At 42.1% G+C, this 120976-nt stretch overlaps 1 protein-coding gene across 2 annotated transcripts; it reads left to right on the forward strand.

Moving 5' to 3' along the window:
* Nucleotides 1-31822: 31822 nt before the first annotated feature.
* On the forward strand, nt 31823-113861 carry DMPK (DM1 protein kinase). 2 transcript variants are annotated; one of them, XM_089651994.1, is made up of 16 exons: nt 31823-31940; nt 32189-32399; nt 68280-68371; nt 81400-81483; nt 81589-81684; nt 84421-84569; nt 84662-84755; nt 84844-85044; nt 87637-87900; nt 92651-92727; nt 92842-92944; nt 97101-97225; nt 103288-103391; nt 103718-103788; nt 105141-105215; nt 106525-113861. In XM_089651994.1, the coding sequence occupies exons 2-16, from the start codon at nt 32267-32269 to the stop codon at nt 106609-106611; spliced, it is 1755 nt and encodes a 584-aa protein (XP_089508120.1). In that variant the 5' UTR covers nt 31823-31940; nt 32189-32266; the 3' UTR covers nt 106612-113861. The 2 variants fall into 2 exon arrangements, with proteins under 2 accessions (XP_089508120.1, XP_089508121.1); XM_089651995.1 differs by having other exon boundaries at nt 105145-105215.
* Nucleotides 113862-120976: the final 7115 nt, after the last annotated feature.

Genomic DNA, 120976 nt, shown 5'->3' on the forward strand with positions numbered 1-120976 from the left:
TAACCCAGCTGTCTTGGTCTATGGTGGAACCAGTATCCAAATACATGAAAGGTGGAGGATCCTTAAGAATCAATTTATAGAACTAGGCTGCAAGTTGAAGGGAAGGATGTCCAAGGTTTTATTCTCTGGAATATTGCCTGCGCCATGTGCAACACAGGAAAGGCAGGGGGAAGCCTAACTGAACGCATGGCTAAAGACCTGTTGTAAGAGATTTGGGTTTCTAGAGCACTGGGCTGACTTCATTGGGGTGCAACCTATATGCCAAAGATGGTTTGTACTTAAATAGAAGGGGGACTACTGTGTTTGGGGAGAGGTTTATGGGAAAGGTAGAGGAGTATTTAAACTATGATTGGGGGGGGGGGGGGGGTGAACTAGAATTCAGTGGGGTAGACTGGTCAGTCAAGGGTCAGACATTAATGGAGGGGTGGAATGGGGAAAGATGAGAGTAGGGTTATGGCAGGCGATAAGAAGGTTACCATGTTACAAACAACCATTGGAAATTATAGTACTGCTTGTGTTACTAAAAAAGATATGCAAAACACAGGAGCAAAATGTGATAATGATTTTGTTCACCAATGCCAGAAGTCTGTAAAGCAAAACAGGATCGTTGGAAGCTTTGGTGCATGGAGAGAACTATGATTGGTATTGCTGAATATTGGCTTCAGTCTTCACATGTTTGGACTATTCATATTCCTGTCTATGCTTTATCCAGGAGAGACATGGTAAAACAAAAAGGTTGCAGTGTATGTCTCTATGTGAAAAGTCATCTCGAATCAAGTGTGAAAGAGGACCTTGTTGATGGAGAGTGTGCTGATGCTTCTATCATATGGGTGTGCATAATCCAAAGTTGATTATTGGAGCTTGTTATAGGTCACCCAGTGTTAATAAGGAAGTGAAGACTAAGCTCCTTCCACAGATAGAAAGGGCTGGGACAAAGATAATGGGGGATTTTAACTACAGTTGCAGGAAAAAGTATGTGAACCCCTTGGGATTATGTGGAGTTTTGCATGAATTGGGCATAAAATGTGCTCTGAACGTCATCTAAGTCACAACAATAGAAGAACACAGTCTGCTGAACATAATACTACACAAACATTAGATGTTGCCATGGTTTAATTGCACATAACATGTAAACATTCACAGTGCAGGGAGGAAAAAGTATGCGAACCTTTGGACTTAATAACTGGTTGACCCTCCTTTGGCAGCAATAACCTCAACTAAACGTTTCCTGTAGTTGCAGATCAGACCTGCACAACGATCTGGAGTAATTTTGGACCACTCCTCTTCACAAAACTGTTTCAGTGTAGCAATATTCTTGGGATGTCTGGTGTGAATCGTTCTCTTAAGGTCATGCCACAGCATTTCAATCGGGTTGAGGTCAGGACTCTGACTGGGCCACTCCAGAAGGCGTATTCTGTGCTGTTGCAGCCATTGTTTTGTTGAATTACTTGTATGCTTTGGGTCATTGTCCTGTTGCATCACCCATCCTCTACGGAGCTTCAGTTGGCGGACAGATGGTCGTACGTTTTCCTGCAAAATGTCTTGATAAACTCTGGAATTCCTTTTCCCATCAATGACAACAATCTGTCCAGGCCCTGAGGCAGCAAAACAGCCCCAAACCATGATGCTCCCTCCGCCATGTTTTACAGTGGGGATGAGGTTTTGATGTTTGTGTGCTGTGCCTTTTTTTTTCTCCACACATAGTGTTGTGTGTTCTTCCCAAACAACTCAATCTTGGTTTCATCTGTCCACAGTATATTTTGCCAGTAGTGCTGTGGAACATCCAGGTGCTCTTTTGCAAACTTCAAACGTGCTGCAATATTCTTTTTGGACAGCAATGGCTTCCTCCGTGGTGTCCTCCCATGTACTCCATTCTTGTTTAATGTTTTCCTTATTGTAGATGTGTCAACAAAAATGTTAGCATGTGCCAGAGATTTCTGTAGGTCTTTAGCTGACGCTCTGGGATTCTTCTTTACCTCATGCAGCATTCTGCGCTGTGCTCTTGCAGTCATTTTTACAGGACGACCACGCCTAGGGAGAGTAGCAACAGTGCTAAACTTTCTCCATTTGTAGACAGTCTGTCTTACCGTGGACACATGAACATCAAGGCTTTTGGAAATACTTTTGTAACCTTTTCCAGCTTCATGCAAGTCAACAATTCTTGATCGTAGGTCTTCTGAGAGCTCTTTTCTGCGAGGCATGGTTCACATCAGACAGCCACTTTCCTCATTAAAGCCATAAAGGTGTAAACGCTGATAATTATAAAAACCTTCTGTAGCATTCATGCACACAGAGATGGACGCGGTCATCCATTTTGCTCCAAACCCCTCCATTTTGTATCTCTCCCAAATCAGTTTTCCTCATCCCCCCTCCCTCTCTGTTGAGTGACATGTGGTCTGTTTGATGCAGAGTTCAAAAGGCAACAGGCCCCAGTGGGAGAGCTCCATGGCTTTAAAACCCCAGCTGAGCTGGTGCCTAGATGCCTGTTAGCTTCGCAATCTGGGATGTTGTAAAGCCATAAACCAAGCCCTCACTGAGCTTCAAAAGACATTCCATGGAGTCGTAAAACAGACTTACATTTTAAAACCCAGTTTTCCATATAATTTTATATCTCCAAATAGGAAATAATTACACAAACATGGAGCACATATTCGGATGGCTCACTTTAATACAAATTGCCTGGTATCTTACACCCCCTATCTGACATATACAGGAGAGCAGAAAATGATATCTCCTTATCCATCCAAGCCGGTATCTCATATTTCATATGTAGATGTTCAGCAGAAGATTCTGCACATTAATCTACTCATGGATAGAATGCTATATATACCTAGGAAAAGTTATTGGCCATAGTATAATTTGTGAAGGCTTTAGTCATAGCCTGAGCTCCGGCGCAGAGGGAAGCTGATCGTTGGCACGAACTGGAGATGGCGAGGCTCCAGCAGCAGTGACAGGTTATGAACCTTGGGTCCTTAGAGCATAGGGATGCCTCTCTGACTGTGGGCACAGCAGCCAAGTTTCCAGTGATGGAAAAAGATAGTGACATTGATATGTATTTACTGTCATTTGAAAAAACGTGCCGTCAGTACCATCTGCCCCAAGCAAAATGGGCTCGGTACCTGACACCAGGGCTACGAGGCAAGGCCCTGGATGCGTTTGTCGAATTGCCAAAGGGGCAGGATGACGATTATGAAGCTCTAAAAGATGCCATCGTCCGGAAGTACCAGATGACCCCGGAAGTGTACCGCAAGCGGTTTAGGTCCTTGCAAAAGGGACCTGGAGACTCTTACACAGATGTGGCGAGTCGCTTACGCACCACATTCCGGCAGTGGACTAAAGGACTGAAAGCTAAACCTACGAGTCTTTGGAGGATCTCATGATACGGGATCAGCTCCTGCATATCTGCCCAGCAGACGTCAGACGGTTTGTCTTGGAAAGAGAGCCAGCATCTGCCAAAACTGCAGCCGATCTGGCAGATACCTATGTCCACACGCGGGTGTCTGATCAACGCAAGGCTCCTCCAAATGGCTGGAAAGGAGGGAAATCACCCATAGCAACCCCTCCTACGCCGGTGAGTCAAGCTCCCCCTCACCCAACACCTGCAGCACTTTGGGCCAAGCCACCCCTGCCTGACAACCACAGATGTTTCACCTGTGGGAAATCTGGACATCTCAGGATGCAGTGTCCTGAGCAGAAGCAGATGACATCACCTGGTCAGCCGGCCAGCAACTCTTCTTCAGTGCTGTTTGTCCGCAGGAAGATGCGGGTAACCCCGCCAACTTGCAGCCAGTCACTGTGGGCAACCGGTCTGTAACTGGTTTCCGGGACACCGGGGCAGAAGTCACCTTGATCCGGCCAGAGGTGATTGAGCAAAGGAACCTCATCCCAGGAAAGTGCCTTACCCTCACTGGAGTTGGGGGAACCCGTTCATGCATACCCTATGCAAAGGTATTCATAGATTGGGGTGCGGGAAGGGGGATGAGGGAGGTGGGGGTCTCGGATGAAATTCCCACACCTGTTTCGTTGGGTGCCGATTTGGGTACTCTTGTGTCCTATTATGCCCCTGCTAAGAGCACCCCGGATGCCCCCCTGGAACTCTCTGGACATACCAAGGTACTGTGTGCGGATGTTGGGGTAATGTCTGGGCAACCTGTGGATGGACAGAAGGAGGGGGCTGGGAATGGAGTGGGGTTGCAAGATTCTATAGTAGCTGGAGAACGAGAATAAATCCCCTTGCATGGGGAGGTAATAAACTCGTGTCATTGATAGTACAAACGTAACTTGATGATGATGATAATGATGACGATCATGCTGATATTGATAATGTTGGTAATGCTAATGATAGTCCTGATGATAAGAGTGATGCATTTTCATTGTTTGGGGTCACCCACAGTGCTGTGAAGTGGGCAGAGGTACAATCCCTGGGGGCTGAGCAAAGGGATGGTCTGGATAGGCCTGTTCCTTGCCCCGGCACAGAGGATTCTACCTTGATAATTACCTAGACGTTGTCCTTGCATGGTATATAGCCGGCTCGTACTTGTACTCCCACGTGCAAGGCAGCACTGAAAAGTGATGAACACGAGGACTTCAGCAGCAAGCTAGCTGTAAGCTCCCGTGCTGAGGAAGGTAAACAACAGCTGGTTAGGACTTGTAGTCCCACGGGCAAGGCAGGTCTAGAGCATGGTCAGGATGTTGCATTCCTCTGCAGGCTAGCTATGAGCTTCCCTGCTGAGAAAGGTAAACAATGGCTTGATGGGGATGGTGAAATGAATGGTCTACCAGCAGGGGGCTTGGAGACTGAAAGAGTGTCACCTGATCTGGCCTGTCAAAGTGTGTGGAGACAATCTGAAGCTAGGAAGGAAACCCCCTCCAACTATTGCTGGCTTAGATTCCCTCCCCAACCACAAGGCAGACAAGCATATGTCATAGGCAGTGACAGCACACCTGGGTTGGAAGTGCGAGGGTACTCATTGGAGTTGATAGCTGACCCTCAGAGAGGGAGTTTCAGCCTTCAGCTCCAATCACCTTTCCTTTCCATTCAGGTACAGAAGCTGCTGGCAAGGCCTATGATAGATGGTGTCTGGGTTCAGGGAAACCCGGGGAGAGCTCACCGTGCTGTTCATGAGTTAGATGGCAGGATGTATCCTTCCCTCATGCCTTCGGCCCACCTCATCTCACAGACTGCAGACTGAATGGGCCCAAGAGACAGAGGAAATAGTGCAGTCAGGAATCCAGAGGTCCCGCAGAGTCTGGGCATCACCGGTAGTCTCGATCCCCAAACAGAATCAGATGACCAGGCTTTGTGGGAACCTTGGAAAACTGAGCGCCAGCCCTGTGGTTGCGGCTCACCCCATGCCCAGGAGCCATGAGGGAATGAAGCATCTGGCAGGTGCTCGCTGTCTAACCATCATGGACCTGAGCAGAGGGTATGGGCCACCATCTCTAACCCAGGAGGCTCAGGACGAGTCAGCCTTCACCACCCCATGTGGCTTGCCTGAATTCACGGGAAAGCTAGTTGGGATGGAATGCACCAACCACCTCCCCAGGGGTCATGAATGACCTACGATGTGGAGTGGAACTGTGTGCAGTTGCCCACTTTAGGGACCTTGCAGTGTCCGGCCCGGTCTGGGAAGAGCAACTTGGGCTCCTGTCACCAGTCAGGAACAAGCAGCTTGTGCCTAGCCTGACAGTCGAGAATGGTAACTGTCAGAGGGGCATGTCAGTGGTTCAGCCTTGGGAACCACTGGTAGAAAGAGACCCCCAGAGGTCTTGAAATGGGGAAACTGAGGCAGTTATGGCCTGGCCTACTCCCCAGGCCAGAAAGCAGGTTACGTCAGTCTTTGGTACAGCTGGCTATGGAAAGATGCCTGGGTGCAACTATCATGGCTCATCTGAACCTGTGACTGACCTAGCAGACAGGAAACTGATGGAAATGGTGTCCTGGATGCTAGCAGGTAAAGAGGACTGTTCATCTTGGACGAAGGTACCTGTGGACACATCTGGGAGGCGAGTTCCAGAATTCTCCTGTCCTGTTCTGGTGCACACAGGCGCCACTACCTTCGGGTCAGATGTAGTCTTGGGCCTGAGGAAGGAGATTGGAGAGGGAAATCTCATTCTCTACCTCGACGAGAAGCTACATCTCAACATGTTAGCATATGACACCCCTGAACAGAAGTGTGTGAACAGGTGGGCACCACGGCAGTTGCCACGATATCCGGGTAGTCACAGCCGACTGGTGCTCACCCCTGACAACTCACTTGGTTGGCACAACAGTGTTGCTGGGGAGAACAGCGCCCTTCTCAGAAGGAACCTGGTTCTCCCGCAGTGCACTGGTACCAGATCACCCCAAGGTGAACCTCTGGGAAGAATGGGTCTGTGCCCTGGTCGGGCAAACCAGCGGCAGAAGTCGGTTGCATCAAGAGGGAAATTGCAGTCCGCTCCCATGCAACCACCTGAGGGGGGTGGTGTAGCAATCATGCACACAGAGATGGACGCGATCATCCATTTTGCTCCAAACCCCTCCATTTTGTATCTCTCTCTCCCCAATCAGTTTTCCTCATCCCCCCCTCCCTCTCTGTTGAGTGACATGTGGTCTGTTTGATGCAGAGTTCAAAAGGCAACAGACCCCAGTGGGAGAGCCCCATGGCTATAAAACTCGAGCCGAGCTGGTGCCTAGATGCCTGTTAGCTTCGCAATCTGAGATGTTGTAAAGCCATAAACCGAGCCCTCACTCAGCTTCAAAAGACATTCCATGGAGTCGTAAAACAAACTTACATTTTAAAACCCAGTTTTCCATATACAGTAATACCTCGGTTTAAGAATTTAATTCGTTCTGCAGGACTTTTCTTATAGCAAAAAATTCTTGAACCGAAACGCCGCTTCCCATAGGAATGCATTGAAAACCAATTAATCTGTTCCGGAGATCAGAAAAAAGTAAACACTAATAAATACTGCATGAGTTATTTTATCAAGTCATGCGGCATTTTAGTAGTGACAACCATGTGTTAATATTTCAGCTGTCTGCGGGGTTCCCCACTGACAGCTGAATGTAAAGGAATTAAAAAAAAAAATTTAAAAAACTGCATGGGGTCCCCTTTCCCATCCATACCAAGTCCTTCGTGTCTGGTTTGGATTTTGAGGGGAACTCCCATGCCAAAATTTAAAACAAAATGGCGTGGGGGTCCTCCCCAAAATCCATACCAGACCCTTTTCAGAGCATGCAGCCTGGCAGGTCAGGAAAGGGGGGGGGCAAACAATGTTTCTTTTTAATTTCTTAAAAGAAACAACATTTCCGTTAACTTTGGGCAAAGTGACAGCTAATTCTGTGAGCTATAGTGAAGAAAAAAAAAAGAGCCAGCAATTGCATTTAAAAATCAGCACTGACATACACTTCGTATTGCGAAAAAAAATCATACAAAATTTGTAAACCGAGGCATTATTTTCAGTGGAATTACTTTAACCGAGGCGTTCTTAAACCGAGGTATTACTGTAATTTTATATCTCCAAATAGGAAATAATTACACAAACATGGAGCACATATTCGGATGGCTCACTTTAATACAAATCGCCTGGTATATTGCACCCCCTATCTGACATATACAGGAGAGCAGAAAATTATATCTCCTTAACCATCCAAGCCGGTATCTCGTATTTCATATGTAGACATTCAGCAGAAGATTCTGCGTATTAATCTACTCATGGATAGAATGTTATATGTACCTAGGAAAAGTTATTTGCCGTAGTATAATTTGTGAAGGCTTTGGTCATAGCCTGAGCTCCCCGCCTACCAAACCCCCTCCCCAAATGAGGTGATTTGGTTCTCTGCTTCAGGGAGACACCCTGTGGAGTTCCTAGAAAAAGATAAGCTGGGTTGAAGTTGAAGAATTCTCCCTTTTTAACATCGGAACCCACTTGGGAGACAGTCCTTTTTGCTCTGAAACCTGCACTGCTTAACCCAGGCTGATGGCAAGTACTGTATCTATCTAAATTCCTTTTGGTTATCTCTTTGCTGTGCTATTGTTATCTGTATATTTATTTATATATATATATAGGCTACAGCTTTTAGTAATAAATCTTACTTTCTGAAAGTGTTGAACTGTTTCTAAAGCTCTTTAATGCGAACTAAGAATCCCTGCCTCTGAAAAGCGCTACTGTGTGTGTTTTAAACTTCGTTATATCTCTGTCTGTGGTGACAGTGGTATACAGACGATTATTCAAATATCATAGTGTTATTGCTGATATTGCCGAGTTTCTTCTTTCGCTGTATAAAAAGGAGGTGGTGGCAGTGTGAAGGGTTAATTGCGTAATTAACCTGACCCAGTAACAATTGCTCTCAGGCTGCAGGTACATCGATTGTGGTCCATTAGCTAGAAAATCTTTGTGCAGGGTGCAGTTGGGCGTGGCATTGTTACGCACGTGACAGCGCGGTTTTAGATTGGCTAGTCCTTTGGTCACGAGTTTGGTGAGAAGGGCTGGGGTCTGACGCCACAATCATCACACCTTCCAATACAGATTCACTCTACACATGGACACAAGCAAACTGCTATTTCTTCAGAATAACAAAAGGTAGGAATCTGCATCAAAGTTTTGTTAAAATCCCTGCAATGTATGTAGATCACCCTTAGGGGACTTATTTTTCTCAATAAAAAGTGGAGGTACTCTTTAACTTTAAAAGAGCAAATTTTTCAAGGGTGTGGGCTGCTCTCGAAGGCTTAGACTAGGGGAGAATGTAATTTGAAGAACACAAAACAGAAATGGGATTATTTCAAATCAACTGTATGCAAACATACTGCCAAATATATTCCAATAGGCAAGAAGTTTATACGGTTAAAATTAAAACCTATATGGCTCATGTCCACAGTTAAAATAGCTATAAATAATAACAGATCAATAAAAAAATATATAAAAAGAACACTATCATCATTTAAATGTAACAAAGCATATAACAGAATATGTAAAAAGGAAATCAAGTCTGCAAAATTGAAAATGAATGACAGGTTGCAAAAGTAAGGGCAAACCCCCAAAAATATAAAAAGACTAGGTCTGAGCATGTAAACCCTTTTACAAGATAATTTTGGGTGACTGGGGACAAGGAGAAGGCAAATATTTTAAATGTCTTCAGTTCTTTGCTCTGTGGGAGCTCAAGTTCTTAAGGGGAATTGTATTGACAAAGCCCCAAATGAGCCACAATGGCTCATAATTGACACAGTCCAGATAATTTAGCTGAAGTAAAGGTGAATTAAGCACCTGGACCAGATGGCTTACACCCAAGTGTCCTCAAAGTGTTGAACGCCTATATCTAAGCCAAGTTTCAGAGACTGGCATAGTACCACTGGATTGGCGTAAGACTAACATGACACCTATATTTAAAAAGCGATTCAAGTTTTTACTAAGTAAATCCAGACTGGTTAATAAATTCAACAGAACTGGTCGCAGGACAAAGCCTTGGGGTACTCCGCTTACCACTCCAGACCATTCTAAGTACACACTTTTTTATCACCACCCATTGTACACGCTCCTGTAACCAGTTTTCTTGACCGCTCCATGTCGGTACTGCAGCCACTGTGCATACCCTGAGCTCCTCCACAGATAGTACTCTGCATAACAGATGTACAAAGTAATACTTTGTCTGTTCACACATGGCATTAACCTGACAGTGGCTTCTCATATTTGCTTTACTATTGTGCTATTATGCCAACCCCCTCAAAAAGACCATCATTCCCTGAGAAGGTAGAGGAGTCGCCTGTGGATGACTTCCATAGCCAGTATTGCCTGTTGGAGTATAGGACATCCCTTTAATATTTGTTTGTGGTCTCCAGTTTATCAAAAAAAGAGAAGGTCTTTACGTCAACAATTCCCTTGGATGGTTTGTGTACATTGCAGAATATTATTGTAATTCTGATGCAGATTCCTACCTATTGCTTTTCTTAACAAAACATTTTCATCATCATCCCCTTTGGCAGGGCAAGGTTTAGTTCATTAACTACTTGGTGACTTCAGGGCTATGGTTGGAAGCCAAAATATCTGGGTTGAAAGGGCTGCAAGGGCTGAGACAGTGATAATAATGGGGGATTTTAACTACTTGGAAATTGACTGGAGTAATGGTACTGCAGAAACCGTTAAAGGGCAAACATTTTTAAACCTACTACAGGACAATTTTATGGTACAGTTCATAGAGGTCCCTACTAGGAATGATGCTCTGCTGGACCTGGTAATCTCAAACCATGCAGAGCTTATTATGAAAGTCCATATAAAAGAACATCTGGGTAGCAGTGACCATAACTAACATGATATCATTTATTGTTAGCTGTAAACAGCAAGCACATACGGGAAAAATAAAAACGCTCAATTTCAAGAGAGGTAATTCATGAAAGACAGAACTTGTCAAACAAATCTGATTTCTTTTTATGAGGGGGGGAGCAAAACCTTGGACAGATCGGTGGCGGTGGACGTGGTATACTTGGATTTTGCAAAAGCGTTTGACGCAGTTCCCCACACACGGCTAATGTAAAGTCTATGGGCTTGGAAAAATCCGTATGTAAATGGATAGAAAACTGGCTAAAAGATTGTATTCAGAAATTAGTGGTTAATGATTCATACTCTGAATGGTCTGGGGTCATCAGTGGTGTACCCCAGGGTTCAGTGTTGGGACCCTTACTCTTTAATATATTTATAAACGATATAGGGTCTGAGATTAAAAATCCCATTTCAGTCTTTGCAGATGACACCAAGCTGTGCAGTGGAATAACGTCCTTATAAGATGTCTTCAATTTACAAGCCGACCTCAATGCACTGTTTAATTGGGCAACTATGTGGCAAATGAGATTTAATGTTGATAAATGTAAGGTTATGCACTTGGGGGCTAAGAATATGCATGCATCATACATACTAGGGGGGGGTTCAACTGGGGGAATCAATGGTGGAGAAGGATCTGGGAGTTCTGGTAGATCACAAGCTTAATAATGGGATGCAATGCCAAGCTGCAGTGACTAAAGCAAGCAAAATCCTCTCGTATTAAAAGAGGTATAGACTCCAGAGAGAGAGATATAATTTTACCCCTGTACAAATCATTAGTAACACCTCATCTGGAATATGCAGTTTTGGGCACTAATTCACAAAAAGAACATTGGGGAACTTTGAGAAAGCAGAGAGAAGGGCACCCAAACTGATATGAGCCATGGAGAAAATCAGCTATGAGGAAAGATTAGAGGAACTGAATTTATTCTCTCTTCAGAAGAGGAGATTAAGGGGGGATATGATCAACATGTATAAATACATCAGTGGTTCATATAGTGAACTCGGTGTAGAGTTATTCACCCTGAGGTCATCACAGAGGACAAGGGGGCACTCTTTATGTCTGGAGGAAAAGAAATTTAATCTTCAAACAAGGAAAGGTTTCTGCACAGTGAGAGCTGTGAAAATTTCGAATAGACTCCCTCAAGAGTTGGTTCTGGCCAGCTCAGTGGATTGCTTAAAAAAAGGCCTGGATTGTTTCTTAGATACACAGAATATAACTGGATACTAACATTTATAGGTAAAGTTGATCCAGGGAATATCCGATTGCCTCTCAGGGGCTCAGGAAGGAATTTTTTTTTTCCCAGCAGGTACAAATTGGATCGTGCTTTGCTGGGTTTTTTTTGCTTTTCTCTCGATCAACTGTGGGTATATAAAGAACTATCTTCAGTGTAAAGAACGAGGAGTCCTGAAAGTGATGGTTTGGCTCCCACAGAGCCCTGATCTCAACATCATGGAGTCTGTCAGTAATAACATGAAGAGGAAGAAGAATTTGAGGGAGCCTACATCCACAGAAGTTCTGTAATTAGTTCTCCAGTATGTTTAGAACAACCTGCCTTTTGAATTCTTTCAAAAACTGTGTGCAAGTGTACCTAGAATCATTGAAGAATTGATGCTGTTTTGAAGGCAAAAGGTGATCACCCCAAATAGTGATTTGATTTGGATTTCTCTCCTGTTCATTTACTTTCCATTTTGTTAATTGAAAAAATAAACTATGCACACTTCTATTTCTATAAGCATTCTTCATTTACAGCATTTTTTTCACACCTGCCTAAGACTTTTGCACAGTACTGTATATATTTATTTATGGGTTCATGGAGAGTAGCAATCTCCTGGTGTTTTGTGTGTCCTATGGATCAATAAATACACACTATATTCATTTATTCTCCGGTGTGCGGCTGACCCTTCTTTCTGTTGCATCGTGTGTGGTGGCGAGCCAGAGCCTGACCTGTTGTGGATTGATCTTGATTGTTTGCCTGAGCGGTATACCTTTTGTTCTTTGGTTTCAGCCCTTTTGCTTTGTAACACATTAAAAATAAGTGTCTATATTGTTTTAAATCCAGTAATAAATTGTCTTACCCTGCTCTGTACATGCTCAGTTGCGCTCTGTTTTTTGGCACAGTGCAGAAAATATAGAGGCCAATCTGCTGACGGCGTAAAGATTTACTGCAGCTCAGGGGCTCTGGGCTTCAGCAAAATGGCAGCCTCCAGCAAGAAGAAACAGGAACAATGCTGGAGGCAATCTACAACACACACTCATTTTGGTAGCATAATTATTAGTGTGGAATGTATGCTCCTTGCTAAAGAAAATTATTTTTTATCAAGTTGTTATGGATAAAGTTCCGCTTTAAGAGGTAACTCCACTTTTGTGGGAAAAAATAGCAAATACACAAAATAATATATCATATATAATTGCTACACAGGTGATATTGTAATTGAATGTTATTAAAAATTAACTTTTAACTCACCTGTATCTTACACAATAATTCTAAGAAATTCGATACCACATGGGGACCGTGGATTCACTACCTCTCTGTGCCTTAATGACCCTCATCTTGATTTTCCTTTCTATTCTATTCTTTGCTTTTTCTACTCCTTTTATATTGCTCTATATTATGCATATTGTGCTGGCAAGATGAGCTGTACTTGATTATGTATTGGTCACCATTTACGTCTTGACTTCACTACCATTTGTTATGGCATAATTTGTTGTTTTGGTGTTTCTATCTGTGTACAGTATATGATGGCACACTCTTTATTGATGTTAATTGTTTAACCACATGTCGCCCAGCCACTGTATAAATATGGTGGCTGGGCGGCACGGCTGGGCAAAAGCACGTTTTAAAACGTGCGTTTTGTAAACAGATGTGAGGCTCGCCGCCGCCCTACCTGTTCCGCCGATCACAGCCGCGGATGTCAGTCGCCGGGTCACAGCTGGTCATTACCGGCTGTGTATATTCAGAACAAATGGTGTATTTATATTTGTGTGTATGTTGAGCAGTCCTCACCTCCAGTTGCACCCAGTTTACGACTGTAGCCTGGTTCCTAAGAGACATCCCCCACTATTCATGTGAGCCTTATCAGCTTCTAATTGGGGTGGAGTTGAATGCTCATTTGAGCATCTCCCTATAAATTTAGATCAGCTCACGGGGGGAGATCTCTGATGGGGGGCACAGTCTCTGATGGGGGTGCTGCTTCTGATGGAGTGCGGCTTCGAAAGAGTGCGAAGCAGTTCGGCTTCGAAAGAGTGCGAAGCAGTTAAATACAGCAGTTAAACACAGCAGTTAAACACAGCAGTTGAACTTAAGCAGCAGAAAGACACAACAGCAAGAAACTCTACTGCACGCTGGACAGACTGCAAGCAAACACCCTGGGAAACATCTCTTACATGCCTGAGTCCCACTCTGTGTACCTTTTATATAATACACTCCTCTTCATATTGCTATCCTCTGTTCCCAAATCTCATTTCTTTACCCCTCTGCTCCACCCCAAAACTTGCACATCTCCCCCTCATTGCTATTATCTCCCTACTACTGCTCTCATCACCCCCCAAAATGCCTCTTCTACTCCTCCTTCTCATTTTCCTCTCCTCCATTCCCAAAATCCATTCACTATATCCCTCTGCTCCTCCTAAACATTTGTATATTGTGTCCTCACTGCTTCCTTCGCCCCTCTATGGCACCCACCACCTCCTCCTATTATTCCACTCTCCCACTGACCCGAACACCTCCACTAGGAGTTTCTCACGCTCCTGCACATCCCGCTCCCATGCCACCTTTCTCACCCTTCTCCTCCTCCTAGCCGCGGGAGACATCTCCCCGAATCCTGGCCCTCCACCACCTCCCTCACCCGCACAACACCCTCCCGCCTCCATGTCCTGCCGCAACCCCCGCAACCTAGTATCTGTCCCCCTGCTCCCTAAAATCTCCCCTACGTTTTCATGTGCACTCCTGAACGCCCGATCGGTGTGCAACAAGCTTACCGCCATCCACGACCTCTTTGTTTCCCGCTCCCTCAACCTCCTGGCGATCACGGAAACCTGGATCCAGCCCACTGACTCTACCTCCCCTGCTGCACTCTCCTATGGAGGTCTCACCTGGACCCACTCACCCAGACCTAACGGTCGTAAAGGTGGTGGGGTTGGTCTGCTCCTGTCACCGCAGACCACCTTCCGAGTCATCCCAAACCCCCCCTCCCTATCCTTCTCCTCCTTTGAGGCCCACTGCGTCCGACTATTCTCCCCAACCCCCCTGAAGATTGCTGTGATATACCGGCCTCCTGGATCCATACCCTGCTTCCTTGATGACTTCTCCATCTGGCTACCCTTCTTCCTCTCCTCTGAGCTACCCACCATCATTCTTGGGGATTTCAACATCCCTGTCAACCTTGACAACCCGGACACAGCCCGTCTCCTCCACTTAACCTCCTCCCTTGCACTTGCACAGTGCATACAATCCACCACCCACTCCGACGGTAATATCCTTGATCTTGTCTTCTCCAACCGCTGCGCTCCCCACAACCTCACTAACACCCCCTTCCCTCTCTCTGACCACAACCTGATCACCTTCTCTATCTCCTCGTCCTCCAACACCTACCCCTCCAAATGTCACACTACTACCAGCCGTAACCTCCGCAACCTTAACCCTGCCCCCCTCCACTCTGCAGCTGATCAACTCCACGACCGCATCCTCCCCCTGTCCTGCCCCGACTTGGCTATGACTGCCTACAACAACGCGCTGTCAGCAGCCCTTGACTCACTAGCGCCTTTAACCACACGCAACATCAGACTCCGACCGCTCCAGCCCTGGCAGACTGATCACACCAAAACCCTCAAACGACGCAGTCGTGCCCTGGAGCGACTATGGCGCAAAACAAAATCCCAACAAGCTTTCACCTGCTACAAATCTGCCTTCCGCACCTACACCTCCTCCCTCCACGCAGCCAAACAAGCCTACTTCCTGACCCTCATCAAGGCCCTCTCCTCCAATCCTCGCCGACTCTTCTCCACCTTCAACTCTCTACTCTCTCCACCCCCACCTCCACCCAGCACCTCACTCACCACCCTTGAGATTGCCAATCACTTCAAAAACAAGATTGACACAATTTGCAAGGACATTGCCGCAACTCACACGCCCTCTCAACCCGTCCCCTCTCACACAGCTACCCCCTCATTCCCCCTCCCCCTCGACATTACCCTCAGGGACTTCGTCACTGCTCAAACTCCCTCCTACCCCGTTCCCCCTCACTCAGCTACCCCCTCATCACCCCTCTCCCACGGCCCCACCACTGCTCTGACCTCCACTCCCACCCCACCCTACATTCCTCATACTGAAGCTCCCCCAACACTCCACATCTTTGACCTTACTACCATCGACGAAGTCTCCAAGATCCTCTCTGATGCCCGCCTCACCACCTGCCCCCTCGACCCTATCCCCTCACAATTCCTACGACCTCCCTCCCCCTCCATCCTACGCTCCCTCACCCACATCTTTAATCTCTCCCTCTCCTCCGGCACTTTGCCCTCCCCACTGAAGCATGCACACATCACCCCCATACTTAAAAAGCCCTCCCTGGACCCCAATGACCCGAACAACCTCAGACCCATCTCCCTGCTCCCACTTACATCTAAACTCCTCGAGCGCCTCGTCTACACCCGCCTATGCTCTCACCTCAACAACAACAACCTCCTCGATCCCCTACAGTCTGGCTTCCGCCCCCTACACTCCACCGAAACCGCCTTACTCAAACTCTCCAACGACCTTCTAACCGCCAAAGCTAATGGCAACTATTCAGTGCTCCTACTCCTTGACCTCTCTGCGGCCTTCGACACAGTTGACCACCCCCTCCTCCTCAAAATACTACACTCCCTCGGCCTCAGAGATTCTGCTCTCTCCTGGCTCTCATCCTACCTGTCACAACGCTCTTTCAGCGTTACCTATAATGCTACCACCTCCCCCTCACTCTCCCTCTCTGTTGGGGTCCCTCAAGGCTCTGTCCTTGGGCCCCTTCTCTTCTCCATCTACACCTCCTCAATTGGCCAACTCATACACTCTCACGGCTTCAACTACCACCTCTATGCCGACGACACACAAATCTATCTCTCAACCCCCTACCTCACCCCCTCGGTCTCTGCCCAAATCACACACCTACTGAGCGACATATCAGATTGGATGTCGCTCCACTTCCTTAAACTGAATCTCTCCAAAACCGAGCTCCTTGTCTTCCCCCCAGCCCGAACCCCACCCCCCATTGACTTCTACATCACATCCAACAACGCCAATATCAAACCCGCTCTGCAGGCCAGAGTACTTGGTGTCATTCTGGACTCCAACCTATCCTTCCAGCCCCAAGTCCAATCTTTAACAAACTCGTGCAGACTCCACCTCCGCAACATCGCCAAAATCCGCACGTTCCTAACCCCAGAAACCACTAAACAGCTCATCCACTCCCTCATCATATCACGACTCGACTACTGCAACTCCCTCCTCACTGGCCTGCCTCGCCGCTGGCTATCCCCGCTTCAGTCGATCCTGAATACGGCTGCCAGACTCATTCACCTTTCCAACCGCTCCATTTCCGCCACCCCCCTCTGCCAATCCCTCCACTGGCTTCCGATTGCGCAACGGATCAAATTTAAAATCCTAACACTGACGTACAAAGCTGTCCACCATAGTGCCCCGAACTACATCACTGACCTAATATCCAAGTACCGCCCAGCACGCACACTCCGCTCCTCACAAGACCTCCTTCTCTCTAGTTCCCTGGTCTCCTCCTCCCATGCCCGCCTCCAGGACTTCTCCAGGGTGTCACCCATCCTCTGGAACTCCCTTCCCCAACCCATCAGATTATCACCTACTCTCCTCTCCTTTAGGCGTACCCTGAAAACCCATCTCTTCAGGGAAGCCTACCTCACCCCCTGCTAACTTGCTGACCTCCTCCACTCTTCCCACCACTCCATCCCCCACAGCTATCTCCTCCTGTACCACCATCCCCTCCCTCCTAGATTGTAAGCTCGAAAGAGCAGGGCCCTCAATCCCCTCATGTTTTGCATTGTATTGGTATTGTTCTGTCACATGTTCTGTCCCCCTTTGTAATGTACAGCGCTGAGTGAACTATTGGCGCTTTATAAATACTGTATAATAATAATAATAATGTCCCGGCGATCAGCGGCAGTCGCTGACAGAGAGCACAGCTGCAGTGCCATTAGTACAGTGTCAGTGTTTTTTTTTTGCACTGATCACTGTATTGGTGTCACTGGGGATGTCAGTGACCCCAAGTCAGTACCCCCCAATGTCAGAATGTCCGCCGCAGTCCCGCCATAAGTCGCTGATTGCCACCATAAGTACTGATCGCCACCATAAGTCGCTGATCGCCGCCATTATTAAACGCTATAACTTTCATGTAAACCAATTAATTTACACGTTTTGGGTTTTTTTTTAGCAGACATGTCGCAGAATGCATTTTGGCAGAAATTTATGACTAAATTTGATTTTGAAATTTTTTTTACTGGACATGTTTTATAGCAAAAAGTCCAAAATATTGTTTTTTTTCCTCAAAATTGTCAGCCTTTTTTTTTATAGCGCAAAAAATAAAAACCGCACAGGCGATCAAATACCACCGAAAGAAAGCTCAATTTGTAGGAAAAAAAGGATGTAAATTTCATTTATGTACCGTATTGCATGACCGCGCAATTGTCCATTAAACTAGCGCAGCGCTGTATAGCAAAAAAATTGTGTAAATTGCAGTATCTATACCATAGTTTGTAGACGCTATAACTGTCACACAAAGCAATCAATATACACTTATTGGGATTTTTTTTTACCAAAAACATGGAGCAGAATACATTTTGGCCTAAATTTATAACTAACTTTGAGTTTACTAAATATTTTTTATAGCTGAAAGTAAAAAATATTGTTTTTCTTCAAAATTTTTGGCCTTTTTTTGTTTATAGCGTGAAAAATAAAAAGCGCACAGGTGATCAAATACCACCGAAAGAAAGCTCTATTTGTGTGAAAAAAAGGACATGCATTTCATTTGGGTGCAGCATTGCATGACTGCACAATTATTAGTTGAATTAGTGCAGCGCCGAGTAGCAAAAAGAGGCCTGGTCATTAAGGGGGGTAAATCCTCTGCAGGTCAAGTGGTTAATACTGCCCTATTTCCTTTGTAAAATTATTCAATAAAAACTATTGAAAAGTAAAAATTAACTTTTATTTTCAATCTGCAGTGCTATAATTTTCTGTAAAATGCAATGTAATATCTAAACCTGGAGGCATTCTATACACAGATGTAAAATGTAATTTCCTGCTTGTGTGATTGGCTTATTGACTTTCCCAGAAGTCTGCACTAAAATAGAAGTTGGATTTTGGGCATCCTCTGCATCAAAAATGTTGTTTTTGGTGCGATACTCCCAAAGGGAAGTCATGTCTAAAGCAATGCAGATCCTGCCACTTTCCTCAGTAGAGCCCTGCAAGTGATATAAAATCACTCTCAATTACATTAATTTTGCACATTCTTGCAATGTACATAGATCTCCCAGGGGGGAATTTTTTTTCCTCAGCAAAAGTGGAATTGCTATTTACCATATTGTAATATAAAGCACCCTCACCCTGCAGCTTTACACTAGGTACCCTGTTGATCCACAGCTTTCCTTTGGTGGCCCTGCCCACTGCCTCAGTGTGCTGACGTAACATTCCAAAATACCCAAACTTCGGTATCAAGATCCAATGTTGTTTTAGGATTGTAAAGTATGTTGCATCTCTCATTTTCCGGTAACACATTTTATTATACATGAGCTTTTTACTAATCAACTTACTAAAACCATCCTAGAAACATCAAAAAGCCCTAGAACTGTATGTTTATAAACTAAGGGCTTCTGTACACAGGCTCTCTTCAGATGGATTGGCTAACCAGATCATCCCTAATGCCCTGAGTAGACAGACCTAAATGGACCTATTTGTTTTGTGTCATAAGAATTTTAACCACTTACCTACCAGGCCAATTCTGACATTTTTGTCATACATGTACAAATCAGCATTTTGTTGCTATAAAATGACTTAGAACACATGTGCATAGGGAAAAGAGTTCCCCCAAAAAGGTAGTTCCATATGGGACCATGCAGCTTAATCAAAAGGACTTTATTAGAAAAAACAAATGTGCATTGCACAAATATACACACAGAAGCTGGGCACACCACCGCCATCACTCCACCAAATTACAAAGACTACGTTGTCTAGTCACCTTAGCAGCTGCTCATTCAACCTCAAACATCCACACTAGGAGGGTGAGAAGAGCTAATGGTACAATGTGAAACACATGGGATAATGGACCAAAATATTGAATATAGGAGTATAATTAGTTATCCCTCAACACTGTCCCATGTGTTAACAATAGGAGTCAGATTGGAGACCGGTTGTGCTGTAGCCGTGTGTGATGAGTAATTACAGATCTCTTGAAAGTCCTGTTACATTTGTAAACTGAGGCTTACTGGTCAGTAGCAATCCGGGTAGAAATGTCCCATTAGTAAGCCAATTTAGGCCATATAGTATTGCAACATACTCTCCATAAGCACACAATTATCATAGTAGCCAGATTGATAAACAGCAGTATATATACACAGTTTATTAGCTTCTCACCATCCCCTTAGTATCCACTGAGCTTAGTTCTGGCAAGCTACGAGTAGTTCCAGGACAGTGTCACTAGATGGCGTCAGGATCCATTTCTCATATGCTGTCCAGCGTCAGCCATAATGGAAGTTCAGTCCCGTCTACTGTAAGGCTGGAGGTGCTGGATGCCCAAGCGTGTGATGTGGGTCGGATGAGGCGGCTGCAGAACGCGGTTACAGGGATGTACCCTGAAGAAGTCCAAGCTCATTGGGTGAAACATTGGACTGCACCTCCCTATGCATGCCTTGTGCGTGACATCACTGCGTTCTGCGGCTGCCTCATCTGACCTCCATCATACGTTTGGGCATCCAGCACCTCCAGCCTCAGGGGACTTTGATATAAAGGGGGGCTCTGCAATAACACTAGCAATAAACTGTCCAAAATGTCCTCTTCTCTCTCCACACATGGGAATGGGAAGTGATGACATAGGATGTGGTGTGAATCTGTACATAAAAAATGCACATGAAAAAAACAGATGTCAACGTGCATAAAAACAAATGGTGTAAACCAGGGTCTCTGCAAGTGGAATCTGCACGTTTTTTTCACCCTGCACTTTTTTCTGCACGTATGGCTTGAACTAGGCCTGAAAGATATCTTCGGATGGTGGCATTGTGCTTGCATGTCAGTCCATTCTCTAATGTTCAAGGATACTTTAGGGTACAACTATAAGCAAAAGCTTTTTCTTCATTTTGGATAGAGCAAGGGAGGGTTATAACCCCATCAGAATTTTTCTTTTTCGCCATCTGTGTCCCAATGTGGAGATTTCCCTTCAGTTCCTGTCATTACGAAACAAATGAAGAGAATTCCTTACGAACTTCCAGGTCACAAGAACTAGTGTCCCAATTGTGAGATTTCCCCTCTTACTTTTCTGGGGGCAAAAAAAATCTGGGGTTTTCTTTTACTTTCATTGATAGTGGTAAACAGGTCAAAAAGAGAGGGTGAAGCTCCCTAATGGGGGCACAGACAGCAATAAAACCCGACAAGCTTTCTAATCCATATCCACTCTATCCAAAACTTAAAACTGTTTTCCCGCCACCCTATAGCAGATATACTGCTACAGGGCAGCAGGGGTGTGCAAAATCACGTATGTATACATGATTTTGCATTTCCGGGCTATTCACAGTCTCGGCTGTCAATCGCTGGCTCCGGGACGGTGATTACTCACCAGCACCCGGTGATCGCCGAGCATTACCGACGGGGGGGGGGAGAGAACTGTATGTAAGCAATACAGTTCTCTCCCCTGTCAGCTCCTGCACATTGCTTTGTATGGCTGTGCATAGCAGAGCCATACAAAGCAGTGTGCTTACCATGGAAAACACACACACACCTCTTCACACTAACCCCTTCCTGCCCAGTGCCATTAGTACAATGTCAGTGCTTTTTATTAGCACAGATCACTGTATTGGTGTCACTGGGGATGTCAGTGACACCAAGTCAGTTCCCCCCAGTGTCAGAATGCCCGCCGCAGTCTCGCTATAAGTCATTGATCACTGCCATTACTAGTAGAAAAAAAAATCCCAGTATATATACTACCATTTGTAAATGCTATAACTTTCACGTAAACCAATTAATTTACACGTATTGGGATTTTTTGTTAGCAAAGACATGTAGCAGAATACATTTTGGCCAAAATTTATGGCAAAATTAGATTTTTAAATTTTTTTACTGGACATGTTTAAGAGCAAAAAGTCAAAAATATAGTTTTTTTTCTCAAAATTGTCGTTTTTTTTTATTTAATAGTGAAAAAAATTAAAAACACATAGGCAATCACATGCCACAGAAAGAAAGCTCTATTTGTGGAAAAAAGGGCATACATTTCATTTGGGTGCAGCGTTGCATGACCGCGCAATTGTCAGTTAACAGCGCCATAATGCAAAAAATGACCTGGTCAGGAAGGGGGGTAAATCCTCTGGAGAGCAAGTGGTTAAGTCTCAGTTCACACTGCTATGACTTGAAAGTCGCGCGACTTACAGTATGACTTTGCCAGGCAACTTGAGTACTACTTTGAAACAACTCCGAAGCAAGTTTGAGGGAATGACTTGGTAATCTTCCTGTAATGTCGGATCCAGGGGCGGACTGACAACTTATGGGGCCCCCGGGTTATAGGGGATCATGGGGCCCCTGTGTCCTTGCCCAAGCTCAAAAAAGCCTATGAAAAAGGTACCAGGGGCATCTCATGGGGCCCCCTACTGACCCCGGGCCCTCGGGCAGTGCCCGAGTTTCGAAATGGTCAGTCCGCCCCTGGTCGGATCCAAATCACATCAATATAGATGAGGATCCCACTTGAAGGCAACTTCCATTAAAGTCTATGGGCACAAGTGGGATAGAAGCCGCCTTGAAGTAGTACAGGAACCTTTCCTAAAGTCGGAGCGACTTCAGTAGTGCTAAATAAGACAGCTCTTATGACTAACATGGGATTTCACATGTCATTCGACTTGGGGTCTTCCAAGTTGGATCCAAAGTCGCAACAGAGTGAACTGAGCCTTAGTTATACTTTAAGTATAACAAACGTATTTGTGCTGCTCAAAGCTAAATTTTATACTAGCTGAATAGCAGCTTTAAAATGTGTTCTTCACGCTATAGATTCTGTGTGCTAACAGAAATCTTCGGAGTCTTTGTACAGACACATTCTCCCAGAACCTGTGCCAGGCAAAGGAGTCATCAGCGACTGAAGATAGTTTATGACATGATCTTTTCTATGATTGTAAGCAGCAGCATTTGGTATGATACCTTTTAAAAGCAATTCATTGCTCATAGTTGCTAAGTCAAGGACTCAAAGCACATGGCCAGAAACAGGTTTCAGTTTATGCTGTAGGCCCAAAGCATCACAGAGAATATATTTTTTTTTAATTCAAAACTGTACATCTAAAAAATTACACAAGTGTTCCCTTTTAAAGTTATACTAAACCTAAAAACATTTTTTTACCTTTGCATTTTTTTTACCTTAATGCATTGCTTGCATTAAGGTGAAAAATGTTTTTACGTCCCCTGTGCTCCCCCTTCCCTGTGTGATGGGGAAGAGAGGGGAGAAGAGCTCTGTGCACAGCTGCATCTTTTCTCCCCTTCCTCTTCACACAAAGACTCCAACAGTAGCAGGAGCCATTGGCTTTTGCTGTTGTCAATCAAATGCAGTGAAGAAGAAGTGGGGGCGGGGCTAAGTCCCGCTGTGTGTGTCTATGGAGCAAGGCTCTGTAGACACACAAGTTGGGAGCGAGCATGAAGCGTTTGTCCCCATAGCAAATGGCTTGCTATGGGGCCACCCAAAGGAGAGGAGGAACCAGGATCACCAGGGGGACCCGAGAAGAGGAGGGTTGGGGCCACTCTGTGCAATACCACTGCACAGAGCAGGTGAGTATAACATGATTGTTATTTTAACAAAAAAAAAAAATTCTGCCTTAAGTAACACTTTAAAAGATAAGTTCACCTTTGGGAACATGTTACATGTTCCACCCGTTTTTAGGGTGGAACATGTAACATGTTCCCATAGCCGCAGTGGCGCCCGACGCCCCCCTCCCTCCGACAGATAATACGGGGAGAAGTTTCTCCGTACTATCTGTCAGATTTTAAAACAGCGCGGCCACGTGGGGCTCCGCACACATGGACGCGTCATTCATTCGCAGTGCATCCCGTACGGCAAGCAGATATTCTGACAGGTCTGCAGGAGACCTGCATAGCATCAGCAATCTACTGATCCCTGGTGCAATGATTTTTAGGCTCCTTTGGACAAAATATAATAAATGCACATTTTTTTACCTGCAAAACAATTTGCATTTGTTATTGTTGTCCAAAAGGTGAACTTATCCTTTAAGTGTTTATTGATTCGTTTCAATTAAGTGTTTATTATTGATTCATACAATTCTTTTCTTATAGATTGGTCAAAGTAGGGACAAAAACAAAGTGATGATATGGAAAAACACAATGCCATGATTATTCCATACTCCTTTGTGGTGAGAAATAAGGTAAATATTGTACAAGTGTCTATGACGAGGGACAAACAAACCCTTTTGACCTGTCTGACAATGATGTCTGTAGTCACTAAGTGTGACAAAGCAGCTGCAAAGAGCTCTTCAGACCTGCTATTGATCTGTACAGTCTTTGCCACAAGATGCTTATTACAGGGAAACGCATTGGGTGGAGCTGGATTGGTGACGTCAACACACACTGGTGTGCCGGCATGTCCCTCGGCTGTGCTTTGTGTATCTGTACACCGCTTGCTATTTCTCTTACACTGTATGTGCAATAGCCATCTAATAAATGGTTTTTAATGATACTGCACTTTGAAACTTTTCCTTTTTTTCTGGTTTTAAATGTTCCTAAAGCCTAGTACACACAATCAGAAAATCATACCGCTTTCAAAGCAATCATGCAATAATCTGATCATTAGTACACAGCTTTCGTCCAAACTTTTTTGAAGGGACAAGCATGAACATTTTTGCCAGATGGTACGATTTTCATTTAACCAGTACACTTTTCATCCAAAAATACAATACAAATACATGACATCACTCCTGAATTTTTATTCTGTCATACAAGAATTTTTGTAACGTTAGTAACCTCTCCACTTTTGAAATGAGACTAGCATGCTAAAAAAAAAATGGACTCTCATATGTCTGATATTCTCATTGTGTATATGGTTTGGTTTGAACTGTGTGAACTGTTTGGTGGTTGGAGTCTGGGGGCTGCTAAAGTGATTCCTGAGTGGGGACACCTTACTTTGCTGCAATACACTGACGGGGGTCACAGACCCACCTGGAGTGTACACAGTGTGGATTGAAAAAGCATACTGGTACTTGATGTGAGGAAGCACTTTGGCACATTGAAGCACTTTAATGTTTTCATTCATCATTGATGAAGCACTTGGAGATTAGGTGGAGTCTGGATTATATATGTCCTTTATTGTTTTACGCATGACAAATATTTATATGATATGAATATTGATCTCTTGCTTATATTGCACAAGTATATTAGAGTTGATTATTGATTGTTGTTTATATTGCACAAGTATGTTAGAGTTGATTATTGATTGTTGTTTATATTGCTCAAGTGTATTAGAGTTGATTATTGATTGTTGTTTATATTGCACAAGTATATTAGAGTTGATTATTGATTGTTGTTTATATTACACAAGTATATTAGAGTTGATAATTGATTGTTGTTTATATTACACAAGTATATTAGAGTTGATAATTGATTGTTGTTTATATTGCACAAGTATATTAGAGTTGATTATTGATTGTTGTTTATATTGCACAAGTATATTAGAATTGATTATTGATTGTTGTTTATATTACACAAGTATATTAGAGTTGATAATTGATTGTTGTTTATATTACACAAGTATATTAGAGTTGATAATTGATTGTTGTTTATATTACACAAGTATATTAGAGTTGATAATTGATTGTTGTTTATATTGCACAAGTATATTAGAGTTGATTATTGATTGTTGTTTATATTGCACAAGTATATTAGAGTTGATTATTGATTGTTGTTTATATTGCACAAGTATATTAGAGTTGATTATTGATTGTTGTTTATATTGCACAAGTATATTAGAGTTGATTATTGATTGTTGTTTATATTGCACAAGTATATTAGAGTTGATTATTGATTGTTGTTTATATTGCACAAGTATATTAGAGTTGATTATTGATTGTTGTTTATATTGCACAAGTATATTAGAGTTAATTTTTGATTGTTGTTTATATTGCACAAGTTTATTTGTATTCAGAGATTTATTTGCATAATCTTAGTTTTTAAAGGGGCATGTGCACCTCTTTTGTATATTGTTCATAGTTGTTGACTCACTGAATCCAGACACAAGCCAGGTAACTAGAATTTTCAAGAGGCCATCCATCTTTTTGCACAGGGTTAAGTTTTAGGTTTAGGTTTCTCTAACATTGAAAGTATGTGTTTTACTTTTACTAGTGGCTTGGCCATTAGGCCTTGTTGCAGAGTAGAAATAACATTAAAATAAATTGGCTTCTCTTCTCTCTGGCTGGAGTCCTGCTCTTTGCAAGCATGGCTCTGATTGTGTGCGAACCTCTGGCAAGTGGTTTGGAATGGAGCTGGGTGTATTTTCTTGGCTGGGTATCAGCCTTGTTGTTGTTGGTCGGATAGGGGTAAGGCATGAGGTTTCGTTGTAATAACTTGCAGTAATATTAGGCAAGGGTTAATTGCTCTGCCATGACTGCTTGCATTGTCCAGCACGGTTTCTGCCAGGCAGGGAGGGTTAAACGATGTGCGCTGATCTGCACTATGTTTGGTTACATTCCTGTGCCGAGAGTTTTCGGATGTTTATATTTAGAGCATGTGGAACTTATGAATAGGGAGAGAGACATGGAAAGAATGAGATTTCTATCTATATCTGCACATCTATCTGCCTGCTTATTTGTCTGTAGTTCTGTCCATCATCTGGCTTCAACAGTTCATCATTCTGTCCATCCTCATACAGCAACTGTCTAATCCATCTGCCAGAGTGTGTAATCTATCTGGCCGAGCTTGTAGGTGCTGAATCGATTTCTGTTTATAAACTGTGATCTGACTTTGTCATTTATGGTTCAGGAAGAACAATGTTCAAGAAGTCGGGGGGGTAGGGAAAGGGAAAGATAAAATGGGGCATGCAGGGATGATACTGAAAGGAAGGAAGAAGGCAGATATAGATGAAGAGAAGTTAGATGGGAATAGTCATGGGAAGGATTATATTTACAAAATGACAGAGAAAGGAAATAATAGGATTATGGAATTGAGACCAAAAAGGAAAATGGGTATGTTAAGCAGGGGAGAGCTGATATCAAGGTGTCTGTGAAGGAAGAGTAGAGGAGTGCGGTGGGGTGACTGTAGAGGAAGAATAGAGGGGTGCAGTGGGGTGACTGTAGAAGAGGAATAGAAGGGTGTGGCAGGGCGACTATAGAGAAAGAAAAGACAGGTGCAGCGGGGTTATTGTAGAGGCAGAATAGAGGGGTGCAGTGGGGTGACTGTAGAGAAAGAATAGAGGGGTGCGGTGGGGTGACTGTAGAGGCAGAAAAGAGGGGTGCGGTGGGGTGACTGTAGAGGCAGAATAGAGGGATGAAGTGGGGTGACTGTAGAGGCAGAATAAAAGGGTGGCTGTAGAGGGAGAATAGAAGGCTGCGGTGGGGTGACTGTAGAGGAGGAATAGAAGGTGTGACGGGGTGACTAATGAGAAAGAATAGACAGGTGCTGCGGGGTGACTGTAGAGGCAGAACAGAGGGGTGCGGTGGAGTGACTGTAGAGGCAGAATAGAGGGCTGCGGTGGGGTGATTGTAGAGGAAGAATAGAGTGGTTCTGTGGGGTGACTGTAGAAGCAGAATAGAGGGGTGCGGTGGGGTGACTGTAGAGGAAGTATAGAGGGGTGCGGTGGGGTGACTGTAGAGGAAGTATAGAGGGGTGCAGTGGGGTGATTGTAGAGGAGGAATAGAAGGGTGTGGCAGGGTGACTATAGAGAAAGAATAGACAGGTGCTGCGGGGTGACTGTTGAGGCAGAACAGAGGGGTGTGGTGGAGTGACTGTAGAAGCAGAATAGAGGGGTGCGGTAGGGTGACTGTAGAGGAAGAATAGAGTTGTGCTGTGGTGTGACTGTAGAAGCAGAATAGAGGGGTGCGGTGCGATGACTGTAGAGGCAGAATAGAGGGGTGCGGTGGGGTTACTGTAGAGGCAGAATAGAGGGGTGCGGTGGGGTGACTGTAGAGGAAGAATAGAGGGGTGCGGTGGGGTGACTGTAGAGGCAGAATAGAGGGGTGAGGTGTGGTGACTATAGAGAAAGAATAGCAGGGTGCAGTGGGATGACTATAGAGAAAGAATAGAGGGGTGCAGTGGGGTGACTGTAGAGGAAGAATAGAGGGGTGTTGTGGGGTGACTGTAGGAGCAGAATAGAGGGTGCAGTGGGGTAACTGTAGAGGAAGAATAGAGGGCTGCTGTGGGGTGACTATAGAGAAAGAATAGAGAGGTGTTGTGGGGTGACTGTAGTGGCAGAATAGAGGGGTGCAGTGGGGTGACTGTAGAGGAGGAATAAATGGATGTGGCAGGGCAAGTATAGAGAAGCAATAGACAGGTGCAGTGGGGTTACTGTAGAGGAAGGATAGAGGGGTGCGGTGGGGTGACTATAGAAGAGGAATAGAAGGATGTGGCAGGGCAAAAATAGAGAAAGCATAGACAGGTGCAGCAGAGTTACTGTAGAGGCAGAATAGAGGGGTGCGGTGGGATGACTATAGAGGAAGAACAGAGAGTGCAATGGGGTGACTGTAAAGGAAGAATAGAGGAGTGCGGTGGGATGACTATAGAGGCAGAATAGAGGGGTGCGGTGGGGTGACTGTAGAGGAAGAATAGAGGAGTGCGGTGGGGTGACTGTAGAGGCAGAATAGAGGGGTGCGGTGGGGTGACTGTAGAGGAAGAATAGAGGGGTGCGGTGGGATGACTGTAGAGGAAGAATAGAGGGCTGCGGTGGGGTGACTATAGAGAAAGAATAGAGGGGTATTATGGGGTGACTGTAGGGGCAGATTAGAGGGGTGCGGTGGGGTGACTGTAGAGGAGCAATAAAAGGATGTGGGCAACTATAGAGAAAAAATAGACAGGTGCAGTGGGGTTACTTTAGAGGAAGGATAGAGGGGTGCAGTGGGGTGACTATAGAAGAGGAATAGAAGGGTGTGGCAGGGCAAATATAGAGAAAGAATAGACAGGTGCAGCAGGGTTACTGTAAAGGAAGAATAGAGGAGTGTGGTGGGGTGACTGTAGAGAAAGAATAGAGGAGTGCGGTGGGGTGACTGTAGAGGAAGAATAGAGGCGTGCGGTGGGGAGACTGTAGAGGAGGAATAGAAGGGTGTGGCGGGGTGACTTTAGAGAAAGAATAGACAGGTGCAGCAGGGTTACTGTAGAGGAAGGATAGAAGGTGAGGTGGGGTGACTGTAGGGACAGAATAGAGAGGTGCGGTGGGGTGACTGTAGAGGAAGAATAGAGGGGTGTGGTGGGGTGACTATAGAGAAAAAATAGAGGGCTGCGGTGGGGTGACTATAGAGAAAGAATAGAGGGGTGTTGTGGGGTGACTGTAGGGGCAGAATATAGATAAAAAAGACAGCTGCAGTGGGGTTACAGTAGAGGAAGTATAGAGGGGTGCAGTGGGGTGACTGTAGAGGAGGAATAGAAGGGTGTGACAGGGCAAATATAGAGAAAGAATAGACAGGTGCAGCAGGGTTACTGTAGAGGGGTGCGGTGGAGTGACTATGGAGGCAAAATAGAGGGATGCAACAGAATGAATGTGGAGGCAGAATAGAGGAAAGTGGTGAGGTGACTTTGGAGGCAGGAGGATTGTGGTAGGGTGACTGCGGAGGTAAAATAGAGGGGTTCGGGGAGGTGTCTGTGGAGACAGAATATAGGAGTGTGGTGGAGTGACTGTGGAGGAAGAATACTGTAATGTGATGGGGTGACTGTGAAGGCAGAATGGAGGAGTGCTGTGGAGGCAGAAAAATTAAGTGTTAGATGTGGAGGCAAAATAGAGGAGTGTGGTGGGTTGACTGTGAACATAGACTAGAGGAATGTGATGGGGTGACTGGAGGCAGAACAGAAGAGTGTGAAGAAAAGTTTCAAAGTGTATAAAGTATATAAAGGTGTAAAGTTAAAAGGCAGCATAGTTTAGCTAAAGCAGTATTTCTCAACCTTTTTTTCAGTCAAGGCACCCTTTAAAATTCTGCACAATCTCAAAGCACCCCTAAAAACTTTACATTAACATTGACACATGTAGGACACCCAACGTTAGAGGTGATTTATTCTTCCAAAGCAAATATACCTTTGCACACTGGAACTGACTAGTATTTAAACGTTTCTCTTTTCCCTCAGTTACTCTACCTCAGTCAGCTCCTGAAGAAACCTGAAGGCACCCCAGGGTGCCTGGGAATCCTAGTTGAAAAAGGCTGAGCAAAAGGATGGAAATGCTGCACAAAGTGAAAGGAGAATGGAAAAGCCAAGGTGTGTATAGGCATAATGGGGAAGATATAGGGGGTATAAATCAGAAGAAGGGGTTTTAGAGGGATTTAGTTCATGGTAAGGGGGCTTAGTAGTGTAAAGGCAGGATAAAGAGGCTGAAGAGATATAAAGGCAGGGTGGCTTGAAGGTTGTAAACACAGGACACCTTGAGAGTTGGTCTTTAAGGGGCATGGGTACATTGTATTGTGGGTGGAGAATAAAATCAGATTAAAGCGGTTAATGTGAAGTTGCGTGGTTAAGAAAAAGAGATGATAGAATTTAAAAACAATATCAGAGGGAAAAAGGAAAGAGATTCAGAAGCCCTAACAGCAGAATAGGTTGAGATGGAGCTATGAGGGTGGGATATAAAGAGGCATTAAATTAGGATAGAGTACCTGGGATTGAATGTGGATGTATGGGCTACTGAAAGAGTGATGTAGAGAGGATAGCGTATGAAGGCAGAAAAGAGAGACTAAATGGTGCATACAGTAGGTAGGGCTGAGAGATTGGCATTTGGTTATAAAGGGGTGTTAGAGAAGCAATGGAGGACAGAATAGTGAAGCTATAGGGAAGGTAGCACTGAATGATAGGGAAGTTACAAAGAAGAAAGGAAACAGTAAGTTTCAATTAAAGCATATATATGATTATCAGTAACAATGAACAACCCTTCAGCGCTCGCACAGAGGATGGGAAAAATGAGTGGAAAATAAAAATATAACCAGTCCACAGGGAAAATGGATGGAGCACAGGATTCTGGGCGAACTCTGGTGTGGTCGGGATGCAACGGTCAGTGGGTCCATCCCAGGCGCGGACTGACAACTCATGGGGCCCCCTGGCAATAGGGGACCATGGGGCCCCTGTGTCCTCACCCACACTCAAACCACACCCAAAAAACCCTATGAAGGGTACTTGGGGCATCTCATGGGGCCCCCTAGTGACCCTGAGGCCTTGGGCAGTGCCCAAGTGCCCAAATGGTCAGTCCGCCCCTGGTCCATCCAGTAGATGTGCAGAATGGGAGGGGGATGGACCGTGGAAGTTTAAGAACTACACAAACAGACTGGCAGCTCCTTGCCAAGGATGGGGGGATCCCACAGAAGCATGCAAAGGAACAACAGGCAGGGCGCCAGGTCAGCGTGGATAAAAGCAGTAGAACTTTTTTATAAAACACTTTAAAACAACCTTGACAAAGGAGGCGTAGTTTCTGAAACGCGTTGCGGCCTGCTCCCCCTTTCCATTCACGGAACCTGATACCTCTCCCTACTATCGGCGGGAATTTGTGGAGAGACGCCGTGGAGCCCACCATAGCGCGTCTCTCCGCGGGCCATGCACAGATCATGGGCTCCGCTCCTCCGATACCCCTGGTTCCACTGTCCCTGCCTGTCACACACATTGAGGGAGTTTTAGATGTAAGTGTTTTATAATAAAGTTCTACAGTTTCAATTAAAGGCCTTGTGATTATTGGAAGAACTAAAGGAAACCGAGGGTATAAAAACAACGTTGTAGGAATAATGAAGTAAATACTGAAACCCAAAGCTGTAAGTAGGAGATTAAGCGTAAAAATATCAAGACTAAGAGAGACTGCACAGCAGAACTTTACAAGGGGTGAAAATCTGCAGCCTTTACCACAAGGACAAGTGATTAGAAAAGAGGAAGAAGAGAATGAGAAGGGCAGGGAGGAAAACGAGAAGCCTGCAGAAATAAATAGGAGTTGACAGGGATGTATATCACTGGAAAAACCTGATTGGACATAACAGAAACAAGCAGCAAAGTGAATGAGGTGGCTTAGTGGAACGAAGTGAGTAGTTCAAGCTTGTAGGAGTTAAAGAGACAAGGGAGGTGCAGAAGGGGGGGTGGATAGTGACAGGAAGGAGGGAGAAAAAGGGTGGAACAGAAAACAGAATTTAGAGGATAGGGAAAGAGAAGCTGACAATGAGGATTGCCTAGTTAAGGGACAAAGTGGGAGAGAGGACCTCTTAGTCACATAAAGCGACGATAAAGAGAAAAGAGGTGAAGTATCTGTTGCCAGTCCCTTGTCATACTTTAAATTCTTCATCAGAGCTAGTTAGAATATTGTGACAGGTTCCATGAGCATTCATTAACACTGGCGTGTATTTAAAAATGGTATTTACAGTTCAGACACTTAATATCTAGTTGTAGTTATCAATAGGCAGAAACTAATGCACAGTGATTAGTAATTACTTTTAGCAAAAGTATAATTTGATACCCATGGACTGAGTATGATTTGTAACATACAGACTTCATGGGCGTGCAATGATCCCTCGGCAAATGTGACATGGATGGGTGGCTTTCCCACTGAATCTCGGTAACCAAGGATGGAGCATACAATGCTGATGCCAGCACTCCTAAATCTGGATGCTCTACTGGACCTGGTCATCTGTGTATGCCATGAATTGGCTACCTCTCCACTGGCCCAGGAGACGTACATTGCGGATTTTCTGCACTGGGGTGAGTGTCTGTCTTTTGCATGAAACCAGTGGCTTGGGTACCACATGTGGTTTTAGTAGCCCCTCTGCGACTCTTCAGCATGTCTATCTGACCACTGACTGCAATATGCATTTCCGTCAAGCAGAGTTTGCCTAGAAGGAGCTAATTCCATTACATTTTTTTGTACATTTCTTAAATTTCATTGTGGTTCTTAAGCTGACAAAGGTTGGGTTTCCTACAAAAAACTAATATTTATTATATTGATGAAGTTACATCATATTCCATAACTGTGTATAATGACGTTTAGAAACCGCAATGCAAAGTAAAGAGACTTCTTTGTTTTGGGTGACTATTTAATAATGCCCTTTTGTCTGTGTGATCCTGTGACTGTACCATATGTATACCAAAGCTATCATGCCTCAGCTGTTATGCCTGTCATTTGGTCACATTTATTTCTGTAATTCTACATATAAAATAAAAGAGAAAAAAAGACTACATCAAGTGAAATGCTTTTAACAATGAGCAATGACTACACCACAACAACCAATCAGAGACCAGCTTTCAGAGATTTGGTGCTATAAGACTAAATATAGCCACACGTTACAATTTTTGTGAGAGTCAATTGTTTCTTCTGAACACATTACAAGATGTTTCTCCCTGATGTCTGTATACACAGTATATACATATTCTGTGACAAATGTGTTTCTTCACTTAGATCAGATCTCTGGAGTACTCAGAAACAAAATTGTATGTTTTGAATTTACTTTTACCTTTGAACCCAAATATCATCTGGATACAAACAATTTTTGGGGAAGTGCCTCGTATTTTACAATCCAACTGTATTGAAACGTGTCACTAGCTTAACACTGCTTGCTCAATGGTATCCAATCATTAATGATACAAGATAAAAGATCTTCCCATCTCTTTACAATCCATCATGACTTTTCTCTTTGATATGACTAACGGTTCATTGTGACACACACAACGTAAATGGATTATTTTGGTAAAAGGAGCAGGCTGACAGTTGTGTAGTATTTCCCATCATGCTGGAAAATCTCTTCATGCCATAAGCAAGCAGTTGAAGTTCTCATTACTGCTTAACAAGGATGTCATTACCCTACCTGATTATGAAAATGGTGCTCATGATATGGGTCTGTATAAAAGGTGTCTGATTTATTGCTGTTTGTTACCATACATGTCTACCTTCACTTGTTAAATAAGTGTCTTGATCTCTTTTGTGGTATCAATTAGATATGGCTTTTTATATTTGCACTTTCCTATCTCATGTTCTCTCCTGTTCTTGTTCTCAGTTAATGTATTCTGAAAATCTATATGCATATATATATGTTTACACACACTAGTCTGACTGGCTGGGTTGGTTGATAAGGCAGGGAGTGCCTGTGTCTGCTGCATAACGCCCTGTAATTAGAATTACATGTCTGGCTGCTGCATGAAGTAACACAAACCAAGGGGGCCTCATTCATCCCTCAACATGGTGATAACCAGACATATCAAGACAAATATTGCAGAATGAAGGTAGAAGACCTACCCTGACGTTTATTCCATGCCAGGAGCCATACGAAAGACGGGCTCTGCTTTATCAGTTATGGCACAGTTAGGAAGAACTTAGGAGTCTTAGGCTTTAACTTGGTGCCAAATGCCTCCTTGGGAGTTTCTTCCAGTTGTATGACAAAGGCCAAAGAATGCAGGGCTGTACCTCCACCTTCTACCTAATGCTAGTAATGTGAGTCTGCCCCTTCTTATAGGGCTACACAGCAAGATGAGAGAAAGTATCCTTGGGATCAGCTTGGTATTGACACACAATGACAGCCTACAAGGAAGTTGGCTTAATTCATTGTTTGCTAATGTGTGGGACACGTGACAATGGTGGCACATCCACACTGTAGCTGGGACACTGCATGGAATGGATTGTTTAGCTAAATGACCTTTTGGGAAATTATATCTACCCTAAGGTAAGCTCTCCATGGCAGATACAACATGGAATATGGTATACCAGTTCCTGTGGATCTTCTGGAGAAGAAAGTGTCCCACTAGGGTGCCAAGGGAATCTGAGATTGAAGCACCACACCAAAATTGTTTACCCAGATACAGATTTTTTCCAAGGTAACATAAAAGCTATATCACAAAGCCAATGTGTTTTTGGAGGTCAGATATAACCTCCTTCATATGGGCTTGAGATAAACATTATCATATATTGGACTGAAGCAAAATATAGTTTTTTTTGTACCAAGTTTTAAGAAGCAGAGTCCATCAGCAGCTAATTTGACTGCCACAACCTGCTGCTGACCAACTCTGCTTTTTAACAGCTTGGTAAAAAAAAACTGCATATGTTACATCAATTCAGTATATATTACGTTCCATTTCAAGCCTTGATAGAGGTATTCCCTGACCCCCGAAACATAGTGGCTTTGTGATAACATTTTTATCTAACCTTAGACTGAGTCTATATGTGGACACTTAAACTCTGACATGGCACTCCAATCTCCAGTTTCCTCAGTTACAAACCAAAGATACAGTGGAAGTCCATTGACATGGAGAATCTTCCAGCCCTAAAGATCCGGCCATCACATTTACATAACCTTTTACCCCCATAATATTAGGATAATCATAAAGTTGCAGTGCTTTCTTTCCAAAAAGGTGATAACTGTGATTGTGGATCTGTGGCATTTTTTTTTTATAGTGCAGGTAGGACAAGCTGTGGACAGTTACCAAATGACCCCTGTGTGTGAACAATTTTTGGACCCCTCTATGCAATTACTGGCCAAGTAATAACACTTTGTGTCCTGTGTATCGATCACCATCTAGATAGAAGTGAGCCAGGGTCAGGCCTACATGACAGTGGGAGGGGTCTCAGCACCCATCTGACCCACATCTAGCATAAAAGGGCCCTTGTGCTTCACAGTCTCCACAAATTGTATGTTGTATGTCAGTTTCTCTGAAATACAATTGACTGTGTTGCAATAGAAAGATATTCCCTTTCATTTTAACATGGCCTGCAAAAAATTGCAGCTAAAAGCAGATTAAATGGTATGGGGAAACTCATTGGTATTGGTGCATTAAAACTAGAGAGAAAAGTAGTCTTGCGGGAATGCATGAAAGTGTTACTTTCTTGGAACCTATTTATCAAAATCACATCAAAATGGACCTGTTGCCCACAAAAACCAAAAACATTTCTTTAAAAATGAAACCACTTTTGTTGCTATTGGCAAGGGCTTGGTTTTCCTTTGATCCAATTTTTTTTTTTTCGAAATCGACCCTTTTTATTTTAATAGGGTTAGATTCTGACCTTCTGAACATTTCTGAGGCACACATAGAATTTGCCAGTCCCTTATGAACTAGGTGACTGCTCCTTATTCCAAGATTATGATGAAGCAGAGGTGACCATGCCGACTGTGTTTCATAGGGAGAGGGAATGAGTTAATTCCCCAGACGGGGAGGTAACACTATTACATTAACCATATGTGGAGACTGTAAGAGCACAGACTGACAGAGGCCATATAAGGAAGAGGTCTTACTCTGCTCCCCCTGGACTGAGTGCTCATACCGCTGTCCCCACACCCAATGCTCTTTCCTTGATCCCCCTCACAACCCCTGTCACGTTGTAATCATTGATCCAAGTGCAAGTGTTTCCCCTCCTCTTAGTTTAAAGGTCCAGAAAATCTGAAATACAAGTTGGAAATATGAAATATATATTGATAACATCTATACAAATGTATGCCATCATTTCTTAACCTATTGGGACTGAAGGCTGTGATATCAGGTGCCAATGTATTCTAACATCAGAGACTCTATTCAGGGACATGGCAGTCAGTCCTTTTCCAGCTTGAAATGGCTGATATAGTAAAATAATTGGTTGTGCTCTGGTATGCCAAAAGTATTAATACAATGTGAATCATGCAGTTCTGTCATGGAAACTTATTAAGGGTGACTAAATGCAAATTCCGGGCTGAATCAAGTATAAGAGTGTAAAATTATATTTTTAGATGAAAATATAAACGTTTTAAGACATTGAACAGAAAATATTTAAAATTAAAGTTGTTTAATGGGAAGCAATTTTTTTAGTTACACAACTGACTTCCCGTCTAGTATTCGCATCGAAAGAAACTGATAGTTGTCAACTTGCATCCAACATTTGCCAATTATGTAACACAGAGCAATAGGCTATACAGTGGAATGACCTAAATGTCATAGATCTCCATTTCTATAAAGATATGGCGTCTTTTACATACACAACTGCAAATATATACACATCATATAGGTACCTTTTTTCCTTTTAGGCTTAGGGCCTAATGTTGTACCATTTGTGAAGCCTATGTAATCACCATCCTAGTCTTCTTTGACCTCCATCTTGACTGACAGCACGCATATGCAAAGCTTGGTAGCGAGTGATAACGACCGCATAGAGCCCTATTTACAGACATGGTTGAAATGGACTATATGTCACAGTATAAGTAAATTTAAATCCCTTTTGATTTCCTAGAGTCATTAGACATGCTCAGTCTTACCCTTGAATGTGTACCTTCATACCTTTCTTATCCCATGTGTCCTCTGGTTTCTCTTTTTACACCGATGAGTACCTACCACAACCCACCACCATTAAACTCTATACACAGGGCAGCCCCTTCTCTGTCATCAAACCTTCACTCCTTCCTACACTGTCTCCACTTACCATTACCTTGTTCTTACCCGTATTCCCCCTCTCTGTCTTTTGGTCATGCTAAATTAAACCCTCCCCATTCTACTTCTCCTTTTCATGTTCAATCCTGGTTGCTTATGTTATTGACAGAAATAACAAGACAATGAGGGGAATTTACCAAAAAGTGGAGAATACAGAATCTTGAGCAGCTTTATATGGCAACCTATAGGCTTCTATCTTTCTTTGATATGCACAGCTGCTCCAAAGTCTGTCTGCTCCAGTTTAGATAAATTCCCCCTTATATATTTTGGATTGAATGCCTTTATTGTGTATATTTCAACATGGTCTAGGACTTTGTATACTTTTGAAATCTTGAAATGCTTTGTGCATTTTTACCAACCCCAAGCAACCAAAGAGCTTCAAAATGAAAAGATAGAAGTTTAAGCTGTCATATACTGCTGCTCCAGATTCTCCTGCTCCCTCAGTTGCTTTATGTCTGTCTTATACCACAGCTTCTTACAGAAAAAAACCACACAAACACACATTCAAAGTCATTCTTTACATTTTTTTAAGAAATTTCATAACGGGTGACTATCAGTCTGACATCTCACCATTCTCAGTTATCTTCAGACTTATTGTACCACCCTGTAGGTCCTTTCTACAGTTTGTGTTCCTATCACTGCTGTACGGGTAGAATATCTTGCCACTGGTTATTCACTCTGTGCAAAGTCAATCCTTATTCACTCCTCACTCCTGACAGGTGTTGAAAGTTAGAAATGCTGCTGATCATACTTAGCACTGGACTACTAAAGCACTCAATGCTGTTTTCATGTGGCATAGGATGGGGTCATTGAAGACAATTAGATCTCTGTTCTTGTGGTTCCAGATAGCATATGGAGAACATTCTGTATACTGTTCATGCAGTACAGGATAGTTTATGGAGGATGTTTAGAGCTCTGTTAGTATGGGACAGGCTTGAATATAGAAAACATGCCATAGAATTCTCTCTTTTCGTTGTACAAGTCAAGTGGAACTTGATTTGCATAAGTTACTGCTTTCCTTATTTTGTATGCTTAAAAACACCTGAACCTATTTCCTATTGCTAAATCCACACCCCCACCCTCCTCTTTCTCCAGTTGTCTAAGCTCTGTTGCAAAGAAGTTGCCTCCTTATATGTATATACTATATTCTAAGTCTGGAGATCCTTGGTGTGCAACCCCATCTAAGTGAATAGGAACACAATGTGAATGCATGACCAAGGCTGAAGAGATTTTTTGTCCAACAGGCTAGAAATATTGGTGAATGCCATGGCTCTGCAACGGCGATGTCTGGCGGGGTGGGGGTTTAGCGCTGTGTAGCTTAGGGAGCTGGGAGGGTGGATTAAGCAATGTAACATAGTGAGAAAAGGTGGGATAAGTCCATAGAGAAATTAACCCCTTGTGGCACCGCCTCCTTTCCTGATGATGCCTGTTTAGAGGAAATGTGTCAGGTGGAGCTGTTCTGTGACGTCATCACGCACGCCAGCCGGTCCCGATGTTGTATATCACTTTTTGATTCCATGTATCATGTGAGTGCATAATACTTTTTATAAATTGTGTTTGATTATACTGCACCATGAGGCTTCTCCTTTGTTTTATATGATATGGTCTGTGGAGTGCTGCGGTATTCATGGATTGAGGCAAAGTGCTCGTGAGAGACATACAGTACTTTTGCTGATACTGCCCAAGAGCTGGCTGTTTGGATCTTCAGCACTGTTATTTATAAAGCACAGATTGATCTCCCTGTGTTGATATCTTCCCTTATGGTAAGAAGCTGTGCATGAGGGAGCAGCACCTGAACACTGTAAACACTATATGTACCTGAATGTCACTAAGAGCACATTATTCACTTGGTGGACGTTTCTATTAATTTTATGAACTCTTTTGATAGGAAATAATGAACATATGAATTTTTTTATTCTATTAATTTATTTTATGTTTGTGTGTACATTTATTAACTGATGTATTTATAATTGGGCACATATTGATTGATTGTTTCCCTTTATTTATATTCCTGTTTTCTATTTGAGAGTTATGAACTGCTGAATTTGAAACTATTTATGTGCATTGGGACATGCGCACTTGTTTGTATGTGCATATATATATAAAAAACAAAAATTATATATATATATTATATATATTACTTTTGTTTGTATTGGTATGATGCAAAAAAGTGGAGAAACAAAAAGCCAAATCTGACACATTCCATGCAAAACTCCAAAAATGGACTGGACAAAATTGATTGATTCTGTAAATTGTAAATAAATTCACCTGTACCAATTAACAGGTGGTGATAATATAGGAATCACACCAGCAACCAGTTAAAATGGCGAAAAATTCACTCAACCTTTCTGTTGTGTGTCTTTGTGTGCCACATGGAGCATAGAGAAAAGAAAGAGCAGCAAAGAATTGTCTGAGGATTTCAGAACAAAAATTTTGAAAAGCATGGACAATTTTAAGTCTACAGCCCATGGCACTGTAGCTAATCTCCTTGAACGAAAGAGAAAAGTTGATCAAAGATTGCAACGAAGGATTGTTCGATTGGTGGCTAAAGAACCTTGATCAACTTCAGACAAATTCATGCTGACTTTCAGGCACATGGGTACAACTGTATCAGTTTGCACAATACATCGCCATCTGAATGAAAAGGGACGCTATGGTAGGAGACCCAGGAGGACGCTACTGCTGACACAGAAACATAAAAATGCCATATTGGAGTTTGCCAAAACTTACCTGAGGAAGCCAAAATCTTTTTGGGAGAATGTGCTGTGGACAGACAAAACAAAATTACAGATTTTTGGTAAAGCCCATCATTCTACTGGTTTTTTAAAAAATGAGGCCTTTAAAGAAAAGAATACAGTCCCTACAGTCAAACATGGTGAAGGTTCACTGATGTTTTGGGGATGCCTTGCTGCTTCAGGCACTGGATGTCTTGAACATGTGCATGGCATTATGAAATATGAAGCCTACCAGGAATTCTGGGGTGCAATGTAGGGCCCAGTGTCAGACAATTGGGTCTCCATCAGAGGACTTACACCAGGACAATGACCCAAAGCACACGTTAAAAAGAACCCAGAAATTGTTTAAGACAAAGCGCTGAAGTGTACTGAACTGGCCAGCAATGAATCCAGATCTCAATTCCATAGAGCACCTGTAGAGAGATCTCAAAACAGCAGTTGGGAAAAGGAACTTTTACAATCTGAGAGACCTGGAGCAGTTGGCGAAAAAAGACTGGTCCAAAATTGCAGTAGAGAGGTGTAAGAGGTGTAAGAAACTCAACTGATGGTTAGCGATTGATTTTAGTAATTTTTTCCAAGGGGTGTACTATCAAATATTAATAAATATAAATATAATATAAATTAATATAAATATTAAGTTGTGGGTGCTAATAATTTTGTCCAGTCCATTTTTGGAGTTTTGAGAATGCCTAAACATTTGCAATTGCAACAATTTTCTGGTTGAAGTGGTGCATTATTTGAAAGAAATGCATGGGTGCCAGTATTTTTGGCCATGACTGTGTATATATATATATATATATATATACAGTCATGGCCGAAATTGTTGGCACCCTTGATATTTCTCCAGGAAATCATGTATTTCTCACGAAACGTATTGCATTAACACATGTTTTGCTATACACATGTTTATTCCCTTTGTGTGTATTGGGACAAAACAAAAAAAGGGAGGAAAGAAAGCAAATTCGACATAATGTCACACAAACCTCCAAAAATGGGCTGGACAAAAGTATTGGCACCCTTTCACAACTGCGGATAAATAAGAATGTTACAAGCATGTGATGCTCCTGTAAACTCACCTGGGGCAAGTAACAGGTGTGGGCAATATAGAAATCACACCTGAAAGCAGATAAAAAGGAGAGACGTTCACTTAACCTTTGCATTGTGTGTCTGTCTGTGCCACACTAAGCATGGACAACAGAAAGAGGAGACGAGAACTGTCTGAGGACCTGAGAACCAAAATTGTGGCAAAATATCAACAATCTCAAGGTTACAAGTCCATCTCCAGAGAACTAGATTTGCCTTTGTCCACAGTGCGCAACATTATCAAGAAGTTTGCAACCCATGGCACTGTAGCTAATCTCCCTGGTCGTGGACGGATGAGGAAAATTGATGAAAGATTGCAACGCAGAATAGTCCGGATGGTGGATAAGCAGCCCCAAACATGTTCCAAAGACATTCAAGCTGTCCTGCAGGCTCAGGGAGCATCAGTGTCAGCGCGAACTATCCGTCGACATTTAAATGAAATGAAACGCTATGGCAGGAGACCCAGGAGGACCCCACTGCTGACACAGAGACATAAAAAAGCAAGACTACAGTTTGCCAAAATGTACTTGAGTAAGCCAAAAGCCTTCTGGGAAAACGTCTTGTGGACAGATGAGACCAAGATAGAGCTTTTCGGTAAAGCACATCATTCTACTGTTTACCGAAAACGGAATGAGGCCTACAAAGAACAAAACACAGTACCTACGGTAAAATATGGTGGAGGTTCAATGATGTTTTGGGGTTGTTTTGCTGCCTCTGGCACTGGGTGCCTTGACTGTGTGCAAGGCATCATGAAATCTGAGGATTACCAAAGGATTTTGGGTCGCACTGTAGGGCCCAGTGTCAGAAAGCTGGGTTTGCGTCCAAGATCCTGGGTCTTCCAGCAGGACAATGACCCCAAACATACGTCAAAAAGCACTCAGAAATGGATGGCAAAGAAGCGCTGGAGAGTTCTGAAGTGGCCAGCAATGAGCCCAGATCTAAATCCCATTGAACACCTGTGGAGAGATCTTAAAATTGCTGTTGGGAAAAGGTGTCCTTCCAATAAGAGAGACCTGGAGCTGTTTGCAAAGGAAGAGTGGTCCAAAATTCCGGGTGAGAGGTGTCAGAAGCTTATTGATGGTTATAGGAAGCGACTGATTTCAGTTATGTTTTCCAAAGGGTGTGCAACCAAATATTAAGTTAAGGGTGCCAATACTTTTGTCCAGCCCATTTTTGGGGTTTTGTGTGACATTATGTCATATTTGCTTTTCTGCCTCTGTTTTATATTTGTTCCAATACATACAAAGGGAATAAACATGTGTATAGCAAAACATGTGTTAATGCAATACCTTTTTTGTGTGAAATACTTGATTTTCAGGAAAAATATCAAGGGTGCCAACAATTTCGGCCATGACTGTATATACACATACTGTATATACTTTATGTATTGTTTATCTTTGAATTTGGGGAAGATAGAACACCAGGCTCTCCCTTCAAGGCATTGGTCACTGCGGATTCTCCAATCAAAGCACCTCATTGTATAGTCTCCCTATAATCTTTTGCTGGGGCTCCCCAGAGTTGCCACACCTGTATCAAGCCAATACTTTTCACTAGAATCTTCCCCTTTGTTAACACACACAGGACTGTGATCAAGATAACTCTTCCCCTGAAAGAATAACAACTGTCCAGGTCAAGACTGCATTTTTAATAAAATAAACACTACTGGTGCACCTTCAGCAATGTAACATTTAAGTTTAGTAGAAGATGCTGTTACTTCTCAGTTACCCCTGTGGCCATACACTTTGTAAGGTTCCAAATAACCTGAAGCGGAACCAAACCCTCCTATACTTTACAGCCAAGGCAATTGTCATCTTAGCCTCTGTTTGATCTACAGTTTTGACACCAGCCATTTGATGGCTTGACAGCTTGCATGAGCGTAGGATCAGCTGAGACAGCTATCATTTGCAGCTTGCCTTGAATGTAACCTTTTTGATAAACACTTAAATCAGTGGGTTTAATTCTGCTTTAACTTCAATAGAAAAACCCTTCCCCTAACTTCTGTTCACGTCCCTTTCTTAACTAAGGGGGTACAGTCCAGCATGCCATCCCTCACCACTAGAGAGCAGTGCAAACGCTTCCCCCAAAGGGGAGTGCACAACGCACATGTTGCCCTATGAGCAGGAGCTTAGACGAAAGACTCCCTCTGCTTTTCCACTGACCCAGCAGATCATAGCTCCACCCAGCACTAATTATATACCATGTGCCAAGCAGTATGAACAACAGAAAGAGGTTGCTAACTTAGAGAGGGGAAACTCCGTTGTCATCTAAGGCATGTCCCTGTGCCTTTTTAATGTGTTGACATTGGGGTCTTTAACCAGAACATAATGTGTAACCATAGAATTAAAGCAAATATACTATTTTTACAGGAGTGTGAGTAATAATGTAACTGGTACAATAAAATAACATTGACATAACTAACTTATAGCAAAGGAACAGATTGTTAGAGTATGAAAGCCCAGTGCTTATTACAAATAGAATCTCAGACTGGGTAGGTACACACCTCCTTCCTAGTCCTTAGATTCTGTCTTGAACAGAGTGCACTGCATCCTCAGAATCTGGGCACACCAGGGCCTTCCAATCTTTCAAAATATGGGGCCCATAGTTGAACTATCTAAAACACCTTTCAAATTCTCATATAGCATGTTTTTCTACACACCTAATCCGCTTATGCTGACAGATTCTGAGGTTCTCCTGTTTTTAGATGTCCTGATGCTCTCATCTTATTAACCAGTACCTCCAGGACATGAGGGAGCTTGTATCCAAATTCCAATAGGAACTGATTTATCAAATAATTATGTAATCTAGTGCATTTGGTCAGTTCCTGAGGCAAGTCTCTCCCAGGAGGTAAATATGCATCAGGTGCTCTTATCGCCCTTGACAACCCCTAAGAAGCTGAATCTGCTGTATCTGAAGCTGTTAAAGTATCTGTGGTCCCATATACCCTAGAAAATATAATAAGACTTCTCTTAGCAAGAGCACTGCCTTTAGTATGGTTCTGCTCCAGCAGGACAACTGGGGGTACCTCTTCCTTCGCAGGGAAGATATCCCAGATCTGCTGCCCTGAATGAAGATGGGCAAATGTCCCAGCCCATTCACTGCAGTTTCCAGGTCAACTAATAGGGTAGATGTTTGTGGCACAGTCTCTATGGGTCTCCGAAATGGAACTGATGATGACTCAAGTCGAACCACCACATCTGAATTTGTGTGGGATAGCGGCAAGGCCCAAACCTAATTGACATTATCAGAGGCCAGCATGTCTCCTTGAGGTGATTGAACTCCAGTAGCAGTTGGAAATCATTCCACAGGTCTCTTGGATAAACACCTACAGGGCAAGGGTTTACTGCCAGAGTCTCATTCTGTTTCTTTACAATAGGATCCTCCTTTTTAAGGCCTTGCAGTCTCTAAACCCGATTTGGATTTTCCATCTGTGCCCCATAGTCAGAAGTCTCCAGACAGCTGGAACAGAAAATGGCAACAGCTACCACAGCAAGCCCAAAGAATAATCTTCAACATGATAAAAAGCAGCCCAGACAAACAGTTAGCAATACTTTCATTAACAAAATCAGCAAACCCAAATACTCCTGCGCTTGGGGATGGACTCAACATTGGCTATAACCACATCACGGATGACCTGGGATGTGCACTCCTTGCTGCCCTCAAAGGACCGGGGAAGTCCAAATGTACAGGATATAAAGAAAAAAACAGACGGCACACCAGCCTAGTGCATTACCTTTAAAAAAAAATTATTAAAACAATAACAAAATAGGTACCTGGCATGCCCTCTGTTTGTTTTCTTTATATTCAGCAATACTTTCATTATACCATAATGGTAGAGAGCTAGGCCCCCTACAGGGTGGAAGCAAAGACACATATCTAGGACAAGGCTTTCCTCTTCCACATGGGGTCTGCCACTGGCTGCCATGATGAAAAGTTGTTGCATATGCTCCTGCAGCTCACCAGTTTCTTTCACCCAGTTAACAGTTTTAAGACATCACAACTCATGACTTGCCAGCCCAATCCAATGGACTCTTTTAATCCTGTTTGTAAACACAAAATTAAATACAGGGAAGACAGGGAAGGTTAACCTTTTCAAGCAATTTACCCCTTGTGGTGTGTATATCACTTATCTTCTGTTCAGGGCAGTTAGAAATTTGTCAGCTGAGCACTAGACATTCTTTTCCTTAAAAAAAAATTATTAAAACAATAACAAAATAGGTACCTGGCATGCCCTCTGTTTGTTTTCTTTATATTGAATCATAGGATGTTCCAGTCCAAGGACCCCACTATGGTTTTACTGTAATATTTTTGCTGGGGCTCCCAAGAACTTCTTGCATCTCTCAGAGTGGAAGAAGTGAAATGACAAAATAAATGCTTTACTGGTACACCTTTACAACATAGCATTCAACATCAGCAGAGGCTGCTGTTTAGGGTTACCAACTGTCCATACATTTACGGACAGTTTGTAAATTTCAGCCGATTTACAAATTGTCTGTAAATGTCCGTTACACACAGCAGCCACCCATAAAAATATGGCCCTGGGCCGGCTTCGGAACTGAGCATGGACTCTGGAAGAAAACTCTGAGAAGATAACAGAGGTGGTGATGAGAGGAGCCACCCAGAGCACCATGCCTGACTGCCCTGCATGCAAGCCAGCAATGGAGGAGGTCAGTGACAGGCAGCTCCAGCCACGAGTAGCGACACAAAGTCTGCTGGGGGTGGGGGGGGGGGGTCACTGATGTAAGGGGGAATGAGTACACTAAGGTAGGAGGGACACTGGTGAAAAGATATATTCATTCTGAGGAAGGTGGTCTTTTCCTGGCATTCCCCCTTATATCAGAGTCTGCAGGATTCTCCCTTACAGTGCATGGGGGTACTCTGCAAACCCTGATGTAAAGGGGAGCTCTGTGAACTCTGATGTAAGGGAAAACTTTGTAGACTGTGATGTAAAGTGGAACTCTGTCGAGTCCGATGTTAAGGCAAGCTCTGTGAACTTAATGTAAGTGGGGGGCTCTGGTAACCAGAGACGCCCTTATATCAGAGCTTCCCTTTACACCAGAGTCTGCAGCATTCCCCTTTACATCAGAGTCCTCAGAGATCTACTTTACATCAGGGTCTGCACAGTTCCCTTTTACAACAGGGTCCTCAGAGTTCTCCCTTGCACTGTAAGGGGGGACCCTGCAGACTCTGATGTAAGGGGGAACTCTGTGATGGGTTATATTAACCTGACCTTCATGTAAATAGAGAAATATATGTTTTGTTTTTGTTGTACTTTAAACACATTGATTATAGCACTAGCTACATGTCTGTAGCTTAAATATTGACATTTGCACTGTTTTGCACTGAAAACAGTCATTTTATTTACATTTTTGAAGTGTCAGCAAAAACTGTGGTTCTCTCAGTAAAATTGTCAGTAAAAAAATGGTGCTGTCAGTAAATGTTTGCTGTTAGCTGTACAGATACATACTTTGCAAGATTCCAAATAACTTCAATAGAGAGACCCACATCCACACAGTGTCCCTGGCTTCTGTTCACATCCATTTCCCAACTAAGGGGGTACAGACCAACTTTCCTACCCCTTTTATTAGGTAGCTGTCAAAATGCTTCCCTGAAGGGGAGCACACAGCCCAGTATATGTTGTCCTGTGAGTAGGCCCTTTGGTGAAAATAATCCCTTTAATGTTCCACTACCTGCAGAAAAGGACCGCAATAACTTCACCCACCCTTACTTATATACCGTGCGCCGAGCAGCATGAGCAGCAGGAAAAGGTTGCCAAACAACCTAGAGGTAGGAGACCCCAACTTAAAGGACCTTACATCCCGTTTGCATGACAGCTACCAATAGTTAGCTTTTAGATTTGAAGAACCTCCAATGTTCATTTCATGTGTTACCTGATAGGTTATAGAGGTAACTCAATGTTCTGTATTTTCATAGGATAGTCTATGAAGTAAATTCAATGCTCTGTTCCCTAATGTAGTACAGGATTGGTTATGAAGTTCTTAATGATAAAATAACCCATAGCAATCATCAGAATGTATCCAAAAGTGTTCTGATAAAGTGAATTCTAATTAGTTCTGCAATTGAGGATTGAGAACTCTTTATTAAATAAGTATCCCCTTCTTCCTCAGATGGTTGTGTAATGTGTATTTCAGTGTTCTATTTTTGTGATCCAGAACCAATAGACAAATCACATACTAAACCTTTACTACTATCGGTATACAGTATACCACCCACTCAAGGGCCACTTTACTGAAAATAATAGAACTGACCTTGTACTACATAATAATACAGACAATCCCCGGGTTACAAACAAGATAGGTCCTGTAGGTTTGTTCAGAAGTTGAATTTGTATGTAAGTTGAAACAGCTACATTTTTTAAGAGTAAGAGTATTTCTACCCAATTTCCTTTAGATTTATCTTCAGCTATGTAGTGCAAGGACCTGCCTAATTTGATACAATTGAAAGTGTTGTTTAGGTTTGACCTCATACTATGTGGTTTTTGGTAAATCTAAAGCAAAATTCTTAATATAAATCAGATGTTTTCACCTGGGGACTGCCTGTACTAGAAAGAAGGGGAGTTAATGGAGGAGGCTTAAATGAGTCAACTCCATATACCATATGCTATGGTCCACCATAAACAAATATTAACCTAAAACAATCCTCCTCCTCCCAACCAGATAACCAGCTGCATAGGGTTATAAAATTAAACTCTTTTGTGACATGGGAACTTGTTTGTCAGATGAAGCTTAGGCTAGCCATAAATTATACAATTTTCTTGAAAATTTTGCTTTAGATTTACCAAAAACCATAAAATATGAGGTCAAACCTAAACAACACTTTCAATTGTATCCAATTAGGCAGGCCCTTGCACTACATAGTTGAAGGTAAATCCAAAGGAAATTGGGCAAACATTAGACAGAAAATTTTAAGAAAACTGTATAATGTATGGCCAGCCTAACTCCAGCCCAAAAATTATTTTAAGTTTTGATTAGCATAGGGAAAGGTTAGGTGACCATGCAGTGATGGGGGATTGCTGATAGGTCTGCTGGACAGTAGGTGGCAACATGCAGTGAGCAGCAAGATGGCCACCCGGCGGTTTCCGAGATCAGGGTGACATCACGCTGCCTCTGTTCTTAAGTTAGGGTTGCCACCTCATCACTTTAACCACCTCCTGCCCGCCATATAGTAATATGATGGGCGCAAGGTGGTTCTCTCATTCTGGGAGGACGTCATATGACGTCCTCCCATTCTCACTGCGCATGCGTGGCTCAGGGAGCGCGCAGCGCGGCGTTCGGCGGTGCGCTGTGTCCCTCGGACACAGCAGATCACCGATCATGGAAAGAGCCAAAGATGTCAGCTCGGTCATGTGATCAGCTGTGTCCAATCACATCTGATCACATGTAAACAGGGAAATGTCGGTTATCGGCATTTCTCCCCTCTTGAGCTGTCCCGCTGACAGCTCGAGAGGAGAGGAGAGCCGATAATCGGCTTTCCATGGAGGGGACATGTACACTGATCATCAGGGCACTGATGATCAGTGTGCCCTGATGATCAGTGTAGCCCCAGCGGTGCCACCTGTTAGTGTCCATCAGTGCCTTATGTCAGTGCTCATCAGTGCCTCGTGCCAGTGCCCATCAGTGCCACATATCAGTGCCTACCAGTGCACATCAATGCCACATATCAGTGCCCATCTGAGCTGCCTTTCAGTGTCACCCATCAGTGCCAGTCAGTGCCACCTATCAATGCCAATCAGTGCCACCTATCAGTGCCAGTCAGTGCCGCCTATCGGTGCCAGTAAGTGCTGCCTATCAGTGCCTGTCAATGCCGCCTAACAGTGCCCGTCAGTGCCACCTAACAGTGCCAGTCAGTGCCGCCTATTAGTGCCAGTCAGTGCTGCCTATCAATTCTGCCTATCAGTGCCATATATCAGTGCTGCCTTTCAGTGCCCTCAGTGATGCCTGTCAATGCCCATCAGTGCCACCTACCAGTGCCTCCTCATCAGTGCCCATCAGTGCCAGCTATCAGTGTCCATCAGTGCAGCCTATCAGTGCCCATCAGTGCAGCCTCATTAGTGCACATCAGTGAAGGAGAAAAATCACTTATTTACAAAATTTTATAACAAAAACTAAGAAAAAACTTTCTTGTTTCAAAATTTTCAGTGGCTTTTGGTTTGTTTAAGAAAAAATAAAAAACCCAGAGGTGATTAAATACCACCAAAATAAAGCTCTATCTGTCACAAAAAAATAATAAAAATTTCATATGGGTACAATGTTGCATGACCGCGCAATTGTCATTCAAAGTGCGACAGCGCTGAAAGCTGGAAATTGGCCTGGGCAGGAAGGGGGTATAAGTGCCAAGTAGGCTAGCGGTTAAACCCGAACACATATTAATTGCACAGGTTCTGAGGCTAATTTAATGCAGATAAGGCACTAAGTGAGTTTAATTACCACCTTAATCAGTCACAGAACCTGTGTAATTAATATGTGTTTGGGTTTAAAGTGATGAGGTGGCAACCCTAACTTAAGTATATAAGTCGGATGTTTTCACCTGGGGACTGCCTGTACTAGAAAGAAGGGCAGTTAATGGAGGAGGCTTAAATGAGTCAACTCCATATACCATATGCTATGGTCCACCATAAACAAATATTAACCTAAAACAATCCTCCTCCTCCCAACCAGATAACCAGCTGCATAGGGTTATAAAATTAAACCCTTTTGTGACATGGGAACTTGTTTGTCAGATAAAGCTTAGGCTGGCCATAAATTATACATTTTCTTGAAAATGTAGTTTTAGATTTACCCAAAACCATAAAATATGAGGTCAAACCTAAACAACACTTTCAATTGTATTCAATCAGGCAGGCCCTTGCATTACATAGTTGAAAGTTTATTTCAAAGGAAATTGGGCAGAAATTGGACAGAAAATTGTAAGAAAATTATATAGTGTATGGCCAGCCTACACTACAATTTTCTGTTCAATTTCTGCCCAATTTACTTTGGATTTACTTTCAACTATGTAGTGCAAGGGCCTGCCTGATTGAATACAATTGAAAGTGTTGTTTAGGTTTGACCTCATATTTTATGGCCGATAAATGACCCGTCTATGGCCTGCATTAGCGTTAACAGAATTAAAGCGTTTCTAGCATAAAAACAAAATATAATATGTTGTAGCTTTCCTGGTGGCTGCATTCAATTTAAATTTTCAATACTTGTTCTCTTTATTTTTACCTAGTCAGCTTGCCAGTAACATTCTGATTGTCCTAAGGTGACAGCCCTCACAACACAGTGTCTATGGAGGAGAGGTATTGTCACCGTATGTTGCTCTCCTGATTTGGATTATGCCTCCTGCTCTCCTCATCTGCATTACATAGAGGGGAGTTATTTTGTAGATCACAGCAGATAGCTGGGAAAGCTGATAACATTGTTTAAGAGTTTAGTTTAGTGTACAAGAAGCTACAAGTACACTTGGATCCTGGTAAGATGAACAGATATTTTTCTGTACTCGCAGAAAATGTATTTAGCCTAAAAAGAAAACTAATGCAGCCACCTCATCTAAGGATTGGTAAACTGCAATTGATTTAATTTAGTAATTATTTCATTCAATAGTAATATACTGTACATTAAATTCTGCATGTACAGTAAATTCACACTTGAAAGAAGGAAATTGTGTGGGTTATATACACATTGTAAACATCATTTAAAGTTGGTTGTATTTATTTTATAAAAACAAATTTGTGTGCTACTAAGGCTGGCCATACACTATACCATTTTCTGTCCAATTTCTGCCCAATTTCCTTTCCATTTACCTTCAACTATGTAGTGCAAGAGGCTGCCCAATTGGATACAATTGAAAGTGTTGTTAGGTTTGACCTCATATTATATGGTTTTTGGTAAATCTAAAGCAAATGTCTCAAGAAAAGTGTATAATGTATGGCCAGTCTAAGTGTCTACTAAGAAAAAATTATAGATGCAAGTAATCCAGTTACCACAATCACTGTTAGCGTGTTATCATCAAAATGTTGTGGTTTTAGTCACACACAATTGTGATGTATTTATTTTATTATTTGATTGTGCTATCAGAAAAATACAATTGATGCAATTTACTTAAATGTTTTGTGTGTAACCCATCCTGTCTTTAGGTTCATTTTTTGCTGTATGGTAGACTTTGGTGTACTGTGAAATAAACTTTCTTATTTGAACCACTCCCATTACATCCTGTATTTTATGCATGTTTTTCTACTTATGTGACTGAAAAGTGGTTGAAAACAGATAAATGACAACAGTCTCGGGGAAACCTGTTTAGATGAGCAGCAGATCATGAATATGTCATGTAAACTTAGCAATACTTTTCTTAAGGACTTGCACAATCACCTAGTCAAACTATTTTCTATGGATGTGTATTATACATGGCTGCACACAGTCTTCTGGGTTTATGGTAACTAACATTTAAAGTGTTACATGAAAGTCACTGAAAGCGTCAGTCCATTCAGAGTTGAAATTTTGACAACGTGCTGACACTGGCGATCCACTGGCTGAGATCACCCTGCCAGACTTTCTGGCACTTTTGTCTGCCACTATGGAGTGCAACTATACTTAATATTGCAACAAGAAACCCAGAATGCTTAATGTACAAAGCATCCAACATGAAGTGTGAGACCTCCTCATATTGACAATGACATATGGGTGTATCTGCATACTCAGGGGAAGAAACCTTTTTGTGGATGTTCCTGACAGGCAGTGGAAACCAGTATGTTATCCAGCCCAGTGTTTCTCAACCGGTTTTCAGTAAAGGCATTCTTTAACTTTATGCAGTCTTGAGGCACCCCATTCTAAAATGTAAAAAACTGCTAGCTTTACATAATGCAGCAAAATCCACACATACGGGACACCCAACATTACAGCTGAATGATTCTTCCAAAGCAAATACATCTTTGCAAGCTGGTACTGACTAGTATTCCAGTGTTTCCCTTCTCCTTCAATTAATGTGACCCTCTTGCTGAGGGAAAAGGGCAGGAGAGGGGCAAACAAGGATGCTGTGCAGGCGGCCGATGCCCTCCTTATCAACCAATGGTATCATTGGTTGTTAGGACACTGGCAGCTAGAAGGTTGTAATGGTGCACAATGAAAACCAATGGGTTTGTTTTAGGCTTAATTCACCTACAGGCTTGTAATCAATTTTTGGGCAATTTGTAGGCATTTTGACAAGGCACCCTGAAGAAACCTGAAGGTACCCGAGGGTACCTGGGCACCATGTTTGAAAAAGGCTGATCTAACCCACTAGCACCTTCATAAAACTAAAATATCAGCCTTGGGTGGAATAACCCATTAAAGTCCTGTTGTCAGAGTGCCCTTTAATGTATGCTATATATTTGATATAAACTCAGGCATGACGTACATTCTCAGTTTGGAAACAGGATGAACAATTTAATGGCTATTTACATTTAAGAGCAGTATACAGTGAAGGTTAAGACTGGAACACTTAGATCTTGGAATGTTCAAAAACTCCAGTTAAAATAGTTAAAAATATAAACTGCATATTTGTGATAAAAAAAAATAAGACAAATTGTCTGAATTACAGAAAAATGTCACACCAAAAAAATCAATTTCTGCTATCAAATTCTTTCCTACAAGCAGCAGTGTATGTTGTTGGGTGAGGGAGGGCATCTCTGAAAACCATTTAGATGTGCTTGCTTGCTTATTGCTTACCCCTGCAAGAGACTGTGGTCTAGGTTTACTCATGTCTGGAGGGATGACATGGATGGTTTACTTGATTTAATCATTAATTTGGGAACTATTTCAACAGGATCACAAGCGTGCCATGGGCCTGAGTTTTGGGATCTCATAGCTCTTAGAATAGACCCATTCCAATATAAGGCTCTCTTCACACCTATGCAGGTGTGACATTGTGCATGTTTTTGTATGTCGTGTTTAGGGAAGCCCATTAATTTCAATAGACTGTGCTACATGCAAAAATCGCAGAAAAGAAGTGCAAGCACCTTTTTTTTTATAAATAGTGTGAACCAAATCATATAGTACTTTGTTACTATGCGTTTTGGTGCATGCTTTAGCATGTAAATTATCAAGGTGGTTTAAGAATTAAGAATCAATGGCACAGCTGCATGCCTTCGAAAGGAATACTCTTTTTTTGTGCACTGCGGTAACGCTGGTGATTTTGCATGCATTCTCACATTGCACAAATGTGAACCTATCCTAACCAATGTTTTGTTTGAATTCCTAATCTCTGCAGTTGGCTTTTATAAACAATGCATCACAGAGATAAGCTACCTGTTTGCTTCAACACCTTCTGTGCCAAGGGCCATAACTGATGATTTCTGTGATGCTCTGATGTAATCACTGGAGAAACATATCTCACTCTACTTCATAGAAGGCAACCTTTGAATAAGCATATACGCTCACCGACCACATTATTAGGTACAGCTTGTTAGTACGCGGTTGGACCCCCTTCAGAACTGCCTTAATTCTTCATGGCATAGATCATAGATTAAGCAAGGTGTTGGAAACATTCTTCAGAGATTTTGGTCCATATTGACATGAGTTACTGTTGCCTTTCTATCATCTCCAACCAGTCTGCCCATTCTCCTCTGACATCAACAAGGCATTTTCGTCCACACAATTGCCCCTTACTGGATATTTTATCTTTTTCAGACCATTCTCTGAAAACACTAGAGACGGTTGTCCCAGTAAAAAAAAATCCCTCTCAGACCAGCCCGTCTGGCACTAACAACCTTGCTACATTCAAAGTCTCTTAAATACCTTTTCTTCCCCATTCTGATGCTCGATTTGAACTTCAGAAAGTCGTCTTCACCACACCTAGATGCCTAAAAGCACTGAGTTGCTGCCATGTGATTGGCTGATTAGCAATTTGTGTTACCAAACAATTGAACAGATGTACCTAATAAAGTGGCCGGGGAGTGTATAAACTCTGTTTAGTCACCCTACCCCATGTAATACCAGGCAGCCAATTGTAGAAAGCAGAAGACATTGGGACTCCTTATAGATTCCTTGTTCCTAGGCCTGGTCTGAGTCATAAAGCTGTCTACACTACACAGTACAGCCTGCAGACAGGATAAATGTCAACAAAGCTGCCAGCTCAAAAACATACATGGAGAGAAAAGACTGATATAATAAATTATAATTGCAAAGTAGCTCCTGTGTCTAGTAGTAGTTAGTCACATTCAACTGGACTTGTTTTGCAATGTTGAAGACAATTTGTAGCTTGTTCAATCCACTTCTTCATGTCTAATAAGTGTCAGGAAACTACCCCAGCATTTATATCCAAGCAGGTAGCACGAACACCTTGATCCAATTATCATGGAAAGGCAGATGTTATTGTCTAGGGATAGGATGGGATGTGTGAAAATTGTGAAACCACCCTGTTCCAGTTACATAATCCCATCCTTGGTGTCAGGAACGCTTCGTAAATGTTAATCCTTTGATTTACCTGGATGAAGGTCTGTCTTGTTGTCAAAAAGCTGGAGTAGAGATATTAAAATGACATTGTATGTGGTCTTCAACAGATGATGTTGAAGGCCCCCACCCCTGTTCAACTTTGGTTGTTCCAGTTTAAAGTAGATGGTCTTTTTCACACCTGTTGTGAAGCAGTTGTCCTTTCTGTCCAAAATGTGCATCTCACTGTCCTCAAAATCATTTTCTTTGAGGTTTAGGGAAACTGCTGAGTCTTGACCTGTAGAATTTGCCATTCTATTTTGGGCCATTTGTTTGTTGACAGGTTGCTTTACTCCCCAATGCACAGCTTATTGCATTCCTCACTACAGTGCACTGCATACACCAAGTTACTTTACCTGTGTTTGGGTGTTGAGTCCTTTGAATGTACAAGCTTCTGTCTTAGTGTATTGCCAGGCTTGAAAAACACAGGGAAGTGATGTTTGTTAAAGTGGAACTTAAAGTGATTGTAAACCTCAGACACGAAATATGAACAAAGCATATCTCTCTATAGTGTGTACTTATAGTGTGTCTCAATCCAGAGCATTAAGTTCATTTTTGTCTGCTGCTTCATTCCTCTGCTATCAGCATGAGTCACTTCTCACAAGTTTTCCTGACACCAAGAGAAAAATTATGACGGGGGAGGGAGCTCCAGCACACAGCCTATGATTGACAATCTCAGCTCTGTTCCTGTGAACTGTGTGAAGGGGGGTGTGTCTCTTCCCTCCAATAAGCTCTCAGAGCTCTCCTCACTGAACTCTGCAGAGTGTAGCTTCAGTTCCCCCCCTTTTTTTCTGAAGTCTCAGACAAGCTTTTTAAGCTCATCGATTTGAAGGGCTGTAGAGAAGAGAATACTTCAGATAAACAGGTACAACTTATGTAGGAGGATTTGTTTCATCTTTGTGTATCACCTGAGGGCAGTCACTTCACAGGGCATATGTAAAGGTTTACAACCACTTTAACTGTACCTAAGCACCAGAAACCAAAAACACAATTTATTTCATTTTTAATATTCAAAGCAAAAAACACCCATTCATCAATTTCTGCACATTTTATTTTGTTGAGAAATCACTTTGATAAGCACGCCCCTAGCATTTCTGGTCGCAGCCATCTTGAGAAAAGGCAGATGGTTCATGTAGCATTTACTTCCTGGAGTCCATGTGCCCTTAGCTCAGGCATGAATGCAGGAGGGCATGCTTAGGTGAGAAAGTCCCTTCTCTAGATGACAGAAAAAAATGCCCACAAAGACTCCTGCAACGTATGACATCATTTTGGCCTAGGCCAGAAACCAGGAAGCAATTAAATAAATGCAAAAAAAGTTATATTCAGTAAATATAATATGGCTTCCTATCAATTTACTAAAGTGTTTGTAAGTAAGTTTTTTGTTTATTTTTAAATAACAAACAAGGAATGCTTACCTGTTCTGTGCTATGGTATTGCACAGAGCAGATCCGATCCTCCTCTTCTAGGGTCTTCCCCCAGCACTCCTGGCACCCCCTGTTCTCAGTGTGCCACCATTAGAAGTCGCTTCCTGTTGTGGTACATCTGTGGGCTTGATCCCAAGCCCTTCTGTCCTTCTATAGACACAGTCAGCTGGGCTCAGCCCCCGCTCCCTGGTTACAGGATTTGACTTCCGCTGCTCTCAGCAAAGCCTGAGAGAGTGGGGAGAAGAGGAGAGGGCAGCTGCAGATGAGCACAGCACTAGATCAAGATCAGGCTCAGGTAAGCATAAGGAGGGGGTGATACACATCCTGAAACATTTTTTCACCTTGAAGTGATTGTAAAGCTTTGAATATTTTTTTATTACAATAATAAACATGTCATACTTATCTGCACTGTGTAATGGTTTTGCACAGAGCAGCCCCGATCCTTTTCTTCTGGGGTGCTCCGCTGATACTGCCGAGTGCCTCCATAGAAAGACGCATTCTATGGGGGCACTCGTGTCGGCTCATTCCTGTGCCACCCTATTTGTGTGTATTGACACAGACAGTGTGGCTCTGCCTCCCCCATTCCCTCATCATAGAATTTAATTGACAGCAGGGGGAGCCAATCTCACTGCTATCAATCTGCCCTGTGAGAAGGGAGAGAGTGGAGAAAGCTGCTGCTGTTATGCACAGCACTGGATAGAAATTGGGCATAGGTTTTAGGGAGGGTGAGGGGGGTTTTGTGACACAGAAGGGTTTTTACCTTAAAGAATATAATGCATTAAAGTAAAAAACCTTTAGGCTATAGAACCACTTTATTGCAGGGAATACATAAAGGTAATCAAAGTTTAGATCAAGGTTTACAACCACTTAAGGCCAGAAGCATGAGGATTAAATATAATGAATGCTGATTGAGAGAGTAAAGTTCCACTTTGAAGTGGTAGTAGACAGTGCTTGGACACTTATAATAAAGCTTTCTCTGTAGGTACAAGGAATATCCCCTAAACATGCATGGTGCATGTGTTCTAATGGGACGCATGCACGGGAGTGATGTCATCGTGGCTCAGCCATGCAAATGGCCAGAGCCTGTGAACCGGAGGGAAGTCCAGGGGTGTAGATGGAAGCCCTGTCGGTGGTGACAGTGCACCTCTGGAGGGCTTCGTTTTAAAGTAAGTCTTTCACAATGTGCTAGTAGAACATTATGCCCTTGACTTACAGGGAAAATTTGTTATATTCGCAAGACTTTACTACTGCTTTAAAGATCTTTTTCTCACTCCAGCTACATACAAGATGACTATATTTCTTTCTGTGTTCCGCGTTTCACCTCTGTTTGATGATCCCAGTCTGGGTAGCCACAAAGTTTCAAACATTTTGTTTTGTGATGTTTGGGGAACTCACTCAGTGGTATAGCCCCTTTTTAGTGAGTTCACACCATCCAGGAACTATGTTTCAGAATTTTTTGGCCCACTTTTATTTTTTATTTTACAGAGAAAGTAAAAGTTCCATAAAATGAACAGTTGCTCCCTTAGGGGTTTCCATCATCACTTCTCATACAAATGAAAATTATATTATCCTACTGGCTCTCTCTTGTAGCACCACTGCTCAGGCCTCAAACTTAGACCTTTTGCTAGTCCCTCCAGCAATTAAACAGCACCACTGTGCTTGTGTACACCTTCACAGCTCCTTGTTGTACTCGTTGGGTTCACACTGCCCGCTCACAGCTCCCTGCTACACTCACTGGGTTGTCCTGGCCTGGTCAGGAGACCTCCTGTCTCCTGGGTGGAGCCCTGAACTATGGCCAGGGCCTAGAATATGAAGGCTGTACACACACAGCCTGCTGATGCCCAGTAAAACCTGGATATTGGGTTAGAGGCTTCTACCTTCCCGAAGCTCTTTGAAGCCTCTGGACTCCAGATCCCGATCCGGGAGCTAAACATTTGTAATTTCAACAATTTTCTGGGGAAATGATGCATTAACTGACAGAAATGCAGGGGTGCCAATATTTTGGCCACGACTTTATAAATAAATACACTGCTCAAAAAAATTAAAGGAACACTTTTTAATCAGAGTATAGCATCAAGTCAATTAAACTCCTGGGATATTGATCTGGTCAGTTAAATAGCAGAGGGGGTTGTTAATCAGTTTCAGCTGCTATGAAATTAGCAACAGGTGCACTAATGAGATGACACCCCATAACAGGAATTATTTTACAGGTGGAGGCCACTGGCATTTTTTTCCTTACTCATCTTTTCTGACAGTTTTTCACTAGTTTTGCATTTGGCTAGGGTCAGTGTCACTACTGGTAGCATGGACACTACAGAGGTTGCACAGGCAGTCTAACTCCTCTAGGATGGCACATCAATATGTGCCATTGCCAGAAGGTTTGCTGTATCTCCCAGCACAATCTCAAGAGAGTGGAGGAGATTCCAGGAGACAGGCGGTTACTCTAGGAGAGCTGGACAGGGCTGTAGAAGGCTCTTAACCCATCAGCAGGACTGGTATCTGCTCCTTTGTGCAAGGAGGAACAGGATGAGCACTGCCAGAGCCTTACAAAATTACCTCCAGCAGGCCACTGGTGTGAATGTCTCTGACAAATCAATCAGAAACAGACTTCATGAGGGTGGCCTGAGGGCCTGATGTCCTTTATTGGGCCCCGTGCTCACTGCCCAGCACCATACAGCTCGATTGGCATTGCCATTGAACACCAGAATTGGTAGGTCCGCCACTGGTGCCCTGTGCTTTTCACAGATGAGAGCAGGTTCAACCTGAGCACATGTGACAAACGTGAAAGGGTTTGGAGAAGCCATGGAGATTGTTATGCTGCCTGTAACATGACTGTTTTGGTGGTGGGTCAGTGATGGTCTGGGGAGGCATATTCATGGAGGGACGCACAGACCTCTACAGGCTAGACAATGGCACCCTGACTGCCATTAGGTATTGGGATGAAATCCTTGGACCCATTGTCAGACCCTACGCTGATGCAGTGGGTCCTGGGTCCCTCCTGGTGCATGATGATGCCCAGCCTCATGTGGTGAAAGTATGCAGGCAGTTCCTGGAGGATGAAATAATTGATACCATTGAATGGCCCCCATGCTCACCTAACCTAAATCCAATAGAACACCTCTGGGATATCATGTTTCGATCTATCTGACGCTGCCAGGTTGCACCTGAGACTGTCCAGCAGCTCAGTCATATCCTGGTCCAGATCTGGAAGAAAATGCACCAGGACACCATCCGTCGTCTCATTAGGAGCATGCCCCGACGTTGTCAGGCATGCATACAAGCACGTGGGGGCCATACGAACTACTGAGCACCATTTTGAGTTGCTGCAATGAAATTTCAGCAAAATGGACTAGCCTGCTGCATCATTTTTTCACTTTGATTTTTGGGGTGTCTTTGAATTCAGTCCTCTGTAGTTTGATCATTTTCATTTCCATCAAACGATGGGGAATCTTTATGTTTCTAACACATTACCAAGTCCATATCAGTATAGATCCAGCATGATATTTTTCCCCATTGAAATCTGATGTGTTTTCAAAGTGTTCTTTTAATTCTTTTGGGCTGTGTACAAATATCAAACCACAAAAACACTCCACATATAAAGTTCAAATAGATAATCATTGCCAAATGCAGTCTCTGCAATACTGTACTAGTGCAGAAAAAAACCTGGTGCTGTTTTCTATAAACTGGTGCAAGAATCACAATGCTATCCCCCTCCAATGTTCCCACACGCACCAAAGGCTGTGGACTCTTATGCAAACACATACAAGTCATAAACTCTTAAGTTGCAGGTATCTCTGGCACACATGGGCTTCATAGATGCTCATCCCTCCAGTTTGAATCCCAGTGGGAAGTCAAAGAGCAGATACTGGTCTGTGTGGGTGGGCTTTCTGTAGAACTCATTTTGTCCAAGCCAATCCCTTCCTTGACATGTGACACAGTTAAATAAAAATGGAATTTTCTGTTCTGCTTCCCATGTAAACTTGATCGTTATGTCCACTGAGTTTACGTGTTCAATATAACTTTGTATTACAAATATACTAATATTGACCCACATATCTTTCACATACCTGAACCAATTACTGTGTTATTCCTCTGAAAGAGTTCAAGGCTTTCTTCTCCACCTTCTATATGTGCAGGTTAGGTACAATGAGACTACAAGTGATCCCATAGCCCAACCACAATTCTCTCTGTAGAAGTTAGCCTTGTGCCTAAAATAAGTGGTACTAAGTCAAAGGTCCAGCAAGGAACAGACTTAGTCTGGCTTGAGTTCTGTTCTACTGTCAAGAGTCTTATCTCTTTTCAGACACTTTACATTTCCTTACATTCTCAATAGCCTCTGCAGTTGATATACAATTGAAAGGGATTGTGATATCATAGGAAACCATTCTTTCTTCTGGCTCTAACCTTAATCTAGGTATAATGGTGACAAATTCTTTGAAATTTTGAATATGGAATACCATGTGTATTATCATCAATACAACTGAAGAAGTGCTTGGACAAACTACGAAATGTCTTCAATATTACAGAACACGTTCAGTTAAATGTGGCTAACTACTACTAGATTTACAATGACCTGGATAAATGAGAACCTTAACAGACTCTTGGTGCTCCTGGTTATATTAAATAGCAAAAAAATATTTAAAAGCATAGATATTCTCTTGTATCTCATATTCTGTTTGTGACATGTTCAAAGTTGTACAGGTTGATATGAGAGATGATCACTAAACACAGAACAAAATGTCCTCTGCATTCACTGCAATCACACCTTTTGCTGTATGTATAAAATTGATCACAATGTTATAAGGAATTCCAACTTATAAAACGTGAAGTAATTTTAAATAATACATATTGAAATAAAATAAACATAGGAACCTGTATGATTTTCATTATTTTCATGTGTGTAAAGCTGAAGGTTAATGTTTCTTTCCTAAGCCAGCATACCAGAGACTGCCTATAGATGACATACCAGTTTTGAGTGGACTAAGACTCAAATTTAGCTGTGCTTACAACATGGCAGCCTGTAGTTTTTATAGTGAGGGGATACTGAAGAGGTTTCTGTGTGTGAAGTAACAGTTCTTAGGACTGGATTTTTTAAGCAATCTTGTCTGTCACTGTGGTTTCACCTTCTGACTCCTACATCACTACTGTGTCTTGTCATGATATAGGGTTTTGGAGGAAGGAACCACAGTGCTTGCCAGGGAACATAAGCATCTAACACTCCTGGAAGTCTGGTTTCCACCTGGTCAGTATTTTACTAGCCAATGTGTCCTTTTGCCAGTGTTATTAATAGGAAAGAGACTATAAGACCAGTATGTTTTTCAGAAAACACAGTGGAAACCATACCAGAAAGTGCTAAATGCTGAAGAAATTGATTGAAAGGAAATGGAGGGAAGGAAGGAGACACAGGCTACCGACAAAGTGAATATAATACCACTTTTATACCACTTTTATTGCAGGGAATATCTATCTGCAATTTTTTAAGGGTTGCCTTAAAAGTTAACAATTTTATTATCTTAATTTTCTTTTGGACATTTCTCATTAAGATATAAGATATGGAATGCCAAACTTTACTGAAAGTTCATGACAAATGTGAAAAGAATCAAAGACAGTAGATAATTCATACTTTAATGTATATAAAGATGAATCTTTAAAGAAAAATTTGTCACTCTAGAGAAACTCAACTCTCACATCCTTGTTTTTCTTCCTCCCCTCTTACAAGGCTTGATCCAGCATTTTCCCTAGGAATCCACCTCTTCACCACAGCACACCCTGTCCCACACTGCCATCTTCATCCGATGTCACATGGGGGAGCCAACTGTTTCTTCTGGGTTGTGCAGTGGCCCCATGATGTGGTGCATGCACCATGCTGCATCATGAGGGGGCGGCTACAAAAAGAATGAATAGACAGCTGTCTCTGATGATGGCCCTTATGATGCAAAATAGTGTTCCTGCAGCCTTCTGGGACTCATGATGTGGGTATCCCAGGAACCTGCCAGGAGTCACCTGTCCATGGCCATAAATAAATAAGGGCAGAGAGGGTTCCCCCCCAATAAAGGTATTTCTGCCCCCTCCAAAAAAAAAGAATCTAAAATGAAAAATAATATGAAAATACATTTCTACTAGAGGAGGGGGGCTAGAGGAAAATTATTTCAAGTTGCTAGGGAGGGTAAAGTTTCATTTTAAGTGGTAGTTTAAGCATCAGGCCACCCAACCAATGTTACCTCCATCCAAGGCTGATATTTGCTGTTTTGGGAATACAATCAAACCACTGGAAAGGTTCTTATCTCTCAGGGACTCTTTTGGTGAGATCTCTGCTTATGAGTCCCTAGGTCTGCACACTTGGCCTAGCCAAAATTAGAGTTCCCCTCCATGTTGGAATTTTCCATTTCACTTTATATTATGAAGAATGAAATGGGAGGAGATAGAACACTCAAACTCCTGGGAGGAAAGGAGGGAATAAATTGTAGGGAGATCTTGCTGTTGAAGTAGCCCACTAATTCCATCTACAACTAAAATATCACTTTTGGTGAACTGACGCATTAAATTATATAATATTACATACCCACTTTTAAAAGCTGACCTATACTAAAATATCATTAATAGCTATACTTGCTGTCATGGTGGAATTGATAAAGAGTAATGAAAGGGCTAAAATATGTACATTTCTTGAAGCAGCATATGTTCAAGGAATTAAAAGAATGTCAGCCTTTCTATTCTATAGTGTGTAGAACTGCTATTTAAATTAAACCCTGCCACAGACACACTGGGTTCAAGCTGTGACTTGAAAGTGTGCAGAGTTTTTGTGTATTATAAGAAATCGTATAACTTCTGCAATGAAGCGTATTAGGATCTACTTCATAGCTATTAGTTTTGTTACCTCCATAACTATGCTTGGCCTGCGGCCTCTTGCTTTTATAAGGTTATTGAACTCCATAGCGAACATTAATATCCCTAATAATTTACAGCAGGGGTGCATTATCCCATGCATAATATCCCTTTACAAAATATTTCTATAGACTTCTATAAATAATTCTGTATAAGCATCATTTTCTGGTATGAGAACTTCCTGTTAATTTGTTAATAGGCTGAACCGTATAATTTAAACCCCACCTATAGGGATGCCACCTGGCCAATATTTTTACATCTTGGCCAGTAGAAATGGGGCTCTTACCTTTGTACTTAATAGGTAAGAGATATTAAAGCTGAACTCTGGGCTCAAAAACTTTGACTAAAATATACTCCCCAATAACCTCAAAGGTCAGTAAACCTACTTTGTGTGCACCAATAACCATTGCTAACCCTGATATTACCATGTAAAAGTAGCAATGGCATATTGACAAAGATCTGGTATAAATACAAACCAAGATTCAAGTACAAATATACGTGCCTCATTTGTTTAGCTTGTAATGTAGCTACAGGATCAGTAGTTTTTCTTCAAAAAGGTGACAACCACGCTTATCTTGGTGAAAACCCAGTTCAGTTTTTGATGACTGTTTGCTCCAAAATGGGTGAGTATGGCCTTATATAATCCAGAGCCGAATTTCACTTGATAGTTCATCATTGTCACGATCGCAAGATCGCTGCCACCAACATGCGACGATCCCACGATTGTGACGTCCAATATGTGACGAACGCGGCGTTAGACCCCAGCCCTTCTCACCAAACTCGTGACCGAACGACTAGCCAATCTAAAACCGCGATGTCACGTGCGTAACAATGCCACACCCAGCTGCACCCTGCACAACGATTTTCCAGCTAATGAACCACAGATCGATGTACCGGCAGCCTGAGCGATTGTTACTGGGTCAGGTTAATTACGCAATTAACCCTTCACACTGCCACCACCTCCTTTTTGTACAGAGAAAGAGGAAACTCGGCGATATCAGTTATAACACTATAATGATTGAAATAATTGCCTGCATAACACGGTCATAACACAGGCCAGTTATACAGAGGGTTAAACAAACAGTAGCTTTCTCTTTGGAGACAGGGATTCATAAATTTCAATACAGAGCTATAGAAACAGTTCAACACTTTCAGAAAGAAAGATTTATTACTAAAAGGTCAAACGGGTGCAATAAAAAATATTTACAGAAAAAAGATGTAAGTAAGATATATATAAACATACAGAGAATAACAGCACAGCAAAGAGATAACAGAGAGAGGTTAAAGGGTTAAGGTACTTGCCAGTAAGCCTTGGATGTAAGCAGATGAAGTTTCTGAGCAGAAGGGACACGGGTCTCCCCCAGGTGGTATTGATGTTAAAATGGGAGATGTCTTCAACTTCCTTTCTTAGGCCTGACAGCCTATTTTGTAGTCCCCAGCAGGGGATGGCTCTGAAGTTAAGGACCAATCGCCGCTTAGGGCGTGGAGATATGGGTGGATGCCTCAACTAGAGCAAAAATCTCCAATAACTCATATTTTGGCCTATAACTTTACATCTGCACAAGTGACATTCTACCCGCGGGCAGATTATTATGCAGACAAGTCTGAGGATTGATTAAATATGAATTCTGAAAGTGTACACTGAATGGTTCACGAGATCTATTTTTCTGCTTTCCTGTGTGTCCGAGACAAGTGACCCATCAAACTGTTCGCCTGCTCATCGTCCATCTGACGATATGTCCGGTTTTTATGTAAGTCTCTTATATTCCAAGATATGAGACATAGGGGAGAAATAGATTTTGAGAAGTGTTATCTGATTCTGTCACCTACTCTGAGTTGGGTTTATTAGGTCGGGATCTCTTTCAACTCTTGGGAAAGCTTGCCTTATCTCTTCCAAGGTGTGAAGTGGCACAGGTTCTAGGACAGCTAGGCCCCGGCTCCCTGGGGGGCCTTTATAGCTCCTATGACTCTCCTGTGACATTTTTTAACACACACATACACGGTCACTGTGCCTCTCAAAGTGAGGGGGAAGGGAGAATGAGGGGAGAAAATGGAGATTCTTAACAAAATGGCGGACTGCGTCAGTATCTGGTGCGCACGTTTGCGACAATCATGTCTGTTGGAGTGTGCCTGCCACCATCCACCATTCATTCATCAATGTACAGCCAAACGTGTCTATCTGTTATGCAGGATAATGAACAGCCTATTTTACATTTAGGACGACTAACAAAAGGTGCCCATTATTTGAACAGATAATTCAGAATAATGCTGTTCTTGTAAATACAAATGTCATTAGGTATATGACTTATTTAGTGTTATGCCACTTTAATTATCTGTTTATAGTAAGGAATAACAGTTGCCAGTCACACCAATAGAGGCATTTTCTATGGTCTTTGTGTTGTACATAGCTGCCAACATTTGAAAATATTTTGGAGTGACACCTTGAAAAGACTGAAAATTAAAATGTGGTGAGCATAGTATGTGGGTATGGCCAATGCTTGCTTTGCTTCACTGTGTGTAGTTTGTAGTATATTTTACCCCTGTGATTTGTTTAAACAAAATATGACAATGGTAAACTTAAGAGATTTTAGGGGTAAAATGAGCCCCATTGTTGATGTCAATTGTAGCAATAATAATCCCTGGCTTTGGTGTTAGTGGGAGTAATAGTAACCCCCAACAATGGTGTCAGTGGATTGAAAAACTAAATCCTATTTATTGGTGGTCAGTGGCAGTAATATTAAACTCTGTTTTTTTTTGTGCCAATGGCAGTAATATTTACCTCCACCCCCTTCACTGATGTCAGTAGTAGTATTAATAAATCTCCCTTCATTGATTACCAATGGCACTACTTTTAAGCCCACTCTTTCAATGGTGTCAGTAACTATTAATTCTCCTGTCACTGGCAGACAGTGACAACTAATCCCTCTCTTTATTGGTTTCATTAGCAGTAATAATAGCCCCCTCCCCCCGAATAGGTGGTCAGTGGCAGTAATAATAAACCCTGGTTTTTGGTGGCAATGGCAGTAATATTAACCTCCGTTCATTGATTGGCAGTGGCACTACTATTAAGCCCACTCTTTCAATGGTGTCAGTAACTATTACATTCTCCTGTCACTGACAGACAGTGACAATTAATCATTAGTAGTAGTAATACCGCACCCCCCCCCCCCGAATAGGTGGTCAGTGGCAGTAATATTAAAAAGTTAACCCCCCCTGAATTGGTGCCCAGTGGTAATACTTTTAAACATCCCTTCATTGACATCACTGGCAGTAACATTAAACTCCTAATCTACCTAATCACACGTTCCCACACTGCTGATTCTCTCCCACTTGGCCTCGTAGTATACTTTTACTGTTAGGGGTAGAACACTCTGCCTGATAGTACCACAATTATTTCTATGTATGAATGTAGAGATCAGTCAAGCACTCACCATCCTGGTTCTACTCCTCTGGATCCTGTGGAACAATCTTTAGGACAGGGACGCTGAGGGACATGAAATCTGGGACACTTTCTGTGCTGCATGCTGTGTGCATTGTTTTCATTCTGTGGTGTATATGCTGTGTGTGTTCTTTGGTTTGTCATGTTTGTGTTGTATATACAGTGTATGAGCACAGTGTCTGCTCTGAGCTGCATATGGTCAGCTTGTAGTTTATCCATAATACAGAGCACACATAGCAAAGCAATGCACCCATCATAAAATGGTGCTGTATGTATTGACATATCTAGGTTGTGTCACCTATGGCACGTGCCCTAGACTCCACTTGAAGGGGGAGCCATGCTATGCAGCAGTAGAGACGATGTAAACATTTGCAGGACCGTTTGCTACTTCATGTGTAAGGGGGACTACATTTGGGCAAGTGTTCGTGCAAATTTGTACAAGTCCCTGCTCTTCTTCTTCTTGGATAGGACATCCGCCCACCAGTTGTTAAGATCCCTCCAACATATTGTGTCATACTCCTGGCCTGAGGCCTGCTCACGACATCTCTGGCCTGAGGCTTTAATATTTGAGAATAAAGGAATGTCCACACAATATTACATTTTTTCATACTTTACTGAAACTTTCGTGTCATATCACGGTGACATACTAACCTAGTCTTTGGCACGGAATGCCACACATAAGGTTAGACATTCTGCAGAAGTCATTTCAGCATGGAGTGCAAGTGTACATGCTTACGCCATCTTCCCTTTACACTTCTTTCCTCTCCTTATAAGCACCACAGAGGTGGGACCACTTCCCACAGTATTAGCTTTGGTCACCTCATCACAGGACCCAAAGCTGAGGGTCAAGGGGGATCAAGGTGCTTTCTTCATTATAACAGTCTTTCTGTCATTGTCCCTACTATAGCTCTGCCCAGTAAGACATGCTCCAAGATGGCTCAATCGTTCCCAGGCTTTCACCATTACTCACAAAAGAGGACTCTGTCAAGGCCTCTAAGACCTTAAGCACCTCACTGTAAGACCTGCAGAAGACGTTTTGGGGAAACAGGGTGACTACATCTATTTCTCTCATGGTCTGTACCACCATGCCTAGAACTTCAGTCCTGCAAAAGGGCCCTTTCGATCCAGCTCTGAAGGAGACTACATCTTTTGAAGTACTGGGGTATGTCACTCCCATATCCCATGTATCTTGGGACCCTCCTGCACTAGCATTTACATGGCCACTAACTACACCTATAATATCCGTAGAGGAGGGACTTTCCTAAGAGGGAGCTAACACCTGCTTATAACTTTCCCCTTACTAAGTCAAAGTGTCAACAGAGCCATCTAGTGGCAGGCAAGCTAACTGCACCTGCCAACACGTACCGTAGGTCTGCAAAAGTTCACAAACTCACAGAGACTGCAGAGGCTCACAGTGCGCTGGGTTAGAGAATCAACTACTCTCTGGATATATATCAGTACTTTCTACGTGATGCTGTCTTGATTATTTAGCAGTGTGGACCTCTTACAGAGCACAATTTGAGTGTTCCTTGAGGGCAGGAACTGATGCAAATGTACAATGTATATGTAAAACATTAAATTGATGGCAGAAGTACCTGTAATTAATAAATATAGGTATGCAAGATGTCTACTTTTGGAGTTCCATTACCTGTAAAAAGGTGCTCAACACTTGGTTTTATTATTTACATAAATATATATATTACATTAGTCCCAAACCCTCAAGGAGCATGCAATCTAAGGTTCTTAACTCACATTTATACATACTAGGGCCAATATACCTACCAGCTTGTCTTTGGAGTGTGGAAAAAAACCCATGCAGGCAAAGGGAGAACATGCAAACTCCATGAAGGTAATGCCAAGGCTAGGATTGAAGACAACAACCCTAGCACTGCCAGGCAGAAGTGCTAACCACTTGGCCTCTGTGCTGTACCAACACTTATTTTGCATATTTCCTGCAGCAGCCAGTTTGAGCCCAATCAATTCCAACATCAGATCTAGCATGGCCAACCTACTATTCAAAATCACACCCTCACGTTTGCTAGAAGGGCACATTGACCTACTGAGCTACAGTCAGAACTGGTCTTGTGCTTTTCCATGATGATGTCTAAAATCCTTTCTGTAGGGGGTGCATTTTTCCCCATCTTTATGTAACATGTATGTTTGTCATTCGACAGCTGAACCATTTGTACTGAATCTACGGGCACAGAGGATGAAGAGAAGTGATTTTGACATCATCAAGGTGATTGGACGGGGAGCATTCAGTGAGGTAAGACCTGAGCCTGGTATGTGGAGATCACTGACCTTTGCAGAATGGCTAATCTCCATGTAATATTTAACCATGCCATATGAGGACTGCCTTACATAAGTAACCAAGATCAAATAGCATTCTGACCGTATTAACTGATTAAGTAAAAGGGCCTGAGACAGGTGGCTTTAATTTAAGGAGCAAAAAGAAAAAACTGTAATTTAATCCATATTACAGAGACAGGTTTTTGTCTAGAACCTTAAATAGTTGACAGAATTTTTTGTGCAATAAAAACAAACTGGCGGTTTGAACAGAGTTTGTCATGGAGCCTTTGGCTACCCATAAACATGAGCTGATTGTTGCCTGATCTGGGCAACAATGGTCATATGCCCGAGGACACTGTGACCTCCACTATCACCTCCTGACCAGTTGTCTTATAAAGGTTGAAACTACAAAAAATAAATAAAATTAGAATTTATATAAGCATGATCAAAATGCCCTAATAAAGTTCCCTGATACAAATCTTCCCCTACCAAAAGAACTGCATATTTGGTGAGCAGTGCACCCAGGTCTGTACCATAAAGTACAAAAGATCAACCCCTCTTTCATTTGGGTCATGATTGCTGTAAAAGGAAACATACCCTTTAAGCTGCAGTACATTTCCAAAAAATATATGAATAGTAAAACATTCATTTTATATATTTTGCATAGCATGTAATAATTCTTAAGAGAGGACAGAAAATCCATAAATTCCTTTTTTCTCTCAGTGAAAATGTTACATCATTCACTTTGAGAAAGTGCTCTATGCTGGCAGAGCTGAGTAACAGTCACAACCCTTATCACAATTATCCTCACACAGACTTGTATTGCACAGGATGAGAGGGGAGCGTGTCTGGACGGGTCTGTTACTAAAGGTTGCCATACATAGCTCGAAATTTGGCTGGTTCAGCATGGACTGGCTGAATTTCAATCCATGTGTGGGTAGGCTGACTGTACAGGTTTTTACTGAACAATCAATACTGCCAGCTATAGCCAGCACTGTCAAGTGTATTCTGACAGTGGGGAAGTCTCCTCACCATCAAAACACAATAGCAAAGCTGGAGTGATTCCCCCATTCACATCAAGTGTGTAGATGGGGGAAATCAGGTCATCTTTTTTGTTCAGCCCTTTGGTTGAATGAAAAAAAAAATGAATAATGTATAGCCAGCTTTAAGCAGGCCATAGATGATGCGAAAACATGTTTTATTGTTTTTTTTTCGCATCATTGGTGTTTCACCTGCGGCACATGATTTTCGTGCTGCAACCAAAAGTGCCTGATCCAACATGATGGATTCTTATTGGAAAAATGAAACAATTGATGGCACAATTGTATAAGTTATTTTAGTTTTTCGTTTGACAGAACTTTCCTATTTCGACTCGTCTATGGCCTGCCTTAGTGCACTGGGTATGAGTCTGGTGTCTGTGGGACTGCGCAATCATATTTAGACCGCCTGAAAAAGAATATAGAAAAATATAAATATGGAGACTGGTTATATAATTCTGTCTGACTGCATACCGCCAGATCACAGGTCATTACCCAAACAAAATGTAATTTGGTGGATGATTCCTATTATTGTCTTAAAGAACAACTAATACCAGGCATGCCTGCTTAGTACATAAGAAAACACATTAAATAGGAATTTCAGTCTTTAAAAAAAAAATTAAATTCAGCAGCTTCAAATACTATAGCTGCTGACTTTTAAAAAAATAGGTGTGCCTAGGTAGGTGTGCCTAGGTGCACATCATTCTCACCCAGGCAAGAATTGAGGAAGTGGGAGTGGGTACCTGTCAAAAAAAAGGAAAAAAGGTACCTGCTCCCTCAAGAAAAAAAAATGCCAAAAGTGTTAGAGACTGGGGTGGGGAATTAAATAGGTGACACTTTCACTTCTGCATGAAGGGCAGCTGTAATTCATGTTTTTGCTCTGCAGAAAGTTGTGCAGTGGTCAGATTTTCATTTGACTTAAATAATTGAATGATCAGTCCACTCAAAATGAATATGTGAATGATTATAGAAGCCAAAGAATTGAACATTAGCTTTTTCTGCCAGCCAGGGACTTCAACAACGCTATGCCCCTGCTGAATTTGAAAGTCTGCTCTCTCCCCAGCAATCCTGCATCAGTTTGTCACTAAATCAAGCTTTACTTCTGCTTCATTCTGCTGAATGGTCAAAACAAATGTAAATGAAATATCCAGCATGGAATAGTGTAAGATCCCATGTGCTGGCTCCGTAGGTGGGTATGCTGGGAAATTATGGTGCATATATTTTGCCGGCTGCTCAAAAAAGGAAACAATTGCAAAATCACTTATTTTTTGGTAAATTGGTCCTTAACATAATTAATATAATCTGCTCTAAACTAAAAAAAAAAATCAAAGTCTATTTTAGTATTTGTATTTGAATCTGAAGAGTCCAAAATGAGGTTTTATTCCAAATGCATATTAGGTGCTACAAACAAAGCATTTTGGGGACCACACATTGCCCCTTCATCAGGGCTTAAAATATATAAAACCTGCTTGTATTCACTCAAAATTGTTGTTTAGACTCTGTATTGAGAGAACTTGGCAAAGTTCAGCAGCTGTTCTATGTAATGTATATATGCCAGCTGCCAAATATTGCAAGTTCTTTTAATACAGTGTATAAAAAACAATGTATAACAAGTGCATTCTATATATTTAAAGCCTCAATGAAGGGGACGATGTGTGGTTCCAGAAATGCAGTTGCTGTAGCACCTGATATACATTTAAGGATATAAAACCTAATTTTGGACTCTAATATGTTAGTGTGGAGCTTTGATCTTCAGACTCAAATATTACTTCCATATTCTGAAGGTTACTGTGGTAGTTCTTCGGTTCACGGAAGCAGCCCACTTGTTACCCAGACACCCCATTGGGATACCACCAGTACAGTTTCACCAAATACAAACACATCAATAGCACAAAAGTATTATTTACCTAATGTTCCAACGCCATCAATCTACCATTTCAGTATTTATATTGCCGTTTTTTTCCAAATAAATATTCAGTACCTTTGGGTAAATTTTCTAAAACTACAAAGAAACAACAAAGTAAATTAGAACAAAATGTAAACTGTTATCTACAGCAACCAATCAGATGCTTTGTTTATTTACAGCCAGAATGCCAATTGGTTTCTACAAGCCACAATTTCATCTTGCAGTTGTTTCCATTCATTAATTCCTATGCCTTATAATAGCTGAGTAGCAATATCAGCCTTAGAGTCAACTATGCAGAAGCTTTAAGGATTCTGGCATAGGCTCAAAATGCTTTTGGCTCAGAAACAAAACACATGTGTAAATCGAGATTTCCATAACATTTGCATTTTATCTGATAAGAACAGCAAATAAATTGATTCCATAAAGATTACACAAGTTAGGCCTTGGGCCTTTCTATATTTAAAGCAAACATATCAGCAATTTTTCATTTTTAAACATAAAAATCCTGTCTGAGAGCAAGCACCATAAAATGTCTGCTATCAAATTTATGAGCCTGAAAACCTCCTTTGTGCACCCCACTAAACCCAAGTTTAATAAGCTCTTCCAACTCTTCTAATTTTGAATGCCACTGCCACCCACCATCTCCTTACCCATTACCTTTTAACCACTGAGGCATTGGACAGTAGCTGGGAAGTGGTCGGGGGTTATACCAAAACCGGAGAAGTCAAGCTTTTAACAATTAAAGTGTTACTAAACCAACAACAGTAAAATCAGTCTGTATATGCAGTAAAGCATGTTTGTTATACTCACTGTTGAACCTAAGGGGTTAATCCTCAGCACTGTGTAAAAACGCTGCTTGTTCCTGACTTCTCTGATCCTCCCCTTCTTTCAGTGTCCCCCTGTTATCTTCTGATAGGACATATCATGTGGAGTCACTCTGCACATGCTCAGTTTGGTGTGTATTGCTAGAAAGGTTTTTTTTTTCTTGGGAGAGTGCATGTGATCAGCACAGGGCCAATCAGCACTGTCCAGACAGAGGCCAGGGGTTCTGCATCCTCCTACAGCAGAATGAAAACTCCTCATGCAAGCTTTAACCAGTGCTTTGACACTGAAAGAAGTCACAAGACTGCTCTAACTGCTGCTGAGAAAAGGTATTTATATATAGGTATTTCTATTTACTAAAAAAAATGCACTTCCATGTTCTGTGTACTATAGGAGACAAGATAGAGTGAATGCAGGATACTGGATTTAGTAACACTTTCATTGAAGCCAATATCAAGAGGGGCATACAGAACAGGATTGTATGGTTAATAAAGTGAAATAGCAGACACAATACGGTGGCTGTCCTTAGGCAGAACCTAAAGTGGTAGCAAAAGCTAAGGCAGCCAATACATTGTGGAAATTTCTTTTCTTCACCTACAGGCTAAAGGAAAGAAAATTGCTTGATTCCCCCATCAACACAAAGTTGATGGAGGAACCACTCCCCCAGTGTTATTGTATTCTGCTGGAAGGGAGCCTTCCCCATTGGCACAATACACTGATCACTCCTGGGGGCTAAATCTGCTAATAGTGATCGCACAAAAAGAAACCCTGGTTGTACTTAAGTCTAGTTATATATCGACTATAGTACAACCAGGCTGCCCATAGTTGGATCAAAATATGGTTAGTTCCTGCTGAACTGGCCAAATTTAGATCCGTCTATGGCTGGCTGCTCTCTCCTTAACTATTCTTAAAAACATTCCTTCCTCTTTCTTCGCAGCTATCCTGCATACCCTGTAAAATAAGAGGTCTACGTGCCTACCTTTTTTTAATCTTGGCCAGTCTGATCATGTGATTCAGCAACTCCTGCTCCCCTTTGTAAGGAAGTACTCAACAACAGATGTGAATTACTGTTATGTCACCCATAGGCTCCCATGGCCCAGCTGTTGTTGGCACTCCCTTCTCTCCCCTGCAGCAGCTGTTCATTCACCATGGTGGTGTACATTTACAATTTGCAATTGATTTTTGTATAAGTAATCACAAAAAAAGAGGCTAAAGAGGAGTGCCACTCAAAAGTGGAAGCTCCACTTATTTGCCTCCTCCCCCCCGCTGCTGCCACATTTGGCACATTTTGGGGGGGAGCGGGTACCTGGTTTTGACAGGTAACTGCTCCCACGTCCAGCTCAGTTTGCCACGGCAATTTGAACAGGTAGTTCAGCCCCCCCCCGCAGCCCTCTGAGATATGCTCGTCATGCATGCGCAGTAGGTAACAGATTGTGAAGCCGCATTCTTCACTGCTGGTTTCCCTTAGTCAAGATGGTGGTGCCAGCACCTGATAGTGGACTGAAGAATCGCCTTAGAGTGAAGACACCACTATATCCCTGGACAGGTACGTGCCCTGATATTAAAAGTCAGCAGCTACAGTATTTGTAGCTGCTGACCTTTAATTTTTTTTTTTGGGTGGGGGTCGGAACTCTGCTTTAATATATCAATCCACCCACACTGCATTCTTCCACACTTTGTGATCAACCAAGCCTATCAATCTAAGATCAGATTGATGAGTCGTAGGAGTAAACAATTGATGAAAAACAACTGTTTATTCGATCTCCATTGTGATTGTTTCTCCAGCACACATGCATATAATTATTTTGCAATCAAATTCAACCATCAAAGTTCTGTAATGTCAGAATCTGAATCAATCAAGAGTTCCCTAAATCACTTGAGCGCAGGTTTGCCGTTTTTTTTTTATTTGAACAGAATTAGTTGTATCAAATGATCAATTGATTATATACATATGTGTGTGGCCCCCTAACATAGCTGACAGGTTTGAATTAAAGAGAACCTTTCTTCTACACAAAAAGTACAAACTAGGCATAAGTTCACTAATGAGAAAATGCACCGTATCTTCCAGGTCAGCCAATGTCAAGAACAATGTTACATTGTAATAATCAAATCACGTGTTTAAGTATTGTCTGCAGCATCCAGGCGCAGAGCTTATTTGTGAAGCTGGCTCTGATAGGTTGTTCCCTGCAAAGGTGTCACAGTGTCAGGGATGCGGGTGTGACCAGAAGTGTGTGGACTGACACAGGGAAACGTAGGCTTCAGATATAGTAAATAATTTAATTTATTGAGACTAACAATACAAATATAAACGCAGTGCACCAAACCTCAAGCTAACACAAATACAACAAGGTGAAACAAACCCAAACCTAAACTGATATAGATACACAGGTACATACACATATAGAGCACAACGTAGTCAGGCAGGCCGGGTCGATAACTATCGGGCAGGTAGGTACAGGAGGAGCAGGCGGAGAGAATGGTCAGGGTCACTATCCAGGGATCAAACAGAAGTCAGCAGAGGTCAGGATCAGGCAGGGTCGGCAAGAAGTCAGGCAGAAACAGGAACAGGAATGCAGGTGACAAGATACAGGGGCCCATGGAAAAATACACACCAAGGCCCTGACTGTGAGTCTGGCCATTCCTTAAATATAACCCCTGCAATCAGCTTCAGGTGTTTTGGCTGACTGCAGGGGTGAGTCTTTGATTGCTGACAGCACCCGCTGGCCAGCCCTGGTACTGCAGCCCACAAGGCAGGTGAGTCCCACTGTTATTGGCAAGTCCATTCCTGACACACGGATTTAAACAAGCAGCAGAACAGCTTGTTTTTTTTACTGCTTTCTCTTCCCTGGCAGAATAAATCGGAAAATGAAAAGCAATGTCTGCAGTATGTTAGCCTACATCTCTCTAAACTAACCTCGCATGTGGCAAACACTCTTAAAATATGTACACTCCAGGTGTGTGCATATAGAAACATTGTTTTACATAAACTGAAGAACACCACGCTCCTTTGACCCATATACATGTTCACTTTCTGTAAATTGCACCCACCTGCCATCTGCATGTGTGCCTTTAAGCTGGGGCCAGCAACTGGCTGAACAAGCTTTCTGAAGATGCTCGCCTTTTCTAGCCACCATCCTATTTCCTGGCTCTAACATATTTCCAATTCCGTGGGACTACACCCTGAAGCTGATGAGGCCTTCCCAGGCAGCAGGCATGGGATGCAAATAGTATCCTCACAATGGATCTCCTCTGGGTCCCTGGACTTACAACCTCTCCACAGAAATACAGAAAGGAGTACCAGACCAAATTAAGATAAAAGAGTTTTTTATCCTTTTAAACATTGGTAAAAAAAAAAAAAAGTTATATAAAAACAAGCAACACCAATATAGATCTGTAAAGTCACTGTTTTCTCTGAATCCATCCAGGTGTTATCCTGTGTAGATCCCTGATGAAGGAGGAGTGGTGTTGCTCCCAAAACGAGTTGCCCCCATGATCAGGTGGTGTAGAACATCTTACATCTTAGAAGGTGTTGCTAACTCACAAATATTCTTCTTGCCACATTTGATAGATATACATACAGTGATTGAAGAGACAGTATTCATATTCTAAAATGTATTATTCATTTTCGTTCCATTGTGAATGGATATTAATCTTTACCTGGTTGGTATCCGCTGAAAAATGAAATCACCTAATGGCTTCTCACGTCTCTTAGCAGCCCCAATAGTGATCAGTGTGCTTGACTTCCCTGGTTTACACATCTGATGTGAAGAATAAAAGTCCAACTCTTCCTACTAAATTCTTTAACTTGTTTTACGAAATGAAAAATGCAGCAGGAGGAATTTGTATTATTTGGAACACTTTGTTTTATTAAGAAGAGTAAAGCCAGCCACAGATGGTCTGAATTTCAGCTGGTTCAACAGGGACTGGCCGAAATTTGATCCATCTATGGGCAGGCATATTGTACGGAAGTCGATCTATCGATTGATTTCAATACAACCAGCCTCACAGATTTTTTGCATGCAATAGCTGCCATCAGTGATACTTGTGTTCTGCTGGCAGGTAAAACTCCCTGTCGATAGAACACAATTGTGCTGCGGGAACGTCTCCCCAATCAACACTGACTGTGTTGATGGGGAAATCAAGCCATTTTTTTTCCTTTTTCACCCAAGGCTAGAAGGAAAGAAAACTGTATAATCTATGGCTTGCTTAAGACTTCATGGTGGCTAGAAGCAGAGCTGGAAAGATCTGATGGGAAGAACTTGTGACTGGAGAACTGAAGAGGTTTATGCAGAATGGGATTTAGCTCTCTTGGCTCTGACTATTCTGAAATATCACTTTTCGGCAAACCTACACTTCAACATGTGTTCCTTGAATTAGCAGTACTATTTCTGTTACTGAGTATAAGATATTTCATAAATACTACTTTGTATTCTTGATCTGTAAAGCAGCCAGACCAGCCCTTCAGATAGAGTGCCAGGAAATCAATATTTCCCAGCTAAACAAATAATAGGAGAAAAAAGGGTCTAGAAGGAATTCAACGCAATGTACACTGTATTAGGAGTTATGCCAAGCATATACTACCTCTTTTGTTGGAATGAACAACTAGGAAGGTCTCTAACAATAATTTGATCATGAAAGGGTAAAGGAGAGCAAAAAAAACCCCAAAACAATTCACAGGCCCTATTCAATCACTATTGAATAGATAGATAGTGGTTCATAATATGCAGCTGGTGTCAAACAGAAGAAAACTTCTTCCAAGATGGGCTAAGGGGAAATGGGAAATGTATTCTGTACATCTCGGTGTTGGTCAGGCAGGAAGTTCAGGATGTGCTAGCTGCTGAATACCACTTGGATATTTCAAACTACAAGCATTGTTACATCATCATCAAGAGTACCTGCCTTTCTCACTCTCTGTAGAAGTTAGCAATGCCCAGCCCTATGTGAAAGAGAGAAGTGTTGCAGCACCTGTCCAAACTACATTCAGTATAAATGGGCCCCAAGTTCTCAGAAAGCACTTATTCTGCTGCATTCTGCATGGATTGGGGTATTCTTCCCCTGAATAGAAGTACTTTGCAATTCACTGGAATTCCAATAAAGTTGCTCAAATAAATGGCTTTTACTTTAATTTAATTATATTGCACTGACCAATTAGGCAGACATTTACAGAGGGAACTGAAACCATCATAGCAGACTTTACCTCAAATGGAACACACAGTTTACTCTCCCTACTGCAGTTGCACAAACATGCACAAAGACTAATGGTGGCCAAGAAAGCCATATGTCTTCCAAAAACAACAGACTGGATGACATGAGCCCATCCCCGCCACATGCAGTGACTCGTTGTGTAGTATCTGGTGATTGAGCTATTAGTAACCTTTTGGCATAAGGTGATTGCAGCTGTGTAAGTTCACTTTTGACAGAAATAACTGAGCGCTATCCTTAATACTTTTTTATTTGCACTAACACACAGTTTTTTCAGGACAAGCTTTCTGGGGTGTGCACCCCAAAAGCTTGCCCTGAAAAATTGTATGTTAGTGCAAATAAAAAAAGCCTCATGGACAGTGCTAAATTGCTTCTTTTGGTATAGTAAGTCTTTCTATCTTCCCAATACAAAAGATAGGAAACAGCAGCCCCACTGCACAGAACTTTCCAACAGGTTGTCTTGAAGATTTTATCTATACGGTCATGCTATAGTTAGTAGTAGTTCATCACATTCAACTCAATTTGTTTATTAATGTTGACAATGTTCCACAGCTCATCCAAGTGACAAATGAATTAAAGTGAGTGTTGGGAGCATTATCCACCTTTTATACTCACATTGGAAGCATAGTCAACTAAATCCAAACATTATGATGTAAATAAATGTGTCAGGCAAATGTTGAATATTAAAGAACATGACTGAAGGTGTGAAAAGTTGTGAAAACACCCTGTTATAATTAACATAATCCAGTCAACATGGTGCCGAGAAGTCTTGGGCATGTGCTAACTGATTGAGTTACACAGCTAAAAGTGTAAATTGTTGTCAAATTGCAGGGATAAAGCTAAAAGTAGTTAGTCACATTAAACCAAACTTGTTCTGTAATATTGAAAATGGTTCACCAGTCATCCAAGTGGCTTCCTCAGTTCAAATCACATTGTGAACATCCCCAAGCATTTAAACCCACATGAGCAACTTGGTCTATTATCTAACAAAGTGACTAAATGTGAAACATTGGGAAAACACCCTATTTGTAATTTACATAATCCAGTCATGAGGAGCCATTAGTCTGGGACATATGTTAATCAATTGAGTTGCACAGCTGAAGGCGTGAATTGATGTCAAGACTTTAGAACTGCATTATAGTGGTTGTTCCTGTTCAATATTAAAAACAAGTTCAAGCGAATGTAAATAACAACTACTAGCTTTCTGAAAAGTTGAAAAGTATTGATGTGCAATAAAGAGCAAATTTTAAATGTGTTTATTATCCACAAAGGTAGCCCTAGACACCCCTATTCTTGCATTTGATTGGGGACAAACTTTTTAATGGCCTTTCTAAGGCCAGTCGGGGTGGAAGCCAATTAACGTTTTTGAGCAAGAGAAGAAAACCCAAATACAGTGGGGCAAAAAAGTATTTAGTCAGCCACCAATTGTGCAAGTTCTCCCACTTAAAAAGATGAGAGAGGCCTGTAATTGGCATCATAGGTAGACCTCAACTATGAGAGACAAAATGAGAAAAAAAATCCAGACAATCACATTGGCTGATTTGGAAAGAATTTATTTGCAAATTATGGTGGAAAATAAGTATTTGGTCACCTACAAACAAGCAAGATTTCTGGCTCTCACAGACCTGTACCTTCTTCTTTAAGAGGCTCCTCTGTCCTGCACTCATTACCTGTGTCAATGGCACCTGTTTGAACTTGTTATCAGTATAAAAGACACCTGTCCACAACCTCAAACAGTCACACTCCAAACTCCACTATGGTGAAGACCAAAGAGCTGTCGAAGGACACCAGAATCAAAATTGTAGACCTGCACCAGGCTGGGAAGACTGAATCTGCAATAGGCAAGCAGCTTGGTGTGAACAAATCAACTGTGGGAACAATAATTAGAAAATGGAAGACATACAAGACCACTGATAATCTCCCTCGATCTGGGGCTCCACGCAAGATCTCACCCCGTGGGGTCAAAATGATCACAAGAACGGTGAGCAAAAATCCCAGGACCACACGGAGGGGGACCTAGTGAATGACGTGCAGAGAGCTGAGACCAACGTAACAAAGGCTACCATCAGTAACACACTACGCCGCCAGGGACTCAGATCCTGCAGTGCCAGACGTGTCCCCCTGCTTAAGCCAGTACATGTCCGGGCCCGTCTGAAGCTTTCTAGAGAGCATTTGGATGATCCAGAAGATGATTGGGAGAATGTCATATGGTCAGATGAAACCAAAATAGAACTGTTTGGTAGAAACACAACTCGTCGTGTTTGGAGGAGAGAGAATGCTGAGTTGCATCCAAAGAACACCATACCTACTGTGAAGCATGGGGGTGGCAACATCATGGTTTGGGGCTGTTTCTCCGCAAAGGGACCAGGACGACTGATCCATGTACAGGACAGAATGAATGGGGCCATGTATCGTGAGATTTTCAGTGCAAACCTCCTTCCATCAGCAAGGGCATTGAAGATGAAACATGGCTGGGTCTTCCAACATGACAATGATCCCAAACATACTGCCCGGGCAACGAAGGAGTGGATTCGTAAGAAGCAATTCAAGGTCCTGGAGTGGCCTAGCCAGTCTCCAGATCTCAACCCCATAGAAAACCTTTGGAGGGAGTTGAAAGTCTGTGTTGCCCAGCGACAGCCCCAAAACATCACTGCTCTAGAGGAGATCTGCATGGAGGAATGGGCCAACATACCAGCAACAGTGTGTGCCAACCTTGTGAAGACTTACAGGAAACGTTTGACCTCTGTCATTGCCAACAAAGGATATATAACAAAGTATTGAGATGAACTTTTCATATTGACCAAATACCTATTATCCACCATAATTTGCAAATAAATTCTTTCCAAATCAGCCAATGTGATTGTCTGGATTTTGTTTCTCATTTTGTCTCTCATAGTTAAGGTCTACCTATGATGCCAATTACAGGCCTCTCTCATCTTTTTAAGTGGGAGAACTTGCACAATTGGTGGCTGACTAAATACTTTTTTGCCCCACTGTATCTGGTCAAATTGGTGTAACACATTCACAATCTCCATGGTTTGTTGTTACTGTTAGTGAAGGTTTAGACTGGGGTAGGCAACCTCGACACTCCAGCTTTAATGAAACTAAAAATCCCAACATACCTCTGGGAGTTATGCATGTAGCCATTAGTGTTGCAATGCCTCAAGGGATCAGTAGTTTTATCACAGCTTGAGTGCCAAAGTTGCCCAGTTTAGACCTTTATCACAGGCTTATATTGCTGATTGTCTTTCCACTAAGGAGTATTCCCCTCTTTTCTGTCCCAGTAACTGTGTACACCTGGATGGTAACTGAGAGTAGACTGTCTTTTCTGAAACAGTTTATTTATATCCCCAAAACATTGGTTTAGCATAATTTTGTTCTGCTGACTGTATACTGCACTCTGGTGTGCTGTTTTTATATATACTTTTATCCTTGTACTTCGTGTTACATGAATTTGTAACTGAAAGGACCTCTGTGATTTTCTTGTACAGCTCATGCAATGCGGTGTGTCAGCTTCTCCATATTCTACATCCACTGATTTACCTAAATCACAACAATTATCTATAGATACTTATTTTGCGTGTGTTTTTTTTATTATATTATGCCATGGAATCTCTTTTGTTCCATATACTCCTATACCCCTATTTAATAAAAAATAGCAAAACAGTGTTGTACTGCTACATTCTAATTAATTTTCTATAATAGTGATGGTGGATCTGCCTAGCAGGGACCCTAGCATACTGAAAACCTAACAGAGGTGCTGCACTTTGTCTAATCTATTAAAAACTATGAAAAAGCTTGCCTGGACTTCTATTTTATATGCCATGCATATTACAGATTTATGTATCATTTGGAGGATGGGTCAAGCTTTAATACACTTCAGTTGAGTTATGTACTGCTGTTACTTGCACTTTCCTGCAACTCAATCCGAAGGATCTCCAGAAAAGCCTGGATAGCTGAGGGTGGAAGGGAGGTAGATTTGGTAGCGGAAGCTTCATTCTTCATCCCTTAACTCGTGTATTTTTCTGTCTTCATCAGGTTGCCGTTGTGCGAAACAAAAGTAACGCTCAAGTCTATGCCTTGAAGATAATGAACAAATGGGACCTTCTGAAAAGATCAGATGTGAGACGAGAGGACTTATAAGATGGATGGTGTAGGGGGGGGGGGGAGACAGAACTGATCCAGGGAGGAAACTAAGCAAATCACATCCTGTTTTATTCTGTGCAGGTTGCCTGTTATAGAGAAGAAAGAGAAGTTTTGGTGAATGGAGATAAGAGGTGGATAACACAGTTGCACTTTGCTTTTCAGGATGACAACTATCTTGTAAGTTACTTCCACCTGCCAATTAACAGACTAAAACAAGGCTTTTGAGATTGAGTCAACCTATTAACTCTGATAGGAAAACACATTTTTTTGCCTGTACCAGCCAATACATTTTTTTTTCATTCTATCACATTAGAATGGAAATATAGTGTGATGTTGACTGCAACAAAAATGTTTTGGTGCTTTTTCCATAAGAGCTGCAATATGAAAACGTATGTCTTTATGTTGGAGTTATTATTCTTTGTCTGTGGTAAGATGCAGCCATTTAAAGGAGAAGTGTGGGCATACTAAAAAAGTACACATACATACTCACCTCCCTGCTGCAACATTAATTTGATGCTGCAACTGTCCCCTGCCTGGTCCAAGACCGGAATCACTTGTGCGATTACATGACTGCTGATCGCTCCGTTCTAGGTCCCCTCCAGCACTCACTGGAGTTCCAGTCTGAGGAGGGGGCAGGAGCGTTTAGCTCAGGCTCTCAGTGGCTCACTGAGAGGCAGAGCCAACTGCCAGTCAGACATCTGAGTGGACCCTGACATTATCCAGTGCTTTAGCCCACTGTTGGCCGATTCTGGGTCACACGATAGCACAAGTACAGTAAATGCACTCCTGTGACCCAGAAGAGAAGTATGGCCAAAAACGCCTAAATTGCTTGACAGCTCTAGACTAGTAATAATCTTAAGGCTGCTTGCAAATTCCTTTGAACATTGATTATTCATTTATACTTTTAGAGAATTTGTTTGTTTTTTTGCAAACATTAAAAAAACAGACATAACATCAATGTTATAAAAAGTTCAATGGCCTTCAGTTTTTATCTCAAACAAAAAGCCTTCACTTGTCTTTCAAAAGGTATATTGGATTTTGGTATTTGTCAAGGGAGAACTCAGCAATCAATTCCATTTTTTTCCAAAATTAAATCTCAACTTTGGTCAAACAGATGTCAACAAAAATATCATTTAATGCATTTATATGTTCAATAACCTTGTGTAACAGAACCGTCCCCAGTCTGCGCTTGGCTACTTCCGTTATAATACCGCTTTCCCGTCTGAACACTGACAACAGACACCACAGTAGACCATACAAGACTAGATGACACTAGTCTTGAAGTAAACCAGGAAATAGACTACTTTATTTTAACACAGATACAAGATATATACATTCAAGGGAACAACCCCCCCTCCCTGCATAATGACACAGAGCAGGGCAATCTACCTTTAGTAACAAGAGACACACCAACAGACAGTCCCATCAGGAGAGAGGGCTGCTGGAAACACCCCCCACCAAGCCAATACACAAACACATACATCCCATATTAGTTAGCTCCCAAGCAAGACACACAATAGAACAATGGGATGCAACCACATGGCATTAAACAATCAACAACCCCCCAACCCAATATTAGGCCAGATCACCCTGTATCCCTAACAGGCACAGGGTGACTTACACATAATAGGGATATGGGGAGCTGAGACAGGGGTCTCCCCACCTCTCCAAAGTGAGCTGTGTTCCATGGTCCCCCCACCCAAAGTGACTCCCGTCACACCTTGTGCCGCAGGTATAGCTGTGGCAGTATAGAGGTGGGCTTTATTTCGTGCTGCCATGTATATTCCTGTATGTTTGTGCTGGAAGTGAGCGCTATCGCGCTGTCACCAACAGCTCCTGGTCAAATAGCAACAATCGATAGCTGGTGGGATGGACTGTAACAACAATGTAACATCTCCAACTATACAAACATTTTAAGAGCTGTTGGGAGACAGTGCTAAGGGTTTACAAATAATAATATGTATTTTAAAAGAAGCTAATGTAGCAGAGGAGTGAGCTGCTGCTCCTCCTTCACAGTACCATCAAAGGCTGGGGTATGTGGCAAAGGAAAGACAGGTCAGCAGTCTGGCTGTAGAGTATGGCAGGACTATGTAAATCTGGATGGAATATAAATGTTTGCCCGGAGATGAGAATTAGCAGGGCTTTCTCTACACTAATACATAAGCTTGTTAAATGTAAACTTTAAAACATCCCTGACTTATGGGTTTCTATAGACCTTGCCATGGTAAATTAATATATGCCAGGCAGATAGATGCCTTACGTGCTATGATATAATATGCTGTATATACCCTTCAGTATTATACATACCGGTAAACCTCCAGACTACTTTTTCCCCTATATTACTATGTATACTGTATATGCTCCAACCTCTATTGTTCAGACAGGAAAGCTTGTTAAGAGGGTAGGGAAGCATTTACCAAAATACCCTCTCTAATATTATAGGGAAAACTGAGAGCTTCAATTTAATGTCTAGAAAACGATGAGCAAAAAAAAATGTTTGTATGGTGAGTCTGGGCAAAGTCACCAATCACCCCAAGGAAAATTGTAACCCTATTCAGATAATAAATTGATTTTAACATTTTGTTTCCTTTATTAGTCACTGCATATACAGGGGATCAATAATCACACTGCAGAGCCAGCCCATAACAATAGTCATCTCTAAGTGGCAAATTTGGCCTCCTTTATTTAGGTGGCTGAAATATGTGTTTTTTTATGGCTATTGAGCAGATTTCTACCTGCACTAGAAAATAACAGTTAAAGATGAACATATTAAATCTGCTGTGAGGAAACACAGACAGTTTTTATTTCAAATACTTTCATAAATAAGGTCCAGCGAGGCACATGAACTATAGTTTACTGAGCATACTGTTCACATGACCATGCCTCCAGTATTGTTTTCTGCTTTATTCTTAGTACCTTGTGATGGATTACTATGTGGGAGGTGACCTGTTGTCCCTACTAAGTAAATTTGCAGATGGATTCCCTCCCCAAATGGCGATCTTTTACCTGGCTGAGATGATAATGGCTGTCAATTCTGTTCACACTTTGGGCTACATACACAGGTGAGTTCATTACTGGTGATGGCAGAGGGTCATGGTATTGTTTCTTGAGTTGCCTTTATGTTTCTCTGTATTTATGTCCTCATCTTCCTCAGGGATATCAAGCCAGACAACATGCTTTTAAATCGATCAGGGCACATCCATCTGGGGGACTTTGGTTCATGTTTGAAGCTCAGAGACGATGGCACAGTAAGTCCTTCCTCTAAATTGTGCTTCTCTCTATAGCCTTTCACGTGGATTGTTGTGTTTAACTAAAACATTTTCTCTTTTTTCTAAGGTGTCCTGTTCTGTTGCAGTGGGGACCCCTGACTACCTTTCTCCTGAAATCCTTGTTGCCCTTGAAGACCATGGTTTATCTTATGGTGTGGAATGTGACTGGTGGTCTATAGGGGCTTGTGCTTACGAAATGTTCTTTGGGCACCCTCCTTTTTATGCTGAGTCTGTGGTTGAAACATACGGAAAGATTCTTCACTATAAAGTAAGGAAAACATTTCATATTATCTGTTGTGCTTCTTCTTTATAGCTTAAAACACAAAAGGCATGTATTCATTTTGATTAGTGGAAACTGGTGGATCAAAACTTCCTGTGAAAATATTCTTCCTTTTCTTGGAAGCACAGACAGGATCTGATTAACATCCTCTTCTATCATATAAGTATATTAGGACATGTTCTCTGCCATTCTGGGATATAGAGATTGTCAATGATAGTTATTATCACTGAGAGAAGGAAATATAACAAGGTGAATTAAAGTTGAACTATGGGCAAAATAAAAAATTTGGTGCTGTCTGTTGGTAGAATTAAGGGCTTTTAACACAGGTGGCCAGGGGGTGGTAAAAATAGGCAGCTAAACCTCTGTTTTTCACTTCTGACCACCTAAATTTTATCATTAGAGCCACATGAGGCTCTACACATGGCACAGCCAGAGCAGTTTTAATTTAGCTTTAGAGTTTAACAGGTGGCATTATCTGCCAGACTCGCCCTGAAGAAAATGAATTATATCAAATTTATAATTCAGCACTTATATTGATGGCAAGCTTGCAAAATATTTGGTTTTTATGATTAATCATAATTAATATTAAAATGTTTGAATGGTCACTTTAAGCCGATGATAATATTTATTTCTTCAGTAAAATAAGCTGAGACAGTTAAACTGAGACAGCTGAACTAGTTATCCAGCTGATAGCTGAGTATTCTATTATAAGGTATAGCTGGTTACAGGACTCTGGTGGAATATGACAAGGGTGTTAGAAGTGGCTCATAATAGAACAAGTATTACATTATGTATTTTAATAGTATCTGTCTGTATTTCGCTTATGATTTAGAAGTTGGTAATATTGTTACATATGTAGATTAGTGGTTATACATTATTGTGATGTTGTAAAGATACGTTCTTAATTTATATTATCATTTAAATATGAGTAGCTGATGTTACATCACCAGCTTATTATGAACATCACATATGTACCTGTCAATCAAATGGCCATATATGTGGGCTTGTAGTTTTCAATGAACTACCACGGCGCTGTGGAGCGCCGTGGCAGCTCATTGAAGCTTCCTGTCAGAATATCTGCTTGCTCATACATCCCGTATGGCAAGCACATATTCTGACAGATCTGCATGAGACCTGCATGGCATCAGCAATTTACTGGTCGCTGGTGCAATTCTTTCCAGGATCCTGTAGACAAAAATAATAAATGCACATTTTTTTACCCGCAAAAAATGTGCATTTATTATTTTTGTCCAAAAGGTGAACTTATCCTTTAAATACACAGATTCTTAGGGTAATTTAATGCAGATAAGGCACTAAGTGAGTTTAATTACCATCTTATTCAGCCACAGAACCTGTGTAATTAATATCCGTTTGGTTTTAAAGGGATGATGGCAACCCTACTATGTACACCAGTTTAATAGCAACAGTTTTTTTTTGGGGGGGGGGGATTGGGGTTTAAACCAAATTACATTCCCAGCAGTGTTATATGGTTTGTCCAATCCTTGTAACTGTCACTTTTGCTGGACAGCTTTGTCAACTTGTAAATATGGAGAAAATATATTTACAGACATGCAAAAAAAAAAAAATACTGAATACTAATATTTCAGATATTAACCTGGTACTATTATCCTAATATATTATTTTTCGCTATAGCAGCCCATAAGGCCCCATTCACATTTGCAAATAGAACCACTTGAGATTAGAAGCAGGAGACCCGGCGGGGGTTCTAAAGATTAGCTGCGGGCAGGAATCCCCATTAAAAGTAATGGGAGGCAGACAGCTCCTGAAGCTATTTGTGGATGCTCACATGAAATAGCTCATGGAGAAATTACCTGTAAATGATTGGCTGTGGATGCGGACTACCTGTGTCCAAGGTTGAGTATTCACAAGTAATCACTGCTTGAGCGATTGCATGTGAATAGCTGCGGGAGCTGTAAGCCTCTTGATGTTTTTAATGGGGCTTCCCACCTGCAGCTAATCGCAGGAATCGCTGGGTCTCCTGCATCTAATCACAAAGGGCCCCATTCGCAAGTGTGAATGAAGCCTAAAGTCTCCACTGTTGTGTGAATAAATTGGATAGTTCTTTAACCCTGCTGGTCAAATTTTAAGGATATGCAAAGAGATTTAATTAGATGGAGTTGGGAATCCCTGGCCTATAGAATCTGAGACTTGTGTTAGATATCCCGAGATCACCCTATCACCCGATGACTAGATCACTGATAGACAAAGATTTTTCAGATGGTGTGACCTGGTGTACTCAGGCAAAGCCAGGGCAGACACTATAGACTGTGTCAATGGTATGAACTTTGAGTCTTTAACTGGAGAGTATCTTTAAATATGACTTTTTCCTTTTTAAATAGCACTCTTTTATCACTATATGGTCAGTTTATCTCAAATATGTAAAACTGGGCAGTGAAATTGGAACATACAAGAAACCACAGTGGAGGTAATTAGCCAGGGACATTGGATTTTTCCTATGACAAGACCAGAATTTATTACTTCTGTGTACAGACAGTGACAGATGATTTTCTTACTTAAGCCTTTAAATTTTTGTCTTTCTTTTTTTTTTTCTTGTCTAAGGAGCACTTTAACTTCCCCTCCTCAGTCAGTGGTATACCACCTGAGGCTTTAAACTTCATCTCATCAATCATCTGTGAGCGGGAAAACCGTTTGGGCATTGGTGGACTCCAGGATTTCCAGATGCATCCACTTTTTGCTGACATTGACTGGGAGGGTCTTAGGGACTGCATGCCACCTTTTGTTCCCGAGTCAGGGGGAGCCACAGACACCTCCAATTTTGATATTGTAGAAGATCAGCTTTCAGAAATGGTCAGCGGTGGAGGCGTAAGTATGGGTATGACTTATCACTCTCTGATCAATTTAAGGGGTTAGTTCACCCTCAGCTGTAATGAAAGAATTAAATAAAGTGTGCTTGGCTTAAATCCCACTGGGGAGTCTGGCTATGAGATCTCTGTACTTGAAATCCTATATCCACCTCACTAGTCACAGCCATTGTGAAAAGATCTTACTGCATTTTTCATTTGTGTTAGGCCCCTTGAACGCAGTCGGACCACATGTCCGTTGTTCATCCATCAGTTGATGGATAAAAAATGGACAGCAATGTATTTTTGTGGACCAATGGATGTGAACAGATAATCGTCCGTTTACTATCTGTTTATATCCATTCCATTTATGTCCATTTTTAGACAAGAAACATTTTTCGTTTATACTTTTGTCACCTCTGATTGGTCTCTGCAAAGCAAAAACAGTTGCAAAAACGGATGTAGACCGATGTAAACTGGTGTAAACTGAGCTGAACTAAACACTGACATAACAAAACTGAATCTGGTGATGCCTGTGTATTATTGCGTACACAGCAGGAGATGTGAGGCTTCACAACACAGCAGGGTGTGTGTAAAGCTGGGCACTCCAGAGCAACAGTCTCAGCATCAGCATCCATGAGAGCTACTGTGGGGGCCTAAAGGGAACAATCAGGTTTACATTTCATTGTATGGAAAAAGCTAACACAAGGATTCTGCCTGGTCACTATTTACCAACAACTCCCAGTTTGTGCATATTTTTTTGTTCAAGGTATAATGAATCAACCCCAAAGTGTTATTATATGGATCAACTGATTGATCTTAAAGTGGAACTACAGTGTATGTGAGCACCATATTTTATTTTATTTTTTCAAAGCAACCCCCCCCCCATCCAAACATACTTCCATGCTTTCTTTTGCTGAGAAATAACTTAAAAATACACCCCCTAGTATTTCTGGCCATGGCCATCCTGAGGTAAGGGCAGATGATTAATGCAGCAATTACTTCCTGGAATCCATCTTTCCTTAGCTCAGGCTTGCAGACAGAAGGGTGTGCTTAGCTGAGAAAACCACTCCTCCCCTTCTGAAGACTCCTGGGATGTATGCCTAGACATGGAAACCAGGAAGTAACTGAAGAAATGTAAAATGCCATTTAAAACAAGTAAATATAATACTGTATACGTTCCTATCTATTTACTAATGCTAGCATCATAAGGATTCAAAATAGTCATTGTTGATTGAGAGAGTGAAGTTCAACTTTAACCGCCTCCCGCCCACCATATAGTACAATGACGGGTGCAAGGCGGTTCTCTCGTTCTGGGAGGACGTCATATGACATCCTCTCATTCTAACCGCGCATGCGCAGCTCCTGCAGCGTGCGGTATGCTGTGTCCCTCAGACACAGCGGATCACTGATCAATGGAAAGAGCTGAAGATGTCGGCTCAAAAATGTGATCAGCTGTGTCCAATCACAGCTGATCGCATGTAAACACGGAAATGCCGGTTATCAGCATTTCTCTCCTCACGAGCTGTCACGCTGACAGCTCGAGAGGAGAGGTGAGCCGGTAATCGGCATCCCTCAGAGAGAACATGTACACTGAACATCAGAGCACTGATGATCAGTGTGCCCTGATGATCTGTGTAGCCCCAGCATTGCCACCTGTTAGTGTCCATCAGTGCCAGATCTCAGTGCAAATCCATGCCACCTGCCAGTGCCCATCAGTGCCACATCAATGCCACATTTCAGTGCCTACCATTGCACATCAATGCCACATATCAGTGCCCATCTGAGCTGCCTTTCAGAGTCACCCATCAGTGCCAGTCAGTGCCACCTATCAGTGCTGCCAATCAGTGCCACCTATCAGTGCCAGTCAGTGCCACCTATCAGTGCCAGTCAGTGCCGCCTATCAGTGCCCGTCAGTGCTGCCTATCAGTACCACCTAACAGTGCCAGTCAGTGCCGCCTATCAGTGCCCATCAGTGCTGCCTATCGGTGCTGCCTAACAGTGCCAGTCAGTGCTGCCTATCAGTGCCAGTCAGTGCCGCCTGTCAATGCCACCTATCCGAGCCCCCTATCAGTGCCATATATGAGTGCTGCCTTTCAGTGCCCATCAGTGCCACCTACCAGTGCCTCCTCATCAGTGCCCATCAGTGCCACCTATCAGTGTCCATCAGTGCAGCCTATCAGTGCCCATCAGTGCAGCCTCATTAGCGCACATCAGTGAAGGAGAAAATTCACTTATTTACAAAATTGTATAACAAAAACTAAGAAAAAAACTTTTTTTTCAACATTTTCAGTGGTTTTTGATTTGTTTAAGAAAAAATAAAAAACCCAGAGGTGATTAAATACCACCAAAATAAAGCTCTATCTGTCACAAAAAAATGATAAAAATGTCATATGGGTACAGTGTTGCATGACTGCGCAATTGTCATTTAAAGTGCAACAGCGCTGAAAGCTGGATATTGGCCTGGGCAGGAAGGGGGTATAAGTGCAGGCTAGTGGTTAAAGAAATATAGGGAAGCTGGAAATGTTATTCCAAGGGCCCAGTCAGGAAGAAACTGTTACTCACCCTGTAAAGATTTGGAAATTAAATTGAATCAATGAGGTTGACCCCCGCAAAGAGACCTGTTTGTGCTACTGGTCACGGTCCCTGAGCAGTCACCCCAGACCTTTAATGAGCTCAACCCCCAAAAATGTTGAAACCATTTGGCAACTTGTGCATGATGATCATCGGAGAACAATCCACAACATTGCTGCCATTGTCGGTGTGTCATATGGAACAGTCCAGGCAATCGACGCATGTGATTTTAACATGTGCCTTGTTGCTGCCAAGTTCATCCCCAGGCTGCTGACCCAGGAGCAAAAGGAACACTGGGTCAAAGTCTTCCAAGATGGCAGGCATAATGTCAAGATCATTACCAGTTAGAAACCTGGGTGTATGGGTTTCACGTAGAATTTCATTTGCTCTTTGTTCTAACATGCTGTCCATGATGAAATAGCAGTCCATGATGAAGTCTTCCAAGATGGCAGGCATAATGTCAAGATCATTACCAGTTAGAAACTTGGGTGTATGGGTTTCATGTAGAATTTAATTTGCTCTTTGTTCTAACATGCTGTCCATGATGAAATAGCAGACGTGGTAATGCTCATGGTCAGAATAGCGCCAGCTGCACAGCTCCCGATGTACACAAGATGATGTCACAGTCGGTGCTCCCTGTGACTGTGCATGCAACCTTGTGCTGCCATCTGTTGGGGTGTTACAAAACTAGTCTCAAAATCTTTTGATACCACCTTGTACCATGCAAAATCCCCTGGAGTTTATATATATCAATGCAGCATTAAGCAGCAATCAAATGGCCATTATGGGTGATTTCTACCCCTAATGATGGTAACCTGATAGTGTATGCCTCAGTCTGAAAGTCATGTTGGGTAGTTTTTTGCTTTCATTGAAATTGCTGGAATAAGACTTTGGGCATCTAATATACGTGTGTGGTTGTGATGAGAATTCTAGTTGCCTTCAATTGCCTTATACATGCAGTCCCACATAATTCACAATCTAATATTTCCAATTTTTACAGAAATCCTTGGAAATAAAATGTTACATGATAATTGATTTACATTTTTGTTATCCTTAGGGGCTGTAGAGTAATGACAAACAGGCTGCATTCTGTCCTGAGTTGTCAGTTCACTGCCAATGGCCTGTAGACACTTTTACACACAGGAATTGCGGTCTGCTGCTTTGAAGCCATAAAGCAGACTAATGAACTTACTGCATTCTTCTGCATGTTATTATTGCCATGGTCATAGCTGGATTAATTGTACCCTGAGTCTTGGGCTGTTTTCAGTTCATGAGCCACCCTCCAGTTTAATGAGATCATGTATTAGAGTCATTGTAAACAGACATTTGTGCTTTATATCGTATATGGTTTGTAAAACATTTCTGCAAGATTTGAAAATCATTATTTGAATTTTAAATTGTATCTGGTGCAGTGATAAGCTCTATTCAAATCACTCATATAATGGTGGCAGATATTGAAATAATGTTTTCAGGTACAGGGAATGTGCATATTCATTGTTTAAGATTGAATGATAATCTTAAATGAAAATGTTTATGCCTTGTACAGATATGAGAAAACTGGATGAAAAAAAAATGATTTCTGAGTCATCGCCCAATAATCTGATCATTGGTAGTTTTGAAGAGCAGATCACTACAGTTCATGCCAAAATATTTAAAGGGACAAGCTTGAAAAATGTTCTTGTAAGATACGTACAAGAATTTTTGTAACTTTAGTAACCTGTTGCAAATAAAAAAAACGAAAGATCATTTGCCCGACATTCTCATTGTGGGTACAAGGCTTTATTCAGAGCAATACAAAGGCAGCCATTATGGAACACCTTGGTCCAGTATGAAAAGCACTGAAATGTAGATTTTTTTTTTTAGTATCCCCAATGATCACCCTGGAATCCTAAGCCCTAGGCAGCTACCTGTGTTTTTTTTTTCTCAACAAGAGTGGAGTTATAGTTTACAAAAAAATTAGATAATGGTCTTCAACCAGTAGGTGGATCATAATGGTGGATTTTTATGATCCACCACTGGTTGAAGACCATTATCTAATTTTTTGTTGAGAAAAAACAATAGCACTTTGGGTGATCTATGTGCATTGCAAGGATTTTAAGAAACTTTATTGCAGATTCCTACCATTTTTTGTAAAAAGAAAAAAACGTTTGTTCCACTATGTCCTTGAAAGACTATAATGACATTTATTGTTTTTTTAGGAGACCATCTCAGATGTTGGGGACAGCTCCCCTCTCGGAGTCAACCTCCCCTTTGTCGGCTACTCATATACATTCAGGTGAGCACAGCCACTTAAATACAGATGTTTCTGAAAAGATCTCATCACACATTTATGCATGCCAGTGAAAATAGACATGTTATGCTGGATACATGCTACATCTGTTTTTTCTAGGGAGGACAGCAGGGAACATGTTTGGGGAAACATGAAAAACATCTGTGAATGTAAATCAGAATTAACATCAGACCATCAAAAAATGAGCCCTACAGATGACTTGGTGAGTACTTTCATGATCTGCTGTATTAAAATATGTAATACTTAATAAAATATGTAGTACTTAATAAATTAATATCTAATATACATAATTCCCATACATGTATATGGTCACTACTTGCTCAGTACTTCCAACACAGTGATTGTACTTTACTGCTTCTCTTATCTCTACTGACAGAATTCTGTCAACAAACTTGCAGAGAAAACAGTTTGCTCTGCAGGTGGCTTGCACTGTAAATTATTTTTTGTCAGTCATTCAGTAAGGAAGTGAAGTGCTCTTCTTTTTATGGAGGGCTATCCTACATTTCTATATAATGGAACTGAAATATGGCCCAGAATGCAGTTAAAATGCTGTTTCTTTAAGAAACTGGTGCTGCTTCACCCATGACTGCACAGCACAATGCCATAACCATGTACCTAATGTTCTTAATTTCAGACTTTACTAGTGTCTAATGGGGCCTTGGATGATGACGTTTATCCACAATGGGGCAGGTTTTTTCTTTCTCTTCCTGAGGTTGACAGAAAAACTTAAATGAGGAATCTTAGGGGTCTGTTTAACAAAAAAAAAAAAACTGATGAACGTCACATGCATTCACCCAGCTATCAAAAATTCTGACCGTATTTTGCTTAAAGTGGTTCTAAACCAAAAAGAAAACTTGTATTATATTGCAGTTTACCAATAGTTAGATGTGATGGCTGCATTAGTTTTCTTTCCTTTATTTTTACCTGATAATCAGGCTAGTAAAACTTATTTTTCAACAGAATAAGCTGTCCTGCAGATGTAGCAGTTACAGGGTTGAGACAAATTATTTTCTACTGACAAGGGTGCTTACAATGTCAGCTTTATTTATTTACGTAAAACCTTTATCCCAAAAGGAAAGAAAACGTTTGCTATAGCTGCTTATAAAGTGTTAGCTGGAGTTCAGCTTCAATTTTTTAGTGTATTTTAATCTGCTAGTCCATCTAACTTTTCCCTTCCCCCAGACTTACAATTCTGCTGTCCAAAGGTGTCCCTTTGCTCCTTCGTCCAGAGTTTATGCACTGTAACACAAGAGGTGTGTTACTGGCCAGATCACCAGGTGAAGACAGGGGAAAAAGCCTAAAAAAAAAGAAAACAAATGCAGCAACCACATCTAAAGATTGGTAAGCTGCAATAAATTACATTTTTGGATTTGGGTGTAATACCTCTTTAATATGTTGATTTTTTATGATCATCGGCTCCATCTATTGGCCATAATGTGCTTTATTTCCTAAAATACCTCAGTCAGGAAAATACCACATTATGACCACTAAATGTAGCTGACGATTATAGGAAATCTGCATATTAAGCAAAATATAATCAGAATTGGTGATGGCTAAGTGAATATTTGTGGCATTTATCCTCTACATTCTTTTATAAATGGACCCATTTGTGTCTAAGAACTTACTGAAGCTTACTGTTAGTCTCTTTTTATTTCTGTATGTTTTATTAACCTAGTGTAGCCCTCTTTTTTTTGGGAGGGGGTTATGAGAAATGGCATTCCCTAAACAGGATATTGTGCCAAACCTCTGGGTAGATAAGAGAGCCAGAACCTTTGCTAAGTGGAAGAGTGGATTTGTTAATGAAGTTGTCAGTGCCTCCACCCAGAGGGGATTCCCTTCTGGAAAAATAATCAGTAATCTAAACAAAGTAATTAAAAGCAGAAGAACTACTGCAACCAGCATACTGTATAACATTAACCATAAGCATATAAATGCACACCAGTATAGACATAATACAAGCTTTATGTAAAAAGAGATTAATTATTATTTATTTTTGTTATTATACAGGATTTATATAGCGCCAACAGTTTGCAGAGCACTTTACAAAATGAAGGTAGACATAACAGTTACAATATAATTTGGTACAAGAGGAAACAGAGGGCATGAACGTGCATACATCAAATGTACAAACAGTTATGATCAGCAAAGAGTCTGTTTAGAGTCTTGGTGGAATTGTGCACATTTACCTGGGTAGATATAGTTTTTAATAGAGATACCTCCAATTGAATGTTGCAGCAAAGTCGAGTTGTAGGGGCCCTTGAGAATGAAGTAGCATCTGCTTTTGTGTTGGAGACCTGAAGACAAGGTCAGCAATCTTGGGGTTATCTTCCAACTGTTGTCTGGACTGGATTGGGACTTCTCACCAGCAGGAACTGTGGTGTGGCACTGGAACTCAGAGTCAGCCTATCTACTCTGTGCTTTACTCCCTCTCTAATAGTCTCTTCTGTTCTGAGTGAAAATACAACAGCAGCAACGCCATGGACTGGACATGTCACTCAGTTCTCTCTCTTCTTCAAGAAGCCTACTTCTTGAAAACTCCACATTATAAAGGTATCAGAGTCCTTCTATCTGGGGTTTCTGACCCAGCCAGCAGGGACAGGAAGGTAAATAATTATGACAGTAATAAGCACAGCCATTTACAATTACAGACAGTAGAGGACAGAAGATCCCTACACTAGTTAAAACTGAATTCAGATGAAATGAAAACAATACCCCTGCAGTGGGACTCTCCATGCATTGCAAGAAATAAATGTTTGTTTTTGCATAGGGTACCAGTAAAAATAATTTTTTACTTACCATATCCTTTACTTTCGCAGGTTCCTTCAACAATGCAACCGGTCCCCCAAAGCCTCTTCTCTCTGGTGCTCCAAGTGGCATTTTAAACTGTAATGTCTTCATATACAATGCAGGGCCATTAGTCCTGCATTGTAAGTGAGGATGTTGGGGGCTTGACCATAACCCGGAGCATCGGAGGGAAGAGGTGAGCTTCTGGGGGAGCTAGGCATAAGGTAAGTTAAAAGTCTTTTTTTCTGGTACCCTAGGCAAAAATGAGCATTAAACAGGGAGCTTACGCATTTCAAGGGTGTATGCTCTTCATCATCAGTACACTGGGATCAGATGAAGAGGTTGTACCCTTGAAATGCGTAAGCTAGGATTTTCTATAGAGTCAGTGCTCATGTTGGTAGTCAAGGTCAGAGAGTAATACCTGTTAGTCGGAGACTTCATGGAAAGTTTGTGATATGTGTGTACTTTTAGTTTTTTTGTGAGTATAATACATTAAGAAAATTCAGGTTTTATTAAGGATTTTACAGCATGCCGGTGTGCTCTCTGTTTATTTTATAGCGTTAAATCTCAACAAATTTAATCTAAGTAAGTAAACTAAGTGACACTCTGATGGAGGAACCATCATATTAACAATGTTGAGAGTCTAATGTCTATACTCAGCTTTCATTGTAAGCCTTATTTAATTATCATATCCATTAATATGATCACATGAATATGAAAAGTTACTCTATTGCTGTGAAATATTGGTTTTTATGTTGACAAGCATACTTTTAATTGTTTTTTACTTATTTGATGTGAGATCATACATTCAATTAACATCTATATAACTTACAGAAATGTGAGATAGAGAAAAGCAGTCTGTGTGTATTTATTTTAATTTATGTGCTGCTATTTTGTAATGCAGTGATTTGTAGGGTAGTTTTTGTAAACTCAAACACTGAAATCTCATGTAAGTTTTAACATGATAATTTATTTTCTAAAGGCATTTATTAAATACGTTAAATTTGTCTTTAATATAATATCTGGTGTTCCTGCCGGGAAGATCCTTATTTAGGCATATCCTGTTACAGGGCGGCAAGGCTCTGTGCTTTTCTCCCAGTTACATTCTTCCATTGTCCCCCTGTCACACAGGCTTCTCATGGAGACTACAAGTGGACATTTCTACACACATTATTTAGCCATGGTTTACTGTTGTTACTATCAGGAAACCCTGACAAATGTCAGTTGCTGGAATGCATGTAGATAAATAGCGGATGCAGATAGATCTGCAGTATTTAGATGCAACAAAGCATATTAAAGGTGATAACAAGTATTTTATTTGAAAAAGGCTATTATCTAAAATGCACAGGTCTCAGTTCAACTTTATTTTCATCCATGTAGCTGTTGTTTTCAAATCTCATTGGATCCAGCTGAAAATAACTGTCTTTTTTTTAAATGCAGATTCTATTCCTGTGTAATATGAACTGAGCCTACAGTGCTTTAACAAATTAAATGTCATACAGTCAGGGTTTACTGGAGCTATCCTGTTTTATTTGATTACTATGGATATCCCTAATCATAATTCATAATTCCAGGACTCTTTTGTGGACCCCTCACTACTGTCTGATCTACGTAGTGCTTTACAAAGTGAGACTGAGGCGCGTGAGACTTTGACCACTGAAATCAACCTTCTTCAAACAGCCAATCAGTGCCTGGCCAGGTGAAAGTCTTTTCTATATTTTTTAGAATGCATGTGCAGTTTGTCTATTAGGTTGTTCACAAATGGATATGCCCACATTAAAAATGTTCCCCTCACTATTACCCAGCCCTCAATTTAAAGTGGTTGTAAACTCTCCCATACTGTATACCCAGTGAAATGACCAGCCTCGGGTGATACGTACACAGAGTTGAAACAAATCCCCCTACAAATTGTACCTGGCTATCTACGTTCTTGTCTTCTCTACATCCGTTCAAAATACTGAATTTATAAAGTTTGTGTGAGAGTTCAGAAAAAAAGGGGCAGAGAGCTGAAATTACATTCTGCAGAGCTCAGTGAGAAGACCTCTGAGAACTGATTGGAGGGAAGAGACCCCCCCCTTTCACCCAGCACACAGAAACAGAGCTGAGGCTGTCAATCTGCTGGAGGTCCCTCCTTTGTCACCATTTTTCTCTTGGACTCAAGAAAACTTGTCAGAGGTGATTCGTACTGAGCAGAGGAATGAAGCAGCAAACAGACATGGAACTTAGTGCTCTTAAACAATAAGTCCACCTTTGGGAATATGTTACATGTTCCACCTGTTTTTAGGGTGGAACATGTAACATGTTCCCAATGCTGCAGTCACTGCCCAATTAGCCCCGTGACAGGAGAATGGGGAGAAGTTCCCCATACAAACTGTCGCTTTTTAAAACAAGGGCAACCATGAGGGGCTCCGCCCACACAGCTGCGTCATTCATTCATTCACAGTGTTCTGTGAATGAAAGAAGTACAAGTCCCGACAGCCTTAGTACCTGTCAGCTTGTAGTTCTCAATGAACTACCACGGTGCTGTGGAGCGCCATGGTAGTTCATTGAATCTTCCTGTCCGTATATTTGCTTGTCCGTACATTCTGTACAGGCATCCCGTACAGGCAAGCTGGTGTACTGACAGGTCTGCAGGAGACCTGCATGGCACCAGCGATCTGCTGATCGCTGGTCAAATGCTTTACAGGCTCCTGCAACCAAAAATAATAAATGCTCATTTTTTTACCTGCAAAAAAAAATGTGCATTACTTATTTTTGGTTAAAAGGTGAACTTATCCTTTAAAGTGATTGCAAACCCTTGCCCTGTAAAACAACCCATTACGTTAAATAGAAATGAAAGGCAAAACATTTTTGTATTGATATAAAAAAACATTAGATATACCTTTTTTTGCCTTTTTTTTTTAATAAGAGATCACATTCCCTCTGTTCTCAGCTGCACAAGGGGAGGTGGAACAGCAGCACACTGATCTTCCCAGTGAAATGCTGTGCAGAGGGTGTGTCAGGACTGATCATTGAAGGAGAGCAAGCTGAGTTTCCAGCAAGGCTAGAGAACTGACCACGGTGTTCACCTGCTTAGTGCTTAATGTTAATAGGAATGTAGAGGTACATAATAATGATCATCAATACAATGAACAATTATATTCAGCACTCACACAATGATGAATAGGATGGTAGTGGATAACTACACATAGATGAATAAATGAATATTTGTACTTGACTGTATAATGGATGTTGTGACAGTTGTCAAAAAGTCAAAACATCCATAGAATGGGCACAATGAAGATGAAGTGGACCAAGGGAACAAAGCACATGGGATGGGACCAGCAGCTCCTCGTCAAGGATGTGGGGGATCCCTCGAAGACAAGCAGAAGAGAAGAGAAAGGATGGCGCCAGGTCAGTGTAAGTTAAAAACATAGAAACTTTATTGCAGAAGACTTACATTTAAGAATCCTTCAATCAACATGCAGGATGAGATGGTAGACAGAGAAGCGGGACCGCAGTACACTCTGATGGATGGATCGACGTAGGCTGCATAACCTGGAAGGGAGCCGCTCATGGACGTTCAAAAATTCCCGCCGAGTGGTGGAGGGATGTGACAGGTGCCATGACAGATGCCGTGAATGGCGGGTGGGTGGGCTGCAAAGCATTTCAGAAGCTCTGCCTCCTTTGTCAAAGCTTGACAAAGCTTGACAAAGGAGGCAGAGCTTCTGAAAGCCCGCCCACCTGCCATTCATGGCAGCTGTTATGGCACCTGTCACATCCCTCCACCACTCGGCGGGAATTTTTCAACGAACGCCGCCGACTCCGTGAGCAGCTCCCTTCCAGGTTATGCCGACATCGATCCATCCATCAGAGTGTACTGCGGTCCAGCTTCTCTGTCTACCATCTCATCCTGCATGCTGATTGAAGGATTCTTAAATGTTAGTCTCCTGCAATAAAGTTTCTATGTTTTAACTTACACTGACCTGGCGCCTTCCTTTCTCTTCTGATATGGATGTAGAGGGACTGGCAGCAACACCAGGGATTTCACACAAAGGAAGCAATACAATGAGAACAGGGTACTTTATTTTATCCAAGTACATGGTAGAGAAGGCACATATCAGGAATATGAAATGTTTTGTTTACATATTCTAAAACTGAGACAAGTACACACTATAGAGGGGCATGCTTTGTTCATATTTCATGTCTGAGGTTTACAACCACTTTAAACTTACAGTAAATATATTTTACAGTGCTCTGGAACTGTCTGACATTCTGGAAAAGCAAGGCATAGAAATAATGACATAGACACAGTATTATGTACAGTATATTGCAAAGAAAATTAAAAGTCTAAAGGGGAATGCTAGGTTTGCTCTTAAGTGCATAGGTACATTGGTCCAGCTTGGCATAGCATGCAGATAAACATAATATCTGTATAAACCTTACAGAGACTATAGCTCATGAAATTATTCAAAACGATACTAATGGAGCAATCCAGACATTTAAACTCTGAATAAAAAGAATAGATGGGGAAGGTAGGGGGAGAGAGGGGGGTGGTAAGGCAGGACCATATTTTAAATGCCAACTGGTACATAGGAAGTGTGAATCTAACAGACAAGCACCAGTCATGATAAGATGGTGGAGAGGAGAGTCTCATGAATTTCTCTTCTCGCGTAGTAAGATGCATACAAGAGCAGAAATTTAGCATGTTTTTGAATGGGAAGATGGTCATAAGTACCCAGCAATAGTAGAAGAGGATTTAGTGTTATAAGTAGAATAAGTGCTTTAGACAGTCTGGTCTTGATTTGATTCCAGTAATCAAGAACTTTGTGGAAACTCCATACCATGTGATGGAAGGTGCTGGAGTCACACTGACATTTGTTCCAAAGGGAGGAGAGTGTTGGGTTAATGTGGCGTAGCCTCTGAGGTGTGTAATATATCCAAAGTAACATTTTCAATTGGACAACTTTGTCCCCTTCAGAAATTAGAGAAATATTGAGGTCAAAGAACTTAAGTTCTAGGGAAACGTGGAATTCTCAAGTACTTAGCTGTTGAACCCATTGCAGTGGGATGTAGCTGCCGAATGTCATGCAAATTTGTCTATGGCAAAAGAGTAGATTTAGGTCCAGTTTATCCTTATACCCGAGCAAAAGTATAATAATAATTTGTCCTCCAGTGCCCCTGCCCGCAGACCACAGATATGTGTGATGGCACAAATTAGAATCAACATGATCCCCATAGCCAATGCAAATATGCCTGGAGAAAGGGGGAAACACTGCCTTGTGCCTCTGTGTAAGGCACAAGGAGTGGATATTCACAAACAGGTAAAACAGCAGAATTCTACCACAGATATATATATTATTATTATTATTATACAGTATTTATAAAGTGCCGATAGTTCGCTCAGCGCTGTACATTACAAAGGGGGACAGAACATGTAACAGAACAATAACAATACAATGCAAAACATGAGGGGATTGAGGGTCCTGCTCTTTCGAGCTTACAATTTAGGAGGGAGGGGATGGTGGCACAGGAGGAGAAAGCTGTGGGGGATGGAGTGGTAGGAAGAGTGGAGGAGGTCGGCAAGTTAGCAGGGGGTGGGGTAGGCTTCCCTGAAGAGATGGGTTTTCAGGGTGCGCCTAAAGGAGAGGAGAGTAGGTGATAACCTGATGGGTTGGGGCAGGGAGTTCCAGAGGATGGGTGACACCCTGGAGAAGTCCTGGAGGCGGGCATGGGAGGAGGAGACCAGGGAACTAGAGAGAAGGAGGTCTTGTGAGGAGCGGAGTGTGCGTGCTGGGTGGTACTTGGATATTAGGTCAGTGATGTAGTTCGGGGCAGTGTGGTGGACGGCTTTGTACGTCAGTGTTAGGATTTTGAATTTGATCCGTTGCGCAATCGGAAGCCAGTGGAGGGATTGGCAGAGGGGGGTGGCGGAGATGGAGCGGTTGGAAAGGTGAATGAGTCTGGCTGCCATATTCAGGATCGACTGAAGCGGGGATACCCAGCGGCGAGGCAGGCCAGTAAGGAGGGAGTTGCAGTAATCGAGTCGTGATATTATGAGGGAGTGGATGAGCTGTTTAGTGTTTTCTGGGGTTAGGAATGTGCGGATTTTGACGATAATGCAGAAGTGGAGTCTGCACGAGCTTGATAATGATTGGACTTGAGGCTGGAAGGATAGGTTGGAGTCCAGAATGACACCAAGTACTCTGGCCTGCGGGGCGGGTTTGATGGTGGCGTTGTTGGACATGATGGAGAAGTCAATGGGGGGTGGTGTCCGGGCTGGGGGGAAGACAAGAAACTCGGTCTTGGAGAGGTTCAGTTAAAGGAAGTGGAGCGACATCCAGTCAGATATGTCGCTCAGTAGGTGTGTGATTCGAGCAGAGACTGAGGGGGTGAGGTAGGGGGTTGAGAGATAGATTTGTGTGTCGTCGGCATATAGGTGGTAGTTGAAGCCGTGAGAGTGTATGAGTTGGCCAAGGGAGGAGGTGTAGATGGAGAAGAGAAGGGGCCCGAGGACGGAGCCTTGAGGGACCCCAACAGAGAGGGGGAGTGAGGGGGAGGTGGTAGCATTATAGGTAACGCTGAAAGAGCGTTGTGACAGGTAGGATGAGAGCCAGGAGAGAGCAGAATCTCTGAGGCCGAGGGAGTGTAGTTTTTTGAGGAGATATGTCTATCTATCTACATATATATATACAAAAGAAGGGGGCACCGACTCACCTATAACAATCTCGCTAGAGTGGTGTCCTTGGAACCTAATAATGATTGTATCAAAAAGAGAACGAGAGCCTAGAGAGAGCTCACCATCTAAAGAAGTTCCATAAAGGAACAACTGCAGTTTTAGCCACAATAGTGAATTTTATTACAGAAAAAGTGTATTAAACATTAATATGCTTGAAAAACAGCAAAAATCTTCCACTGTACACCATTAAAAACGTGATGTTGTTGTCGAATGTAAAGTCATATCCCAGCCTCAAAGACACGCATACGCCATTCATCCTTCTTCCTAAAGTAATATTGGGATAACAGTATCATAATTAGGCAGGAACCAGCTATAGCTTGCTTTTTTAAAGGGATGCTGGAAGTGACTATAATATAGTAAGCCCCCACCATGGAGAATAAAGTCCCAGTGCTTGATCAGTAGGCTTAAAGGCAGTATACCCATATAGGGACTATAAGTATCATAGACAGGAATGTGTAGTCCGTAGCTTCCAGACAGTCCCTGTTATAATGCTGTCCTTTATAGACAATAGTGAATTGCTTACAAGTCCACTGGTTTCCCCATAAGGGCAGCCAACAAGCAAATGAGTATCCAGCAACAGTTAGAGAGAGCAGCAATAAACAGTGAGGCACAAGACAGTTGGTAAGTAGAGAAATAGCAGCAGGTAAACAAGCAGCCAGGTACCTTAAAGGTTATCATCCGATCTGACATATACAGCCCACTCTTCCATAGGCAACTCGGATTGGACCCCTCATTGTATTATATCACAGTCCCGGGGTTCACTACTCACTGCGGATCATACCTTGACAGTGCTAACATGCTGGCAAACACTCTGGCTTTGGGGGCTGAATATAGTAGTTTGACCCACTGTGTAGATAGTCATTCCATTGTTGACTCTGGTTGGGCAATGAGTGAAGTAATTGGTTCATTACACTCTGTAAGAATTATTTTTTTTCTGGACGGTGTAACCTGCTGTATTTTGTCTTTGTATTTGTTATCTCTTGTCTTAATAAAACAGAAAGTAAAAAAAATTAATTAAAGTATATCCATATTTCCCTCCACAGTCGCCTTTATGAAGCCGACCAGCTGAACTCTGAACTTCAGAGTAAAATACGCTCATTAGAGCAGCAACTAAGAGACAGAGAGGTACAACAGGACGAGGAGAGAGGTATGAACAGTCCCCACATCCCTACAGACACATATACACACAAGTTTTTCACCTGTGATCCATTTAACTGTTAATATGCCATCTATCATCGATTTCCTTGTTAATCAAACAATGGCTGTGCAGGTGAAATACTTGTCTCATACTTAATGCATAAAGCTCTATCACTGCTGCACTGCAAGTTGTCTTTTTCTATGCCTTATCTGTCCATTTTTCTACTCTCTCTTCTTCTGTCTATGTCTGTCTCTTTGCTTCTCTTGTTATCACTAGCATCCTCTCTGTTCCATTAACAGAGTTTCTTTGATGTCTCTCCTCCACCCTTTTTTCAGACAAAGTTTTCCTTCTTCGAAGATGTGAAACCTGCAACCAGAACTCTGAACCTACCTCTAGGATTAGACAAGTGAGATTTCTCTAGGAAATAGAATGGGGCTCAAGGCTGTTGTATTGGAACTTGAAAGTGTGATAGTATGTCTAGGGTAGGAAATTTCAAAGGGGGTCAAGTAAAAGCTTTGTTCTAGGATGAGAGTGATAATGCACATACAGTACGAGTTAAACAAATATTGTGATTTACATTTTAATTTTAAATGGAAGGTAGAACTTAGTTTAAAAAACCTATGGCTACCTAAAGGCTGATGACCTTCAATTTCATACAGGTGGGAAATTCTATATTCTTTGCATTAGACCAATGAATGAACAAACATAAGGATCCAGCTGTTTTTTTGTGTTGTTTACAACAGTAGCATATTTTCTATCCCCTTTAAAATGCCTTTTGACTCAGAGATTGGACTTACTGTATCCTGGAATGTATAGTGATTTGTCAGCCCTATATATGTGGGCTTCTTAAGACAAAGAACAATACTATACATTCATCTGTAGCAACCAAGCAGATACTGTCTATATTTACCTGTTTATGCTACAGTTGCCCATAAATCTTAGATGTATGGCCGTGGATCTTTGCAGACACCTTGGGGTTTATTTACTAAAGCTGGAGAGTCCAAAATCAGACTCCCTTCTGCATAGAAACCAATCAGCTTCTAACCTCAGCTTGTTCAATCGAGCTTTGGCAATGAAACCTGGAAGCTGATTGGTTTCTATGCAGAAGGGAGTCTGATTTTGGACTCTCCAGCTTTAGTAAATAAACCCCCTTGGGTCATTTTCTTGACAATTATCCAAGTTCATGGTTTGAATTTTAGTCCAGTATGGTTTCTATTGTGATAGAGCTGGTCATAGTCGTTGCTACCTGACAGACCTCTGAAAAATGTATTGTTCACTTGAAACCAAGATCCATTTTTTTAAAGCACATTACACAGTCCTAGTCCTACTACTGTCTGTGGAGCAGTAATGGTCAACATTATGATAACCAATCCAGTATAGAGTTATATCTCCAAATGTTATCATTTGTATACCGTTGTGACAACATTTACCCGTGGTTGGTCCCAATATGTAAGATTCTACCAGTTTTACCAACCCTAATCAGCTTGCCATTTTTGATAGGTTGACATGGATTACCACACATCTCTGCTATTTGCATGATGTTATAAACCCTGGGGAATCACATATGATTTTGGTAGAAGGCATATTAGAAATGTCAAACTATATATCTGACCATAGACTTATTGAAATAGATGGGTGGAAAGATTGGTAATTTAACAGGGAAGCCCATGTAAATCTGGGTAAATAGGAAGAATTTAGCAGATGATTCCTTGCAACCTCCAGGGCTGACTCCAAACCTTTGTCTGTCTTCTTTCTCAGCTAGATAGCTGTATACCTTCCTATTGCCACCCCTTAGTGACACCAGTTCACCGTCACATGCTGCTCTTCTCGCGGGTATGTCACATGCATGTCACCTGTTGTCTTGTTCTGTGTAAAGAAGGGTAGAAACTAGCTCCCTTCTGTGTCTTTACAGAAAGAAATTCTCAGGCACAAGAGTCTGTGACATTATGTCTAACAGAACATGGAGACCTGATATCTTGTGTGTCTTACCTTGTCCTGTGTAAAGGGGTATGCTCCCCTGTCTTGTATGTTGTCCTTAAAGTTTTAAACAAACCTTATTCAATTTTAAACTTTTAGAAATAAACATCCAGCCAATGAACAGGCACCACAAGATGCCCTTTATTACCTTGAGTTACTTATGTTTCTTTTGTGCTCCTGTCTAATTTATTGTCACCTTGTTACTCAGGGTGTGACTTTCCCTGATGGGATGAATAAGCTTGTCCAAAGCCACAGTCATGTAAGAGTGTCTGTAATGGCCACTGCGGTAGCCTCATTGGACACAGAAACAGTTGCTGGTGGACCTTGGCACCTCTGAGTTAGATCTCTCTGATTTAATTTTACATTGCTACTGGGGCATGACTTTCCCTGACTTAATGGCCACCAAATGCCATAACAATGTTCAGTAAGAGCGGCTTTAATGGCCACAGGAGTGGCAGTTAGCACAGCTGTGAAGCCTGCTAAGCCCAACCGAATCATTGTTTAATGGAAGTAATTGGATGTTAGTTTGAAAGAAAGTAAGGTATGGCAGATAAAATTCCTAGTAAGAGAGTTGGAGCTACAGAGAGAAACCTGGAGAGGGAAATGTGTAATTGCTTTTAACATGTGTCTCTCCAGCTTTAACTGTTTGGTCCTTCAGTGACTTAGGACGCGTTCACACCATACGTGCATAAAAACGAATGGGAAAATTGTGCAGATTTCACTTGTAGAGACACGAGTACACATCAGTTTTCATGCACTTTTCACTGAGTTTTATACATGATACAGATTCCTGTGCAGAAAAAATCTTCTCATGATACCAGTGTTGTGATGTGAACAGGGCACATAGAGAACAATTGTTTTCTTTGTGCCCTTGCATAATGTGTGCAGAAAAACTCACATCTCTGCACGAGGTGTTAAGTTGTAAGAATACCATTGTCAGTTACACCCAATTTCCCTATAACTACAACACTACCAAAATGTGGTGCATACATTAAGGAACCAGGTGTATGGGTGCGTGTCTTGACATTTTACCTACACTAAAACACCTGCATTTCAAGATGAAAAAAAGTCAGCCACCTTTCCTACACTGATCCTTGTGGCCTACAGATACTCATTTAGCATAGGTATTTTTTTTATTTTAATACCTTGACTCTGAATTTTACAGGTACCTAAACCAACCTCATCCTGGATGGGATATCTCTGGCACATCTGGACTTGGCCCTTGACGTGGATGATGCCTCCTTTGCTCTGAATAACATCCTTGAGATTTCACTTTCAGAGGCAGAACAATAAAGGTTTACAAGTCTTGAGCAATATGATGAATATCACTGCCCCGAAACAGATATTGCTCTGTAGACAATTCAGCGTGCTTACACTCTGAACCAGATGTTGTTGTTTTTTCACAAATGTCTTAAAGAAGTCTGACACGGAGAAGTTTTTGCTGCAGTATTCTGTGTTAAGTGCTGTTAGTTTTTAGGTAGAATGAATAAAATGAGCGCATGTCTTAATTCAAGTGGCCAGGTGCCTGAACCTTGGCCAAAAGCCTTAGTAGTTCTATTGGCTCTCTAATATTTGATAGGCTGTGTTCTCTTGAATGTAGGTTAGACACACAAAATGGAAGACTCCACTGTGTGTGTAGGTGATGTGCACTTTAAGGTTTATGATTACACTGTGAGTGTTCACTTCTGATTTTAATCAGAATTCTTAGCTGCTGTGGATAAGCTGCATGATGTTGGAATCTTTTTCACTGTAGTAGAAGGTTTTCATGGAAAAGTGCTGAGACCTCTGAATGTTTTTTTTATACTTGATGGTTTTTCCATCTTTTAGACTGTTTTTAGGAATAATTATGCATTAGAAACACTATATACATCTCTCCAATGAAATTGGTAATTTTATATTGGGACTTTGATGTCTGATAATTCCACCTTTTTCCTTTTTCTGACTGCAAAATATGTTCATTACCTGTTGAGATTCTGCCTCTGAATTAACCGCAGATATTTTCCACCAAAGATTTTTCTTTGTGGTCTGTAAACCATATGATAATACTCTCCTTCTTTCATTTAGTACAGCATAGCTTGTCTGTATCAAACACCTGCATGTCAGTTAAAATTGTGTGGTAACGTATTATGGTATCTCTTGCCAAAACTGAAAATGTCTAGAAATTGAGAGGCTGCACACCATGTGTGAAAAGATAGAAAGAGACTATCAATACAGTAAAGTGATTTTTGGAACTTAAAGAAAGATAGCTTATAGAAGATATTATGAAAATGTTTATCCTAACATAGCTACCTATGTTAAAGGTAAATTGGTGTATGCTATTTTTGTGAACTGTTTAGGCCTCATGTACACTAGGTGTTTAACCTCTGCATAAAAACTTGGCATTTTTGTGTGCCCAGGTGGCACAGGTCAGAGTCCATCCCCTCTGCCTGCAGCCCTTTGAAGTCCCTGAACATATACGGCCCTATACATGAATACCACTTGGTTCTGCACCCTGTCGCAGCATATTTCAGCCTTTTACAGACTTTGACAGGTTGCAGCCACCAAGGCTGGATGCTACCTTTGTGCCTCCTGAGCACTCGAAAATGCTGGAAATGAATGCACAGTGGCTAAATGCCCAGTGCACATTTAGCATTCGATTGCATGTAGTATTAGATTTGTTCAGGAAATATGATTTTCTATAAATGGTGTGAAACTTTTAGGTTGCAAACGATTATACTAGTGGTTGCAGACATACTACTGCAGTCATACTGGATAAAGTTATAGTTTCAGACTGTGGACATGCTAAAGGTTTGGTTGGAGACTGGAGACAGTGCAGGAAACAGTGGGAGACTGTGGACACGTTACACAAGGCTAGCAAGAGGTAACTGCTACTACCCTTTAATAATCAATGCTCCCATTTCCACTTCAGACTGCTGGGGTCCAAGGGTCACACAACAAGTACCAAAAGGCCACATGTAGACTTCAGGATACAGGTTGGGCACCAGGGATGTATACACTTGTGCAAAGGGTTCAAGGTTCATTTTCATCTTCCTTTACAGCATACAATTCATTTTCTCTTTAAAGCAAATATTTGCTTTGCCCATGCCGGACAATGCAACTTGCTCACTTTTATGCTCCCATCCCAATAATAAATACTCAACTTTCAATTGTCCCCCACCACTCTTTTCATTTGTCAGATACGTAAAATCCAGGTCTCTCTAGTTGGAACTTACATAGGCCTACCCGCTGCCACATGACAGCACTGGGCCAATCACCAAGCACCAGCACTGTCACATGAAAGGAAGGGGAGGGGATTAAGCTGCATGCTCCTCCACACCCAGATATAATGGGTATTACCTTTGTTTCTGCTGGTTAAACAGAGCAGCAGGGGAGTGAAGTAAAGGTAAGCATGTTATTCAGGGGAGAGAAGGATTAAATCTATCCTGTTGCTTTGTTCTTTATTGGCAAAGCATAGTTTTGCTTTAAACATTCTATTTTATTGGTTAACTTTTGCATAAAAGAACGAACTGGGAAAAGAAAAGACAAAACGTGTATTTGAGCAATACTTGAAAACTCCCACATGTAAAATGTTTGTGGGGCACTTAAAGCATGTGTAAACCCCAAAACTAAAATGTAATATATTGTACCTTACTAGTCTTTAGTCTCTTCGTGGCTACACTCACTTCTACCCTGCTTCCATCGCAGCAACCATGGTTGTCACACAGGCGGACTTTAAACATGTCTACCTTTGTTCATCTCCAGTAGTTGAAGGAATTCCTAGGTTACAAAAGAAAGATAACATTGTTTTTGCCATTTTTTCAGCTTGCAGGAGGCTACTAGGACATTGCATTTCTGGTAAGATCAACAAGTATTTTATGTACTTGCTGAAAATGTTCTTATTCTGAAAAAAAAACAAAACAATTTAAGCTATCACATCTAAGGACTGGTGAGCTGCAATATATTACAATTTTGGTTTTGGGTTTAGATATGCTTTAAAACAGAATTTTACACCCCCCCAAATGTAAACCAGGGGTGCACAACCTGTGACCCATGAGCCCTGATATGGCCAGCATCTTCAAACCTAATATGTGAGTTAGCTGCACTGAGCCTTAAACTTTTTTTTTTATACTGCGGGTTTGGTGCGCCTCAACGCAGGAGATTTGGTGCACTTTCAGAAAGTGCACCACACCTGCAAAATATAATAGAAGTCTATGGCAAAGCACAGCTAACCCACAGGAAAGCTGCAGGTGCACTACGCTGCATCAACAGTGCGGGTAAACTGCAGCACATCAGTGTGAAAGCAGCCTTATAGAGGGCTCAGGACAGTAAGAGCTTGTTTCAATTATGCTATTCAAAATAAAAAATGTGAAATTCTGGACCAGTTGCCTACATTGTGGTGCATGACTGGTTATGATCTTCAAAAGGTAGAAAACCCCTGATGTACACTGAGCTTTGCACAGGTCAATGTACATTCTCGGCATGCCCCAATGCCAGGATGAATCAAGATGGCCAAAGATGCCAAACCCAAAAGCAGACTGAGCAAAGATTTTGTTGGAAAGGAGCTTGCAGACATAATGAGAGGAATATATATATATATATATATATATATATATATATATATATATAGTATATATATATTTTGTAGGTTATTTATTAGGGGGAATAGAGTCACAGGAGATCAAGTGGGTTGGACAGTTTGTATAATGGATGTGATGCTGCACATCAGTAAATTAACATTACCCATTGTCCCATTGTGTAGTGAATGCTGAATGGTAGTTATGCATGTCTGGTAAAGGGAGGATTATGAAAGGTTTCCATTGTTCATTTCTAAATGTGGGGTTTTCAATCATGTATTTTTTGGCATACTTGAAGTATGCCAATCAAAACTAAACTGATGGCTAAATTCTTTAGGCTCCACTCACATCTGCGCAGCCCGTCAAATTAATGGGTTGCCCTATGCTGTCGCATAAAAAGCTTGCAAGAAAAAGCACAAAAAATTCACGTCTAGTAAATGCATCCATTGATAAGTTAAGAAAATTAAGCAAAAATAACTGGATATGTATTGGTACTGCATCATATACAGTATATTTCCCATGATGTCTTCTATAATAATCATCACTTATAGAACTTAAAATCTGTCTGATCAAATTTGTTTTGCTACACTTTTCAGAAGCTGTGTTGGAATCTCACATTCAACTGCTTGCAGATATTTGGTTAATTTTATTTTATATAATATTGCCTGATAGACTTGGCACTCACCGTTTTCAGATTTTATATTTATAGAAATTGCTTTGCCTGGCTGGAATGCAGACATGTCAACATGACCAGCATCTTCTGAGAAATGTCTGGCATTTTCCATAGAAATTATTACATATTATAGTGTTTTCCCAAAAACGATATATACAGTAGTAGTAATTAAAATTATCCAAATTTTCCTAGCTTAAACATGAGGTTTATATACACCCAGCAAGGTTGTGTACTGATTAACTGAAATGCCAGGGGTGTGATGTCCTTACTGGCAAACGGTAGAACCAGAGCCTGTTGCCCCAACAACTGCACTCTCCTAGTTTCTTAACTAAAGTTGGCCATATACCTGCAGACTGGACCACCTGACTCTTCCTCTTGACTGGGGTTTGGAATGATCTGCTGCATTTTCGGTCATTTATGTTGATAGGAAAAGCAATTGATATAGACATTCCAAAAGGTTACTAAGCACTCAAATATTTTATATACAGTATATATTGGCACTCATATATACAGGACAATAGACGTAGCCTTATGAAAAATGCATACGCTGTCAGGGTGGACCATAAAGAAGTACAAACAGGGAATGTCTGCAGTGACCATTCTTGGTTAATAAATGGCCGGGATTGTCACCATTTCAAAGCTGGCCATAGATGATTCGAATCTCAGCCAGTTCAGCAGGGACTAGCTGAGATTAGAACCATCTATGGGCAGACTGACTGTACCAAATTTGATTGTTGTATGACTTTGGTACAACCAGTCTGTCAAATTTTTCATGTGATTATTGGCAGTGGCTATAGCCGCTAACAATAACCACTGTGTCTTCCCAGCGGGGATGGCTCCCATGCTCCTCCATGTCTCCCCACTGGGAGAACACAAAAGTACAGTCAGTGTTGATGGGAGAATCAACCAATTTCCTTTCCTGCAACCCGTGGTAAAATTGTATCATCTATGGCCAGCTTACGAGAGACTCTGGACAGACAGATTTCTGTTATCAACATCAGATGAGAGTAGGCTGTGGTAGTGCTGATTAGCCTCATCAGATCGGTGTCACTTTTTAACTCAGCTTGCATGAAGCTGAACTCTTGCACACATAGTTGTACGGATTGTAAATTTTTCAACAAAAAAATGGAACATACTCTGGCAATGATTAGCTTTTTTGATCACTAGCCATGCATGCCATTAGCTGGGTACACACGGTCTAAATGTTGGCTGGTCAGCAGGATCGGGCCAACATACAGACCATATGTACAGCTGTCCTTCCGACAGAAGCCAGTTTAAAGACCAGCTTTTGTTGAAGGGACACTCTGGAAAACCAGCATCTGAGCCATTGGCCACGAGCGCTGAATGATTACTGGAGGGGAGGGAGTCCCCCTGTCAAAACACAAAGGCACGTGGGAGACATCACCTTACTAACAGTTAACCATTCTGTGTTGAACGAGAAAAAAACTGAATATGTGTACCAGGCAAAAATGTGGCAGCTGTAAGTAGAGCCCAACAACAGGTTAATTTCATTTCCTGCCCCCCCTGTTCTTTTATAACCTTCCTTTTGCTTCCCTGCTGCACCGTTCATCCTTTGTAACGCTGTGAAATAGTCAATTTGACTCTTCCCTCCCATGTGGTACATGAAGGCAGTCCTTAGCCCTGTGTAAGCTCTGAACAGATTCATTTGGAGCCTACACAGGGCCTTTTCACTTCATTCTGGTGGGGGAGCAAAGGAGAGGTGAGTGCAAGCACCAAGGGTGGCTGCAATGATTGAATTTGTTGCTCTGTTTTGTATGGGAAACACATGGGTTCAGCCTTATCCTGTACTTTCATTAAAATTCATATTGCAGGAAGCTAACCTGTTTTGGCAATCTTTGCCCCTTTAGTTTTCAGTAATCAAAAGCTTTGAAAGGAGTATTTACCCTACCAGGCATTTCTGTGTGTTTTGTGCCCTTGTATGGGCCAGGCAGTTGACTTAGCAACTTTGGTATGCATTAAAATGGAATATGATGCAATTATAGCACAAGGTCTCTTTTAACATCCTCTGTCATGGTTTGGATTTAAAATTAGTAGAAGCTGGACAGAAGTGCTATTTGTTTATATCAGGGGTTACCAAACTTTGTAGTACAAGAGCTACATTGTATACTTTACAAATATTTGTGAGCCAAAACAAATCAGTTTTAAAAATGAATGAGCTCCCCTTTACATCAGGGTCCCCATCAGAGTCTCCCTTGCATTAGGGTCCTTCAAAGTCATCCTTACATCAGGGTCCCCCATCAGAGTCCCCCTTACATCAGAGTGTCTGTCAGAGTCCCCCTTACCTCAGGGTCCTTCAAAGTTGCCCTTACGTCAGGGTCCCACATTAGCATCCCCCTTACTTCAGGGTCCTTTAAATTGTTCTTACATCAGAGTCCCCCTTACCTCAGGGTGCTCAGCAGAGTCTCCCTTACAACAGGGTCCACATCAGAGTCCCTCATACATCAGAGTCCCCCTTGCAACAGGGTCCCCATCAGAGTCCCCCCTACTACTGCAAAGTCTAAATGTGGCAGCTGGGTGGGGGAGCAGGTATGGACAGAGGAAGTACTGTCCACGTATGAAAGCTGAGGCAAGCACGTAATTGGTTCCTAGGACTGCCTGTAAAGGGGGCGATGAGAGCTCAGCTGGGTGGAAGGGAGTGAAGATGATAGACAGCCTCTGCTGACCTGAAACCTCAATCTGTACACATTGAGGATTCGCCACTGTCCCTATCTATGAGGCCAGATAAAATCTTGTGGCCCACCAGCCATATTTTGGAGCCCCCTAGTTAAGAATATTGGAATGGACCATCATGTTTCCATTAAATGTTAGAACAGCTTAGCCTACCCAGCAGTCTTTTCAGAAATTAATCACTGCATGCTGGTATATTTCTGTGAGTGTATTGCACACTGATAGTCACACACTTGGGTGCCAATCACCAAACCAGGTCCACAAAATATATTTTTGTCTTGCAGAATATGTTTCCATATATCCACAAGTCATATTGGTGTTTTAAATATCTATATAAATGTATATATACACGTTTATATATAGATTTATATAGATATCTAATATATTGATGTAATATATTTTATTTATGTTTTGTTACAATTCAAATGATGTATATATGAATTTTGTATATATTAATGTACATATTTGGAAGGAAATGAATATTTGTGTGTATAGTAAAGATATATATGGATGAGTGTTTCTGGGAGATGTTTGTATTTAAATATATTGTGTGAAGTTTAATGATTATTAAAAAATTTAAAAAGCCCACATTTTGGAAAAAGAACATCATTATTGTTTTTTTTTTTTTAATTAGGGCTTGTTCTCACTTGAGCAAAATAGTTTTCTAAGTACACTGTTTACAGTTGAACACAGCCTTTTGGTGAGCTGTGGTGCAGAGAAGAAATCTGCGACATGTCTGCATCTTTCCATCCCACACCGCAGCTCAACTGCAGCTCAGTTTCTCCATCTGTTTCTAAGCAATGCAGCTTCATATAAATGAATGTAATGTCACACTAACTTTTTAATAAAGTTAAAAAAAGGAAAACAGTGCTCTGTGCTTTAAAAGTGGAAGGCACCGCTAGCCAGAACTGTCACTTCTTTCATGGTAACATGCTGTCCTTTACTGTGCAGGAGGCGTGAACAACCCTAAGGCGCCTTTCACACTGATGGTCCAATCGGGTCCGCCTGTCAGTTTTTCAGGCGGATCCAATCAGACCAGGTGGTGTTTTCTTTAGAAAAGCCTGTCCTCTAGTAGTATGATGTAAAGAATGACTCTTATGCCCCAAACGCATGGTGAGAATATCAGACAAAAAAAAATTGCTTTTGGAGGGATGTTACAATAATCTGATTGTTAGTACACATGATATGACAATATCTGAAGGGAGGAGCACAAAAGTTTTTCTCATACGATAACGGAGCAAATTATTTTTATTTAATCCGTACAGTATTCATCCAAAAAAAAAAATCAAGAGACCAAGACCACACATGCTCAGAAACCAAAGGATATATTACAATACATCACTTCTGTATTCTGTTGTACGAGAAGTTTCGTAACTTAGTAACCTGTTCATTTTCAGTATGAGACTAGCATGCAAAAAAAAAAAAATAATAATTTCATCATGTTTGGGGCATTACTCTCTTGCACCAGTCATTGGGGGGGGGGGGGCATGTTTGAGTTGGGGAAGCAAAGCCTGATTCCTTTTCAAAGATGGCCATCTCCATACATGGACACAATAAGGAACAAGGCATGGTAAGCTCAGACACAAAACTCACATTCTAGGAAGGGGTTGATTTCATGAAAAGATGGAACATTTTTAAGGGAAGTATTGTTTGAACTTGGGTGTATCAACAAACACCCACCAAGACATCCAAACTGCACTAAATTTTTCCAATTTATCACTGTCTTGTTCTGTTATGTTGAACCACTTCTTTGGTCCTAATGAGTGTCAGGACAAAACACAGCATTTATATCCCCACAGACAGCACAGATAACTTAATCCAATCACCATGGAAAGGCAGATGTTATTGTCCAGGAACAGAATAGAAGGTGTAGAAATTGTTGAACCACCCTTTTCTAGGTACATAACTGGGACAGGGTGGTTCCACAATTTACACAGCTCCCATTCTGATGTTTGATGATAACATTTACACATTCCATGGTGATTGGATTAAGATGCTGTACTACCTGTGTAGATAGAGGTGCAGAATAATATTCCTGACACTCATTAGAACTAAAGCAGTGGATTGGACAAGCTCCAAAACCTCTTTGACATTCTTGAATTTTTTCTTCAGGTGAAGTGTAGAGGAACTTCGCTTTTCCACTTCCGCCACTGGCCATGTGCTCATCACTATCTATTGTCACTTATAAACACAATTGTAAATACAGAAGACTGGCTTCTGCCATTACAAGTGAAAATGAGTCTTCTGCAGAACCCCGCCACTCAACAAGGGAGGAAAACTGGAGGGACAGCTGCCCCAGTACATTGTAACAATGAGCAGGAGGGGGAGCATTGAGCACTGAGCTGCAGCCTGGTGCCCAGATGCCTATGCCCTGTCTGATGACCCACTGCCACTGATAACCAATGGGGAAAGGCAAAGTAACAAGTGAGCGTGCATTGTGTGGGTAAAACAACCTCCGGGAGGGACTAAAGCTATTCCGGCTACTGAGAGGTGCTTTTTGTAGAGGTAAGAAAGGAGGGAGAGGCTGGTTGGGGGATGGTGCAGAGGTCAGATTTGAGGAGGGGTGTAGAAGTGGGATATGGAAGAGGGCTGAAAAGCATATCTGTTGGGAAATGGGGGGGGGGGGGGGGTTGTGGATATAAGCTGTGGAAGAAAAGTACTTCTCAACTTGTGGAAGAAAAGTGCAGTGGCAGGGGTTAGCAAGGCCAGGGATGCAGAGGTGAGTGGTTGAAAGAGGGTAAGTGTGCTGTGGATGTTGGGTGTAGAAGTGAGTTGTAGACAGGAGGTGCAAAGGTAGGTTGCAGAATGCAGAGCTGAGTTGCAGATGAGGGCTGAAGAGGGGAGTAGCAGACAGGGGGTGCAGAGATGAGTTGCTAACAGGTGAGGATGCAGAGTTCAGTTACAGAGCGGGGTGCAGAGCTGAATTATGGACAGGGGGTGCAGTGGTGAGTTGCAGACAGGGAGTGCACAAGTGATTGTGGATGGGGTTGCAGAGGTAAGCTGCAGACAGTTATGGATGAGGATGAAGAGGTGGGCTGTGGACAGTTGTGGATGGGGATGCAGAAGTGAGCTGCAGACCAGGGGTGCAGTGGCGAGTTGTGGACAGGTATGCAGAGGTGAGTTGTGAATGGGAGGTGTAGAGTTGATATGTGGATGTTGGGATGCAGAGGTGAGCTTTGGAGGAAGGCAGAGGCTAACCTGACCACTGCAATTTGGCCATACCTGCCCTATGATGTGGTGTGTGGTGACATTGCTACCTTTGAGGGGGGGGGAGTTCCTGCACCTATTCTAAAACAAATAAAAGCCCTGTCAATGTTACAGAACAAGTCCAGCTAATTGTGACTAACTACTACTATAAAATGACCTGGATAAAAGAGAGCCTTCACTGACATAGAGCCATGGATTCCATATTATATCACAATAGGCTTCCATGCTAAACTGCTGCAGATACATTTTAATGAGATGCCAGCTGTTGTCACCATAGTTTTGACAATAAAGAGATTCTACCCAGGGAAACTTATATGGACAATAAGTATCATTTATAAAACAGAAAATCTTTGCCAATTTAGAACAAATCGTGTGTTGTTGAATCATGAGGATATTTTTGTGCACAAGCAGGAAATGTATTCTCATCCTAGTCATGGGTTCTGATAATAAAAGTACACACATAGTAAAAACAGAGGTCTATTATGGAACTTCTGGAATTTCTTCAAGATTTTCGCAGATTTATTTAGTAAGTATTCAAAGTGCAGTAGCAGCATGTTGACCTTCATACAAGGATGTGTTTATTTCCATGAACACAGTCAGTATATAATGATACATTTAACAGAGAACACTCATAAACAAGGCTCATTCTACATCTGGTCATTTGATTGTTATACATTTTTAGAAATCATGGCTTAATGTTGTCCAAGTCAGGGATTTCATAGTTTAGCCCCCTTTAAAATGCTACACATGGGCCAGTTATCCAACAAAAGTAAACCTGTCACCAGGCTATGGACATTCAAGTATTTAAATATTCTTTACAAGCCTTCACCAACAACTGAAGCTGCAGACACTGTGAAGCAGTTTATTCTCAAAATAAAGCTGAACTCAAGGGAAAGTAAAAATGCTTTTTCTTTTACGTTCAATGACGGGCACAGCCTCTCCAAAGTACTTGACCACTTTTATACCGCCACCTACAGGAGAAGGGCATTAGGCAGAAAAAGCTCTGCACCTCCTATGGGCAGTCCTCTCTAGGGATAAAACCCCCTCTCTGCTATAGACAATCCAGTTCTTTTGCCTAGTGTGCAGGAGTATAGACCTAGTTTCTTGTTGGCACTTATGGTTCCATGGATTTTGCACGTACAGACCTATAGCTAAGCGCAGGGTCAGCTGTGATGAGCCCCAACTTGGACTAGGGCAGGCCGGCGAATTAAACATCTTGTGGGGACACATATGAGTCCATGTCACAGTGCTACCCCTGGCTGGCAGCCTCCCCACTTCGGTGGTGAGGAGGATCTGTCATGGAAGTTTTACCCACATGCTCTGTTGGATTGGTAAGTAAAATGCCCCGCCTACCTCCTTGGACTCTGTGTGTGCGTGCATGGGTACTGCCTAGGGTGGTTGGCCCTGCAGAGTCCCCTCTCCCCCCTTGGCTGATAAATTCCCATCTGCCTCCCCCCTCCAGCTGTTCCCTCTCCTTTCCGACTGCTGGTCAGGCATCGGAGTTGACTGGGTCCCTGGGGCTTCCCTGGGCGTGGGGAGAGCTGGTCGCCACTTACTGGGGCTTCCTGGGCACTATTCCTCTCATGGGGTGCCACAGTTTCTTGTTTGTGGCTGCCATGTGGCTTTGGATTTGGCCAGAGGCCAAGTTTTTGCAGCCACATCAGCCATTTTGCCAGTGATTCCAGTGGCCATTTTGTTATCGGAAAGGCATTCAGCTGCAAGGCAAGTAAGAAACTCCCACTTCTATTGCCTTCTTCCTTGAACTCAGTCACTGCGGGCTCTGCATTTGCTGCTGGCCCCAACAACGCTACTCCTGTATTCTCAGAGGAGGAGGATGTGTCCTCTGCCTCTGTCGTTGCACAGGAGAGGGCGTTGGCCTCCGCTCTCATCATGTCTGTGAGAGAGATGCTTACAATTGAGGATTCTGTGGGGGTGCCTGATGAGGTACCTGTCCTTTCTGGTACGCACAAGCTGGCCAGATCTGTTAAGGATTTTCCTTATCCCCCATATTTTGACAGTTTTGTCTACAAGGATTGGGAGTATCTGAAGCATCCATTTGTACTTTCTAACGTTGTGGTATGCTACCCCTTTGAGAAAGCTCTTATGAAGAAGTGAACCTCTCAGCCGATGGTGGATACCCCCATTTTGCAGCTTAATAACACCACGTGATTCCAGTAGAGGAGTCCCCTTCCTTTAAAGATGCTGTGGACTGTTGGGCTGAGTTGGTGGCATGTTACATGTTCACCATTGCTGAGTCAGTATTGTGCCCTGCTCAGAAACTGAATGGGCCAAAGGTCTACATCATGCTTCGACTTCTAGTCATGTTTCCCAAGCATATGTCGCACTGAAAGACCAGTTGGTTCAGGGTCTACAGTACATTTATGATGCATCCCTGGATGCAGCTTGCTCCTTACTAAGCTTTCTGCTTTAGCGGTAGTGCTTTAGTGAGTGTTGTGCCTCAAATGTTGGTCTGCAGACCAGACTATGAAAAAAGGCTTGGCGGACCTGCCTTTTCAGGGTGACCGCCTGTTTTGAGCTACTCCGGATGAAATCATTAAGGACCTTACTGGGGGCAAGAGCACCTTCCTCCCTCAGGCCAAGAAGAAGAAGGAGCCGTGTGAAAACTCAGGGTTAGCCTTCAAGGCGCATAAGCAGCTTTTTTGTTCCCCTGGTTCCTCAGATAAAGGCTCCTAGCTTGATGGTGCCAAGTGCCGTTGGACCCAAAAGTCTTCAAACCCCGCAGATAAAAAGCTTGACTGTCCATCAATGTCATGGAGCTTTGAGCAATCAGGCTGTCCCTGGCACATCGGTCAGATCCCCTAAAAGGGTCTTCTGATCAGGATCCAGTCAGACAATGCCACTATGGTCCATCACCAGGGCGGCACAAGAGGTCCGACAGTGGTGCTGGACAAGGCTCACATTCTGCGGTGGGTGGAATGATTAGTGCCAGCTCTGTTCACCGTGCAAATCTCTGGCATCAAGAATTGGTAGGCAGAATATCTCAGCCCAAACAAACAAAGGATTTCTCAGCACACCTACCAGCCAGTCTGCAAAACAACCAAATTGGCCCTGTCTAACAGTTTGAGTTAAAAACAAAGGGTTTTGATTGCACACATTTGCAAATAAATGCGTAAGATGAAGTTCCGTGTCAGGAGGCCTCTATATACTGTGGTTCCTAACTAAAATTTCTAGAGCCTCCAAAGTGGGAGCACATATATATCGATAGATGGGTTAATGGCAGGTGTGCCTGGAGATAGCCTACCCCTTCTTAAAAGGCACAGGGATGCACGTGACACCCAGCTATAGTAAAATGACAGAAAAGGCATCCAGTGCAGCTCTGCACCCAATTCAGCCAACTGTACAAAAAAAATGGCAACCGTCCCAACCTATAACCAGCCTTAGCGGCAGGGTGCACATGGAAGGGCAATGCACATCAAAAGATTTCCAGATCCTCCACAGCGCGAGAACATATATCAATGGACAGGTTAAGGGCAGGTGTGCCTGGAGGTAGCCCACTCCCTCCTTAAAGGCACAGGGATGCACGTGATGCCCAGCTATTGCAAAATTACAGCAAAGGCATCTTCTTAGACGTGGTCTGTGTGGCTCAGGTGTACCTATCCACAATGGCTGCTTTCCGAAAGGTTTGGTGGCCTCCTCTGCCACTGTTTTCTGTTGGATTCGGCCGACAACTGTTCAGGCGTATACCATTAATGGGCGAGAACCTCCCTTTTTCCCGCTATAGAACATTCCACCAGGACGATTAGTGCCTCACGGGCCTTCCGACATCAGGCATCTGTCTCTTAGGTTTGCAAGACGCGACCTAGTCGTCCCTGCACACTTTTACTAAACGTTGATGTTCTGGCATCTACGAATGCTAGTTTTGTCCGCAAAGTTTTGCAGGATGCTGTTTAAGGTTTTTGCGCTTGGACCTTTTGGGGTCGTTCTGCCTGTTGGCATGTTTGCCTGGTTGTTTTCCTGTTTTTGTTTTTTTTTTGCCCAACACTCTTTGTGGCCCTGCTTTCATACATCCCTGTTTGGTCAAGAATTTTGGAGAGGCTGTGTCCACCAAGGAATGTAGGAGAAAATGGGATTTTTTGTTACCCACCGTAAAATCCCTTTCTCTGAGTTCATTGACAGACACAGCACCCACCCCTTTATTGGAGTTTATGCTTCTGACACTGCTTTGTTGAGAACTGGATTGCCTTTAGCAGACAGGGAGTTTTGTCCCTAGAGAGGACTACCCATAGGAGGTGCCAAGCTTTCTACTTTCCTGATCCTCCTCTCTTGCACGTTCCCTCCACACTGTAAGACTGGTCCCTGCAGCTTTTTCTCCTCTATACTCCAGCAGTTGCAAGTCCTCTGATGTAATCAAATCCAATGCAGGGTTCATAACTGCACTGGACAAGAGGACATCAAGGAACAGTCCACTGCTGGTACATAGAGGAGAGTCAGCAGCTGCGAGAGTGGAAAATCAAGTAAGCACAACTGCTTTCCCC

The sequence above is a fragment of the Staurois parvus genome, unplaced genomic scaffold (genome assembly GCF_062004578.1).
Source record: "Staurois parvus isolate SC_StPar_1 unplaced genomic scaffold, SC_StPar_1.0 ptg000668l, whole genome shotgun sequence".
Taxonomy (NCBI): Eukaryota; Metazoa; Chordata; class Amphibia; order Anura; family Ranidae; genus Staurois; species Staurois parvus.

Bases quoted from the DNA above. Each gene is read 5' to 3' on its own strand.
- DMPK (XM_089651994.1), top strand. From the start codon at position 32,267: ATGGAGCATACAATGCTGATGCCAGCACTCCTAAATCTGGATGCTCTA. The intron at 81,685-84,420 runs GTAAGTTACTTC...CTTTATTCTTAG, and splicing joins TTCAGGATGACAACTATCTT to TACCTTGTGATGGATTACTA. The intron at 92,728-92,841 runs GTGAGCACAGCC...TGTTTTTTCTAG, and splicing joins GGCTACTCATATACATTCAG to GGAGGACAGCAGGGAACATG.